A 144,179-nucleotide genomic window follows, 5' to 3' on the forward strand; every position below is an offset into this window, starting at 1 on the left:
TAGAGGTATCCTGTTCGTTAAGACAAGGAAGTCGTAAAGATGGGAAAAGTAGTTAGGAGACAAGGGGTCGTGAGGTCCTGTTTGACATAAATCTTGTTTGTACCAATAAAAGAGGCGAGCGAGCAGCAGCCGAGCAGAGTTGACAGAGGAAGCCTGAACTGCTGCTCAGCTCTCCCTTGCAAGGCCTCCTGTTCTTTGTGTGGTTGATCTGAGTCTAGTGACGAACAGCACGGGTGACGAAAACTTCACCCTCACAAAATCTCCTGTGTTTTTTTATTATTTTATTTTATTTTTTCTGCTTGTTGTCTTGCTCTGTCCTCCTCAGATACTAATTACTGTCATGTCCCTCATTTGTGTCTCATCATCTTTGCCCCGTCCTTGTGTATTGAAACCACTTCTCCATCTGCCCTCAACCAGAGAGTCTTTTGTCAAAGTGTCCAGTGGGCCCCTCATGTCTTTGACCGGGTTATCTTCTGTTTTGTTGTGTACTGCTGTCCTCATAATTTTGGCTTCGTTCCTCACCTAGATCCATTGATTGGTTTCATATTGTGAAATGAATCTGTATTCTTCCAAAACTGTTTTGCATGTGCTGATCTTCACATGTAAAACACGATTTGACTGTAGGTTTCCACTCTCCTATTGGCTCCAGTTAGACAACAGTGATGCTTCACATGTTGATTCGATGCAAATTCAGAGTTCTTCTTTGTTCCTCAGCTATAAAACCATCACATCAGACTGTCAGTGGAGTTCTCTGCACCTGACTTTCATCATTAACCATGTTCTCTGCAGCTCTGCTGCTGCTGTTGGCAGCTGGATGTGAGTCTCTCTGTGGATTTGTCAAAGTCAGCAGTTGATCTGTTTGAGTGTGATTTTATAATCAACATTTTCTTTGTTGTTTCACAGGTGTGAAGTGTGAACAGTTGACACAGCCAGCCTCTGTGACTGTGCAGCCAGGTCAGAGTCTGACCATCACCTGTCAGGTCTCTTATTCTGTTAGCAGCTATTACACAAACTGGATCAGACAGCCTGCAGGGAAAGGACTGGAGTGGATTGGACAGAAATATACTGGAGGCTCCTACTACAAAGATTCCCTGAAGAACAAATTCAGCATCAGTTTAGACTCTTCCAGCAACACAGTGACTCTAAATGGAGTGAATGTGCAGCCTGAAGACACTGCTGTGTATTACTGTGCCAGACACACAATAACAAAAAGCATCAGTGGAGCTGAACAAAAACCCCTCAGAGCATCAACACAACATCACCAGAGGGGGCGCTGTCACACCAGGAATGAATCATGACAACAACGTTGAGGCAGAAATTTTTACCTCAGAATTTAAATTAAATATAAAACCTGTAGGAAACTTTCAATGTTTTTTGTAGTAAAAAAGAACTACAAAATAAGAAAACATTTTTGGATTCCTTTTGCACAAATAAATAAAGACCAAATGACCTAAAATATATATGATGACTGATTTTGTTGAATGCTGAACTTCTGATCTCATTATGATACAAGTGAATTTCACATGCATTTACAATTGTTTCATAAGGATAATGCAGCAACAATAATCTCAACAGTTAATTTCAACTTTCAGCCAAAATAAAAGCACACACCCAGAACCCATTTTTTTAAAAAGAGATCAGTGTTTAATATTGTTACTCAAACATTCCTGATTAATTGATGACTCATGGAAAAAAATGTATATTTTTAAAAATCGATGAAATGACATCATGAATTCATTGAAAACCCCAATCTCATGATTCTCCCTTTAGACATTGTTTTTGTATTGTAAAATTAATTTTTAGTTTGATAAAAATTGCTGAGTGTGAAGTGTGGGGTACCTCACAAATCAGAACTAGGACCACTGGTACATCATTAACTGGACAAAGTTAAAAGTGTCATTGATCATTGGCTCACATCATCCACAGAGGAGGAGGCATCACAATCAAATCCAGTTGTTTACTGAGGAGGAGTTGATGCAAAACTCAGATGTGTTCCACGTCTACTTATGTGAGAGCAGAGAGGAGGACAGAGAAGAGGGGACACACAGTTGAACATGATGGACTGTAGGACAGGACTGCTGCTTCTAACTATCTGCTGGGCAGGTGAAGATCTTCACTCACCCTGATTGTTGACAGACTTTTTGTCATCAGCTGATTAACTTGATGTTTCATCTTCTAAACAGGTGTTGATGCTCAGACTCTGACCCAGTCTGAACCAGTGGTTAAAAGACCTGGAGAATCTCACACACTGACCTGTTCAGCCTCTGGATTCACATTCAGCAGCTACTACATGGTCTGGGTCAGACAGGCTCCTGGAAAAGGACTGGAGTGGATCAGTCTTATTTACACTGATGGCAGCAGCCAGTACTACTCTGAGTCAGTCAAAGGCCGGTTTATCATCTCCAGAGACAACAACAAAGCACAGCTGAATCTGCAGATGAACAGCCTGAAGACTGAAGATTCTGCTGTTTATTATTGTGCTCGAGACGCACAGTGACTGAAGTCAGTTCAGCAGCTGTACAAAAACACACACTTCTCATATTCAACAGAAATGGTATGGTTTAACTGAGACTGTCCAGTCTAAATCTGGAGGTTTCTGCTGTGTATTAGTGTCCACATAACCTGGTTGAAGAGAGCTGAGAGGCTTTTCTGAAATTCCACAGGATATTTGTCAGATTGCTCATTGTGACAGTTAATGTTTTTGTTTTTTTTATTTCCTATTTTTGAGTCAATATTATGACTGAAAAAATCCATCCAGCACAGAAATGTGAGCAGAATTAATTAATAATGCCAATTAATTCATTTCACTTGATATTTATTTAATTTCTCCAGCCAAAAAAGGCAATATCTTCACATTTAACATCAAACATGCAAAAAACAGAGGGATTAGATTTTGGTGAAAGTCTTGTTAAATCGTCAATAAAAAGATATGTTTTATTGATTCCATCTTATTTTTTGTATTAAATATTTACGTGAAAATAATTTAAAAAAATGTCATGACTGAAATCATGTGAATTAAGCTGTCAAAAACTGGTAAATAGAAAATATTTATTTTGAGAAAAACTCAAAAAGGTGATAATCAAACTGATGCTGTGCAAATGAAACTAAGGAGGAGTCGATGCAAAACTCAGATGTCTTCCACGTCTACTTATGTGAGAGCAGAGAGGAGGACAGAGAAGAGGGGACACACAGTTGAACATGATGGACTGTAGGACAGGACTGCTGCTTCTAACTATCTGCTGGGCAGGTGAAGATCTTCACTCCTCCTGTTTGTGGACACACTTTGATTTTTGTCATCAGCTGATTAACTTGATGTTTCATCTTCTAAACAGGTGTTGATGCTCAGACTCTGACCCAGTCTGAACCAGTGGTTAAAAGACCTGGAGAATCTCACACACTGACCTGTTCAGCCTCTGGATTCACATTCAGCAGCTTTGAGATGAACTGGGTCAGACAGGCTCCTGGAAAAGGACTGGAGTGGATCAGTGCTATCAGCAGCAGTGGCAGCAGCACATACTACTCTGCGTCAGTCAAAGGCCGGTTTATCATCTCCAGAGACAACAACAGAGCACAGCTGAATCTGCAGATGAACAGCCTGAAGACTGAAGATTCTGCTGTTTATTATTGTGCTCGAGAGTCACAGTGACTGAAGTCAGTTCAGCAGCTGTACAAAAACACACACTTCTCATATTTACTGCTGTGAAGAGCAGAAGTGAACACTGAACACTGTCTTTATTTTATTATGAATGCCTTTTAAATTGTTAATGACCTCACTTTAAAATGTCATTTTAAATAATTTTACAACTGCTTTTGAACATAATAATGTAAAGTGCCTACATGACTAATTTGTAATTTTCCCTGAAAGTCATCTTCGTTTAATTCACATAAACTATCATCAACAGAACATTTATTAATTCTCATTAATCCACCATCACTCTCTACAACTGTTTTTACCTGCAATACTCCAATATTTTTTCACAAACAATTAACCTCAGGTAATTTATCTTCTCTACCCAAAGGATTTAAAAATGGACTGTGGTGACTCCAATACTGTTTCCATTGACAAGAACAAGTGACATCAGATGTTCAATTAATTAGATTGAATATGCTAAAAACATTTATTCAGAGGTGAATTGACTGAAGGTACTATGAATGTGCAATGACACATTGTCAGTATTTGATATATCTAATGTACAGAATATTCAATCACAGAATCAATTTTAAACACTATCCATCCATCCATCCATCCATCCATCCATTCTCTACCGCTTATCCGGGTCGGGTCGCGGGGGTAGCAGCCTAAGGAGAGAAGCCCAGACTTCCCTCTCCCCAGCCACCTCCTCCAGCTCATCCGGAGGGATCCCCAGGCGTTCCCAGGCCAGTCGAGAGACATAGTCTCTCCAACGTGACCTGGGTCTCCCCGGGGGTCTCCTACCGGAGGGACATGCCCTGAACACCTCACCAGGGAGGCGTCCAGGGGGCATCCTGACTAGATGCCCAAGCCACCCCATCTGGCTCCTCTCAACGCGGAGGAGCAGCGACTCTACTCCGAGCTCCTCCCGGATGGCAGAGCTTCTCACCCTATCTCTAAGGGAGAGCCCAGCCACCCTACGGAGGAAGCTCATTTCAGCCGCTTGTACCCGTGATCTTGTTCTTTCGGTCATGACCCAAAGCTCATGACCATAGGTGAGGGTAGGAACGAAGATCGACCGGTAAATCGAGAGCTTCGCCTTTCAGCTCAGCTCTCTCTTCACCACAACGGAGTCCGCATTACTGTGGACGCCACACCGATCCGCCTGTCGATCTCCCGCTCCATTCTTCCCCCACTCGTGAACAAGACCCCGAGGTACTTAAACTCCTCCACTTGGGGCAGGATCTCCTCCTTTACCCGGAGAAGGCACTCCACCTTTTTCCGGTCGAGAACCATGGCCTCGGATTTGGAGGTGCTGATTCTCATCCCAGCCGCTTCACAGGCGGCGGCGAACCGATCCAGTGATAGTTGGAGGTCACGGGCCGATGGAGCCAACAGGACCACATCATCCGCAAAAAGCAGAGACGCGATCCTGAGGTCACCAAACCAGATCCCCTCAACACCATGACTGCACCTAGAAATTCTGTCCATAAAAATTATGAACAGAATCGGTGACAAAGGGCAGCCCTGGCGGAGGCCAACCCTCACCGGAAACGAGTTCGACTTACTGCCAGCAATTCGGACCAAACTCTGGCACCGATCGTACAGGGAGCGGACAGCCCGTATCAGCGGGCCCGACACCCCATACTCTCGGAGGACCCCCCACAGGACCCCCCGAGGGACACGGTCGAATGCCTTCTCCAAGTCCACAAAACACATGTGGACTGGTTGGGCAAACTCCCATGCACCCTCGAAGACCCTGCTGAGGGTGTAGAGCTGGTCCACTGTTCCACGCCCAGGACGAAAACCACATTGCTCCTCCTGAATCCGAGGTTCGACTATCCGGCGGACCCTCCTCTCCAGTACCCCTGAATAGACCTTACCAGGGAGGCTGAGGAGTGTGATCCCCCTATAGTTGGAACACACCCTCCGGTCCCCCTTCTTAAAAAGAGGGACTACCACCCCGGTCTGCCAATCCAGCGGCACTGCCCCCGATGTCCACGCGATGTTGCAGAGTCGAGTCAACCACGACAGCCCTACAACATCCAGAGCCTTAAGGGACTCTGGGCGGATCTCATCCACCCCCGGGGCCTTGCCACCGAGGAGTTTTTTAACTACCTCGGCAACTTCAGCCCCGGAGATACAAGAGCCCATCTCCAGGTCCCCAGGCCCTACCTCCTCACTGGAAGGCGTGTTGGTGGGATTGAGGAGGTCCTCAAAGTATTCCTTCCACCGATCCACAACATCCCGAGTTGAGGTCAGCAGCACACCATCACCACTATACACAGTGTTGACAGTGCACTGCTTTCCCCTCCTCAGACGCCGGATGGTGGTCCAGAACCTTTTCGAGGCCGTCCGAAAGTCGTTCTCCATGGCCTCACCGAACTCTTCCCATGCCCGAGTTTTTGCCTCGGCAACCACCGTAGCTGCACTCCGCTTGGCACGCCGGTACCCATCTGCTGCCTCAGGAGTCCCACAGGCCAGTAAGGCCCGATACGACTCCTTCTTCAGCTTGACGGCATCCCTCACCGCTGGTGTCCACCAGCGGGTTCGGGCATTGCCGCCACGACAGGCACCAACCACCTTGCGGCCACAGCACCGGTCAGCTGCCTCAACAATGGAGGCACGGAACACGGTCCACTCGGACTCAATGTCCCCCCCCTCCCCCGGGACATGGTCAAAGCTCTCCCGGAGGCGTGAGTTGAAGCTTCTTCTGACAGGGGACTCTGCCAGGCGTTCCCAGCAGACCCTCACAACACGTTTGGGCCTGCCAGGTCTGTCCGGCATCCTTCCCCACCATCGGAGCCAACTCACCACCAGGTGGTGATCAGTTGACAGCTCCGCCCCTCTCTTCACCCGAGTGTCCAGTACATGCGGCCGCAAATCCGATGACACAACCACAAAGTCGATCATCGATCAGCGGCCTAAGGCGTCCTGGTGCCAAGTGCACATGTGGATGCCTTTATGTCTGAACAAGGTGTTCGTTATGGACAATCTGAGACGAGCACAGAAGTCCAATAACAAAACACCACTCGGGTTCAGATCAGGGGGGCCGTTCTTCCCAATCACACCTCTCCAGGTCACACTGTCATTGCCAACGTGAGCATTGAAGTCACCCAGGAGGACGAGGGAGCCCCCAGAAGGGGCACTCTCCAGCACTCCCTCTAAGGACTCCAAAAAGGGTGGATATGCTGAACTGCTGTTTGGACCATAGGCACAAACAACAGTCAGGATCCGTCCCCCCACCTGAAGGCGAAGGGAGGCTACCCTCTCATCCACCGGGGTAAACTCCAATACACAGGCACTGAGCTGGGGAGCAACCAGAATTGCCACCCCTGCCCGTCGCCTCTCGCCATCGGCAACTCCAGAGTGGTAGAGAGTCCAACCCCTCTCAAGAAGACTGGTTCCAGAGCCCTTGCCGTGCGTCGAGGTGAGGCCAACTATATCTAGTCGGAACTTCTCAACCTCGCGCACCAACTCAGGCTCCTTTCCCACCAGAGAGGTGACATTCCATGTCCCTAGAGCCAGTTTGTGCAGCCGGGAATCAGACCGCCAAGGTCCCTGCCTCCGGCTGCTACCCAAAACACAATGCACCCGACCCCCTTGGCCCCTCCTGCAGGTGGTGAGCCCACGGGAAGGGGGTTCCATGTTGCCTCTTCGGGCTGCGCCCGGCCGGACTCCATGGGCAGAGGTCCGGCCACCAGGCGCTCGCCAACGTGCCCCACCCCCAGGCCTGGCTCCAGGAGGGGGCCCCGGTGACCCGCATCCGGGCAAGGGAAACTTGGCACCAATGTTGTTCAGCATCATTAGGGGGTCCTGGGCTACGCTTTGTCTGGTCCCTCACCTAGGACCTGTTTGCCATGGGTGGCCCTACCAGGGGCATATAGCCCCAGACAACGGAGCTCCTGGGATCATTGGGACGCGCAAACCCCTCCACCACGATAAGGTGGCAGCCCAGGGAGGGGTGGCAATTTTAAACACTAAAGTTTATCATTTCTATTTTCCAACTACGGTACTCACCGTAGAAGATAATTACAGGCAACAGACTGGACAGGACCGCAGCGAAATGATGCACGATGAGGTGGTGAAAGCAGGTCTGCATAAGGAGAGACAGCATTGATTTAAAAAAAAAAAAAGGAATTGACATCAAAAACTGTAGCTCCATGAATGAAAACTGATTTGAGCTGACGACTAAAGATTTCACAACTAACAGGCAGAGAACGCGGGGAAGAGACAGCCTGGATGACAAGAAACACACGTAGGGATACAGAAGAAAGTGGGTTTAAATTGAAAAACATAGACAATAGAAGACTCACAGGGTATAATCTACAAGTGCAATAGTGATAAAAATCACAATATAACATACAATTGAAACACTCTGGTCCTCCATTAGTTTTCATTTTTTTAAAAAAATCAACAACAACATTGAATACATTTGCACGGAATGTCCTAAAATAGCTTTGACTGATTTTGGAAGAAAATATTTTATTTGGGATTCTGAATATAACCAAGAGGGGCAGTGCAACATTTTAAAAGTAGAACATGACAAATGGAACCAACACAATCAGGCTGCGAAAACGTGTGTTTAACACTCCCTGTTTTTTCTTCTCATCTGTTGACATTTATTCGATAGTTGCCAATTTCACAACTTTTATGCCTTATTGGTCAATATATAATGATTTTTAGGTATTAATAATGATAGAACTGTGTTGTAACCCCTGATGCTGCTTTTATTTCCTGTCAGTTTTCTTCTCTATGCAAAGGGAACTTCCTGTCCATCTGCTATAAAGACTTGACATCCTGCCGTCAGCTGCAGCAGAAGAAGAGAAGCTCCCATCATCAGATCAGCTTCAGTCCCAACCATGTTCTCTGTAGCTCTGCTGCTGCTGTTGGCAGCTGGATCCTGTGAGTCTGACTGAGGCAGAGACACTGACAGTGTGATCACCCTGACTGTTCCCTCTACGTCCACTGATTCAATCTTCTGCTCTTCATCCACAGGTGTGAAGGGTGAACAGTTGACACAGCCAGCCTCTGTGACTGTGCAGCCAGGTCAGCGTCTGACCATCACCTGTCAGGTCTCTTATTCTCTCAGCAGCTATGACACAAACTGGATCAGACAGCCTGCAGGGAAAGGACTGGAGTGGATTGGATACAATGGTGTTGGATACACCCCATATTACAAAGCTTCCCTGAAGAACAAGTTCAGCATCAGTTTAGACTCTTCCAGCAACACAGTGACTCTAAATGGAGTGAATGTGCAGCCTGAAGACACTGCTGTGTATTACTGTGCCAGATACACAATAACACAAAGCATCAGTGGAGCTGAACAAAAACCCCTCAGAGCATCAACACAACATCACCAGAGGGGGCGCTGTCACACCAGGAATTAATCATGACAACAACGTTGAGGGAGACATTTCGAGAAGAATGCTGGAGCACAAGATTTTTACCTCAGAATTAAAATTAAATATAAAACCTGTAGGAAACTTTCAATGTTTTTTGTAGTAAAAAAGAACTACAAAATAAGAAAACATTTTTGGATTCCTTTTGCACAAATAAATAAAGACCAAATGACCTAAAATATATATGACTGATTTTGTTGAATGCTGAACTTCTGATCTCATTATGATACAAGTGAATTTCACATGCATTTAAAATTGTTTCATAAGGATAATGCAGCAACAATATATTTGTTTCTCTGTAATTTCAATTATCTCAACAGTTAATTTCACATTTCACCCAAAATAAAAGCACACACACAGAACCCTTTTTTAAGAGATCAGTGTTTAATATTATTACTCAAACATTCATGATCAATTGATGACTCATGGAAAAAAATGTGTATTTTTAAAAATCGATTAAATGATGTCACAAATTCATTGACAATCCCTGATCTCATGATTCTCCCTTTAGACATTCTTTTTGTACACTAAAATTGATTTGCAGCTGGACGAGAACTGCTGAGTGTGAAGTGTGGGCTACCTCACAAATCATTACTAGGACCACTGGTGCATCATTAATTGGACAAAATTAAAAGTGTCTTGATCATTGGCTCACATCATCCAAAGAGGAGGAGGCATCACAATCAAATCCAGGTGTTTAGTGAGGAGGAGTCGATGCAAAACTCACATGTGTTCCATGTCTACTTATGTGAGAGCAGAGAGGAGGACAGAGAAGAGGGGACACACAGTTGAACATGATGGACTGTAGGACAGGACTGCTGCTTCTAACTATCTGCTGGGCAGGTGAAGATCTTCACTCATCCTGATTGTTGACTGACTTTTTGTCATCAGCTGATTAACTTGATGTTTCATCTTCTAAACAGGTGTTGATGCTCAGACTCTGACCCAGTCTGAACCAGTGGTTAAAAGACCTGGAGAATCTCACACACTGACCTGTTCAGCCTCTGGATTCACATTCAGCAGCTACTACATGGTCTGGGTCAGACAGGCTCCTGGAAAAGGACTGGAGTGGATCAGTAGTATCAGCAGCAGCAGTGGCAGCAGCACATACTACTCTGAGTCAGTCAAAGGCCGGTTTATCATCTCCAGAGACAACAACAGAGCACAGCTGAATCTGCAGATGAACAGCCTGAAGACTGAAGATTCTGCTGTTTATTATTGTGCTCGATGGTCACAGTGACTGAAGTCAGTTCAGCAGCTGTACAAAAACACACACTTCTCATATTTGCTGCTGTGAAGAGCAGAACTGCACAGTGAATACTCTGATCTATTATTTTCTGCCTTTTAATTTTAATTTTACCTTTTTACTGTTAAATTACCTGAAAGATTAATGATTTAATAATTATTTTGTACAATCAATAACATAACATTTTTTGCCAACATGAATTATTTGCAATTTTCCCTGAATGTCATCTTAATTTAACTATGAGAAACTATTATCAAAAGAAAATATATTCATTTTTGACTCATGTTGACAGGAGTTTTTGAACTTTGAACTTTGAAAAAAATTAGAGCTTTTGCTCAGAAAGTACCTGTATGTGTGCTCATGCCAAGAAAGTGACACAGAGGACCAGAAGATGCAGCCCAGAATATACGTAGTAGTGAATTAAACCCAATCATTAGTTGCTTGGGACATCAGTTGCAGTAGCACCGTCTCTGGTCTCCAAGGTACCTGAACACTCACCAACTGGAGCAGTTTGGACTTGAAATGATGCCTTATGATCTCTGCCGAATGCTAATATTCAGTTTTTACTTCTGTCCAGGTCCATCCTATACATATCCTGTGTTTCCAGAGCAAACTATTCCTGAGGCTTCAGAGGCAAAGCAGAAAACTTATGTTTACACAACACAAACATGTCGCTCAAAACTCATTATGAGCAGTCAGTGCTTGGATGATGACTAAATAAGAACATTCAGTGTCTAACCTAAGCAAGAACACACCAGTGCATGTTTCCAGTTCAGTCATTCCAGTCCATTCCTTCCAGTTCGGTCATTAAAAATCACTGGAGACTCTCCATCTGTCCTGAAGGAGATCTGAGTTCACATTTCCCGTATATCTAGTATGAACTGGATCAGACAGGATCCTGGAAAAGGACTGGAGTGGATCGGTGAAGGATTCACTGATACCAGCAGTAACGACTATGCTGGCAGTGTGAAAGGATGTATAGAAATCAGTAAAGACAACATCAACAGTATCTGAGACTGTTCAGACACACTGGTTGAAGAGAGCAGAGAGGCTTTTCTGAAATTCCACAGGTTATTTGTCCATTTACAGCAAAAGGTGGGAGCAGAACACACAAAGTCAGATGTCTCAGTGTGAAAGTTAATGTGGTTTTTCATTTCATTTCTATTCATATTTACTTTAAAATAATACAAACAAATGTCATAATTACAATAATTTCAATGCAGAAAATAGAGTACTGTTAATTTGGCACGAAAGTTATTTTTCCAACAAGTGAGACGGTCAAAATCAGTTCAAATCTAGTAAATAAAAATACATTTGTTTTGAGAAAAACTCAAAAAAGTGAGACTCAAACTGATGCTGCGCAAATGAAACTGAGGAGGAGTCGATGCAAAACTCAGATGTGTTCCAGGTCTACTTATGTGAGAGCAGAGAGGAGGACAGAGAAGAGGGGACACACAGTTGAACATGATGGACTGTAGGACAGGACTGCTGCTTCTAACTATCTGCTAGGCAGGTGAAGATCTTCACTCATCCTGATTGTTGACTGACTTTTGTCATCAGCTGATTAACTTGATGTTTCATCTTCTAAACAGGTGTTGATGCTCAGACTCTGACCCAGTCTGAACCAGTGGTTAAAAGACCTGGAGAATCTCACACACTGACCTGTTCAGCCTCTGGATTCACATTCAGTGGCTACTGGATGGCCTGGGTCAGACAGGCTCCTGGAAAAGGACTGGAGTGGATCAGTGGTATTTACACTGATGGCAGCAGCCAGCACTACTCTGAGTCAGTCAAAGGCCGGTTTATCATCTCCAGAGACAACAACAGAGCACAGCTGAATCTGCAGATGAACAGCCTGAAGACTGAAGATTCTGCTGTTTATTATTGTGCTCGATGGTCACAGTGACTGAAGTCAGTTCAGCAGCTGTACAAAAACACACACTTCTCATATTTACTGCTGTAAAGTCCACACATACTAAATACTTTCTCTATTCTTTTAAAATTGTTTGTGACTTTTAGGTTTGTGAACTTTAATGTTGCCACAATAATTTTGTAAAGACAATAAAATCTATTAATTTGTTATTGTTCAAAGGTGAACTCAAGTTTTCAATTACCAATTGTACCATGAACAATCTTTAAGTGCAGTTGAACCCAGCCTCCAGATGATACATTGTTGTTGATGTACTCGCTCTCTTTACAGCTGCTTTAAACTTGACAGCAGACATTTAAAAAAAATCAACAGACTTTATGAATTTTTATTTTCTAAAAATCTTTTTCAAACCATCCCAAAGTAACACTTACAATCTACCAGAATCTCCCAGATCCACTTAAACCTGGTTTGAAAGCTCCTTTCCCTGTTGAGGGTTTTGTCATATTTCTCACTTGTTACCTTTGGAATCCCTCAGGTTTTCATCCTGGGACAAGTCATTTTTCATTTGTAAAATCATGAAATAACTTCATCGAGCATTAATTTATTCTTGGCTTAATTGGTGCCACTCCAACCATCATTTTACACTAGAAGTAACTTCAAGACTCTGGCATTCTGGTTCTTGTGATTTCCAAAGTTACATTTTTCAATTCTGACTTTTGACTTCTGTCTTCAGCTCTGATGTGTTTTTGCATCAAAGGGAAAATCCATTTTAATCTCTCACATTTAAAACAAATGCAGAAAATGTTCACAACTTTTAAAATGTCTTTTTTTCATTTTGTAACTGGTTGTAATACATAGTCACCAGGTGGAGTGTGTGTGTGTGTGTGTGTGTGTGTGTGTGTAGTCATCAAGTGATAAATTTACTGTACACATGTGTGCTTGGATATATACGTATTAACACATGTCAACAATATTTTCACACCAATGAGTGTCGATTGTTGCATGTGAAAAAAATTTGCCTGATGTTTTTGAAAATTAGGTTCTTGTTTTTTTTTTTAAATTGCGACAAAATCTACTGGAAAGCAATAGTCAGTGCATACAACAGTTCAAGTAAAAGCATGAATATATTGAAATTTGGGGAACTTTATAAAGTAGATTATGCTGAAATTTAAAACATTTTGTCACATTTATCTTGAAATCAAATGAATATCTGAATGTCACTTTTTAGCATATTCATGCAAAAGTTTATCAACTTAGTTTTGGAGTCCAGGGTTCCGGTTCCTGTGCTAGTTTTTTCTTCCTGCAGGGGGCGTGAAGGAGCCAATAATTAACTACAGTGTGCGCTGCAGGCAGACGCACCTGTCGGCAATCTGCATCAGGCCACCTATTTAAGGACAGAGCGCCTGTCGAGTAGGGTTGGAGAATTATTGTGCTTTCCATGGTAAATCTGATTCCTGTTTCCTCATTACTGGATTATTTAAAAATTCGTTGAAGCAATTCACCCTGGTCGTTTGAGGTCTCCACGCCGCCCTGCTGGAGTGGAGAACGCACAGGACCTGACTCCCGTGTTGGCTCCCTACTGGAGCTCCCTGTGTGCCTCGGAAGACTGGACAAGTGCCTCGCCTGTGGTTCAGGAGGACTGCCAAATTAATCTTTTAATAGAGACTTTGTGTTTGGACAATATTCCCACTGCGTTCTGTCTGCTTTTGGGTCCTGGAGAAAAATGAATGTAACACTTGAATGTATATAATAATTCAATCCAGATATTAATTGTTCAACTAATGGCTAATGCTGAATCTTAATGCTGGATCTAAATCTAAATTTTAAATCTCAATCTTACTCTAAAGTAAACAGAAGGAAAAAATAAATGTGCATTTTGATTGTATAACACAATTTGACTGTAGGTTTCCACTCTCCTACTGGCTCTATTTGATCAACAGTGATGTTCCACATGTTTGATTCTATGCAAATTCAGAGTTCTTCTTTGTTCCTCAGCTATAAAACCATCACATCAGACTGTCAGTGGAGTTCTCTGCACCTGACTTTCAACATTAACCATGTTCTCTGCAGCTTTGCTGCTGCTGTTGGCAGCTGGATGTGAGTCTCTCTCTGTGGATTTGTAAAAGTCAGCAGTTGATCTGTTTGAGTGTGATTTTATAATCAGTATTTTCTTTGTTGTTTCACAGGTGTGAAGTGTGAACAGTTGACACAGCCAGCCTCTGTGACTGTGCAGCCAGGTCAGCGTCTTACCATCACCTGTCAGGTCTCTTATTCTGTTAGCAGCTACTGGACAAACTGGATCAGACAGCCTGCAGGGAAAGGACTGGAGTGGATTGGAAGTTGGGCTGTATCCACCCCATATTATAAGGCTTCCCTGAAGAACAAGTTCAGCATCAGTTCGGACTCTTCCAGCAACACAGTGACTCTAAATGGAGTAAATGTGCAGCCTGAAGACACTGCTGTGTATTACTGTGCCAGATACACAATAACACAAACCACCAGTGGAGCTGAACAAAAACCCCTCAGAGCATCAACACAACATCACCAGAGGGGGCGCTGTTACACCAGGAATGAATCATGACAACATCATTGACTCAGAAAGTTTGAGGAAAAATGCTGGAGACTTTCTGGGGTAAAACAAGACTTTTACCCCAGAATTTAAATGGAATCTGAAACCTGTAGGAAACGTTCAAGGGATAATGGTATTAAAAAAGAAATACAAAATAAAACATTTTTGGATTACCATACTTTTGCACAAATATATGAATACCAATGATAAAATATATATGATGACTGATTTTGTAGAATGCTGAACTTCTGATCTCATTATGATACAAGTGAATTTCACATGCATTTAAAATTGTTTCATAAGGATAATGCAGCAACAATATATTTGTTTCTCTGTAATTTCAATGATCTCAACAGTTAATTTCAACATTCAATTAAAATAAAAGCACACACCCAGTTGATGATTTTTTTTAAACAAAGATCAGTGTTTAATTCTGTAACTCAAACATAAATGATCAATTGATGACTGATGGAAAAAAATATGCTTTTAAAAAAAATGTCAATTAAATACTTGACAGTTTTTTACTCGAGTGAAAAAACTTAAATATCAGTGATGTCACCAATCTATTGAAAATTCCTTGATCTCATGATTCTCCCTTTAGACAATCTTTTTGTATTGTAAAATTAATTTGCAGGTGGATGAGAACAGCTGAGTGTGAAGTGTGGGGTACCTCACAAATCAGAACTAGGACCACTGGTACATCATTAATTGGACAATATTAAAATTGTCATTGATCATTGGCTCACATCCTCCAAAGAGGAGGAGGCATCACAATCAAATCCAGTTCTTCACTGAGGAGGAGTCGATGCAAAACTCAGATGTGTTCCACGTCTACTTATGTGAGAGCAGAGAGGAGGACAGAGAAGAGGGGACACACAGTTGAACATGATGGACTGTAGGACAGGACTGCTGCTTCTAACTATCTGCTGGGCAGGTGAAGATCTTCACTCATCCTGATTTTTGACAGACCTTTTGTCATCAGCTGATTAACTTGATGTTTCATCTTCTAAACAGGTGTTGATGCTCAGACTCTGACCCAGTCTGAACCAGTGGTTAAAAGACCTGGAGAATCTCACACACTGACCTGTTCAGCCTCTGGATTCACATTCAGCAGCTACTGGATGGTCTGGGTCAGACAGGCTCCTGGAAAAGGACTGGAGTGGATCAGTGCTATCAGCAGCGCCAGCAGTCAGTACTACTCTGAGTCAGTCAAAGGCCGGTTTATCATCTCCAGAGACAACAACAGAGCACAGCTGAATCTGCAGATGAACAGCCTGAAGACTGAAGATTCTGCTGTTTATTATTGTGCTCGAGAGTCACAGTGACTGAAGTCAGTTCAGCAGCTGTACAAAAACACACACTTCTCATATTTACTGCTGTGAAGAGCAGAACTGCACACTGAATACTCTGATCTGTCATTTTCTGTCAATTTTTAATTTACCTTTTTACTGTTAAATTACCTGAAAGATTAATGATTTAATAATTATTTTGTACAATCAATAACATAACATTTTTTGCCAACATGAATTATTTGCAATTTTCCCTGAATGTCATCTTAATTTAAGTATGAGAAACTATTATCAAAAGAAAATATATTCATTTTTGACTCATGTTGACAGGAGTTTTTGAACTTTGAACAAAATTAGAGCTTTTGCTCAGAAAGTACCTGTATGTGTGTTCATGCCAAGAAAGTGACACAGAGACCAGAAGATGCAGCCCAGAATATACGTAGTAGTGAATTAAACCCAATCATTAGTTGCTTGGGACATCAGTTGCAGTAGCACCGCCTCCGGTCTCCAAGCTACCTGAACACTCACCAACTGGAGCAGTTTGGACCTGAAATGATGCCTTATGATCTCTGCTGAATGCTAATATTCAGTTTTTACTTCTGTCCAGGTCCATCCAATACATATCATGTGTTTCCAGAGCAAACTATTCCTGAGGCTTCAGAGGCAAAGCAGACAACTTATCTTTACACAACGCAAACATGTCGCTCAAAACTCAGTATGAGCAGTCAGTGCTTGGATGATGACTAAATAAGAACATTCAGTGTCTAAGCTAAGCAAGAACACACCAGTGCATGCTTCCAGTTCAGTCATTCCAGTCCATTCCTTCCAGTTCGGTCATGAAAAAGCACGGGAGACTCTCCATCTGTCCTGAAGGAGATCTAACTTCACATTTACCGTAGGTCTAGTATGAACTGGATCAGACAGGATCCTGGAAAAGGACTGGAGTCGATCGGTAAAGGATTCACTGATACCAGCAGGAATGACAATGCTGGCAGTGTGAAAGGATGTATAGAAATCAGTAAAGACAACATCAACAGTATCTGAGACTGTTCAGTCTAAATCTGGAGGCCTCTGCTGTGTATTACTGTGCCAAACACACTGGTTGAAGAGAGCAGAGAGGCTTTTCTGAAATTCAACAGGATATTTGTCCATTTAGACCAAAAGGTGGCAGCAGAACACACAGAGTCAGATGTCTCAGTGTGACAGTTGATGTGGTTTTTCATTTCTTGTTTTTGAGTCAAGATCATCACTTGAACAATCCATCCCAGCACAGCAATATTAGCAGTAGTAATACAATCATGCTAAAAAAAAGGCAGTATCTTCAAATTTATTATCAAGCATAAAAAGAAGTCAGATTAGATTCTGGTATAAGTCTTGTTTAATCTTCAATAAAAATGTGTTTGGTTGAATTATTGGTTGAATGATTGATCGACCTGTCCCTCTGTCTGTCTATGTATGAAGTTAAATTGCATATTCTTGTATCTTATTCATTGTATTAATTATTTACTTGAAAATAATACAAAAAAATGTCATAATTAAAATAATTTCAATACAGAAAATTGAGTAGAGTACTGCTAATTTGGCTTGAAAGAATAGTTGTTCAGAAATTATTAGTTGTCATTAAGAAGTTATTATTTCAACATGTTCAACTGTAAAAATCAGTTCAAAACAGAGAAAAATATATTTATTTTAAGAGAAACTCAAAAAGTAACAATCACATTGATGCTGTGCAAATGAAAGTGAGGAGGAGTCGATGCAAAACTCAGATGTGTTCCACGTCTACTTATGTGAGAGCAGAGAGGAGGACAGAGAAGAGGGGACACACAGTTGAACATGATGGACTGTAGGACAGGACTGCTGCTTCTAACTATCTGCTGGGCAGGTGAAGATCTTCACTCATCTTGATTGTTGACAGACTTTTTGTCATCAGCTGATTAACTTGATGTTTCATCTTCTAAACAGGTGTTGATGCTCAGACTCTGACCCAGTCTGAACCAGTGGTTAAAAGACCTGGAGAATCTCACACACTGACCTGTTCAGCCTCTGGATTCACATTCAGCAGCTACTACATGGCCTGGGTCAGACAGGCTCCTGGAAAAGGACTGGAGTGGATCGCTTATATCAGCAGCGGTGGGGGCAGCCAGTACTACTCTGAGTCAGTCAAAGGCCGGTTTATCATCTCCAGAGACAACAACAGAGCACAGCTGAATCTGCAGATGAACAGCCTGAAGACTGAAGATTCTGCTGTTTATTATTGTGCTCGAGAGTCACAGTGACTGAAGTCAGTTCAGCAGCTGTACAAAAACACACACTTCTCATATTTACTGCTGTGAAGAGCAGAACTGCGCACAGACTATTGTATTATTTTAGGCATTTTAAATTCATATTATTATATTACCTTTTTATTTTTAATAAATCTCATAAATTCACATAATTCATTAAGTATTTTCAGCCAAAAATAACACAATACAATACAACACAATACACCAGTACATGCTTGAATGGATCAGAGCTACGATGATTAGCGTTGACTATTTGGGATGAAAATATAAGGAATAATAGCTTAAACATTATGAATACACACACATGGCCTTTGCTGTTGGCTGGTTAAGGCTGAGACTTAGCGAACTCAGGGTTTTAAGCATTGACATTTTTACCCCTTCACCCACCAGCACTCTCTCCAATCACTTTTCACCTGCAATGGTCCTATGTTTGTTCAGCTACAATTAACCTCTATCTTCTCTATCAAAACTATTTTAAAATGGACTAAGGTGATTGCAAAACTGTTTCTATTTCCCTGGAATCCCTGATGCAGTTCAATACATTTCATAGCTCTTTTTTGGATTTTTTGTTGTCTTTCTCACCTGTTTCTTTTGGGAGGCCTCAGGTGTCTGTCCTGGGACCATTCATTCTTGGTCTATGATGCAATATCCCTTTTCACTGTTGAACGTTAAGACAGGAACAAATACAAACATCCATGTTAAAGTGAGATTTATTTCAATCGATCAATCAACCAATCAGTCAATCTTTATTTATATACCATCTGTTACATTCTAAATTGTTTTGAGGCACTTTACAGAATCCCAGAGCCTGACCCTAACAAGCAACAGTGGCAGGAAAACCTCCCCTTTAACAGGAAGAAACTGTTGCAAATCTACTTCGTAGGTTCAGACCGTGAAACGACCAGAGAATCCGTGATCTTCAGTAAAAGGTTTATTAGACACATTTGTGGGCCTTTTCACAATACGAGAGAAACATTCTCCATCTGCCAACAGATAAAAAAAAGGGCTGGACCTTTTTGGGTGTTGGTTTATATTCAGCAGAAAAGTTAGCAACAGTGCTCAAATGGTCATATGATTAACTGACGACGCCATCTTATTACCTTAAATGATTATGTTCTGTGTAAGTTCCGGTACCTCATGAGCCAGTCACAAAGTGGCACCAAGAAGTGTGATTAAATGCCTGCACGTACGCACATTCTTCAGTATATGCATAAGTCAGTTCTAGTAATTCAAAGTTAGATGATAAACTTGTGCTACACAGTAAGTTTCACAGTCGATTTCATAGTAAATTTCCACAAAACCTTAAACAGGAATTTCAAGAATATTTTAAAAGGTTACAATAAGGTAACTAACAGCAGACCTTTATATGTAAAACATGATTTGACTGTAGGTTTCCACTCTTCTATTGGCTCTATTTGGTCAACAGTGATGCTTCACATGTTTGATTCTATGCAAATTCCGAGTTCTTTTTTGTTCCTCAGCTATAAAACCATCACATCAGACTGTCAGTGGAGTTTTCTGCACCTGACTTTCAACATTAACCATGTTCTCTGCAGCTCTGCTGCTGCTGTTGGCAGCTGGATGTGAGTCTCTCTCTATGGATTTGTCAAAGTCAGCAGTTGATCTGTTTGAGTGTGATTTAATAATAATTTATAAGCATTTTCTTTGTTGTTTCACAGGTGTGAAGTGTGAACAGTTGACACAGCCAGCCTCTGTGACTGTGCAGCCAGGTCAGCGTCTGACCATCACCTGTCAGGTCTCTTATTCTGTTAGCAGCTATGACACAAGCTGGATCAGACAGCCTGCAGGGAAAGGACTGGAGTGGATTGGATGGCATCGTGTTGGATACACCCCAAGCTACAAAGCTTCCCTAAAGAACAAGTTCAGCATCAGTTCAGACTCTTCCAGCAACACAGTGACTCTAAATGGAGTGAATGTGCAGCCTGAAGACACTGCTGTGTATTACTGTGCCAGACACACAGTAACACAAACTATCAGTGGAGCTGAACAAAAACCCCTCAGAGCATCAACACATCATCACCAGAGGGGGCGCTGTCACACCAGGATTAATTTCAACAACTCTTCATCACCTTCATATATTTGATTTTTCTTAGCCTTTCCACAGATATAACAGAGAGAGGACTGCACAAACTCTTTGTGTTCTTGAAACACAAAATCGTTTGAATGAAGCCTGGAGCTGTTTTACACAGCACTGTTTACAACAAAACTGAACATTTAGAGGCGTCATTCCCATTTCTTCATATAGAAAATGGGATGATCTCATCTTCCAAGTTTTGCTAGTCAACAAATGAATAAATATCCAGTGGAAAGTTGTTTTTTTTTTTTTTTTAAAACTTCTCTTTAATGATTTTTTGTCTCATTGAAACTCAAATGTCTGTACAGGAAAAAAAATTATTTATATCAACAGAAATGGTATGGTTTTTCTGAGACTGTCCAAAAATCTGGAGGCCTCTGCTGTGTATTAGTGTCCACATACCCTGGTTGAAGAGAGCTGAGAGGCTTTTTTGAAATTCCACAGGATATTTGTCAGATTGCTCATTGTGACAGTTAATGGAGTTTTTTTTATTTCCTGTTTATGAGTCAATATTATAACTGAAACAATCCATCCAGCACAGGAATGTGAGCAGAATTAGTTAATAATGCCAATGAATTTATTTCACTTGATATTTATTTAATTTCTCCAGCCATAAAAGGCAATATCTTCACATTTAACATCAAATATGCAAAAATCAGAGAGATTAGATTTTGGTGAAAGTCTTGTTGAATCTTTAACAAAAATATATGTTTTATTGATTCCATCTTATTTATTGTATTAAATATTTACGTGAAAATAATTTAAAAAAATGTTATGACTGAAATCATGTGAATTAAGCTGTCAAAAACTGGGAAATAGAAAATATTTATTTTGAGAAAAACTCAAAAAGGTGATAATCAAATTGATGCTGTGCAAATGAAACTGAGGAGGAGTCGATGCAAAACTCAGATGTGTTCCACGTCTACTTATGTGAGAGCAGAGAGGAGGACAGAGAAGAGGGGACACACAGTTGAACATGATGGACTGTAGGACAGGACTGCTGCTTCTAACTATCTGCTGGGCAGGTGAAGATCTTCACTCATCCTGTTTGTGGACACACTTTGATTTTTGTCATCAGCTGATTAACTTGATGTTTCATCAAACAGGTGTTGATGCTCAGACTCTGACCCAGTCTGAACCAGTGGTTAAAAGACCTGGAGAATCTCACACACTGACCTGTTCAGCCTCTGGATTCACATTCAGCAGCTACTGGATGGTCTGGGTCAGACAGGCTCCTGGAAAAGGACTGGAGTGGATCAGTTTTATTTACACTGATGGCAGCTACAAGTACTACTCTGAGTCAGTCAAAGGCCGGTTTATCATCTCCAGAGACGACAACAGAGCACAGCTGAATCTGCAGATGAACAGCCTGAAGACTGAAGATTCTGCTGTTTATTATTGTGCTCGAGAGTCACAGTGACTGAAGTCAGTTCAGCAGCTGTACAAAAACACACACTTCTCATATTTACTGCTGTGAAGAGCAGAACTGCAGCCTGAACACTGTCTTTATTTTAATAATTTATGCCTTTTAAATCCTATATATACTTACTAACTTTTTAATAATGTAAAACCTATATATTTATTTATTAAACCCATCAGGAAATAACATCACATTTTCCCCCCCAAATAATACAATATTCTGGTAACTTAATTACATTGTATTGATGGTAAATTATGTCTAGTTTTGACATCTTGACATCAAGCTTTTTTTGGAGTATGTAATTAATTTAGTTATAATCTCCCTAAAACATAAATTATTCTTGTGGATCAATATACTTTAACAAAATTTTATCAATTTTTGTTGATCTACCATTTTTGTGTCAAGTTGTTTTTAACCTCACATGGGCTAATCGTTGAGCAAGAACAATTAACCTGAAATTTATCTTCCCCCCAATGTATTAAAAAAAATTAACAATGGCAATTTAATTAACAACTGTCGGGCTTTGGAATCTCTGGAGAATTTCAGCTGGTTTTAAAATCCTCTTTGTAATGTGAATTAAATTCAAAGGAAAAAAATCAGCCCCAAAAGCAGACACTGTAGTCTGGATTGAATTGTGACAATTATTTTATAGAATTTGATGGAAGACAATTACAGACAACAGAGTGATTAGGGCCACAGCGAAATGATGCACGATGAGGTGGTGAAAAAAGGAATTGACATCAAAAACTGTAGCTCCGTGAATGAAAACTGATTTGAGCTGACGACTAAAGATTTCACAACTAACAGGCAGAGAACGCGGGGAAGAGACAGCCTGGGTGACAAGAAACACACGTAGGGATACAGAAGAAAGTGGGTTTAAATTGAAAAACATAGACAATAGAAGACTCACAGGGTATAATCTGCAAGTGCAATAGTGATAAAAATCACAATATAACATACAATTGAAACACTCTGGTCCTCCATTAGTTTTCTTTTTTTTTTTAAATCAACAACAACATTGAATACATTTGCACGGAATGTCCTAAAATTAAATAGCTTTGACTGATTTTGGAAGAAAATATTTTATTCGGGATTCTGAATATAACCAAGAGGGGCAGTGCAACATTTAGTAGTAGAACATGACAAATGGAACCAACACAATCAGGCTGCGAAAACGTGTGTTTAACACTCCCTGTTTTTTCTTCTCATCTGTTGACATTTATTCGATAGTTACCAATTTCACAACTTTTATGCCTTATTGGTCAATATATAATGATTTTTAGGTATTAATAATGATAGAACTGTGTTGTAACTCCTGATGCTGCTTTTATTTCCTGTCAGTTTTCTTCTCTATGCAAAGGGAACTTCCTGTCCAATGTGCTATAAAGACTTGACATCCTGCCGTCAGCTGCAGCAGAAGAAGAGAAGCTCCCATCAGATCAGCTTCAATACCAACCATGTTCTCTGTAGCTCTGCTGCTGCTGTTGGCTGCTGGATCCTGTGAGTCTGACTGAGGCAGAGACACTGACAGTGTGATCACCCTGACTGTTCCCTCTACGTCCACTGATTCAATCTTCTGCTCTTCATCCACAGGTGTGAAGGGTGAACAGTTGACACAGCCAGCCTCTGTGACTGTGCAGCCAGGTCAGCGTCTGACCATCACCTGTCAGGTCTCTTATTCTCTCAGCAGCTATGCTACAAGCTGGACCAGACAGCCTGCAGGGAAAGGACTGGAGTGGATTGGATACAATGGTGTTGGATACACCCCATATTACAAAGCTTCCCTGAAGAACAAGTTCAGCATCAGTTTAGACTCTTCCAGCAACACAGTGACTCTAAATGGAGTGAATGTGCAGCCTGAAGACACTGCTGTGTATTACTGTGCCAGAGACACAATAACACAAAGCATCAGTGGAGCTGAACAAAAACCCCTCAGAGCATCAACACAACATCACCAGAGGGGGCGCTGTCACACCAGGAATGAATCATGACAACAACGTTGAGGCAGAAATTTTGAGAAGAATGCTGGAGCACAAGATTTTTACCTCAGAATTAAAATTAAATATAAACCTGTAGGAAACTTTCAATGTTTTTTGTAGTAAAAAAGAACTACAAAATAAGAAAACATTTTTGGATTCCTTTTGCACAAATAAATAAAGACCAAATAACCTAAAATATATATGACTGATTTTGTTGAATGCTGAACTTCTGATCTCATTATGATACAAGTGAATTTCACATGCATTTAAAATTGTTTCATAAGGATAATGCAGCAACAATATATTTGTTTCTCTGTAATTTCAATGATTTCAACAGTTAATTTCACATTTCACCCATTTTAAAAGCACACACACAGAACCCTTTTTTAAGAGATCAGTGTTTAATATTATTACTCAAACATTCATGATCAATTGATGACTCATGGAAAAAAAATGTGTATTTTTAAAAATCGATTAAATGATGTCACAAATTCATTGACAATCCCTGATCTCATGATTCTCCCTTTAGACATTCTTTTTGTACACTAAAATTGATTTGCAGCTGGACGAGAACTGCTGAGTGTGAAGTGTGGGGTACCTCACAAATCATTACTAGGACCACTGGTGCATCATTAATTGGACAAAATTAAAAGTGTCTTGATCATTGGCTCACATCATCCAAAGAGGAGGAGGCATCACAATCAAATCCAGTTGTTTACTGAGGAGGAGTCGATGCAAAACTCACATGTGCTCCACGTCTACTTATGTGAGAGCAGAGAGGAGGACAGAGAAGAGGGGACACACAGTTGAACATGATGGACTGTAGGACAGGACTGCTGCTTCTAACTATCTGCTGGGCAGGTGAAGATCTTCACTCATCCTGATTGTGGACAGACTTTTTGTCATCATCTGATTAACTTGATGTTTCATCTTCTAAACAGGTGTTGATGCTCAGACTCTGACCCAGTCTGAACCAGTGGTTAAAAGACCTGGAGAATCTCACACACTGACCTGTTCAGCCTCTGGATTCACATTCAGCAGCTACTGGATGGTCTGGGTCAGACAGGCTCCTGGAAAAGGACTGGAGTGGATCAGTTTTATTTACACTGATGGCAGCTACAAGTACTACTCTGAGTCAGTCAAAGGCCGGTTTATCATCTCCAGAGACGACAACAGAGCACAGCTGAATCTGCAGATGAACAGCCTGAAGACTGAAGATTCTGCTGTTTATTATTGTGCTCGAGAGTCACAGTGACTGAAGTCAGTTCAGCAGCTGTACAAAAACACACACTTCTCATATTTACTGCTGTGAAGAGCAGAACTGCAGCCTGAACACTGTCTTTATTTTAATAATTTATGCCTTTTAAATCCTATATATACTTACTAACTTTTTAATAATGTAAAACCTATATATTTATTTATTAAACCCATCAGGAAATAACATCACATTTTCCCCCCCAAATAATACAATATTCTGGTAACTTAATTACATTGTATTGATGGTAAATTATGTCTAGTTTTGACATCTTGACATCAAGCTTTTTTTGGAGTATGTAATTAATTTAGTTATAATCTCCCTAAAACATAAATTATTCTTGTGGATCAATATACTTTAACAAAATTTTATCAATTTTTGTTGATCTACCATTTTTGTGTCAAGTTGTTTTTAACCTCACATGGGCTAATCGTTGAGCAAGAACAATTAACCTGAAATTTATCTTCCCCCCAATGTATTAAAAAAAATTAACAATGGCAATTTAATTAACAACTGTCGGGCTTTGGAATCTCTGGAGAATTTCAGCTGGTTTTAAAATCCTCTTTGTAATGTGAATTAAATTCAAAGGAAAAAAATCAGCCCCAAAAGCAGACACTGTAGTCTGGATTGAATTGTGACAATTATTTTATAGAATTTGATGGAAGACAATTACAGACAACAGAGTGATTAGGGCCACAGCGAAATGATGCACGATGAGGTGGTGAAAAAAGGAATTGACATCAAAAACTGTAGCTCCGTGAATGAAAACTGATTTGAGCTGACGACTAAAGATTTCACAACTAACAGGCAGAGAACGCGGGGAAGAGACAGCCTGGGTGACAAGAAACACACGTAGGGATACAGAAGAAAGTGGGTTTAAATTGAAAAACATAGACAATAGAAGACTCACAGGGTATAATCTGCAAGTGCAATAGTGATAAAAATCACAATATAACATACAATTGAAACACTCTGGTCCTCCATTAGTTTTCTTTTTTTTTTTAAATCAACAACAACATTGAATACATTTGCACGGAATGTCCTAAAATTAAATAGCTTTGACTGATTTTGGAAGAAAATATTTTATTCGGGATTCTGAATATAACCAAGAGGGGCAGTGCAACATTTAGTAGTAGAACATGACAAATGGAACCAACACAATCAGGCTGCGAAAACGTGTGTTTAACACTCCCTGTTTTTTCTTCTCATCTGTTGACATTTATTCGATAGTTACCAATTTCACAACTTTTATGCCTTATTGGTCAATATATAATGATTTTTAGGTATTAATAATGATAGAACTGTGTTGTAACTCCTGATGCTGCTTTTATTTCCTGTCAGTTTTCTTCTCTATGCAAAGGGAACTTCCTGTCCAATGTGCTATAAAGACTTGACATCCTGCCGTCAGCTGCAGCAGAAGAAGAGAAGCTCCCATCAGATCAGCTTCAATACCAACCATGTTCTCTGTAGCTCTGCTGCTGCTGTTGGCTGCTGGATCCTGTGAGTCTGACTGAGGCAGAGACACTGACAGTGTGATCACCCTGACTGTTCCCTCTACGTCCACTGATTCAATCTTCTGCTCTTCATCCACAGGTGTGAAGGGTGAACAGTTGACACAGCCAGCCTCTGTGACTGTGCAGCCAGGTCAGCGTCTGACCATCACCTGTCAGGTCTCTTATTCTCTCAGCAGCTATGCTACAAGCTGGACCAGACAGCCTGCAGGGAAAGGACTGGAGTGGATTGGATACAATGGTGTTGGATACACCCCATATTACAAAGCTTCCCTGAAGAACAAGTTCAGCATCAGTTTAGACTCTTCCAGCAACACAGTGACTCTAAATGGAGTGAATGTGCAGCCTGAAGACACTGCTGTGTATTACTGTGCCAGACACACAGTAACACAAAGCATCAGTGGAGCTGAACAAAAACCCCTCAGAGCATCAACACAACATCACCAGAGGGGGCGCTGTCACACCAGGAATGAATCATGACAACAACGTTGAGGCAGAAATTTTGAGAAGAATGCTGGAGCACAAGATTTTTACCTCAGAATTAAAATTAAATATAAAACCTGTAGGAAACTTTCAATGTTTTTTGTAGTAAAAAAGAACTACAAAATAAGAAAACATTTTTGGATTCCTTTTGCACAAATAAATAAAGACCAAATAACCTAAAATATATATGACTGATTTTGTTGAATGCTGAACTTCTGATCTCATTATGATACAAGTGAATTTCACATGCATTTAAAATTGTTTCATAAGGATAATGCAGCAACAATATATTTGTTTCTCTGTAATTTCAATGATTTCAACAGTTAATTTCACATTTCACCCATTTTAAAAGCACACACACAGAACCCTTTTTTAAGAGATCAGTGTTTAATATTATTACTCAAACATTCATGATCAATTGATGACTCATGGAAAAAAATGTGTATTTTTAAAAATCGATTAAATGATGTCACAAATTCATTGACAATCCCTGATCTCATGATTCTCCCTTTAGACATTCTTTTTGTACACTAAAATTGATTTGCAGCTGGACGAGAACTGCTGAGTGTGAAGTGTGGGGTACCTCACAAATCATTACTAGGACCACTGGTGCATCATTAATTGGACAAAATTAAAAGTGTCTTGATCATTGGCTCACATCATCCAAAGAGGAGGAGGCATCACAATCAAATCCAGTTGTTTACTGAGGAGGAGTCGATGCAAAACTCACATGTGCTCCACGTCTACTTATGTGAGAGCAGAGAGGAGGACAGAGAAGAGGGGACACACAGTTGAACATGATGGACTGTAGGACAGGACTGCTGCTTCTCTGATCATTGGCTCCTCTGGATTCACATTCAGCAGCTACGACATGGCCTGGGTCAGACAGGCTCCTGGAAAAGGACTGGAGTGGATTGCTTATATCTACAGCAGTGGCAGCAGCCAGTACTACTCTGAGTCAGTCAAAGGCCGGTTTATCATCTCCAGAGACAACAACAGAGCACAGCTGAATCTGCAGATGAACAGCCTGAAGACTGAAGATTCTGCTGTTTATTATTGTGCTCGATGGTCACAGTGACTGAAGTCAGTTCAGCAGCTGTACAAAAACACACACCTCATATTTCCTGGTCTGATCACATCTATATTTAATCTTCTTTCAAAATACAATTATTTCCTTTTCAAATAAATGAAAAAATAACATCACAAATTTTTCAAAAATAACTGAATACTTATCGGGGAGCTGATCAAAACCCTCAGAGCATCAAAACAAGATCTCCACAAGAGGCGCCATCACACCAAGATTGCTTTCAACGCCTTCTTCCTCTTAAAAATATTATTTACCATTTGCTATATTGTTAGTCTTTGGGTCAAACAGTCATTAGAGGAGTACTAACTGTTGGATGGTTTCCTGGAGCCTGTTTGAGCCTGTTTGAGCCAGTCCTCCTGATACCCTGATGCAAATCTTCAGTGTCTGGTGGACGTCTGTCCTGCTGATTGCTGAGAACATCAGGGCTGCTGTTACTTCTGTGGACAGGTCCAGAATGGGCTTGACCTGGTTGTTGGGTGTATTTCTATTGTCTTTCAGGTGTTTGGAGTGAAAGACTGGATCAGTCTCAGCCTGAAGTAAAAAGACCTGGAGAGACAGTGAAGATGTCCTGCACCATTTCAGAGTTTGACATGACCAGCTACTATATCCACTGGATACGACAGAGACCAGGGAAAGCTCTGGAGTGGATCGGGTTGATGAACGCAGGTTCAAACTCTGCTATCTATGGAAGCTCTTTCAAAAGTGGTTACGTGATGACTGAAGACGTGTCCAGCAGCACTCAGTACCTGCAGATCAGCAGCCTGACAGCAGAGGATTCTGCTGTTTTCTTCTGTGCTCGAGAAACACAGTGACTCCAGAGAGAGGAACAGCTGTGCAAAAACCTCCACAGACAACAAACATGTCTCCTTCTCAAAAACTGAATTACAATCTTCATAAAGATTTACCAGGAAAGTTTTTCAAAATATTTCCAGCAATTTCTTTCTTAGGTGCACATAAATAGACATAATGTTTTAGGCTCTCCTGTGTTTGTTTATTATTTTATTTTATTTTTTTCTGATTGTTGTCTTGCTCTGTCCTGTTAAGATACTAATAACTGTCATGTCTCTCATTTGTGTCTCATCATCTTTGCCCCGTCCTTGTGTATTAAAACCACTTCTCCATCTGTCCTCAACCAGAGAGTGTTTTGTTAAAAATGTCCAGTGGGCCCCTCATGTCTTGGACAGGGTTATCTTGTGTTTTGGTTTGAACTGCTGTCCTCAAAATTTTGACTTTGTTCCTCTCCGAGATCGATTGATTGGTTTGATCCCTGATGCAGTTCATTAGATTTCAGAGCTTTCTTTTGGATTTTTTCTTGTCCTCCTCATCAAGATCCATTGATTGGTTTGATCTTGTGAAATTAATCTGTATTCTTCCAAAACTGTTTTGCATGTGCTGAACTTCACATGTAAAACATGATTTGACTGTAGGTTTCCACTCTCCTATTGGCTCCAGTGAGATCAACAGTGATGCTTCACATGTTTGATTCTATGCAAATTCAGAGTTCTTCTTTCTTCCTCAGCTATAAAACCATCACATCAGACTGTCAGTGGAGTTCTCTGCACCTGACTTTCAACATTAACCATGTTCTCTGTAGCTCTGCTGCTGCTGTTGGCAGCTGGATGTGAGTCTCTCTCTGTTGATTTGTCAAAGTCAGCAGTTGATCGGTTTTAGTGTGATTTTATAATCAGTATTTTCTTTGTTGTTTCACAGGTGTGAAGGGTGAACAGTTGACACAGCCAGCCTCTGTGACTGTGCAGCCAGGTCAGCGTCTGACCATCACCTGTCAGGTCTCTTATTCTGTTAGCAGCTACTGGACAGGCTGGATCAGACAGCCTGCAGGGAAAGGACTGGAGTTGATTGGATACCATCGTGTTGGATACACTCCATATTACAAAGCTTCCCTGAAGAACAAATTCAGCATCAGTTTGGACTCTTCCAGCAACACAGTGACTCTAAATGGAGTGAATGTGCAGCCTGAAGACACTGCTGTGTATTACTGTGCCAGATACACAATAACAAAAACCACCAGTGGAGCTGAACAAAAACCCTTCAGAGCATCAACACAACATCACCAGAGGGGGCGCTGTCACACCAGGAATGATTTATCACCCAGACATGTTGAGGTTAACTCAGAAATGTTGAGGAAAAATGCTTTAGATCAGTACTTTGAGAACAGAAGTATTTAAATGTGATATAAAATCTGTAGAAGTTTTGCATATTTATTTTTTTTTAAAGAAAAAAATTGTAAAGGGATAAAAACAATTTTGGATGTAATTTACACTCACTAAATGACCAATTTATATTATTAATGGTGACTTCTTCTGTAGCATCATAGCTTTTTAATCTCCTCATCTCCTCACATTGTAAGTAAATTTCACAATGTGAAATAGTTCCATTCAGACACAGCAGCAATAATACATTTGTTTCTCAGTTATTTCTTTGATGATCTCAATTACTTATTTTAACAAGTATCAACTAAAAGTGCAGAGACTCATACATGATTTTTAAACATAGATCAGTGTTTTATATTCTCACTTGAACATTCATGATCAAGTGATGACTCATGGAAAAAAGTGTATCTTTATTTCATGATGTAAATTAAGTATTTGAAGAAAGGTTTTATGCAGAATATACTCATATGTCAGTGACTGCATGGAATCTGAAATACATTTTAAAAACAATAAAATGAGGGTTTTCCCTGGGCATGTTCTAAGGGGCTTTCTCTGCAACAGTTTTCATTTGAAGCTTGATTGGAACTGGTTGGTGTGAAATGTGGGGTATCTCAGAACTCAGTACTGGGACCACTGGTGCACTATTAGTTGGATGAAATTTAAAGTCTCAGATTATAAACGCACATCATCCAAAGAGGAGGAGGCATCACAATCAAATCCAGTTGTTTACTGAGGAGGAGTCGATGCAAAACTCAGATGTGTTCCACGTCTACTTATGTGAGAGCAGAGAGGAGGACAGAGAAGAGGGGACACACAGTTGAACATGATGGACTGTAGGACAGGACTGCTGCTTCTAACTATCTGCTGGGCAGGTGAAGATCTTCACTCATCCTGTTTGTGGACACATTTTAATTTTTGTCATCATCTGATTAACTTGATGTTTCATCTTCTAAACAGGTGTTGATGCTCAGACTCTGACCCAGTCTGAACCAGTGGTTAAAAGACCTGGAGAATCTCACACACTGACCTGTTCAGCCTCTGGATTCACATTCAGCAGCTACAACATGGCCTGGGTCAGACAGGCTCCTGGAAAAGGACTGGAGTGGATCAGTGCTATTAGTAATGGTGGCAGCAGCCAGTACTACTCTGAGTCAGTCAAAGGCCGGTTTATCATCTCCAGAGACAACAACAGAGCACAGCTGAATCTGCAGATGAACAGCCTGAAGACTGAAGATTCTGTTGTTTATTATTGTGCTCGATGGTCACAGTGACTGAAGTCAGTTCAGCAGCTGTACAAAAACACACACTTCTCATATTTACTGCTGTGAAGAGCAGAACTGCACACTGAAAACTGTATTTATTTTAATAATTTATGCCTTTTAAATCCTAAACATACTTACTAACTTTTTAATAATGTAAAACCATTGTATTATGAATGCCTTTTAAATTGATAATAACCTCACTTTAAAATGTTATTTTAGATTATTTTACAACTGCTTCTGACCAAAAAAAATGCAAAGTGCCTACATGACTAATTTCTAATTTTCCCTGAAAGTCAAATTCTTTGAAATGGAACATGTATTAATTCTCATTGATCCACCATCACTCTCTCCAACTGTTTTACCTGCAATGCTCCAATATTTTTTCACAAACAATTAACCTTAAGTAATCTATCTTCTCTACCCAAAGGATTTAAAAACTTTTTTTTAAAAAAAAGGACTATGGTGACTCCAATACTGTTTCCATTTTCCTGGAATCACTGATGCAGTTCAGCAGATTTCAAAACAGCCTTTTGGATTTTTTTTCCCTTCTCACTTGTTACTTTAGGGGTCCCTCAGGTGTCTGTCCTAGGATGTCTCGTTCTGGTCTGTGATAAAATATCCTGTTTGACTTTTAAAAGACAAGAACAAGTGACATCAGATGTTCAATTAATTAGATTGAATATGCTAAAAACATTTATTCAGAGGTGAATTGACTGAAGGTACTATGAATGTGCAATGACACATTGTCAGTATCTGATATATCTGATGTACAGAATATTCACTCATAGAATCAATTTTTAACACTAAAATTTATCATTTCTATTTTTCTATCATTTCTATTTTTTTTCAGTTCAAATTTACCTAATTTCTATACCTATCGGTAAAGAAGAATTGATATGATTTTTTTAACGAAGAAACTTAAACATAAACATGTCAAAAAAAATTCTATCAAACATTTAGTTGATTACTGTTAATCTCAGTGATTCATATTCAAATCCCAAGTAATTATTTACAATAAGAATGAAATATTTACCTATATATTTCTACTTAGTGTTAAATAAAACAACATAACATTGTTTCTACCCTGAGCTGATTTCTTTTTGGTGTTTTGTGGACAGAATAGTTGGTGCTTCTTTTATATCCCATCAGCTATAAAGACTTGACATCCTGCTGTCAGCTGCAGCAGAAGAAGAGAAGCTCCCATCAGATCAGCTTCAATACCAACCATGTTCTCTGTAGCTCTGCTGCTGCTGTTGGCAGCTGGATCCTGTGAGTCTGACTGAGGCAGAGACACTGACAGTGTGATCACCCTGACTGTTCCCTCTACGTCCACTGATTCAATCTTCTGCTCTTCATCCACAGGTGTGAAGGGTGAACAGTTGACACAGCCAGCCTCTGTGACTGTGCAGCCAGGTCAGCGTCTGACCATCACCTGTCAGGTCTCTTATTCTCTCAGCAGCTATGACACAAACTGGATTAGACAGCCTGCAGGGAAAGGACTGGAGTGGATTGGTGCACATCGTGTTGGATACAACCCAGTTTACAAAACCTCCCTGAAGAACAAGTTCAGCATCAGTTCGGACTCTTCCAGCAACACAGTGACTCTAAATGGAGTGAATGTGCAGCCTGAAGACACTGCTGTGTATTACTGTGCCAGATACACAATAACACAAACCATCAGTGGAGCTGAACAAAAACCCCTCAGAGCATCAACACATCATCACCAGAGGGGACGCTGTCACACCAGGATTAATTTCAACAACTCATCATCACCTTCATATATTTGATTTTTCTTAGCCTTTCCACAGATATAACAGAGAGAGGACAGCACAAACTCTTTGTGTTCTTGAAACACAAAATCGTTCGAATGAAGCCTGGAGCTGTTTTACACAGCACTGTTTACAACAAAACTGAACATTTAGAGGCATCATTCCCATTTCTTCATAAAGAAAATGTTTTGTTAGTCAAAAATTGAATAAATAATCCAGTCAAAAGTTTTTTTGGGGTTTTTTTTTTTTTTTACGAACTTCTCTTCAATGATTTTTTGTCTCATTGAAACTCAAATGTCTGTATGAAATTTTTTTTTTTTTTTACATAAACAGAAATGGTATGGTTTTTCTGAGACTGTCCAGTCTAAATCTGGAGGCCTCTGCTGTGTATTAGTGTCCACATACCCTGGTCGAAGAGAGCTGAGAGGCTTTTCTGAAATTCCACAGGATATTTGTCAGATTTCTCATTATGACAGTTAATGGTTTGTTTTTTTATTTCCTGTTTTTGAGTCAATATCATGACTGAAACAATCCATCCAGCACAGGAATGTGAGCAGAATTAATTAATAATGCTAATGAATTTATTTCACTTGATATTTTTTTTAATTTCTCCAGCCAAAAAAGGCAATATCTTCACATTTAATATCAAACATGCAAAAATCAGAGAGATTAGATTTTGGTGAAAGTCTTGTTAAATCGTCAATAAAAATATATGTTTTATTGATTCCATCTTATTTATTGTATTAAATATTTACGTGAAAATAATAAAAAAGTTTATAAGGTACATATATTTGATTTTTCTTAGCCTTTCCACAGATATAACAGAGAGAGGACTGCACGAACTCTTTGTGTTCTTGAAACACAAAATCATTTGAATGAAGCCTGGAGCTGTTTTACACAGCACTGTTTAGAACAAAACTGAACATTTAGAGGCGTCATTCCCATTTCTTCATAAAGAAAATGGGATTATCTCATCTTCCAAGTTTTGCTAGTCAACAAATGAATGAAAAATCCAGTCAAAAGTTGTTGTTTTAATAAAATAAGAAATAAAATAGACTAAATTAAAAATAGAATATAAATATAAAATATAAAACTATAAAAATGTAAATAAATGAATAGGTGGATGAATGAACTGAATGAATGGATGTCACAGTATTATGTTATTCCAGTGTTATTCCAGTCCTTCTGTTGGCCCTCCTCCCCCCGAGTGAGGAGTTGAACAGCCTGATGGCTCGGGGGATGAATGAGTTCCCCAGTCTGTTGGTCCTGAACTTGGGGAGGCGCAGCCTCTGGCGGATCAGGCTTCTCTGGCTGTGGATGACAGTGTGCAGAGGGTGGCGGACATTGTCCATGATGCTCCGCAGTTTGTCAATAGTTCTCCTCTCTGCCACTGTCGCCAGAGGTTTCAGCTTCATCCCCACCACTGAGCTGGCCCGCCTGATCAGCTTCTCCAACCTGGAGAGGTCCGCTTTTGTCACAATCCCCCCCCCCCCCCCAGCACACCACAGCGTAGGACAGGATGCTGGCGACCACAGACTGGTAGAACATCCAGAGGAGTTTCCTGCAGATGTTGAAGGATCTGAGTCTCCTCAGGAAGTACATCCTGCTCTGGGTCTTCTTGTACAGCTGCCTCGTGTTGCTTGTCCAGTCCAGCCTATGAACACCCGATCGACATAGTCCGCTGTAGCCCAGAACTCCTGAGCTCAAGCGATCTGCCAGCCTCAGCCTCCCAGCAGCTTGGATTACAGGCACGCGCCACCGTACCCGACTGTAGAGAAAAAAAAATTATTTACATGAACAGAAATGGTATGGTTTTTCTGAGACTGTCCAGTTTAAATCTGGAGGCCTCTGCTGTGTATTAGTGTCCACATACCCTGGTTGAAGAGAGTTGAGATGGTTTGTTTTTTTATTTCCTGTTTTTGAGTCAATATTATGACTGAAACAATCCATCCAGCACAGGAATGTGAGCAGAATTAATTAATAATGCCAATTAATTCATTTCACTTGAAATTTATTTAATTTCTCCAGACAAAAAAGGCAATATCTTCACATTTAACAGCAAACATGCAAAAATCAGAGAGATTAGATTTTGGTGAAAGTCTTGTTAAATCTTCAATAAAAAGATATGTTTTATTGATTCAATCTTATTTATTGTGTTAAATATTTACGTGAAAATAATACAAAAATGTCATGACTGAAATCATGTGAATTAAGCTGTCAAAATTGTTTTAAAACTGGTAAATAGAAAATATTTGTTTTGAGAAAAACACAAAAAAGTGATAATCAAATTGATGCTGTGCAAATGAAACTGAGGAGGAGTCGATGCAAAACTCAGATGTGTTCCACGTCTACTTATGTGAGAGCAGAGAGGAGGACAGAGAAGAGGGGACACACAGTTGAACATGATGGACTGTAGGACAGGACTGCTGCTTCTAACTATCTGCTGGGCAGGTGAAGATCTTCACTCATCCTGATTGTGGACAGACTTTTTGTCATCATCTGATTAACTTGATGTTTCATCTTCTAAACAGGTGTTGATGCTCAGACTCTGACCCAGTCTGAACCAGTGGTTAAAAGACCTGGAGAATCTCACACACTGACCTGTTCAGCCTCTGGATTCACATTCAGCAGCTATGGGATGGCCTGGGTCAGACAGGCTCCTGGAAAAGGACTGGAGTGGATCGCTTATATCTACAGCAGTGGCAGCTCATACTACTCTGAGTCAGTCAAAGGCCGGTTTATCATCTCCAGAGATGACAACAAAGCACAGCTGAATCTGCAGATGAACAGCCTGAAGACTGAAGATTCTGCTGTTTATTATTGTGCTCGATGGTCACAGTGACTGAAGTCAGTTCAGCAGCTGTACAAAAACACACACTTCTCATATTTACTGCTGTGAAGAGCAGAAGTGAACAGTGAAAACTGTCTTTATTTTATTATGAATACTTTTTAAATTGTTAATGACCTCACTTTAAAATGTTATTTTAAATAATTTTACAACTGCTTTTGACCAAAAAAATGCAAAGTGCCTCCATTGTAATTTTCCCTGAAAATCATCTTCATTTAATTCACATATACTATCTGAACATGTATTATTTCTCATTGATCCACCATCACTCTCTCCAATTGTTTTTACCTGCAATGGTCCAATATTTTTTCACAATTAACCTCAGGTAATCTATCTTCTCTACCCAAAGTATTTAAAAATGGACTGTGGTGACTCCAATACTGTTTCCATTGTCCTGGAATCACTGATGCAGTTCAACAGATTTCAAAATAGCCTTTTGGATTTTTTTCTTCCTTCTCACTTGTTACTTTAGGGGGCCCTCAGGTGTTTCTCCTAGGATGTCTCATTCTGGTCTGTGATAAAATATCCTGTTTGACTTTTAAAAGAAAAGAACAATTGACAGTCAAATCAGTGACATCAGATATTCAATTAATTAGATTGAATATGATAAAAACATTTATTCAGAGGCGAATTGACTGAACGTATGATAAATAATTAATTTCTGTTTTCATTGGTAAAGGAGATTTTTTTTTACTAAGAAATCTAAACTTATTTATATTAAAATGAAACATGATGTAATCACTGACACACCGGTATCAAAATAATTTTTCTATCTATTTAGTTGATTACTGTTAATCTCAGTGATTCATATTCAAATCATAAGTAATTATTTACAATAAGAATGAAAGATTTACCTATATATTTCTACTTGGTGTTAAATAAAACAACATTACATTGTTTCTACACTGAGCTGATTTCTGTTTGGTGTTTTGTGGTCAGAATAGTTGGTGCTTCTTTTATATCCCATCAGAGTTCTTCTCTATGCAAAGGGAACTTCCTGTCCATCTGCTATAAAGACTTGACATCCTGCCGTCAGCTGCAGCAGAAGAAGAGAAGCTCCCATCAGATCAGCTTCAATACCAACCATGTTCTCTGTAGCTCTGCTGCTGCTGTTGGCAGCTGGATCCTGTGAGTCTGACTGAGGCAGAGACACTGACAGTGTGATCACCCTGACTGTCCCCTCTACGTCCACTGATTCAATCTTCTGCTCTTCATCCACAGGTGTGAAGTGTGAACAGTTGACACAGCCAGCCTCTGTGACTGTGCAGCCAGGTCAGCGTCTGACCATCACCTGCCAGGTCTCTTATTCTCTCAGCAGCTATGTTACAAGCTGGATCAGACAGCCTGCAGGGAAAGGACTGGAGTGGATTGGTGCACATCGTGTTGGATCCACCCCAAGCTACAAATCTACCCTGAAGAACAAGTTCAGCATCAGTTTGGAATCTTCCAGCAACACAGTGACTCTAAATGGAGTGAATGTGCAGCCTGAAGACACTGCTGTGTATTACTGTGCCAGAGACACAATAATACAAAGCATCAGTGGAGCTGAACAAAAACCCCTCAGAGCATCAACACAACATCACCAGAGGGGGCGCTGTCACACCAGGAATGAATCATGACAACAACATTGAGGCAGAAATTTTGAGAAGAATGCTGGAGAACAAGATTTTTACCTCAGAATTTAAATTAAAGAAAATACTTGTAGGAAACTTTCAATGTTTTTTGTAGTAAAAAATAACTACAAAATAAGAAAACATTTTTGGATTCCTTTTGCACGAATATATAAATACCAAATGACCTAAAATATATGTATATGATGACTGATTTTGTAGAATGCTGAACTTCTGATCTCATTATGATACAAGTGAATTTCACATGCATTTAAAATTGTTTCATAAGGATAATGCAGCAACAATATATTTGTTTCTCTGTAATTTCAATGATCTCAACAGTTAATTTAAACTTTCACCAAAAATAAAAGCACACACCAGAACCCTTTTTAAAAAAAAAAGAGATCAGTGTTTAATATTATTACTCAAACATTCATGATCAATTGATGACTCATGGAAAAAAAAGGGTATTTTTAAAAATCGATTAAATGATGTCATGAATTCATTGAAAATCCCTGATCTCATGATTCTCCCCTTAGACATTTTTTTGTATATTAAAATTGATTTTTAGCCGGATGAGAACTAATAAGTGTGAAGTGTGGGGTACCTCACAAATCAGTACTAGGACCACTGGTACATCATTAATTGGACAAAATTAAAAGTGTCATTGATCATTGGCTCACATCCTCCAAAGAGGAGGAGGCATCACAATCAAATCCAGTTGTTTACTGAGGAGGAGTCGATGCAAAACTCAGATGTGTTCCACGTCTACTTATGTGAGAGCAGAGAGGAGGACAGAGAAGAGGGGACACACAGTTGAACATGATGGACTGTAGGACAGGACTGCTGCTTCTAACTATCTGCTGGGCAGGTGAAGATTTTCACTCATCCTGATTGTTGACTGACTTTTTGTCATCATCTGATTAACTTGATGTTTCATCTTCTAAACAGGTGTTGATGCTCAGACTCTGACCCAGTCTGAACCAGTGGTTAAAAGACCTGGAGAATCTCACAAACTGACCTGTTCAGCCTCTGGATTCACATTCAGCAGCTACTGGATGAGCTGGGTCAGACAGGCTCCTGGAAAAGGACTGGAGTGGATCAGTGCTATCAAATATGATGGCAGCAGCTCATACTACTCTGAGTCAGTCAAAGGCCGGTTTATCATCTCCAGAGACAACAACAGAGCACAGCTGAATCTGCAGATGAACAGCCTGAAGACTGAAGATTCTGCTGTTTATTATTGTGCTCGATGGTCACAGTGACTGAAGTCAGTTCAGCAGCTGTACAAAAACACAGAATTCTCATATTTACTGCTGTGAAGTCCACACATATTAAATACTTTCTCTATTCTTTTAAATTGTTTGTGTCTTTTAGGTTTGTGAACTTTAATGTTGCCACAAAATTTTGTAAAGACAATAAATTCTATTAATTTGTTATTGTTTAAAGTTGAACTTAAGTTTTCAATTACCAATTGTATCATGAACAATCTCTAAGTGCAGTTGAACCCAGCCTCCTGATGATACATTGTTGTTGATCTACTCACTCTCTTTCCAGCTGTTTTAAACTTGACAGCAGACATTTAAAAAAAATCAACACACTTTATGAATTTTTATTTTCTAAAAATCTATTTCAAAACATCCCAAAGTAACACTTACAATTTCAAGATTACCAGAATCTCCCAGATCCACCTAAACCTGGTTTGAAAACTTCTTTCCCTGTTGAGGGTTTTGTCATATTTCTCACTTGTTACCTTTGGAATCCCTCAGGTTTTCATCCTGAGACAACTCATTTTTCATTTGTAAAATCATGAAATAACTTCATCAAGCATTAATTTATTCTTGGCTTAATTGGTGCCACTCCAACCATCATTTTACACTAGAAGTAACTTTAAGACTCTGGCATTCTGGTTCTTGTGATTTCCAAAGTTACATTTTTCAATTATGACTTTTGACTTCTGCCTTCAGCTCTGACGTGTTTTTGCAATCAAAGGGAAAATCCATTTTAATCTCTCACATTTCAAACAAATGCAGAAAATGTTCACAACTTTTAAAATGTCTTTTTTTCATTTTGTAACTGGTTGTAATACATAGTCACCAGGTGGGGTGTGTGTGTGTGTGTGTGTGTGTGTGTGTGTGTGTAGTCATCAAGTGATAAATTTACTGTACACATGTGTGCTTGGATATATACGTATTAACACATGTCAACAATATTTTCACACCAATGAGTGTCGATTGTTGCATGTGAAAAAAATTTGCCTGATGTTTTTGAAAATTACGTTCTTGTTTTTTTTTAAATTGCGACAAAATCTACTGGAAAGCAATAGTCAGCGCATACAACAGTTCAAGTAAAAGCATGAATATATTGAAATTTGGGGAACTTTATAAAGTAGATTATGCTGAAATTTAAAACATTTTGTCACATTTATCTTGAAATGAAATGAATATCTGAATGTCACTTTTTAGCATATTTATGCAAAAGTTTATCAACTTAGTTTTGGAGTCCAGGGTTCCGGTTCCTGTGCTAGTTGTTTCTTCCTGCAGGGGGCGTGAAGGAGCCAATAATTAACTACAGTGTGCGCTGCAGGCAGACGCACCTGTCAGCAATCTACATCAGGCCACCTATTTAAGAACAGAGCGCCTGTCTAGTAGGGTTGGAGAATTATTGTGTTTTCCATGGTAAATCTGATTCCTGTTTCCTCATTACTGGATTATTTAAAAATTCGTTGAAGCAATTCACCCTGGTCGTTTGAGGTCTCCACGCCGCCCTGCTGGAGTGGAGAACGCACAGGACCTGACTCCCGTGTTGGCTCCCTGCTGGAGCTCCCTGTGTGCCTCGGAAGACTGGACAAGTGCCTCCCCTGTGGTTCAGGAGGACTGCCAAGTTGATCTTTTAATAGAGACTTTGTGTTTGGACAATATTCCCACTGCGTTTTGTCTGCTTTCGGGTCCTGGAGAAAAATGAATGTAACACTTGAAGATGTATAAAATAATTCAATCCAGATGTTAATTGCTCAATCAATGGCTAATGCTGAATCTTAATGCTGGATCTAAATCTAAATGTTAAATCTCAATCTTACTCTAAAGTAAACAGATATAAAAAATAAATGTGCATTTTGATTGTATAACACAATTTGACTGTAGGTTTCCACTCTCCTATTGGCTCTATTTGATCAACAGTGATGTTCCACATGTTTGATTCTATGCAAATTCAGAGTTCTTCTTTGTTCCTCAGCTATAAAACCATCACATCAGACTGTCAGTGGAGTTCTCTGCACCTGACTTTCAACATTAACCATGTTCTCTGCAGCTCTGCTGCTGCTGTTGGCAGCTGGATGTGAGTCTCTCTCTGTGGATTTGTCAAAGTCAGCAGTTGATCTGTTTGAGTGTGATTTTATAATCAGCATTTTCTTTGTTGTTTCACAGGTGTGAAGTGTGAACAGTTGACACAGCCAGCCTCTGTGACTGTGCAGCCAGGTCAGAGTCTGACCATCACCTGTCAGGTCTCCTATTCTCTCAGCAGCTACTGGACACACTGGATCAGACAGCCTGCAGGGAAAGGACTGGAGTGGATTGGATGTAAATATACTGGAGCGTCCTACGACAAAGATTCCCTGAAGAACAAGTTCAGCATCAGTTTAGACTCTTCCAGCAACACAGTGACTCTAAATGGAGTGAATGTGCAGCCTGAAGACACTGCTGTGTATTACTGTGCCGGACACACAATAACACAAACCATCAGTGGAGCTGAACAAAAACCCCTCAGAGCATCAACACAACATCACCAGAGGGGGCGCTGTCACACCAGGAATGAATCATGACAACAACGTTGAGGAAAAACTCTGGAGAAGAATTTTCCCCCAGAATTTAAATGAAATATAAAACCTGTATAAAATGTTCAAGGGGTAATGGTAGCAAAAAAGAAATACAAAATAAGAAAATATTTTTGAATATCTTTTGCACAAATATATAAAGACCAATGACCTAAAATATATATGATGACTGCTTTTTGAACTTCTGATCTCATTATGCAACAAGTAAATTTCACATGTATGACAAATTGTTTGCATCAACAATATATTTATTACTCTGTAATTTCAATGATCTCAACAGTTAATTTCAACATTCACCCAAAATAAAAGCACAGACACAACACGATTTTGAACAAAGATCAGTGTTTAATACTGTTACTCAAACATTTATGATCAATTGATGACTCATGGGAAAAAAAGAAATCTTTATTTTTTGATAATGATTAAATATTTGAAGGCACAATTTGTTTTATTCTAAAGAAAATACTTAACTATGAGTGACTGTCTGATATCACAAATTCATTGAAAATCTCTGATCTCATAATTCTCTCTTTTTGTACAGTAAAATTATTTTGCAGCTGGATGAGAACTGCGGAGTGTGAAGTGTGGGGTACCTCATAAATCATGACTAGGACCACTGGTGTATCATTAATTGGACAAAATTAAAAGTGTCATTGATCATACGCTCACATCATCCAAAAAGGAGGAGGCATCACAATCAAATCCAGTTCTATACTGAGGAGGAGTCGATGCAAAACTCAGATGTGCTCCACGTCTACTTATGTGAGAGCAGAGAGGAGGACAGAGAAGAGGGGACACACAGTTGAACATGATGGACTGTAGGACAGGACTGCTGCTTCTAACTATCTGCTGGGCAGGTGAAGATCTTCACTCATCCTGTTTGTGGACACACTTTGGTTTTTTGTCATCAGCTGATTAACTTGATGTTTCATCTTCTAAACAGGTGTTGATGATCAGACTCTGACCCAGTCTGAACCAGTGGTTAAAAGACCTGGAGAATCTCACACACTGACCTGTTCAGCCTCTGGATTCACATTCAGCAGCTACTACATGGCCTGGGTCAGACAGGCTCCTGGAAAAGGACTGGAGTGGATCAGTCGTATCAGCAGCAGTGGGGGCAGCCAGTACTACTCTGAGTCAGTCAAAGGCCGGTTTATCATCTCCAGAGACAACAACAGAGCACAGCTGAATCTGCAGATGAACAGCCTGAAGACTGAAGATTCTGCTGTTTATTATTGTGCTCGAGAGTCACAGTGACTGAAGTCAGTTCAGCAGCTGTACAAAAACACACACTTCTCATATTTACTGCTGTGAAGAGCAGAAGTGAACACAGACTATTGCATCATTTTAGGCGTTTTTAATCCATATTATTATATTACCTTTTTATTTTTAATAAATCTTATAAATTCACATAATTCATTAACTATTTCTAGCCAAAAATAATGCAATAACACAATACAATTTGACACAATACACCAGTACATGCTTGAATGGATCAGAGCTACAATCATTAACGTTGACTATTTGGGATGAATATATGAGGAATAATAGCTTAAACATTATGAATACACACACATGGCCTTCACTGTTGGCTGGTTAAGGCTGAGACTTAGCGAACTCAGGGTTTTAAGCATTGACATTTTTACCCCTTCACCCACCATCACTCTCTCCAATCACTTTTCACCTGCAGTGGTCCTATCTTTGTTAAGCAACAATTAACCTCTATCTTCTCTTTCAAAACTATTTTAAAATGGACTAAGGTGATTGCGAAACTGTTTCTATTTCCCTGGAATCCCTGATGCAGTTCAATACATTTCATAGCTCTCTTTTGGATTTTTTGTTGTCTTTCTCACCTGTTTCTTTTGGGAGGCCTCAGGTGTCTGTCCTGGGACGACTCATTCCTGGTCTATGATGCAATATCCTTATTTACTGTTGAAAGTTAAGACAGGAACAAATACAAATACAAACATCAAAGTTCAAGTGAGATTTATTTCAATCAATCAATCAATCAATCAATCAATCAATCAATCAATCAATCAATCAATCAATCAATCAATCAATCAATCAATCAATCAATCAATCAATCGTTATTTATATACCATCTGTTATATTCTAAATTGTTTTGAGGCACTTTACAGAATCCCAGGGCCTGACCCTAACAAGCAACAGTGGCAGGAAAACCTCCCCTTTAACAGGAAGAAACTGTTGCAAATCTGCTTTGTAGGTTCGGACCGTGAAACGACCAGAGAATCCGTGATCTTCAGTAAAAAGTTTATTAGACACATTTGTGGGCCTTTTCACAATACGAGAGAAACATTTTCCGTCTGCCAACAGATAAAAAAAAGTGCTGGACCTTTTTGGGTGTTGGTTTATATTCAGCAGAAAAGTTAGCAACAGTGTTCAAATGGTCATATGATTAACTGACGACGCCATGTTATTACCTTAAATGATTATGTTCTGTGTAAGTTCTGGTACCTCATGAGCCAGTCACAAAGTGGCACCAAGAAGTGTGATTAAATGCCTGCACGTACGCACATTCTTCAGTATATGCATAAGTCAGTTCTAGTGATTCAAAGTTACATGATAAACTTGTGCTACACAGTAAGTTTCACAGTAGATTTCATAGTAAATTTCCACAAAACCTTAAACAGGAATTTCATGAATATTTTAAAAGGTTACAATAACTAACAGCAGACCTTTATATGTAAAACATGATTTGACTGTAGGTTTCCACTCTTCTATTGGCTCCAGTCAGATCAACAGTGATGCTTCACATGTTGATTCGATGCAAATTCAGAGTTCTTCTTTGTTCCTCAGCTATAAAACCATCAGACTGTCAGTGGAGTTCTCTGCACCTGACTTTCAACATTAACCATGTTCTCTGCAGCTCTGCTGCTGCTGTTGGCAGCTGGATGTGAGTCTCTCTCCGTGGATTTGTCAAAGTCAGCAGTTGATCTGTTTGAGTGTGATTTAATAATCAGCATTTTCTTTGTTGTTTCGCAGGTGTGAAGGGTGAACAGTTGACACAGCCAGCCTCTGTGACTGTGCAGCCAGGTCAGCGTCTGACCATCACCTGTCAGGTCTCCTATTCTGTTAGCAGCTATTACACAAGCTGGATCAGACAGCCTGCAGGGAAAGGACTGGAGTGGATTGGATACCATCGTGTTGGATACACCCCATATTACAAAGCTTCCCTGAAGAACAAGTTCAGCATCAGTTTAGACTCTTCCAGCAACACAGTGACTCTAAATGGAGTGAATGTGCAGCCTGAAGACACTGCTGTGTATTACTGTGCCAGACACACAATAACACAAACCATCAGTGGAGCTGAACAAAAACCCCTCAGAGCACCAACACATCATCACCAGAGGGGGCGCTGTTACACAGGATTAATTTCAACACCTCATCATCACCTTCATATATTTGATTTTTCTTTGCTTTTTACAGATATAACAGAGAGGACAGCACAAACTCTGTGTTCTTGAAACACAAAATCGTTTGAATGAAGCCTGGAGCTGTTTTACACAGCACTGTTTACAACAAAACTGAACATTTAGAGGCGTCATTCCCATTTCTTCATAAAGAAAATGGGATGATCTCATCTTCCAAGTTTTGCTAGTCAACAAATGAATAAATAATCCAGTCAAAAGTTTGTTTGTTTGTTTTTTTAAAACTTCTCTTCAATGATTTTTTGTCTCATTGAAACTGAAATTGTACAGGAAAAAAAAAAAATTACATCAACAGAAATGGTATCGTTTTTCTGAGACTGTCCAGTCTTAATCTGGAGGCCTCTGCTGTGTATTAGTGTCCACATACCCTGGTTGAAGAGAGCTGAGAGGCTTTTCTGAAATTCCATAGGATATTTGTCAGATTTCTCATTGTGACAGTTAATGGAGTTTTTTTATTTCCTGTTTTTGAGTCAATATTATGACTGAAACATTCCATCCAGCACAGGAATGTGAGCAGAATTAATTAATAATGCCAATGAATTTATTTCACTTGATATTTATTTAATTTCTCCAGCCAAAAAAGGCAACATCTTCACATTTAACATCAAACATGTAAAAATCAGAGAGATTAGATTTTGGTGAAAGTCTTGTTGAATCTTCAATAAAAATATATGTTTTATTGATTCCATCTTATTTATTGTATTAAAGATTTACGTGAAAATAATAATAAAAAAATGTTAGGACTGAAATCATGCGAGTTAAGCTGTCAAAAACTGGTAAATAAAAAATATTTATTTTGAGAAAAACTCAAAAAGGTGATAATCAAACTGATGCTGTGCACATGAAACTGAGGAGGAGTCGATGCAAAACTCAGATGTGTTCCACGTCTACTTATGTGAGAGCAGAGAGGAGGACAGAGAAGAGGGGACACACAGTTGAACATGATGGACTGTAGGACAGGACTGCTGCTTCTAACTATCTGCTGGGCAGGTGAAGATCTTCACTCATCCTGATTGTTGACAGACTTTTTGTCATCAGCTGATTAACTTGATGTTTCATCTTCTAAACAGGTGTTGATGCTCAGACTCTGACTCAGTCTGAACCAGTGGTTAAAAGACCTGGAGAATCTCACACACTGACCTGTTCAGCCTCTGGATTCACATTCAGTGACTATGGGATGCACTGGGTCAGACAGGCTCCTGGAAAAGGACTGGAGTGGATCGCTTATATCAGCAGCGCCAGCAGTCAGTACTACTCTGAGTCAGTCAAAGGCCGGTTTATCATCTCCAGAGACAACAACAGAGCACAGCTGAATCTGCAGATGAACAGCCTGAAGACTGAAGATTCTGCTGTTTATTATTGTGCTCGAGAGTCACAGTGACTGAAGTCAGTTCAGCAGCTGTACAAAAACACACACCTCATATTTCCTGGTCTGATCACATCTATATTTCATCTTCTTTCAAAATACAATTATTTCCTTTTCAAACAAATGAGAAAATAACATCACAAATTTTTCAAAAATAACTGAATACTCATCGGGGAGCTGATCAAAACCCTCAGAGCATCAAAACAAGATCTCCACAAGAGGCGCCATCACACCAAGATTGCTTTCAACGCCTTCTTCCTTAAGATTTTTTGTGCCTTGCAACAAATATAACAGAGAGGAAGGTCTGCACAAACTCTTTTTGTTCTTGAAACGCACCAGGAACGTTTGAAAGCAGCTTGGAGCAGTTTTACACAGTACTGCTCACGACAAAAATGAACACTGTGAGGCGTCATTCCTGTTTCTTCAAAATAAAATATTTACTGCTGTGAAGAGCAGAGCTGCACACTGAATACTGTCTTTATTTTATTTTATTCATTTATGCCTTTTATATCTTTAATTTACCTCCTTACTTTTCAATAATTTCCAAACTATGTAAATGTTTATGCATTTATTAAACCCATCAGTAATGAATACATCTCATTTCCCCCTCAAATAATTCAATATTCTGGTAGCTCAGTTACATTGATGATAAATTATGCATAGTTTTGACTGATTGACCTTGAGGTATTTTGGAGTATCTAAATATTTTAGATGAACTTTTCCCACATTGTGGGTCTTCCTTCATTAAACATCAATTATTCTTATGGAATAGTTCAGTTCAACAACAGTTGATACATTTTTGTTGATCCAGCATTTTTCTGTCAAGTTACTTTTAACCTGCAATGGTCCAATCTTTGAGCAAAAACAATTAACCTGAAATTTATCTTATTTCCCAACAAACTATGTTAAAAAAATGGTACAATGACAACTTTATTAATCACCACACTCCTGAGGATTTGCTGCTAAAATTCAACTGATTTCACAACCTTATTTGCATTATGAATTAAATTTGGAGGAACAGATTGAACCAAAAATTTATCTGGATTTAGTTGTGTTCTTTTATGGAATTTGGTGGAAAACAATTACAGGATCAGACTGAACAGGACCACAGTGAATATATCCAACAGGAAAAGAAGGACAATGAGTCAGGATTTAGGCTGAGAGACGAGCAGGAGCAGATGGTGTTGGCAGGTCTGCAGGCAGAGAGACAGCGCTGATGAGCAAAGAAATGACATCTAAAACTATGACTGCGGGAATGAAAACTGAGTTGAGCCGATGACCAAAGATTTCACATCAAACCGGCAGAGAACGTGGAGAAGAGACAGCCTGGATGCCAAGAAACACGTGGAGATACAGACAAAACCGGTAGGAGTCTCGAGTGTTTTCTCTCTCCCCCTCCCCTTCTGTGTCTTTCTGTTTCCAGGCTGGACCAGCGGTTTCCTGACTCTCCCCCTGTTGGGCGAGCTAGGCACACCTGAGACCAATCTCCAGTCATTATCCACACCTGCCGTTCTCCTCAACTCTGCACTCATCGCTGATTTGTTGATTACCCCCGTGGTACAGCCTGGCTCCTATAACTGTAAGTTTGTTTCCTCGAACCTGTTTCCAGTCTGGAACTAATTGTTCGTCTTTCCTGCGGATCGCCACTTGGATGCCTGCTCGCACTGCCCAGCCTGCTCCAGTCTGATTGTGTTTGTCTTTCACCTGCACCCTTTGGCTCTGTTCTGAACTTGGACCTCAGTAAACTTGATTTCAACCTCACCCTATCGTGTGTGTCTGCATTTGGGGTCTCGATTCGTGTCCGCACATCGTAACAAAATCAGAGAAAGGAAGGGGACACAGAGATGCCAGGAAACTCCTGAAGAATATGTGTGTTTTGTCATCCTCCTCTCTGGATACTTTTGGGGCCCTAAGGTGTCTAACCTGGGACCACTCATTGTTAGTCTGTTGAATTTATTTCAAGATTCCATGAAGAAATATCGAAGGATCTGAGTGCCAAAGTTTCATCTGACATCACTCACCTTCTCTTTCACACTCACATTTGAAGTGTTTTAGATTAAATTTAAAGATAGTTTTGAATGTTACAGTAGATGAACATTTACATGAGAGTTCCAGTGACACCTGTTTCATTTCAATAATATCCTTAAAGGTTACAATGAATTAAGTAAAAGCAAACCTTCACATGTAAAACATGATTTGACTGTAGGTTTCCACTCTGATGCTGATCCCTGATGCAGTTCATTAGATTTCAGAGCTTCCTTTTGGATTTTTCTTGTCCTCTTCATCAAGATCCATTAATTGGTTTTATATTTTGAAATTGATCTGTATTCTTCCAAAATGGTTTTGCATGTGCTGAACTTCACATGTAAAACACGATTTGACTGTAGGTTTCCACTCTCCTATTGGCTCTATTTGGTCAACAGTGATGCTCCATATGTTTGATTCTATGCAAATTCAGAGTTCTTCTTTGTTCCTCAGCTATAAAACCATCACACCAGACTGTCAGTGGAGTTCTCTGCACCTGACTTTCAACATTAACCATGTTCTCTGTAGCTCTGCTGCTGCTGTTGGCAGCTGGATGTGAGTCTCTCTGTGGATTTGTCAGCAGTTGATCGGTTTTAGTGTGATTTTATAATCAGTATTTTCTTTGTTGTTTCACAGGTGTGAAGTGTGAACAGTTGACACAGCCAGCCTCTGTGACTGTGCAGCCAGGTCAGCGTCTGACCATCACCTGTCAGGTCTCTTATTCTGTTAGCAGCCATCACACACACTGGATCAGACAGCCTGCAGGGAAAGGACTGGAGTGGATTGGTGCACATCGTGTAGGATACAACCCAATTTACAAAGCTTCCCTGCAGAACAAGTTCAGCATCAGTTTGGACTCTTCCAGCAACACAGTGACTCTAAATGGAGTGAATGTGCAGCCTGAAGACACTGCTGTGTATTACTGTGCCAGAGACACAATAACACAAACCACCAGTGGAGCTGAACAAAAACCCCTCAGAGCATCAACACAACATCACCAGAGGGGGCGCAGTTACACCAGGAATGATTCAGCACCCAGACATGTTGAGGTTCAGTCAGAAACGTTGAGGAAAAATGCTTTAGATCAGTACTTTGAGAACAGAAGTATTTAAATGTGATATAAAATCTGTAGAAGTTTTGCTTTTTTTTTTTTTTAAAGAAAAAAATTGTAAAGGGATAAAAACATTTTTGGATGTAATTTGCACTCACTAAATAACCAATTTATATTATTAATGATGACTGCTTCTGTAGCATCATAACTTTTTAATCTCCCCATTAAATTGTAAGTAAATTTGAAATAGTTCCATTAGGACACAGCAGCAATAATACATTTGTTTCTCAGTTATTTCTTTGATGATCTCAACTGCTTATTTTAACATGTATCAACTAAAAGTGCAGAGACTCATACATGATTTTTAAACATAGATCAGTGTTTTATATTCTCACTTGAACATTCATGATCAAGTGATGACTCATGGAAAAAAGTGTATCTTTATTTAATGATGTAAATTAAGTATTTGAAGAAAGGTTTTATGCAGAATATACTCATATGTCAGTGACTGCATGGAATCTGGAATACGTTTTAAAAACAATAAAATGAGGGTTTTCCCTGGGCATGTTCTAAGGGGCTTTCTCTGCAACAGTTTTCATTTGAAGCTTGACTGGAACTGGTTGGTGTGAAATGTGGGGTACCTCAGAACTCACTGGTGCACTATTGGATGAAATTTAAAGTCTCAGATTATAAACGCACATCATCCAAAGACGAGGAGGAGGCATCACAATCAAATCCAGTTTACTGAGGAGGAGTCGATGCAAAACTCAGATGTGTTCCACGTCTACTTATGTGAGAGCAGAGAGGAGGACAGAGAAGAGGGGACACACAGTTGAACATGATGGACTGTAGGACAGGACTGCTGCTTCTAACTATCTGCTGGGCAGGTGAAGATCTTCACTCATCCTGATTGTGGACACATTTTGATTTTTGTCATCAGCTGATTAACTTGATGTTTCATCTTCTAAACAGGTGTTGATGCTCAGACTCTGACCCAGTCTGAACCAGTGGTTAAAAGACCTGGAGAATCTCACACACTGACCTGTTCAGCCTCTGGATTCACATTCAGTGACCACTACATGAACTGGGTCAGACAGGCTCCTGGAAAAGGACTGGAGTGGATCAGTGGTATCAGCAGCCCCAGTGGCAGCAACAAGCACTACTCAGAGTCAGTCAAAGGCCGGTTTATCATCTCCAGAGACAACAACAGAGCACAGCTGAATCTGCAGATGAACAGCCTGAAGACTGAAGATTCTGCTGTTTATTATTGTGCTCGAGACGCACAGTGACTGAAGTCAGTTCAGCAGCTGTTCAAAAACACACACTTCTCATATTTACTGCTGCAAAGAGCTGAGGTGAACACTGAACACTGTCTTTATTTTAATAATGTATGCCTTTTAAAAGTTATTTCTTTCCAGCTGTTTTAAACTTGACAGCAGACATTTAAAAAAAATCAACACATTTTATGGATTTTTATTTTCTAAAAATCTATTTCAAAACATCCCAAAGTAACACTTACAATCTACCAGAATCTCCCAGATCCACCTAAACCTGGTGTGAAAGTTCCTTTCCCTGTTGAGGGTTTTGTCATATTTCTCACTTGTTACCTTTGGAATCCCTCAGGTTTTCATCCTGGGACAACTCATTTTTCATTTGTAAAATCATGAAATAACTTCATCGAGCATTAATTTATTCTTGTCTTAATTGGTGCCACTCCAACCATCATTTTACACTAGAAGTAACTTCAAGACTCTGGCATTCTGGTTCTTGTGATTTCCAAAGTTACATTTTTCAATTCTGACTTTTGACTTCTGCCTTCAGCTCTGACGTGTTTTTGCATCAAAGGGAAAATCCATTTTAATCTAATTTAAAACAAATGCAGAAAATGTTCACAACTTTTAAAATTTCTGTTTTTCATTTTGTAACTGGTTGTAATACATAGTCACCAGGTGGAGTGTGTGTGTAGTCATAGTCATCAAGTGATAAATTTACTGTACACATGTGTGCTTGGATTAACATATGTCAAAAATATTTTCACACCAATGAGTGTCGATTGTTGCATGTGAAAAAAATTGCTTGATGTTTTTGAAAATTAGGTTCTTGTTTTTAATTGCGACAAAATCTATTGGAAAGCAATAGTTAGTGCATACAACAGCTCAAGTAAAAGCATGAATATATTGAAATTTGGGGAACTTTATAAAGTAGATTATGCTGAAATTTAAAACATTTTGTCACATTTATCTTGAAATCAAGTGAATATCTGAATGTCACTTTTTTAGCATATTTATGCAAAAATTTATCAACTTAGTTTTGGAGTCCAGGGTTCCGGTTCCTGTGCTAGTTGTTTCTTCCTGCAGGGGGCGTGAAGGAGCCAATAATTAACTACAGTGTGCGCTGCAGGCAGACGCACCTGTCAGCAATCTACATCAGGCCACCTATTTAAGAACAGAGCGCATCCGAATTATTGTTTTCCATGGTAAATCTGATTCCTGTTTCCTCATTACTGGATTATTTAAAAATTCGTTGAAGCAATTCACCCTGGTCGTTTGAGGTCACCACGCCACCCTGCTGGAGTGGAGAACGCACAGGACCTGACTCCCGTGTTGGCTCCCTGCTGGAGCTCCCTGTGTGCCTCGGAAGACTGGACAAGTGCTTCCCCTGTGGTTCAGGAGGACTGCCAAGTTGATCTTTTAATAGAGACTTTGTGTTTGGACAATATTCCCACTGCGTTTTGTCTGCTTTCGGGTCCTGGAGAAAAATGAATCAAAACACTTAAAGATGTATGAAATAGTTAAATCCAGATATTAAATGTTCAACCAATGGCTAATGCTTAATCCTAATGCTGGATCTAAACCTAAATGTTAAATCTCAATCTTACTCTAAAGTAAACAGAAAAAAAAATAAATGTGCATTTTGATTGTATAACACAATTTGACTGTAGGTGTCCACTCTCCTGCCATTTTCATAACTTTTATGCCTTATTGGTCAACATAAAATGATTTTTAAGTATTAATAATGATAGAACTGTGTTGTAACTCCTAGTGCTTCTTTTATTTCCTGTCAGTTTTCTTCTCTATGCAAAGGGAACTTCCTGTCCATCTGCTATAAAGACTTGACATCCTGCTGTCAGCTGCAGCAGAAGAAGAGAAGCTCCCATCAGATCAGCTTCAATACCAACCATGTTCTCTGTAGCTCTGCTGCTGCTGTTGGCAGCTGGATCCTGTGAGTCTGACTGAGCCAGAGACACTGACAGTGTGATCACCCTGACTGTTCACTCTACGTCCACTGATTCAATCTTCTGTTCTTCATCCACAGGTGTGAAGGGTGAACAGTTGACACAGCCAGCCTCTGTGACTGTGCAGCCAGGCCAGCGTCTGACCATCACCTGTCAGGTCTCTTATTCTCTCAGCAGCTATGCTACAAACTGGATCAGACAGCCTGCAGGGAAAGGACTGGATTGGATTGGATACAATTGTGCTGGATGCACCCCAAGCTACAAAGCTTCCCTGAAGAACAAGTTCAGCATCAGTTTAGACTCTTCCAGCAACACAGTGACTCTAAATGGAGTGAATGTGCAGCCTGAAGACACTGCTGTGTATTACTGTGCCAGAGAGTCACAATGACACAAACCATCAGTGGAGCTGAACAAAAACCCCTCAGAGCATCAACACAACATCACCAGAGGGGGCGCTGTCACGCCAGGAATAAATCATGACAACAACGTTGAGGAAAAATGCTGGAGAAGATTTTTTCCCCAGAATTTAAATGAAATATAAAACCTGTAGGAAACGTTCAAGGGGTAATGGTAGTAAAAAAGTAATACAGAATGATAAAACATTTTTGGATTGGTTTTGCACAAATATATAAATACCAATGACCTAAAATATACATGACTGCCTTTTGAACTTCTGATCTCATTATGCAACAAGAGAATTTCAATGTATGACAAATTGTTAAGGATAAGGATAATTCAGCAACAATGTATTTGTTTCTCTGTCATTTCAATGATCCCAACAGTTAATTTCAGCATTCAGCCAAAATAAAAGGTCTTGATTTTACGTTAAATTGTGTGCATATTGAACATTCTCTGCATCATTCGTGGTTTCCCGCAGTGTTCTCAGGCCGTGGGCCTCTTCCAGAACGGCATCTAACAGACCGGGCGGGAGAACAGGTCTGCCGTCTGGGACCCGCCAAATTCCTTCAACTTTCACAGCCCCCCTTTTCCTTCCAAACTGTTTTTTGTCATGTGGAGGAGCTTCTTCTTGATCACAACCAAGTCTTTCCCTGTCGTATCTTGGAAGCATTTCATGAACCGTTTTCTCTACCAACAACAAACTGTAACTTGGTTTATAACCTGCTGCCTTCTTTGCTGCCTGATCTGCAGCCTCATTACCTTTTCCCTCTAAAGAGTTCTCCTTGCTGTGACCTTTGCACTTTACAACTGCGACCTCCGCTGGTTCCACAAGTGCCCGTGCCAATTGCCTCATCTCTGCTCCATGTTTTATAGGTGAGCCTGATGCTGCATTGAAACCTGCCCGCAACCATTGACAAAGTTCTAAGTGTATAGCTCCCACTACATATGCTGAATCTGTATAAATAGTGACTTTCTTTCCTTTTGATATTTCTAATGCTCTAATAACTGCCTTCAATTCTGCAAGTTGTGCTGACTCTTTACCTGTTATCTTTCCTGTTTCTACTTCCTCAAAATCCTCTTCTAATTTTCTAACGATTGCATAGGCAGCTTTCAGCCCCTCTTGTGGATGTCTGAAACAACAGCCGTCTGTAAATAATATTTCATCTGGATCCTTTAACGGTTCCGCCTTAAGATCTACTCTAATTTTTTTATCTTTCCTCACTTTCTCCTCGCATCTGTGTGGTTCACCCTCTCCCATACCATCTGCCATGTTGATTCCTTCGTGTGTTATGTTCCTATGTTATGTGTGGTGCAGTTAAAATCTTGTCCATCCTGGTCTGTCTAAGTGAGGTCATGGTGAATGCTGCTGAGCTGACCAGTGATACCACGCTATGTGTTGTAAGTACCGTCAGAGCATAACCCATCACTAAATGTAACACTGCCTGGTACCTCCGGGTAGTTGTGATATGGACAGTCCCTTTGCCAATGACCATACCCTTTGCAGGCATGACACTGATCTCGGCCTAAGTACCCGCCTATCAAGCCGTATCCCTGCCCGCCGTGTCTCCCACACATGCCTCCCCTTGGACTGACCCAATACGGGTTTATCAGAGCAAAATCCTGTTGCGGACATAACTGATTTGGCTGCACCTGCCGAGGAAACTGCTGAACCATCTGTTTCTCTTCCTTTTGTTTATCATTAAGCTTTTTCAGTGCTTCATCTAACTGTATTTTTAGGAGCTGTTCCTGCGCTGTCATCACCTCCTCTTTCTTTCCCTGTTGTTTAGCTTTAAATGTGTTGATGTGGTGTGAAAGATGTCTCTCCCAGACATCCGCCGTACTGCCTGGAAGGTCAGGATTTCCTTCCATAGTTTCTTTCACTGATTGTGGAAGTCCTAAAATTATGGCCTGACGGAATAAAGTGGTGTGTAGATTATCTGAGCCAGGATGGCACCCTGTGGCACACATCCATTCCTCTTTACACCTCGTAAGGAACCCATGTGCCGACTCACTTTCCTCCCACTTAAATCTTAAATTCTGCATTGCTCCCGGAGATACTGGAAATACCTGTCTCATAGCTTCACCAACCCTGGTTGCACAAGGGCCAAAACGTGCAGCATTAGGTCTGTCTTTAATGCCTGCTGCTACCTCAACTTTATCCAAATCCCAGAGAGAGACTTGACTCCCTAGAATTCCTCTAAAGTCTCCCATCGCCAACTGCATGCTCTGTGTTAAACTAAAAAGGCTGGACATCCACTTGCCGCCTCCCTCTGCGGGTGGGGGCATCTTATCCACTAAACAATTGATGTCTGTAATTGCAAATGGCACATATACTGGTTCCTGTCCTCCTCTTTTCTGTATCAGAGGGGCCTGGAACTGTGGCATTCCTGAAACGGGCCCCTTACTCCGCGTGTGTATTTGACCCACCTCCTCATTATGTATGGCCCTTGTCAGTGGTAAACCTCTGTACTCACACTCACTCTCTTCCCCTGATTCTGATTCATAATTTTCCATACTTGAACCTGGATCTTTTTCATATAATTCTGTCCGAGATTCAACAGGCTCCTGATGCTCCAATTCCCCAATAAATGTAGCCGGAAGTTTGAGGGTGTCTGTCTTATTCTCACTCTCCTCTTTATCACTGCCATAAATCAATCTTGCCTTCTCCTCCCTGCGCTCAGCCCTGGCAAATCCTCCTGAGGGATCAACTCTTTTCACTTGTTTTATATGATTGCTAAGTGTTTTAAAGATATTTAATGTAGATTTTTGACTGTCCTGTTTTTTAAATATAGTTTGTTGGGAGATTTTAGGGCAACCCACCTGAACTTCCTCTCTAAATTCATTTTTTCCTAACTTATCTCCAACCTCTTTCTGTCTCTGTTTGATCCTTCTAACCTGTCTCCAAAGTTCACACACTGTCTCACGTAAGTCCTGCATTTCTTCATCTCTGTCCACATCTAACTGACCACTATTAATAGTCAAAACTGGCAATTGATATGGGGGTGGGGAAGAGGTAGTAGGTAATGATGGGTAAAGAGTGGTGTTAAGTGTCAGTGTCTGGTCTAGATCTTTTAATAAAGGCTTCTCTACATTGGGCACTCGTGTGACCCCCCTCGATCTGCAATAGTGCACCGCTGCACATGTCACAGCCACGACATGTATCCTTCGACGCTTATCTTCTAACTCCTTACCCTGTTTTTTCCATGATTTTCCTGCTATAAAACCTAATTTTGGATTATCCAAATGATCTTGTAATCTAGTGTGAATTTCTGACTCCCACTTACACAATGCTTCAGCTAAATTAACCTTCACCTCTGGAGGGGGAAGTATCTTTTGCTTTTGAGCTTCCTTCCACAACTTTTTTATTGCATCCAATTCTCTTTCCCTGTCCTCTTCTTTGATGCCACTCACCACCTGATCAAGAGTCCACTTCCACTGTTCTTCCACAGACCGAGGATAGGGAGAACATTCTCCCTGATCCCTACACGCTTTACCACATTCTAGTTTAATCTTTAACTATGCTCCCAAGTGAGATTGAATGTGAATGACTCCAACGGTCAACTCAATGCCTCAGTGAAACAAGCTTCTAGATCAAACGTCTTTGATCCGGTTCCACTCTGGGGGTTAATTCCCAAGGACAAAGAGCCTTTTAATTCACGTTAACTCTGGCACTTTTCCAACCCACACAAAAACACAAATCTCGGGCGTCGGGAGTGTCCGTCCCGTTAACTACGCTCCGAGTCCCAACCCAAATCTTTTTCATATACAGTGCACTGCATACAGCAATACAGCACTGTACTAGTTCCGGTTTACTCTAACCGTACTTACGGACTCTAACCGTACTTATTTACGGACTCGAACCGCAATTCTTAACGGACTCGAACCGTTCTTATTTACAAACGGACTCGAACCGTTCTTATTTACGGACTCGAACCGTAATTCTTAACGGACTCGAACCGTTCTTATTTACGGACTCGAACCGTAATTCTTAACGGACTCTAACCGTTTATTTTCTAACGGACTCTAACCGTATTTACTAACGGACTCTAACCGTTTATTTTCCGGACTCTAACCGTAATTCCTGCAGTCGTTTCAATATTTTTATATTTGTATCTGGAATTTATAACTAGGACACTTCAATTGACAGTGACGACAAATTTTTGGAAATTGCCAATCTGCAGAGCTTTGATTAAAAAGGTGTCTGCTTACCTTTTATTAGGGATCCCTTTGTCGTCAGTTGTCCTCCGAAGTGACCGTTGTTGAATTCTTTGCCTCAAATGACTTCTCTCTTCATCACGTCGGGGTCACCAAATTGTTGGATCGCAATACCTCCCGTATGTAGCTGCCGATCCGCGTGTTCTTTGAATGAAGACTTCGAGAAGAAAAGTACCAATTCCAAAATGTATTTGACAATAGAACCAATTCCAGATACAAATATTACAGAGCTCCGGGCCAGTTCATAACCCTAGCAACAACAGAGTCAATTGCCAGGGCACGAAGTCTGACAGCCTAACTATCCCTTGGCCCAGTCCTTTATAGTCACACACATGTAAATTCACAATGTTCATGCAATCCAATCCAGATCCCCTGCTGGGATGTCCTCGTCCTCTTCCTCCAGTCCCATGCGGTGTTGGTAGAGTTCTTCTTTTCCATTGTTTTCCCAGGTAGCCAGATCCCATTCTTCATGCAAATGTGATCATCAACCCCCCTGATGTCGCATTTACAATGAGTGTTTGACACCTCCTGCCTGACTGGCTCCTGAGATAACAATAGAACAAACAACAATCCTGCAAATGGAATGTCTCTGTTATTTATTACATTTACCAATGAGTCTACCTTGCCTAACTTCTAAGAGAAGACAGAAACATATGGTGAAACACATAACAAGATAAAGACAATTCTCAACAAAGGACACACACAGAACACGATTTTGAACAAAGATCAGTGTTTAATATTGTCACTCAAACATTCAGGATCAAATGATGACTCATGGAAAAAATAAATCTTTATTTTTTGATAATGATTAAATATTTGAAGACACAGTTTGTTTTATTCTAAAGAAAATACTTAAATATGAGTGACTGTCTGATATGACGAATTCACTGACAATCTCCAATCTCATGATTCTCCCTTCAGACATTCTTTTTGTAAACTAAACTTAATTTAAAGGTGGATGAGAACAGCTGAGTGTGAAGTGTGGGGTACCTCACAAATCAGAATTAGGACCACTGGTACATCATTAATTGGACAAAATTAAAAGTGTCATTGATCATTGGCTCACATCCTCCAAAGAGGAGGAGGCATCACAATCAAATCCAGTTGTTTACTGAGGAGGAGTCGATGCAAAACTCAGATGTGTTCCACGTCTACTTATGTGAGAGCAGAGAGGAGGACAGAGAAGAGGGGACACAGAGTTGATCATGATGGACTGTAGGACAGGACTGCTGCTTCTAACTATCTGCTGGGCAGGTGAAGATCTTCACTCAACCTGATTGTGGACAGACTTTTCTGTCATCATCTGATTAACTTGATGTTTCATCTTCTAAACAGGTGTTGATGCTCAGACTCTGACCCAGTCTGAACCAGTGGTTAAAAGACCTGGAGAATCTCACACACTGACCTGTTCAGCCTCTGGATTCACATTCAGCAGCTATGGGATGCACTGGGTCAGACAGGCTCCTGGAAAAGGACTGGAGTGGATCAGTCTTATTTACTATGATGGCAGCAACAAGTACTACTCTGAGTCAGTCAAAGGCCGGTTTATCATCTCCAGAGACAACAACAGAGCACAGCTGAATCTGCAGATGAACAGCCTGAAGACTGAAGATTCTGCTGTTTATTATTGTGCTCGAAACGCACAGTGACTGAAGTCAGTTCAGCAGCTGTACAAAAACACACACTTCTCATATTTACTGCTGTGAAGAGCTGAAGTGAACGCTGTCTTTATTTTAATAATGCATGCCTTTTAAATGTTATTTAAACTGCTTTTAACCAAAATTAATGTAAAGTGCCGACATGACTAATTTGTAAATTTACTTTAAATCATTTCATTTAATTAACATAAACTATCATCAACTGAACATGTATTAATTCTCATTAATCCACCATCACTGTCTACAACTGTTTTTACCTGCAATGGTCCAATATTTGGTCATCAACAATTAACCTCAGGTAATCTATCTTCTCTACCCAAAGGATTTAAAAATGGACTGTGGTGACTCCAATACTGTTTCCATTGTCCTGGAATCACTGATGCAGTTCAGCAGATTTCAAAACAGCCTTTTGGACTTTTTTCTTCCTTCTCACTTGTTACTTTAGGGGGCCCTCAGGTGTCTGTCCTAGGATGTCTCATTCTGGTCTGTGATAAAATATCCTGTTTGACTTTTAAAAGACAAAAACAAGTGACATCAGATGTTCAATTAATTAGATTGAATATGATAAAAAAATTTATTCAGAGGTGAATTGACTGAAGGTACTATGAATGTGCAATGACACATTGTCAGTATCTGATATATCTGATGTACAGAATATTCACTCATAGAATCAATTTTTAACACTAAAGTTTCTCATTTCTATTTTTACAACTACTCACCTTCACCACCACACGCATTTTTTTCAGTTTAAATTGACCTAATTTCTATACCTATTGGTAAGGAAGAATTGATATGATTTTTTTAACGAAGAAACTTAAACATAAACATGTCAAAAAAAAATTCTATCAAACATTTAGTTGATTACTCTTAATCTCAGTGATTCATATCCAAATCACAAGTAATTATTTACAATAAGAATGAAATATTTACCTATATATTTCTACTTAGTGTTAAATAAAACAACATAACATTGTTTCTACACTGAGCTGATTTCTGTGTTTTGGTGGTCAGAACAGTTGGTGCTTCTTTTATATCCTGTCAGAGTTCTTCTCTATGCAAAGGGAACTTCCTGTCCATCTGCTATAAAGACTTGACATCCTGCTGTCAGCTGCAGCAGAAGAAGAGAAGCTCCCATCAGATCAGCTTCAATACCAACCATGTTCTCTGTAGCTCTGCTGCTGCTGTTGGCAGCTGGATCCTGTGAGTTTGACTGAGGCAGAGACACTGACAGTGTGATCACCCTGACTGTTCCCTCTACGTCCACTGATTCAATCTTCTGCTCTTCATCCACAGGTGTGAAGGGTGAACAGTTGACACAGCCAGCCTCTGTGACTGTGCAGCCAGGTCAGCGTCTGACCATCACCTGCCAGGTCTCCTATTCTGTTAGCAGCCATCACACACACTGGATCAGACAGCCTGCAGGGAAAGGACTGGAGTGGATTGGTGCACATCGTGTTGGATATGACCCACTTTTCAAAGCTTCTCTGAAGAACAAGTTCAGCATCAGTTTAGACTCTTCCAGCAACACAGTGACTCTAAATGGAGTGAATGTGCAGCCTGAAGACACTGCTGTGTATTACTGTGCCAGATACACAATAACACAAACCATCAGTGGAGCTGAACAAAAACCCCTCAGAGCATCAACACATAATCACCAGAGGGGGCGTTGTTACACCAGGAATGAATCAAGACGACAAAGTTGAGGCACAAAATTTGAGGAAAAATAATGGAAAAAGACTTCAGAAATTAAATTTAACGTAAAAACTGTAGGAAACATTTGAAGGATAATGGTCATAAAAAAAGGAAATACAAAATTAGAAAACATTTTTGAATTGCTTTTACACAAATATATAAAGACCATTGACTGAAAATATATATAACTGCTTTCATAGAATTCTAAACTTCTGATCTCATTATGCAATAAGTTCACATGTATTTAAAATTGTTTTATAAGGATAATGCAGCAACAATATATTTTTCTCTGTAATTTCAATTATCTCAACAGTTAATTTCAACATTCACTCAAAATAAAAGCACACACCCAGTTGATGATTTTTTTTAAACAAAGATCAGTCTTTAATCCTGTATCTCAAACATAAATGATCAATTAATGACTCATGGAAAAAAATGCATTTTTTGATAATGATTAAATGTTTGAAGACCCAGTTTGTTTTATTCTAAAGAAAATACTTAAATATGAGTGACTGTCTGATATCACAAATTAACTGACAATCTCCAATCTCATGATTCTCCCTTTAGACATTCTTTTTGTATCCTAAAATTAATTTGCAGGTGGATGAGAACAGCTGAGTGTGAAGTGTGGGGTACCTCACAAATCAGTACTAGGACCACTGGTACATCATTAATTGGACAAAGTTAAAAGTGTCATTGATCATAGGCTCACATCATCCAAAGAGGAGGAGGCATCACAATCAAATCCAGTTGTTTAGTGAGGAGGAGTCGATGCAAAACTCAGATGTGTTCCATGTCTACTTATGTGAGAGCAGAGAGGAGGACAGAGAAGAGGGGACACACAGTTGAACATGATGGACTGTAGGACAGGACTGCTGCTTCTAACTATCTGCTGGGCAGGTGAAGATCTTCACTCATCCTGTTTGTGGACACACTTTGATTTTTGTCATCAGCTGATTAACTTGATGTTTCATCTTCCAAACAGGTGTTGATGCTCAGACTCTGACCCAGTCTGAACCAGTGGTTAAAAGACCTGGGGAATCTCACACACTGACCTGTTCAGCCTCTGGATTCACATTCAGCAGCTACTGGATGGTCTGGGTCAGACAGGCTCCTGGAAAAGGACTGGAGTGGATCAGTGCTATCAGCACTGGTAGCAGCACATACTACTCTGAGTCAGTCAAAGGCCGGTTTATCATCTCCAGAGACGACAACAGAGCACAGCTGAATCTGCAGATGAACAGCCTGAAGACTGAAGATTCTGCTGTTTATTATTGTGCTCGAGAGTCACAGTGACTGAAGTCAGTTCAGCAGCTGTAACAAAAACACACACTTCTCATATTTACTGCTGTGAAGAGCAGAACTGCAGCCTGAACACTGTCTTTATTTTAATAATTTATGCCTTTTAACTCTTTAATTTACCTCCTTACTTTTTAATAATTTACAAACTGTGTACATGTTTATGCATTTATTAAACCCATCAGGAAAGAATACATCACATTTCCCCCTCAAATAATTCAATATTCTGGTAGCTCAATTATATTGTATTGATGATAAATTATGCATAGTTTTGATTGATTGACCCCAATGCTTTTTGGAGTATCTAAATATTTTAGATGAACTCTTCCCACATTGTGGGTCTACCTTCATTTAACATCAATTATTCTTATGGAATAGTTCAGTTCAACAACAGTTGATACATTTTTGTTGATCCAGCATTTTTCTGTCAAGTTACTTTTAACCTTGCAATGGTCCAATCTTTGAGCAAAAACAATTAACCTGAAATTTCCCAAGAAACTATGTTAAAAAAATGGTACAATGACAACTTTATTAATCACCATACTCCTGAGGATTTGCTGCTAAAATTCAACTGATTTCACAACCTTATTTGCATTATTAATTAAATTCAGAGGAACAGATTGAACCAAAAATTTGTCTGGATTTAGTTGTGTTCTTTTATGGAATTTGGTGGAAAACAATTACAGGATCTGACTGAACAGGACCACAGTGAAAATCTCCAGCAGGAAAAGAAGCACAGTGAGTCAGGATTTAGGCTGAGAGACGAGCAGGAGCAGATGGTGTTGGCAGGTCTGCAGGCAGAGAGACAGCGCTGATGAGCAAAGAAATGACATCTAAAACTATGACTACGGGAATGAAAACTGAGTTGAGCCGATGACCAAAGATTTCACATCAAACCGGCAGAGAACGTGGAGAAGAGACAGCCTGGATGACAAGAAACACGTGGAGATACAGACAAAACCGGTAGGAGTCCCGAGTGTTTTCTCTCTCCCCCTCCCCTTCTGTGTCTTTCTGTTTTCAGGCTGGACCAGCGGTTTCCTGACTCTCCCCCTGTTGGGCGAGCTAGGCACACCTGAGACGAATCTCCAGTCATTATCCACACCTGCCGTTCTCCTCAACTCTGCACTCATCGCTGATTTGTTGATTACCCCCGTGGTACAGCCTGGCTCCTATAACTGTAAGTTTGTTTCCTCGAACCAGTTTCCAGTCTGGAACTAATCGTTGTCTTTCCTGCGGATCGCCACTTGGATGCCTGCTCGCACTGCCCAGCCTGCTCCAGTCTGATTGTGTTTGTCTTTCACCTGCACCCTTTGGCTCTGTTCTGAACTTGGACCTCAGTAAACCTGATTTCAACCTCACCCTATCGTGTGTGTCTGCATTTGGGGTCTCGATTCGTGTCCGCACATCGTAACAAAATCGGAGAAAGGAAGGGGACAGAGAGATGCCAGGAAACTCCTGAAGAATATGTGTGTTTTGTCATCCTCCTCTCTGGATACTTTTGGGGGCCCAAAGGTGTCGAACCTGGGACCACTCATCGTCTGTTGAATTTATTTCAAGATTCCATGAAGAAATATCGAAGGATCTGAGTGCCAAAGTTTCATCTGACATCACTGACCTTCTCTTTCACACTCACATCTGAAGTGTTTTAGATGAAATTTAAAGATAGTTTTGAACTATTTCTTACTATTTATGTATATACTGTATATATGTCTTATTTTATTTTATTTATCTTATTCTAGTGTTGTCTTCTTTATGTTGAATGTCGCAGCGTCACACCAAGACAAATTCCTAGCTTGTGTAACACTGTGTGTTACATGACCAATGGCAATAAAACTGATTCTGATTCTGAATGTTACAGTAGATGAACATTTACATGAGAGTTCCAGTGACACTTGTTTCATTTCAATAATATCCTTAAAGGTTACAATGAATTAAGTAAAAGCAAACCTTCACATGTAAAACATGATTTGACTGTAGGTTTCCACTCTGATGCTGATCCCTGATGCAGTTCATTAGATTTCAGAGCTTCCTTTTGGATTTTTCTTGTCCTCCTCATCTAGATCCATTAATTGGTTTTATATTGGGAAATAAATCTGAATTCTTCCAAAACTGTTTTGCATGTAAAACATGATTTGACTGTAGGTTTCCACTCTCCTACTGGCTCTATTTGGTCAACAGTGATGCTCCACATGTTTGATTCTATGCAAATTCAGAGTTCTTCTTTGTTCCCCAGCTATAAAACCATCACATCAGACTGTCAGTGGAGTTCTCTGCACCTGACTTTATAATAATAGAATAATAGAATAAATAAACCAGTAAATATTCTTGTTTTTAATAAATTGCGTTCAATATTTTTTTTCCATCCAAACTCATAAAAACATTATTTAGCATCGGCTGAATTGTTAGTCTTTGGGTCAAACAGTCATTAGAGGAGTACTAACTGTTGGATGGTTTCCTGGAGCCTGTTTGAGCCTGTTTGAGCCAGTCCTCCTGATACCCTGATGCAAATCTTCAGTGTCTGGTGGACGTCTGTCCTGCTGACTGCTCTTGTTCTCTCTCTGCTGCATGACAGGTCACATCTCCAGCATCAGTATGATGAACACTCTCTCTGCTGATGCTGCTCACTGACTCTCTGTCCTGTGAGTTTTGCTGCTGTCTGACACTGCTGAGAGACGGTGACTCTCCCAGACCACCAACTTTCTTCTAACTGTCATTTCTTCTCTACTGGTGGTTCTGGTCAGAGTATGGAGTCCATTCCTTCCAGTTCAGTCATGAAAAAGCATGGGAGACCCTCCAACTGTACTGACGGAGATCTGACTTCACATTTAGGTCTAGTATGAACTAGATCAGACAGGATCCTGGAAAAGGACTTGAGTGGATCGGTGAGGGCTTCACTGATACCAGCAGGAACAACTATGCTGGCAGTGTGAAAGGATGTTGAGAAATCACTAAAGACAACATCAACAGTATGGTTTATCTGAGACTGTTCAGTCTAAATCTGGAGGACTCTGCTGTGTATTAATGTGCCAAACACACTGGTTGAAGAGAGCAGAGAGTTTTTTCTGAAATTCCACAGGATATTTGTACATTTAGACCAAAAGGTGGCAGCAGAACACACAAAGTCAGATGTCTCTGTGACAGTTAATGTGGTTTTTATCATTTCAATTTTTCATGTGTCTGAGCAGACACACAAGTTCCCTGAGCACACTGAGGACCACTGTGAGCAACATCAGATGGGTACGCTGTGGCCACACACCAGTATCACGCTTGTTCAAAACCTTGGATCATAGCAAGTGACATGGCTTATTAAAAGAATCAAATGACAGCAGTACATAAAATGAAAAAGACAAAAATCTTGTTGTTCATGAGATGTGTACTACTATGTTATATGTGAGAGTCCTGCTTTAACCATAGGAAGAGTCCTAGAAAAGGAAAAAATCTCAATCAGTTTCACCGCTTGTTCTTCTATTTGCACAAACTCCGACAGCCATTCCATCTTAAAAGAACCGCATTTCTTTTTTACTTTGGCTTGATGAGTGGATGTGTCTCTGCCCGTTCGTTTCACCATGATAAAGGATTAGCATTTGCATCTCTTAACTCCGCTGCACTGCTGTTAGCTAGCTAATGTGCATGGCGAGTAAAGGCAGGGCACATACGCAAACACTGTCAATGCTGATTGGCTGCGTAGCGGAAGTGAACTGCATCGGATTATTGGCTGGACACCTGTCGCTCATTGAGTTACGTTGCGAAATGGTACAGAAAACAATATTACTTGTCTAATTAACTAGATTATATCAGTTCTAAAATTAGATATTAATTAATACGTTTCTGTTGAATTTTATTTTGTATGCTGCATAGATTTTCTTGTGCGCTGAGTATGTGCAAGCAGTGCGCGATTGAGCAAGCGCGCAGTTTAGAGGGAACATTGATCATGAGTGAAACCCTCCATCCCAGCACAAGAATATTAGCAGCAATAATACAATCATGCTAAAAAAAAAGACAATTTCTTCACATTTAATATCAAGCGTAAAAATCAGACATATTAGATTTTGATAAAAGTCTTGTTCAACCTTCAATAAAAATGTGTTTGATTGAATGATTGGTTGGCTGATTGATCGACCTGTCTGTCTGTCTGTCTGTCTGTTTATTAAAGTTGAATTGCATATTCTTGTATCTTATTCATTGTATTATTTATTTACTTGAAAATAATACAAAAAAATGTCATAATTAAAATAATTTCAATGCAGAAAATAGAGTACTGTTAATTTGGCACGAAAGAATAGTTGGTCAGAAATTATTAGTTATCATTTAGAAGTTGTTATAATTTCAACAAGTTAAACTGTCAAAATCAGTTCAAAACAGGTAAATAAAAATATATTTATTTTGAGAGAAACTCAAAAAAGTGATAATCAAACTGATGCTGTGCAAATGAATTAGAAAATCATAGACAATAGAAGACTCACAGGGTATAATCTACAAGTGCAATAGTGATAAAAATCACAATAAAACATACAATTGAAACAATCTGGTCCTTCATTAGTTTGAATTAAAAAAAAATAAAAACAACAACATTAATACAGTTGCAGCGAATGTCCTAAAAATAGATTTGACTGATTTTGAAAGAACATATTTTATTCAGGTTTCTGAATATAACCAAGAGGGGCAGTGCAACATTTTAAAGGTAGAACATGACAAATGGAACCAACACAATGAGACTGAGAAAACGTGTGTTTAACACTCCCTGTTTTCTTCTTCTCATCTGTTGACATTTATTGGATAGTTGCCATTTTCACAACTTTTATGCCTTATTGGTCAACATATAATGATTTTTAGGTATTAATAATAATAGAACTGTATTGTAACCCCTGATGCTTCTTTTATTTCCCATCAATGTTCGTCTCTATGCAAAGGGAACTTCCTGTCCGTCTGCTATAAAGACTTGACATCCTGCTGTCAGCTGCAGCAGAAGAAGAGAAGCTCCCATCAGATCAGCTTTAATACCAACCATGTTCTCTGTAGCTCTGCTGCTGCTGTTGGCAGCTGGATGTGAGTCTCTCTGTGGATTTGTCAAAGTCAGCAGTTTATCTGTTTTAGTGTGATTTTATCTTCAGTATTTTCTTTGTTGTTTCACAGGTGTGAAGTGTGAACAGTTGACACAGCCAGCCTCTGTGACTGTGCAGCCAAGTCAGCGTCTGACTATCACCTGTCAGGTCTCTTATTCTCTCAGCAGCTACTGGACAAGCTGGATCAGACAGCCTGCAGGGAAAGGACTGGAGTGGATTGGATGGAATAGTGTTGGATCCACCCCAAGCTACAAAGCTTCCCTGAAGAACAAGTTCAGCATCAGTTTAGACTCTTCCAGCAACACAGTGACTCTAAATGGAGTGAATGTGCAGCCTGAAGACACTGCTGTGTATTACTGTGCCAGATACACAATAACACAACCCATCATTGGAGGTGAACAAAAACCCCTCAGAGCATCAACACAACATCACCAGAGGGGGCGCTGTCACACCAGGAATGAATCATGACAACAACATTGAGGCAGACATTTTGAGAAGAATGCTGGAGAACAAGATTTTTACCTCAGAATTTAAATTAAAGAAAATACTTGTAGGAAACTTTCAATGTTTTTTGTAGTAAAAAAGAACTACAAAATAAGAAAACATTTTTGGATTCCTTTTGCACGAATATATAAATACCAAATGACCTAAAATATATATGATGACTGATTTTGTAGAATGCTGAACTTCTGATCTCATTATGATACAAGTGAATTTCACATGCATTTAAAATTGTTTCATAAGGATAATGCAGCAACAATATATTTGTTTCTCTGTAATTTCAATGATCTCAACAGTTAATTTAAACTTTCACCAAAAATAAAAACACACCAGAACCCTTTTTTTTTTTTTTTTAAAGAGATCAGTGTTTAATATTGTTACTCAAACATTCATGATCAATTGATGACTCATGGAAAAAAAAAAAGGGTATTTTTAAAAATCGATTAAATGATGTCATGAATTCATTGAAAATTCCTGATCTCATGATTCTCCCCTTAGACATTTTTTTGTATATTAACATTGACTTTTAGCCGGATGAGAACTGCTGAGTGTGAAGTGTGGGGTACCTCACAAATCAGTACTAGGACCTCTGGTACATCATTAATTGGACAAAATTAAAAGTGTCATTGATCATAGGCTCACATCATCCAAAGAGGAGGAGGCATCACAATCAAATCCAGTTGTTTAGTGAGGAGGAGTCGATGCAAAACTCAGATGTGTTCCACGTCTACTTATGTGAGAGCAGAGAGGAGGACAGAGAAGAGGGGACACACAGTTGAACATGATGGACTGTAGGACAGGACTGCTGCTTCTAACTATCTGCTGGGCAGGTGAAGATCTTCACTCATCCTGATTGTGGACAGACTTTTTGTCATCAGCTGATTAACTTGATGTTTCATCTTCTAAACAGGTGTTGATGCTCAGACTCTGACCCAGTCTGAACCAGTGGTTAAAAGACCTGGAGAATCTCACACACTGACCTGTTCAGCCTCTGGATTCACATTCAGCAGCTACTGGATGAGCTGGGTCAGACAGGCTCCTGGAAAAGGACTGGAGTGGATCAGTGCTATCAGCAATGGTGGCAGCAGCCAGTACTACTCTGAGTCAGTCAAAGGCCGGTTTATCATCTCCAGAGACGACAACAGAGCACAGCTGAATCTGCAGATGAACAGCCTGAAGACTGAAGATTCTGCTGTTTATTATTGCGCTCGAGACGCACAGTGACTGAAGTCAGTTCAGCAGCTGTACAAAAACACACACTTCTCATATTGCCTTTTATATCTTTAATTTACCTCCTTAATTTTTAATAATTTACAAACTATGTATATGTTTATGCATTTATTAAACCCATCAGTAATGAATACATCACATTTCCCCCTCAAATAATTCTATATTCAGGTAGCTCAATTATATTGTATTGATGATAAATTATGCATAGTTTTGACTGATTGACCTCGAGGTTTTTTGGAGTATCTGAATATTTTAGTTGAAATCTTCCCACATTGGGGGTCTACCTTCATTTAACATAAATTATTTTTGTGGAGTAGTTCACTTCAACAGTTAATAAATTGTTGTTGATCCAGCATTTTTCTGTAAGTTATTTTTAACCTGCAATGGTTCAATCTTTCAGCAAAAACAATAACCTGAACTTTTTCTTAATTCTCAACAAACTATGTTAAAAAAATGGTACAATGACAACCTTATTATTCACCACACTCCTGAGAATTTGCTGCAAAAATTCAACTGATTTCACAACCTTATTTGCAGAACAGATTGAACCAAAACTTTATCTGGATTTAGTTGTGTTCTTTTATGGAATTTGGTGGAAAACAATTACAGGATCTGACTGAACGGGACCACAGTGAAAATATCCAACAGGAAAAGAAGCACAGTGAGTCAGGATTTAGGCTGAGAGACGAGCAGGAGCAGATGGTGTTGGCAGGTCTGCAGGCAGAGAGACAGCGTTGATGAGCAAAGAAATGACATCTAAAACTATGACTACAGGAATGAAAACTGAGTTGAGCCAATGACCAAAGATTTCACATCAAACCGGCAGAGAACGTGGAGAAGAGACAGCCTGGATGACAAGAAACATGTGGACAGTGCCTCCCTGACCAAAAAAAGAAAAAAAGAACGTGTACATAAATAAATATTAATATTTTCCAATGACATGTGTTAAAAATGCATTTGGAGTATGACTACACATTGTTGCCATTTTCTTGAGTTAAAAATGCCGAATTTAAGTTCTACCGATCAAATCCAGGGCAGAAACCCCGGGTGAGGCAGAGGTGAATGGTGCCTCACGTCTGACTGCATGATCCACTACAAACTGGGTTGCATGACGTGTGCCAGTTTTTGTTCCTCAGCATATCGCTAATATGAACTTTACATGCATGTGTGAGAGAAATATTCCTGCTGATCGCACAACAGAGTGCAGAGAAAAGTCAGCAGGTGAGGCGTGCAGTACTCTGTCTCAACTCAAGGGGGCGGACGCAAGCTGGCAGGTGCTTTCTCACTGCAGTGCTGCTTCAACAGAGGCAATCCTGTCCTTGAAGAATTATTCTTTTTTTTATGATCATTTTAATAGGGAAACTTTATTAAAATTTATTGAAGAACAGATTTTAAAGTTCGAAAAATAACTAATATTTTTACTGTTGGTCAAAATTAAATTTGTGCTGCACACATCTCTGCACTTTAATTTGTTCACAGAATATATGAATTTCTTAAAATACAAGATGGGTGCTCTATCCATAGCTATAAAAGAAAGTTCTTTATAGGACAAATATGTTCCTGTCTATATGTTTGTGTTGGATTGCGAGTGTAATTGAAATAGGAATGCTGATGGGATATGAAGCATTATCAGTCGTTGAATGCTGTTGGAAAAATGGTGAAATAAGATCCTTTTTTTCAGTTCTTACCATCGTAAATCTGACTCTTGAGGAGTCAGTGCCTCACAAGCCATGAACCTCACTTCACATCACTGGTATTTAATAGATATTGAATAACACAATCCTCAATCTACTGACAATGGGAGGACCTGTTTGTGGAGTTGGGCCCATTTGCTCAGGATGAGTTGGTATAGTTATGGTTGGGTAGGGAGCTTTGAAATAAATTATGTCTCTAAATACCAACAAAGATAGGGAAAGGATTGTGCATGTGTGTGTGTGTGTGTGTGTGTGTGTGTGTGTGTGTGTGTGTGAGTGAGCAAGAGAGTCAGACGGAGAGAGAGAAAGAAATGAGGACTCTCAACACTGAAGGATGATGGAGATAATGCTGATTTGTGTTTCCATATGTTTTGACTGACTTGATCTCATCCAGCTTCCAGACTCACTGGCATTAACCAAAATGATGCCTTGAACAAGTTTTAATGACACAAACATACTTTAGTAACTCTGTGACAGCAGATAATGAGGAGGCTGCAGACACAGATGAGGTGCACAAACATCTCCAAACCATGAAAATTAACAGCAAAAAAAACATTTTAGAACATAAAGAAAATGATGAATTGATGAAACAAACAAGTGGGATGATGATGATGATGATGATGATGATGATGATGATGATGATGATTGTCTGTGATCAGATGTACTACAGGTTAAATTCTAGAATATAGAACGCTCCCTGCAGACATGTTTAAAAGTCTACATTTCTGCTCAGTCTAATGTGATCAATACAGTCATGTGACACAAATAATTAAGGTTCAAGTTCATTAAACATATAATGGATCACCATGGATACATTTCATGATGACTGATTCTGAGTGTCTCTCTTCAGATTGTCTTGGGTTGTTTATGAAAATGTCCCAGAGAGGGACGTCTATGCAAACTCTCCCTGTCCTATAAAAACAGCAGGAACTTGTGACAGGAGCCTGGAGCAGTTTTACACAGTTCTGCTCAGATCAGAGCACAGAACTGCAGTGTCAGCACATAATGGAGAACACAGTGATCAGAGGTTTACTGATCATTGTCACTGTTCACGGTGAGAACATCAGGGCTGCTGTTACTTCTGTGGACAGGTCCAGAATGGGCTTGACCTGGTTGTTGGGTGTATTTCTATTGTCTTTCAGGTGTTTGGAGTGAAAGACTGGATCAGTCTCAGCCTGAAGTAAAAAGACCTGGAGAGACAGTGAAGATGTCCTGCACCATTTCAGGGTTTGACATGACCAGCTACTTTATCCACTGGATACGACAGAGACCAGGGAAAGCTCTGGAGTGGATCGGGAGGATGAACGCAGGTTCAAACTCTGCTAGCTATGGAAGCTCTTTCGAAAGTGGTTACGTGATGACTGAAGACGTGTCCAGCAGCACTCAGTACCTGCAGATCAGCAGCCTGACAGCAGAGGATTCTGCTGTTTTCTTCTGTGCTCGAGAAACACAGTGACTCCAGAGAGAGGAACAGCTGTGCAAAAACCTCCACAGACAACAAACGTGCCTCCTTCTCAAAAACTGAATTGCGATCTTCTTAAAGTTTTACCAGGAAAGCTTTTCAAAATATTTCCAGCAGTTTCTTTCTTAGGTGCACATAAATAAACATAATGTTTTAGACTCTCCTGTGTTTGTTTATTATTTTATTTAATCATCATTTGTGTCTCATCATCTTTGCCCCGTCCTTGTGTATTAAAACCACTTCTCCATCTGTCCTCAACCAGAGACTGTTTTGTTAAAGTGTCCAGTGGGCCCCTCATGTCTTTGACCGGGTTATCTTTTGCTTTGGTTTGGACTGCTGTCCTCAATATTTTGACTTTTTTCCTCTCCTAGATCGATTGATTTATTTGATCCCTGATGCAGTTCATTAGATTTCAGAGCTTTCTTTTGGATTGTTTCTTGTCCTCTTCATCAAAATCCATTGATTGGTTTGATCTTGTGAAATTAATCTGTATTCTTCCAAAACTGTTTTGCATGTGCTGAACTTCATATGTAAAACACGATTTGACTGTAGGTTTCCACTCTTCTATTGGCTCTATTTGATCAACAGTGATGCTTCCCATGTTGATTCTATGCAAATTCAGAGTTCTTTTTTGTTCCTCAGCTATAAAACCATCACATCAGACTGTTAGTGGAGTTCTCTGCACCTGACTTTCAACATTAACCATGTTCTCTGCAGCTCTGCTGCTGCTGTTGGCAGCTGGGTGTGAGTCTCTCTCTGTGGATTTGTCAAAGTCAGCAGTTGATCTGTTTGAGTGTGATTTTATAATCAGCATTTTCTTTGTTGTTTCGCAGGTGTGAAGGGTGAACAGTTGACACAGCCAGCCTCTGTGACTGTGCAGCCAGGTCAGAGTCTGACCATCACCTGTCAGGTCTCTTATTCTGTTAGCAGCTACTGGACAGGCTGGATCAGACAGCCTGCAGGGAAAGGACTGGAGTGGATTGGACAGGAACATACTGGAACCACCTACTACAAAGATTCCCTGAAGAACAAGTTCAGCATCAGTTCAGACTCTTCCAGCAACACAGTGACTCTAAATGGAGTGAATGTGCAGCCTGAAGACACTGCTGTGTATTACTGTGCCAGAGACACAATAACACAAACCATCAGTGGAGCTGAACAAAAACCCTCAGAGCATCAACACATCATCACCAGAGGGGGCGCTGTCACGCCAGGAATAAATCATGACAACAACGTTGAGGAAAAATGCTGGAGAAGATTTTTTCCCCAGAATTTAAATGAAATATAAAACCTGTAGGAAACGTTCAAGGGGTAATGGTAGTAAAAAAGAAATACAGAATGAGAAAACATTTTGGGATTGGTTTTGCACAAATATATAAATACCAATGACCTAAAATATACATGACTCCTTTTTGAACTTCTGATCTCATTACGCAACAAGAGAATTTCAATGTATGACAAATTGTTAAGGATAAGGATAATTCAGCAACAATATATTTGTTTCTCTGTCATTTCAATGATCTCAACAGTTAATTTTAGCATTCAGTCAAAATAAAAGGACACACACAGAACACGATTTTGAACAAAGATCAGTGTTTAATATTGTTACTCAAACATTCAGGCTCAAATGATGACTCATGGAAAAAAGAAATCTTTATTTTTTGATAATGATTAAATATTTGAAGACAGTTTGTTTTATTCTAAAGAAAATACTTAAATATGAGTGACTGTCTGATATCACAAATTCACTGAAAATCTCCAATCTCATGATTCTCCCTTCAGACATTCTTTTTGTATCCTAAAATTAATTTGCAGGTGGATGAGAACAGCTGAGTGTGAAGTGTGGGGTACCTCACAAATCAGAACTAGGACCACTGGTACATCATTAATTCGACAAAATTAAAAGTCTCATTTATCATAGGCTCACATCAGCCAAAGAGGAGGAGGCATCACAATCAAATCCAGCTCTTTACTGAGGAGGAGTCGATGCAAAACTCAGATGTGTTCCACGTCTACTTATGTGAGAGCAGAGAGGAGGACAGAGAAGAGGGGACACACAGTTGAACATGATGGACTGTAGGACAGGACTGCTGCTTCTAACTGTCTGCTGGGCAGGTGAAGATCTTCACTCATCATGATTGTTGACAGACTTTTCTGTCATCATCTGATTAACTTGATGTTTCATCTTCTAAACAGGTGTTGATGCTCAGACTCTGACCCAGTCTGAACCAGTGGTTAAAAGACCTGGAGAATCTCACACACTGACCTGTTCAGCCTCTGGATTCACATTTAGCAGCTACTGGATGCACTGGGTCAGACAGGCTCCTGGAAAAGGACTGGAGTGGATCGCTTATATCAGCAACCCCAGTGGCAGCAAGAAGTACTACTCTGAGTCAGTCAAAGGCCGGTTTATCATCTCCAGAGACAACAACAGAGCACAGCTGAATCTGCAGATGAACAGCCTGAAGACTGAAGATTCTGCTGTTTATTATTGTGCTCGAGAGTCACAGTGACTGAAGTCAGTTCAGCAGCTGTACAAAAACACACACTTCTCATATTTACGGCTGTAAAGAGCAGAAGTGAATACTGACTATTGTATTATTTTAGGCGTTTTAAATCCATATTATTATATTACCTTTTTATTTTTAATAAATCTTATAAATTCACATACTTCATTAAGTATTTTTAGCCAAAAATAACACAATACAATACAACACAATACACCAGTACATGCTTGAATGGATCAGAGCTACGATGATTAACGTTGACTATTTGGGATGAATATATGAGGAATAATAGCTTAAACATTATGAATACACACACATGGCCTTCACTGTTGGCTGTTTATGGCTGAGACTTAGCGAACTCAGGGTTTTAAGCATTGACATTTTTACCCCTTCACCCACCATCACTCTCTCCAATCACTTTTCACCTGCAATGGTCCTATCTTTGTTCAGCTACAATTAACCTCTATCTTCTCTATCAAAACTATTTTAAAATGGACTAAGGTGATTGCAAAACTGTTTCTATTTCCCTGGAATCCCTGATGCAGTTCAATACATTTCATAGCTCTCTTTTGGATTTTTTGTTGTCTTTCTCACCTGTTTCTTTTGGGAGGCCTCAGGTGTCTGTCCTGGGACGACTCATTCTTGGTCTATGATGCAATATCCTTTTTTACTGTTGAAAGTTAAGACAGGAACATATACAAACATCCAAGTTAAAGTGAGATTTATTTAATCAATCAATCAATCAATCAATCAATCAATCAATCAATCAATCAATCAATCAATCAATCAATCAACCAATCAATCAAACAACCAATCAATCAATCAATCAACCAATTAGTCAATCTTTATTTATATACCATCTGTTACATTCTAAATTGTTTTGAGGCACTTTACAGAATCCCAGGGCCTGACCCTAACTGGCAACAGTGGCAGGAAAACCTCCCCTTTAACAGGAACAAACTGTTGCCAATCTGCTTCGTAGGTTCGGACCGTGAAACGACCAGAGAATCCATGATCTTCAGTAAAAAGTTTATGAGACACATTTGTGGGCCTTTTCACAATACGAGAGAAACATTCTCCGTCTGCCAACAGATAAAAAAAAGGGCTGGACCTTTTTGGGTGTTGGTTTATATTCAGCAGAAAAGTTAGCAACTGTGCTCAAATGGTCATATGATTAACTGACGACAACATCTTATTACCTTAAATGATTATGTTCTATGTAAGTGTGACCGGTGTATGTCTGCGTTGTGTTATTTTTGTGGTTGTGGTGTATAGAGTAGCCACGGGACACAGTTGAACTTTTGGAGGCACTCTCCGTTTAATCTGGTCAAAATAAAACAGCAAAATTAACATGTGCCGCTATTTGCTGATCCAGCCCAAACTCTTCCCAACACGAGAATTGCAAAAGGGCGAAAAACATACCTGGTCAAAATAAAACAGCAAAATTAACATGTGCCGCTATTTGCTGATCCAGCCCAAACTACAGAGAAGACAACATGGAGTTAGCACCATCGCACTTGTTCACATCAATAAAACACTACATCGGAGCAACATCAGAGCTCAATATAAACTTGAATAGAACTGTAGTGTTATAAGAGTGACAAATTAAGACAAAATAATAACAAAAAGACACTTAAAACAAAGGATTACAAAAGATGACTGACCTCTTCCCAACACGAGAATTGCAAAAGGGAAGAGGAAGTCGCGACCCTCGAATTTATACAGGTGCACCAAGGGGGACACACGAAGAAGAAATAAAATACAGAAGAAGTGACTGGAGGACCAAGACAGCACAGTAAAACAAACACCAGGTATGTTCAACAATAGTAAACAAAAGAACAATTTTGTGTAATTATAATACAATATTATATGTACCTGTTACATAAGTTCCGGTACCTCATGAGCCAGTCACAAAGTGGCACCAAGAAGTGTGATTAAATGCCTGCACGTACGCACATTCTTCAGTATATGCATAAGTCAGTTCTAGTGATTCAAAGTTACATTATAAACTTGTGCAACACAGTAAGTTTCACAGTAGATTTTATAGTAAATTTCCACAAAACCTTAAACAGGAATTTCATGAAAGGTTACAATAAGGTAACTAACAGCAGACCTTTATATGTAAAACATGATTTGAATGTAGGTTTCCACTCTCCTATTGGCTCTATTTGGTCAACAGTGATGCGTCACATGTTTGATTCTATGCAAATTCAGAGTTCTTCTTTGTTCCTCAGCTATAAAACCATCACATCAGACTGTCAGTGGAGTTCTCTGCACCTGACTTTCAACATTAACCATGTTCTCTGCAGCTCTGCTGCTGCTGTTGGCAGCTGGATGTGAGTCTCTCTCTGTGGATTTGTCAAAGTCAGCAGTTGATCTGTTTGAGTGTGATTTAATAATCAGCATTTTCTTTGTTGTTTCACTGGTGTGAAGGGTGAACAGTTGACACAGCCAGCCTCTGTGACTGTGCAGCCAGGTCAGCGTCTGATCATCACCTGTCAGGTCAACTATTCTCTCAGCAGCTACTGGACAAACTGGATCAGACAGCCTGCAGGGAAAGGACTGGAGTGGATTGGATACCATTGTGCTGGATGCACCCCATATTACAAAGCTTCCCTGAAGAACAAGTTCAGCATCAGTTTAGACTCTTCCAACAACACAGTGACTCTAAATGGAGTGAATGTGCAGCCTGAAGACACTGCTGTGTATTACTGTGCCAGACACAATAACACAAACCATCAGTGGAGCTGAACAAAAACCCCTCAAAGCATCAACACAACATCACCAGAGGGGGCGCTGTCACACCAGGAATTAATCATGACAATAACATTGAGGCAGAAATTTTGAGAAGAATGCTGGAGCACAAGATTTTTACTTCAGAATTAAAATTAAATATAAAACCTGTAGGAAACTTTCAATGTTTTTTGTAGTAAAAAAGAACTACAAAATAAGAAAACATTTTTGGATTCCTTTTGCACAAATATATAAATACCAAATGACCTAAAATATACATGATGACTGATTTTGTAGAATGTTGAACTTCTGATCTCATTATGATACAATTGAATTTCACATGCATTTAAAATTGTTTCATAAGGATAATGCAGCAACAATATATTTGTCTTTCTGTAATTTCAATGATCTCAATGAAATCAGAACTAGGACCACTGGTGTATCATTAATTGGACAAAGTTAAGTGTCATTGATCATTGGCTCACATCCTCCAAAGAGGAGGAGGCATCACAATCAAATCCAGTTCTTTACTGAGGAGGAGTCGATGCAAAACTCAGATGTGTTCCACGTCTACTTATGTGAGAGCAGAGAGGAGGACAGAGAAGAGGGGACACAGAGTTGAACATGATGGACTGTAGGACAGGACTGCTGCTTCTAACTATCTGCTGGGCAGGTGAAGATCTTCACTCATCCTGATTGTTGACAGACTTTTATTTTTGTCATCAGCTGATTAACTTGATGTTTCATCTTCTAAACAGGTGTTGATGCTCAGACTCTGACCCAGTCTGAACCAGTGGTTAAAAGACCTGGAGAATCTCACACACTGACCTGTTCAGCCTCTGGATTCACATTCAGCAGCTACTGGATGGTCTGGGTCAGACAGGCTCCTGGAAAAGGACTGGAGTGGATCAGTGCTATCACCAATCGTGGCAGCACATACTACTCTGAGTCAGTCAAAGGCCGGTTTATCATCTCCAGAGACAACAACAGAGCACAGCTGAATCTGCAGATGAACAGCCTGAAGACTGAAGATTCTGCTGTTTATTATTGTGCTCGATACGCACAGTGACTGAAGTCAGTTCAGCAGCTGTACAAAAACACACACTTCTCATATTTACTGCTGTGAAGTGCAGAACTGCACACTGAATACTGTCTTTATTTTAATAATTTATGCCTTTTATATCTTTAATTTACCTCCTTACTTTTTAATAATTTACAAACTATGTATATGTTTATGCATTTATTAAACCCATCAGTAACAAATACATCACATTTCCCCCACAAATAATTTAATATTCTGGTAGCTCAATTACATTGTATTGATGGTAAATTATGCATAGTTTTGACTGATTAACCTCGAGGTTTTTTGGAGTATCTAAATATTTTAGATAAAATCTTCCCACATTGGGGGTCTACCTTCATTGAACATAAATTATTCTTATGGGATAGTTCACTTCAACAACAGTTGATAAATTCTTGTTGATCCAGCATTTTTGTCAAGTTACTTTTAACCTGCAATGGTCCAATCTTTGACCAAAAACAGTAACCAGAACTCTATCTTATTTCTGAACAAACTATGTTAAAAAATGGTACAATGACAACTTTATTAATCACCACACTCCTGAGGATTTCCTGCAAAAATTCAACTGATTTCACAACCTTATTTGCATTATGAATTAAATTCGGAGGAACAGATTGACCCAAAAATTTGTCTGGATTTAGTTGTGTTCTTTTATGGAATTTGGTGGAAAACAATTACAGGATCAGACTGAACGGGACCACAGTGAAAATATCCAACAGGAAAAGAAGCACAGTGAGTCAGGATTTAGGCTGAGAGACGAGCAGGAGCAGATGGTGTTGGCAGGTCTGCAGGCAGAGAGACAGCGCTGATGAGCAAAGAAATGACATCTAAAACTATGACTACGGGAATGAAAACTGAGTTGAGCCAATGACCAAAGATTTCACATCAAACCGGCAGAGAACGTGGAGAAGAGACAGCCTGGATGACAAGAAACATGTGGACAGTGCCTCCCTGACTCTTCTGCCCTCGGCTAAGAGCTTTAGCATCGGCAGCGAGCTAAACATATGGCTTCAGTAACCACTCGTCAAGCGTTCTGTGGTTTTTACCGATCCACTTTATTTTTGTAAAACTGCAAGAAAAAGATCACAATACTTAACTTTGGTTTCAATGTAAAAACGTACATTTTGAGTAGCGGCTACAATCGTAAACGATATTACTTACAGATTATGCCTTTGAGAAGTGCAAAAGTAAAAGAAGTAACCGGATTGGATCCAAGAGCAACCCGTTTTCCGTGTTCCGCAGCGCTTTTATCTCGACGTACTTCCTGTCTCCACCCTACTCCACTAAATGGCAGCGCGACAGGATCGACTGTAAATTGACAACTTACATCTAACAAACAAACCTTCATTTAGAGTATGACTACACATTGTTGCCATTTTCTTGAGTTAAAAGTGCCGAATTTGAGTTTTACCGATCAAATCCAGGGCAGAAACCCCGGGTGAGGCAGAGGTGAATTGTGCCTCACGTCTGACTGCATGATCCACTACAAACTGGGTTGCATGACGTGTGCCAGTTTTTGTTCCTCAGCATATCGCTAATATGAACTTTACATGCATGTGTGAGAGAAATATTCCTGCTGATCGCACAACAGAGTGCAGAGAAAAGTCAGCAGGTGAGGCGTGTAGTACTCTGTCTCAACTCAAGGGGGCGAACGAAAACTGGCAGGTGCTTTCTCGCTGCAGTGCTGCTTCAACAGAGGCAATCCTGTCCTTAAAGAATTATTCTTTTTTTTATGATCATTTTAATAGGGAAACTTTATTAAAATTTATTGAAGAACAGATTTTAAAGTTCGAAAAATAACTGAAATTTTTACTGTTGGTCAAAATTAAATTTGTGCTGCACACATCTCTGCACTTTAATCTTTTCACAGAATATATGAATTTCTTAAAACGCAAGATGGGTGCTCTATCCCTAGCTATAAAAGAAAGTTCTTTATAGGACAAATATGTTCCTGTGTATATGTTTGTGTTGGATTGTGAGTGTAATTGAAAGAGGAATGCTGGTGGGATATGAAGCATTAGGGCGGCACGGTGGTGTGGTGGTTAGCACTGTGGCCTCACAGCAAGAAGGTCCCGGGTTTGATCCCCGGTTGGGATTGATTGAGGACTTTCTGTGTGGAGTTTGCATGTTCTCCCTGTGCCTGTGTGGTTTTTCTCTGGGTACTCCGGCTTCCTCCCACAGTCCAAAGACATGCATGATTGGGGATTAGGCTAATTGGAAACTCTAAAATTACCTGTAGGTGTGAGTGTGAGAGAGAATGGTTGTTTGTCTATATGTGCTAGCCCTGCGATGCCTCCGCCCATTGAGCTGGGATAGGCTCCAGTCCCCCCGCGACCCTCAGTGGAGGAACAAGCAGGAGTGAGTGAGTGAGTGAGTGATATGAAGCATTATCAGTAGTTGTATGCTGTTGGAAAAATGGTGAAATAAGATTCAGTTCTTACCATCGTAAATCTGAGTTGGTATAGTTATGATTGAGTAGGGAGCTTTGAACTAAATTATGTCTCTAAATACAAACAAAGATAGGGAAAGGATTGTGCGTGTGTGTGTGAGTGAGCAAGAGAGTCAGACGGAGAGAGAGAAAGAAATGAGGACTCTCAACACTGAAGAATGATGGAGATAATGCTGATTTGTGTTTCCACACGTTTTGACTGACTTGATCTCATCCAGCTTCCAGACTCACTGGCATTAACCAAAATGATGCCTTGAACAAGTTTTAATGACACAAACATACTTTAGTAACTCTGTGACAGCAGAGAATGAGGAGGCTGCAGACACAGATCAGGTGCACAAACATCTCCAAACCATGAAAACAAACAGAAAACATTTTAGAGCAAAAAAAGAAATGATGAATTGATGAAACAAACAAGTGAAACAAACAATTCTAGAATATAGAACGCTCCCTGCAGACATGTTTAAAAGTCTACATTTCTGCTCAGTCTAATGTGATCAATACAGTCATGTGACACAAATTATACAGGTTCGTTAAACATATAATGGATCATCATGGATACATTTCATGATGAATGATTCTGAGTGTCTCTCTTCAGATCATCTTGGGTTGTTTATGAAAATGTCCCAGAGAGGGACGTCTATGCAAACTCTCCCTGTCCTATAAAAACAGCAGGAACTTGTGACAGGAGCCTGGAGCAGTTTTACACAGTTCTGCTCAGATCAGAGCACAGAACTGCAGTGTCAGCACATAATGGAGAACACAGTGATCAGAGGTTTACTGATCATTGTCACTGTTCACGGTGAGAACATCAGGGCCGCTGTTACTTCTGTGGACAGGTCCAGGGCTTGACCTGGTTGTTGGGTGTATTTCTATTGTCTTTCAGGTGTTTGGAGTGAAAGACTGGATCAGTCTCAGCCTGAAGTAAAAAGACCTGGAGAGACAGTGAAGATGTCCTGCACCATTTCAGGGTTTGACATGACCGGCTACTTTATCCACTGGATACGACAGAGACCAGGGAAAGCTCTGGAGTGGATCGGGAGGATGAACACAGGTTCAAACTCTGCTAGCTATGGAAGCTCTTTCGAAAATGGTTACGTGATGACTGAAGACGTGTCCAGCAGCACTCAGTACCTGCAGATCAGCAGCCTGACAGCAGAGGATTCTGCTGTTTTCTTCTGTGCTCGAGAAACACAGTGACTCCAGAGAGAGGAACAGTTGTGCAAAAACCTCCACAGACAACAAACATGTCTCCTTCTCAAAAACTGAATTGCGATCTTCTTAAAGTTTTTCAAAATATTTCCAGCATTTCATTTTTCATGAGAAGACTCCAAGTAAAACATTTAAACTATGGAGAACTTTTTAGGGATTTTTTTTCACACAAAGATGAGCTCAGTGAAAAATAAGAAATATATTTTTGAGTGACCTCTATATAACATATAGAACGATCAATGGTGTGACCTAAAGTATAAATTGATTCAATGACTCAAATGTTAATCTCCTTGACTCTTGGAGAATGCTCCATTAACAACATTCTAAACCTATAATTGTCCTTGGTTTTGTCTTTCCCATGTCCCCTGTGTGTCTGCTTTCCCTCCCCGCTGAGTAGAGTGGTGATGGGGCCTTTTTCTGCCACTATATTGGCGCAGCTGTGGCTCATCGTCTCGTCAGCTGCTAGTTAAAGGCCGGTCCGTCCTTGTGCTCGGCGCTAGTTTGCTGGAAAACTCCAGTGGTATCTGCTTAGCACTCACTTCCGTGTAGCCTGAAATTCTTTGTGGTCTTTTCCTCACCTGTGCTCTCTTTCACCTGTCCGCAGCTGTGCTGGCATCACCCGTCCCTGCTCAACATCCTACCAGACTTGTCCTACGTCAAACAAGAGATCCTCATTGGATTCAGGAGTCAGCTACTCTTTTGTTCGGCCTCCTGTGGTCAATAAAGTTGTGAAAGAATCTGTTCCTTTCTCCCGTGTCTGAATTTTGCATTTCAATTCATTTCTGCTTGTCAGTGACCCAACAACAATCTGTTTATTTCACAAGAGAATTTTGCATAAATGTGAAATATCTCCTTGAGAATATATTGGATAATCACTTAATCAATGATCTGATCGAACTGCTTAAACACACGCCCAAAATTTAAAACACAATTTCATTAATTCAGGAAGAATTTAAAATGCAAAGCAGTGTCTAATATTAATATCAAAACATTCCTGGTGAACTGATGATTTAAGGACAAAAGCCTATCTTTATATTAGAATATAAATAAAGTATTTAAAGACAGTTTCTTTACGTCAGTGAAAATCTTTCTGACTCACCGAGTGTCTGGAATCCTGAGAGATCTCCACACCTAAAGTGGGGCAGACACATAAGGTTTTTCTATCTCTGAAGAGATTTATTTTATCCGTTGGAGATAAAGATTGAGGATAAGAAATCAGGCATTTACTGTTTTGTTCATAATGTTTGAAGTGTGCTCCGATAACCTCAACGTAGCAAACCATACATACTGATTCTCGTCCTGCAAGTCAGAAATATCATGTGATCACAAGTGATGGAAGAAAAATGAAGAATGACAAGAAGAAACATGCCAACAACCAGCAAACACAACACACAACTAAAAGACTGTGGAGAGAACCCTGGAGGCAGCATCAACATGCTTGTTTCTCTTCACACCTACTTCCTTCTTCAGTCAGCTCGCGTCTTGATTTCCTAAATTCTGTTCCACGTCAAAATATGTGGAGTCATGACTCAGGAGTCGTCGCCTTGCAACACGCACGTGGAGATTTTTGGTTGTAAAGACTGAGCAAGTTTAATATTTACTCTAACGGTTTTAGAGCAACTGCCAGGACACATTTACTCTGAAAAAAACCTCAGACCACTGATTACTGGACCATTGTAAAACCATCAGTGGGACGAAATGATGACATGAATACACATCCCCCAAAGAGGAGGAGGCATCACAATCAAATCCAGTTCTTTAGTGAGGAGGTCACAATTTTAAACATATATCAGTGTTTAATATTATAGTATATTGAAGATAGAGTTGTTTTACGTGCCTGAAAATACTTCAGTGTCAGTGACTGAAATCTGGAATCCGTTTAAATTCCCACATCTCAGAGTTCTCCCTCGAGATGTTCTAAAGGCCTTTCTGCATTAAAAAAAAAACCCAAAAAACAGAATTAGCAGCTGGAATAGAACTGATAACGAGCACCACTTAGTCCTTAGTCCTTGGACCACTAATGAACCATTAATTTAAAGGTTTAAAAAGTCTGAGATCATAGGCTCACATCATACAAAGAGGAGGAGGCATCACAATCAAATCCAGTTCTTTACTGAGGAGGAGTCGATGCAAAACTCAGATGTGCTCCACGTCTACTTATGTGAGAGCAGAGAGGAGGACAGAGAAGAGGGGACACACAGTTGAACATGATGGACTGTAGGACAGGACTGCTGCTTCTAACTATCTGCTGGGCAGGTGAAGATCTTCACTCATCCTGATTTTTGACAGACCTTTTGTCATCAGCTGATTAACTTGATGTTTCATCTTCTAAACAGGTGTTGATGCTCAGACTCTGACTCAGTCTGAACCAGTGGTAAAACACCTGGAGAATCTCACACACTGACCTGTTCAGCCTCTGGATTCACATTCAGTGACTATGGAATGCACTGGGTCAGACAGGCTCCTGGAAAAGGACTGGAGTGGATCGCTTATATCAGCAGCGCCAGCAGCCAGTACTACTCTGAGTCAGTCAAAGGCCAGTTTATCATCTCCAGAGACAACAACAGAGCACAGCTGAATCTGCAGATGAACAGCCTGAAGACTGAAGATTCTGCTGTTTATTATTGTGCTCGAGAGTCACAGTGACTGAAGTCAGTTCAGCAGCTGTACAAAAACACACACTTCTCATATTTACTGCTGTGAAGTCCGCCTATACTAAATACTTTCTCTATTCTTTTAAATTGTTTGTGTCTTTTAGGTTTGTGAACTTTAATTTTGCCACAAAATTTTGTAAAGACAATAAATTCTATTAATTTGTTATTGTTCAAAGCTGAACTCAAGTTTTCAATTACCAATTGTATCATGAACAATCTTTAAGTGCAGTTGAACCCAGCCTCCTGATGATACATTGTTGTTGATCTACTCACTCTCTTTCCAGCTGTTTTAAACTTGACAGCAGACATTTTAAAAAAATCAACACACTTTATGAATTTTTATTTTCTAAAAATCTTTTTCAAACCATCCCAAAGTAACACTTACAATCTACCAGAATCTCCCAGATCCACCTAAACCTGGTTTGAAAGCTTCTTTCCCTGTTGAGGGTTTTGTCATATTTCTCACTTGTTACCTTTGGAATCCCTCAGGTTTTCATCCTGGGACAACTCATTTTTCATTTGTAAAATCATGAAATAACTTCATCGAGCATTAATTTATTCTTGGCTTAATTGGTGCCACTCCAACCATCATTTTACACTAGAAGTAACTTCAAGACTCTGGCATTCTGGTTCTTGTGATTTCCAAAGTTACATTTTTCAATTCTGACTTTTGTCTTCTGCCTTCAGCTCTGACGTGTTTTTGCAATCAAAGGGAAAATCCATTTTAATCTCTCACATTTAAAACAAATGCAGAAAATGTTCACAACTTTTAAAATTTCTTTTTTTCATTTTGCAACTGGTTGTAATACATAGTCACCAGGTGGGGTGTGTGTGTGTGTGTGTGTGTAGTCATCAAGTGATAAATTTACTGTACACATGTGTGCTTGGATATATACGTATTAACACATGTCAACAATATTTTCACACCAATGAGTGTCGATTGTTGCATGTGAAAAAAATTTGCCTGATGTTTTTGAAAATTAGGTTCTTGTTTTTTTTTAAATTGCGACAAAATCTACTGGAAAGCAATAGTCAGCGCATACAACAGTTCAAGTAAAAGCATGAATTTATTGAAATTTGGGAAACTTTATAAAGTAGATTATGCTGAAATTTAAAACATTTTGTCACATTTATCTTGAAATCAAATGAATATCTGAATGTCATTTTTTAGCATATTCATGCAAAAGTTTATCAACTTAGTTTTGGAGTCCAGGGTTCCGGTTCCTGTGCTAGTTGTTTCTTCCTGCAGGGGGCGTGAAGGAGCCAATAATTAACTACAGTGTGCGCTGCAGGCAGACGCACCTGTCAGCAATCTACATCAGGCCACCTATTTAAGAACAGAGCGCCTGTCTAGTAGGGTTGGAGAATTATTGTGTTTTCCATGGTAAATCTGATTCCTGTTTCCTCATTACTGGATTATTTAAAAATTCATTGAAGCAATTCACCCTGGTCGTTTGAGGTCACCACGCCACCCTGCTGGAGTGGAGAACGCACAGGACCTGACTCCCGTGTTGACTCCCTGCTGGAGCTCCCTGTGTGCCTCGGAAGACTGGACAAGTGCTTCCCCTGTGGTTCAGGAGGACTGCCAAGTTGATCTTTTAATAGAGACTTTGTGTTTGGACAATATTCCCACTGCGTTTTGTCTGCTTTCGGGTCCTGGAGAAAAATGAATGTAACACTTGAAGATGTATATAATAATTCAATCCAGATATTAATTGTTCAACCAATGGCTAATGCTGAATCTTAATGCTGGATCTAAATCTAAATGTTAAATCTCAATCTTACTCTAAAGTAAACAGAAGGAAAAAATAAATGTGCATTTTGATTGTATAACACAATTTGACTGTAGGTTTCCACTCTCCTATTGGCTCCAATCAGGTCAACAGTGATGTTCCACATGTTTGATTCTATGCAAATTCAGAGTTCTTCTTTGTTCCTCAGCTATAAAACCATCACATCAGACTGTGAGTGGAGTTCAGCCTCTGTGACTGTGCAGCCAGGTCAGAGTCTGACCATCACCTGTCAGGTCTCTTATTCTCTCAGCAGCTACTGGACACACTGGATCAGACAGCCTGCAGGGAAAGGACTGGAGTGGATTGGACAGAAATATACTGGAGGCTCCTACTACAAAGATTCCCTGAAGAACAAGTTCAGCATCAGTTTAGACTCTTCCAGCAGCACAGTGACTCTAAATGGAGTGAATGTGCAGCCTGAAGACACTGCTGTGTATTACTGTGCCAGAGAGACACAATAACACAAACCACCAGTGGAGCTGAACAAAAACCCCTCAGAGCATCAACACAACATCACCAGAGGGGGCGCTGTCACACCAGGAATGAATCATGACAACAACGTTGAGGCAGAAATTTTGAGAAGAATGCTGGAGCACAAGATTTTTACCTCAAAATTTAAATGAAATATAAAACCTGTAGAAAATGTTCAAGGGGTAATGGTAGCAAAAAAGAAATACAAAATAAGAAAATATTTTTGAATATCTTTTGCACAAATATATAAAGACCAGTGACCTAAAATATATATGATGACTGCTTTTTGAACTTCTGATCTCATTATGCAACAAGTAAATTTCACATGTATGACAAATTGTTTCATAAGAATAATTCAGCAACAATATATTTATTACTCTGTAATTTCAATGATCTCAACAGTTAATTTCAACATTCACCCAAAATAAAAGCACAGACACAACGCGATTTTGAACAAAGATCAGTGTTTAATACTGTTACTCAAACATTTATGATCAATTGATGACTCATGGGGAAAAAAAGAAATCTTTATTTTTTGATAATGATTAAATATTTGAAGGCACAATTTGTTTTATTCTAAAGAAAATACTTAAATATGAGTGACTGTCTGATATCACGAATTCATTGAAAATCTCTGATCTCATAATTCTCTCTTTTTGTACAGTAAAATTATTTTGCAGCTGGATGAGAACTGCGGAGTGTGAAGTGTGGGGTACCTCATAAATCATGACTAGGACCACTGGTGTATCATTAATTGGACAAAATTAAAAGTGTCATTGATCATACGCTCACATCATCCAAAAAGGAGGAGGCATCACAATCAAATCCAGTTCTTTACTGAGGAGGAGTCGATGCAAAACTCAGATGTGTTCCACGTCTACTTATGTGAGAGCAGAGAGGAGGACAGAGAAGAGGGGACACACAGTTGAACATGATGGACTGTAGGACAGGACTGCTGCTTCTAACTATCTGCTGGGCAGGTGAAGATCTTCACTCATCCTGATTGTTGACAGATTTTTATTTTTGACGTCAGCTGATTAACTTGATGTTTCATCTTCTAAACAGGTGTTGATGCTCAGACTCTGACCCAGTCTGAACCAGTGGTTAAAAGACCTGGAGAATCTCACACACTGACCTGTTCAGCCTCTGGATTCACATTCAGCAGCTGTGAGATGAACTGGGTCAGACAGGCTCCTGGAAAAGGACTGGAGTGGATCGCTTATATCGACACCGGTAGCAGCCCTAAGTACTACTCTGAGTCAGTCAAAGGCCGGTTTATCATCTCCAGAGACAACAACAGAGCACAGCTGAATCTGCAGATGAACAGCCTGAAGACTGAAGATTCTGCTGTTTATTATTGTGCTCGAGAGTCACAGTGACTGAAGTCAGTTCAGCAGCTGTACAAAAACACACACTTCTCATATTTACTGCTGTGAAGAGCAGAACTGCACACTGAACACTGTCTTTATTTTATTATGAATGGCTTTTAAATTGTTAATGACCTCACTTTAAAATGTTATTTTACAACTGCTTTTGAACATAAAAATGCAAAGTGCCAACATGACTAATTTGTCATTTTCCCTGAAAGTCATCTTCTTTGAAATGGAACATTTATTAATTCTCATTGATCCACCATCACTCTCTCCAACTGTTTTACCTGCAATGCTCCAATATTTTTTCACAAACAATTAACCTCAGGTAATCTATCTTCTCTACCCAAAGGATTTAAAAATGGACTGTGGTGACTCCAATACTGTTTCCAATTTCCTGGAATCACTGATTCAGTTCAGCAGATTTCAGAACAGCTTTTTGGAATCTTTTTGTTGTCTTTCTCACTTGTTACGTTAGGGGGCCCTCAGGTGTTTCTCCGAGGATGTCTCATTCTGGTCTGTGATAAAATATCCTGTTTGACTTTTAAAAGACAAGAACAAGTGACATCAGACTTTCAATTAATTAGATTGAATATGATAAAAACATTTATTCAGAGGTGAATTGACTGAAGGTACTATGAATGTGCAATGACACATTGTCAGTATCTGATATATCTGATGTACAGAATATTCACTCATAGAATCAATTTTAAACACTAAAGTTTATCATTTCTATTTTCCAACTACTCACCTTCACCACTTGGCATGTTTTTCAATTTAAATTGACCTAATTTCTATACCTATTGGAAAAGAAGAATTGATATGATTTTTTTTTACGAAAAAACTTAAACATAAACATGTAAAAAAAAAATTCTATCAAACATTTAGTTGATTACTCTTAATCTCAGTGATTCATATTCAAATCAAAAGTAATTATTTACAATAAGAATGAAAGATTTACCTATATATTTCTACTTAGTGTTAAATAAAACAACATAACATTGTTGCTACCCTGAGCTGATTTCTGTTTAGTGTTTTGTGGACAGAATAGTTGGTGCTTCTTTTATATCCCATCAGAGTTCTTCTCTATGCAAAGGGAACTTCCTGTCCATCTGCTATAAAGACTTGACATCCTGTTGTCAGCTGCAGCAGAAGAAGAGAAGCTCCCATCAGATCAGCTTCAATACCAACCATGTTCTCTGTAGCTCTGCTGCTGCTGTTGGCAGCTGGATCCTGTGAGTCTGACTGAGGCAGAGACACTGACAGTGCGATCACCCTGACTGTTCCCTTGACGTCCACTGATTCAATCTTCTGCTCTTCATCCACAGGTGTGAAGGGTGAACAGTTGACACAGCCAGCCTCTGTGACTGTGCAGCCAGGTCAGCGTCTGACCATCACCTGTCAGGTCTCTTATTCTCTCAGCAGCTACTGGACAAACTGGATCAGACAGCCTGCAGGGAAAGGACTGGAGTGGATTGGATGGCATCGTGTTGGATATACCCCAAGCTACAAAGCTTCCCTAAAGAACAAGTTCAGCATCAGTTTAGACTCTTCCAGCAACACAGTGACTCTAAATGGAGTGAATGTGCAGCCTGAAGACACTGCTGTGTATTACTGTGCCAGAGACACAATGACACAAACTATCAGTGGAGCTGAACAAAAACCCCTCAGAGCACCAACACATCATCACCAGAGGGGGCGCTGTCACACCAGGATTAAATTCAACAACTCATCATCACCTTCATATATTTGATTTTTCTTAGCCTTTTCACAGATATAACAGAGAGAGGACTGCACAAACTCTTTGTGTTGTTGAAACACAAAATCGTTTGAATGAAGCCTGGAGCTGTTTTACACAGCACTGTTTACAACAAAACTGAACATTTAGAGGCGTCATTCCCATTTCTTCAGAAAGAAAATGGGATGATCTCATCTTCCAAGTTTTGCTAGTCAACAAATGAATAAATAATCCAGTCGAAAGTTTTTTTTTGTTTTTTATTTACAAACTTCTCTTCAGTGATTTTTTGACTCATTGAAACTCAAATGTCTGTACAGAAAAATATTTTTTTTACATCAACAGAAATGGTATGGTTTAACTGAGACTGTCCAGTCTAAATCTGGAGGCCTCTGCTGTGTATTAGTGTCCACATACCCTGGTTGAAGAGAGTTGAGAGGCTTTTCTGAAATTCCACAGGATATTTGTCAGATTGCTCATTGTGACAGTTAATGTTTTTTTTTATTATTTCCTATTTTTGAGTCAATATTATGACTGAAACAATCCATCCAGCACAGAAATGTGAGCAGAATTAATTAATAATGCCAATGAATTTATTTCACTTGATATTTATTTAATTTCTCCAGCCAAAAAAGGCAATATCTTCACATTTAACATCCAACATGCAAAAAGAGAGAGATTAGATTTTGGTGAAAGTCGTGTTAAATCGTCAATAAAAAGATATGTTTTATTGATTCCATCTTATTTTTTGTCTTAAATATTTACGTGAAAATAATAAAAAAAATGTCATGACTGAAATCATGTGAATTAAGCTGTCAAAAACTGGTAAATAGAAAATATTTATTTTGAGAAAAACTCAAAAAGGTGATAATCAAACTGATGCTGTGCAAATGAAACTGAGGAGGAGTTGATGCAAAACTCAGATGTGTTCCATGTCTACTTATGTGAGAGCAGAGAGGAGGACAGAGAAGAGGGGACACACAGTTGAACATGATGGACTGTAGGACAGGACTGCTGCTTCTAACTATCTGCTGGGCAGGTGAAGATCTTCACTCATCCTGATTGTTGACACACTTTGATTTTCGTCACCATCTGATTAACTTGATGTTTCATCTTCTAAACAGGTGTTGATGCTCAGACTCTGACCCAGTCTGAACCAGTGGTTAAAAGACCTGGAGAATCTCACACACTGACCTGTTCAGCCTCTGGATTCACATTCAGTGACTACTACATGGTCTGGGTCAGACAGGCTCCTGGAAAAGGACTGGAGTGGATCAGTGGTATTTACACTGATGGCAGCATCCAGTACTACTCTGAGTCAGTCAAAGGCCGGTTTATCATCTCCAGAGACAACAACAGAGCACAGCTGAATCTGCAGATGAACAGCCTGAAGACTGAAGATTCTGCTGTTTATTATTGTGCTCGAGAGTCACAGTGACTCAAGTCAGTTCAGCAGCTGTACAAAAACACACACACCTCATAATTACTGCTGTGAAGTGCAGAAGTGAACACTGAACACTGTCTTTATTCATTTATGCCTTTTATATCTTTAATTTACCTCCTTACTTTTCAATAATTTCCAAACTATGTATATGTTTCTGCATTTATTAAACCCATCAGTAATGAATACATCACATTTCCCCCTCAAATAATTCAATATTCTGGTTGCTCAATTACATTGTATTGATGGTAAATTATGCATAGTTTTGACTGATTGACCTCGAGGTTTTTTGGAGTATCTAAATATTTTAGATGAAATCTTCCCACATTGGGGGTCTACCTTCATTGAACATAAATTATTCTTATGGAATAGTTCAGTTCAACAACAGTTGATAAATTCTTGTTGATCCAGCAACTTTCTGTCAAGTTATTTTTAACCTGCAATGGTCCAATCTTTGAGCAAAAACAATAACTAGAACTCTATCTTATTTCCCAACAAACTATGTTAAAAAATGGTACAATGACAACTTTATTAATCACCACACTCTTGAGGATTTCCTGCAAAAATTCAACTGATTTCACAACCTTATTTGCATTATGAATTAAATTTGGAGGAACAGATTGAACCGAAAATTTGTCTGGATTGAGTTGTGTTCTTTTATGGAATTTGTTGAAAACAAGGTAGTTTTCTCTGTCAACTGGACTGGGTTTCTTCTCTTGAAGACGTTTCGCCTTCTATCCAGAAGGCTTCTTCAGTTCTGAAATCGCTGGGGAGCGATTGACTCACAACGGGAGAAATGGGTAAAAAACCTATCAGACAGGGAGCTCACACAAACCGAGGAGGAAGTGCTGTCCAAAGGTTTGAATTTTTCAGTCACCCCTGAAGAGGTACCGACTGTTGAACTCATCACAGCCACTGAGACTGCCAGACTCACAACGGAACCAACCCCTTCTCCAACCATGACACATCCCTGTCTGACTCACAACGGGAGAAATGGGTAAAAAACCTATCAGACAGGGAGCTCACACAAACCGAGGAGGAAGTGCTGTCCAAAGGTTTGAATTTTTCAGTCACCCCTGAAGAGGTACCGACTGTTGAACTCATCACAGCCACTGAGACTGCCATCAGAAACAACAAACTCCCGGAAGCAGAAGCAGAACAGATCAGACTCAAGGTAACAGCCGCTCTCGCTAGTGCAAAACCTCCCACCTCCAATATCACGAATGAGGAAAGAAGAGCCATTGCATCCTTAGCCAAGGACAAGAACATCACCATCTTACCAGCTGACAAAGGTAGGTGCACGGTCGTACTCAATACCACTGACTATGACACCAAAATACTCAGTCTCCTGACAGATACCGCCACATATGAGAAACTCAAGCGGGACCCCACCAGCTCATACAAGAAGAAGGTGGTAGACTTACTACAGAAGCTGGAAAAGGATAAAGCCATTGACAGACCACAATACTACCGTCTATATCCAGGAGAAACCATCCCTTGCATTTATGGATTGCCCAAGATCCACAAACCAGGGACCCCTCTCAGACCCATAGTAAGCAGTATCAATTCTGTAACATACAACATTTCCAAATACTTGGCCTCCATCTTGTCTCCCATGGTTGGCAAGACCCCACACCACATCAAAAACTCCCAAGACTTTGCTCAAAAAGTCGTTGGACTCACACTACTTCCAGAAGAGACTATGGTATCTTATGATGTCACGTCACTCTTCACGTGCATCCCCACCGCCAGCGCCATAGACACCATCCACAAGCACCTTCTATTGGACAAGAACCTTACAGAAAGAACAACCTTAACACCGGCCCAAATCTGCACCATGCTGGACCTGTGTTTGAACACCACCTATTTCCAGTACAGAGAAGGCTTCTACAGGCAGAAACATGGCTGTGCCATGGGCTCACCAGTATCCCCTATAGTTGCCAATCTATACATGGAGAAGGTGGAATCCCAGGCCCTGACATCCTTCACAGGAACTGCGCCAAGCCACTGGTTCAGGTATGTTGATGACACCTGGGTCAAAATTCAAACACAAGAATTGGAAGCTTTCTCCGATCACCTCAACAAAACAGACGAACATGTAAAATTCACCCGGGAAGATGTAAAAGGAAACAGTCTGGCCTTTCTGGACTGCGCGGTCAAGATCACTGAGGACAGAAATCTCACCATCGAAGTCTACAGAAAACCTACACATACTGACCAGTACCTCCAGTTTGACTCTCACCACCCACTGGAACACAAGTTGGGAGTGATCAGAACCCTCCAACACCGGGCCAGAGAAATACCCACCACATCCCAAGGCAGAAAGAAGGAACAGGACCACATTAAGACAGCTCTCAAAACATGTGGCTACCCAGACTGGGCCTTCACCAGGACCTCAAGAAAGCGAGACCTCAGCAAAGGAGAGGAGGAGAGAAACAAACGCCGCAGCGTTTCCATCCCCTACCTGTCTGGAGTCTCGGAGAAGTTTAGGAGGATCCTCCAGAAACACGACATACCGGTTCATTTCAAACCCAGCAACACTCTCAGACAGAGGTTAGTACACCCAAAGGACAAGACACCAAGACCCAAACAAAGTAATGTTGTTTATGCTGTACAGTGCCAGGAGGAATGCAAGGAACTGTACATTGGGGAAACCAAACAACCTCTCCACAGAAGAATGGCACAACACAGACGTGCCACCTCTTCGGGTCAGAATTCAGCAGTCCACTTACACTTAAAGGAGAGTGGGCACTCCTTCGAGGACAGCCAAGTAAGGATACTGGCCAGAGAAGACCGCTGGTTTGAAAGGGGGGTTAAGGAAGCTATCCATGTTAAATTGGAGAAACCATCCTTGAACAGAGGTGGTGGCCTGAGGCACTTCCTATCACCCACATACAATGCAGTCCTCCACTCCTTCCAACAGCAAAACAAACATTCACACCATTCCAGGAGACCCAGTGACTCTTCACCATGTGACCCAGCAGACAAAGGGGAGACACCTCAACAGAAACTAGGTGAACGACCCGACCAACGACCCTGCTAACGACTCTCAGGTGACCACCCGGATCATTAGCATGCAAATGGTCCACAGGGGCTATATATTTTCAAGCTCTCTCCCCAGCGATTTCAGAACTGAAGAAGCCTTCTGGATAGAAGGCGAAACGTCTTCAAGAGAAGAAACCCAGTCCAGTTGACAGAGAAAACTACCTTGGATACAATGACCTGGATGACTGAGAATTTACACAGACAACTTGGTGGAAAACAATTACAGGATCTGACTGAACGGGACCACAGTGAATATATCCAACAGGAAAAATCATTTGCAGCCTGAACACTGTCTTTATTTTATTATGAATGCCTTTTAAATTGTTAATGACCTCACTTTAAAATGTCAATTTAAATTATTTTACAACTGCTTTTGAACATAAAAATGCAAAGTGCCTTCATGACTAATTTGTAATTTTCCCTGAAAGTCATCTTCATTTAATTCACATAAACTATCATCAACAGAACATTTATTAATTCTCATTATTCCACCATCACTCTTTCCAACTGCTTTTACCTGCAATGTTCCAATATTTTTTCACAATTAACCTCAGGTAATCTATCTTCTCTACCCAAAGGATTTAAAAATGGACTGTGGTGACTCCAATACTGTTTCCATTTTCCTGGAATCACTGATGCAGTTCAACAGATTTCAAAACAGCCTTTTGGATTTTTTTCTTCCTTCTCACTTGTTACTTTAGGGGGCCCTCAGGTGTTTCTCCTAAGATGTCTCATTCTGGTCTGTGATAAAATATCCTGTTTTACTGTAAAAAGATAAGAACAAGTGACATCAGATGTTCAATTAATTAGATTGAATATGATAAAAACATTTATTCAGCGGTGAATTGATTGAAGGTATTATAAATATTTAATTTCTGTTTTCATTGCTAAAGGAGATTTTTTTTTACTAAGAAATCTAAACATAATCTTAATCTCAGTGATTCATATTCAAATCATAAGTAATTATTTACAATAAGAATGAAAGATTGAACTATATTGTTCTACTTGGTGTTAAATAAAACAACATAACATTGTTTCTACCCTGAGCTGATTTCTGTTTGGTGTTTTGTGGTCAGAACAGTTGGTGCTTCTTTTATTTCCTGTCAGAGTTCTTCTCTATGCAAAGGGAACTTCCTGTCCATCTGCTATAAAGACTTGACATCCTGCTGTCAGCTGCAGTAGAAGAAGAGAAGCTGCCATCAGATCAGCTTCAATACCAACCATGTTCTCTGTAGCTCTGCTGCTGCTGTTGGCAGCTGGATCCTGTGAGTCTGACTGAGGCAGAGACACTGACAGTGTGATCACCCTGACTGTTCCCTCGACGTCCACTGATTCAATCTTCTGCTCTTCATGTTTTGAGGCACTTTACAGAATCCCAGGGCCTGACCCTAACAAGCAACAGTGGCAGGAAAACCTCCCCTTTAACAGGAAGAAACTGTTGCAAATCTGCTTCGTAGGTTCGGACCGTGAAACGACCAGAGAATCCGTGATCTTCAGTAAAAAGTTTATTAGACACATTTGTGGGCCTTTTTACAATATGAGAGAAACATTCTCCATCTGCCAACAGATAAAAAAACTGCTGGACCTTTTTGGGTGTTGGTTTATATTCAGCAGAAAAGTTAGCAACAGTGCTCAAATGGTCATATGATTAACTGACGACGCCATCTTATTACCTTGTATGATTATGTTCTATGTAAGTTCCGGTACCTCATGAGCCAGTCACAAAGTGGCACCAAGAAGTGTGATTAAATGCCTGCACGTACGCACATTCTTCAGTATATGCATAAGTCAGTTCTAGTGATTCAAAGTTACATGATAAACTTGTGCTACACAGTAAGTTTCACAGTAGATTTCATAGTAAATTTCCACAAAACTTTAAGCAGGAATTTCATGAATATTTTAAAAGGTTACAATAAGGTAACTAACAGCAGACATTTATATTTAAAACATGATTTGACTGTAGGTTTCCACTCTCCTATTGGCTCCATATGGTCAACAGTGATGCTTCACATGTTTGATTCGATGCAAATTCAGAGTTCTTCTTTGTTCCTCAGCTATAAAACCATCACATCAGACTGTCAATGGAGTTCTCTGCACCTGACTTTCAACATTAACCATGTTCTCTGCAGCTCTGCTGCTGCTGTTGGCAGCTGGATGTGAGTCTCTCTCTGTGGATTTGTCAAAGTCAGCAGTCGATCTGTTTGAGTGTGATTTTATAATCAGCATTTTCTTTGTTGTTTCACAGGTGTGAAGTGTGAACAGTTGACACAGCCAGCCTCTGTGACTGTGCAGCCAGGTCAGCGTCTGACCATCACCTGTCAGGTCTCTTATTCTCTCAGCAGCTACTGGACAAACTGGATCAGACAGCCTGCAGGGAAAGGACTGGAGTGGATTGGACAGGAATATACTGGAACCACCTACTACAAAGATTCCCTGAAGAACAAGTTCAGCATCAGTTCAGACTCTTCCAGCAACACAGTGACTCTAAATGGAGTGAATGTGCAGCCTGAAGACACTGCTGTGTATTACTGTGCCAGAGACACAATAACACAAACCATCAGTGGAGCTGAACAAAAACCCTCAGCGCATCAACACATTTTTACCAGAGGGGGCGCTGTCACACCAGGAATGAATCATGACAACAACGTTGAGGAAAAATGCTGGAGAAGAATTTTTTTCCCAGAATTTAAATGAAATATAAAACCTGTAGGAAACGTTCAAGGGGTAATGGTAGTAAAAAAAGAAATACAGAATGAGAAAACATTTTTGGATTGGTTTTGCCCAAATATATAAATGCCAATGACCTAAAATATACATGACTGCTTTTTGAACTTCTGATCTCATTATGCAACAAGAGAATTTCAATGTATGACAAATTGTTAAGGATAAGGATAATTCAGCAACAATATATTTGTTTCTCTGTCATTTCAATGATCCCAACAGTTAATTTCAGCATTCAACCAAAGTAAAAGGACACACACAGAACACGATTTTGAACAAAGATCAGTGTTTAATATTGTTACTCAAACATTCAGGCTCAAATGATGACTCATGGAAAAAAGAAATCTTTATTTTTTGATAATGATTAAATATTTGAAGACAGTTTGTTTTATTCTAAAGAAAATACTTAAATATGAGTGACTGTCTGATATCACAAATTCACTGAAAATCTCCAATCTCATGATTCTCCCTTTAGACGTTCTTTTTGTATCCTAAAATTAATTTGCAGGTAGATGAGAACAGCTGAGTGTGAAGTGTGGGGTACCTCACAAATCAGAACTAGGACCACTGGTACATCATTAATTGGACAAAATTAAAAGTCTAATTTATCATAGGCTCACATCATCCAAAGAGGAGGAGGCATCACAATCAAATCCAGTTGTTTACTGAGGAGGAGTCGATGCAAAACTCAGATGTGTTCCACGTCTACTTATGTGAGAGCAGAGAGGAGGACAGAGAAGAGGGGACACACAATTGAACATGATGGACTGTAGGACAGGACTGCTGCTTCTAACTATCTGCTGGGCAGGTGAAGATCTTCACTCATCATGATTGTTGACAGACTTTGATTTTTGTCATCAGCTGATTAACTTGATGTTTCATCTTCTAAACAGGTGTTGATGCTCAGACTCTGACCCAGTCTGAACCAGTGGTTAAAAGACCTGGAGAATCTCACACACTGACCTGTTCAGCCTCTGGATTCACATTCAGCAGCTACTGGATGGTCTGGGTCAGACAGGCTCCTGGAAAAGGACTGGAGTGGATCAGTCGTATCAGCAGCGGCAGTGGCAGCAGCACATACTACTCTGAGTCAGTCAAAGGCCGGTTTCTCATCTCCAGAGACAACAACAGAGCACAGCTGAATCTGCAGATGAACAGCCTGAAGACTGAAGATTCTGCTGTTTATTATTGTGCTCGAGAGTCACAGTGACTGAAGTCAGTTCAGCAGCTGTACAAAAACACACACTTCTCATATTTACTGCTGTGAAGATCAGAAGTGAACACTGAACACTGTCTTTATTTTATTATGAATGCCTTTTAAATTGTTAATGACCTCACTTTAAAATGTCAATTTAAATTATTTTACAACTGCTTTTGAACATAAAAATGCAAAGTGCCAACATGACTCATTTGTAATTTTCCCTGAAAGTCATCTTCATTTAATTCACATAAACTATCATCAACAGAACATTTATTAATTCTCATTGATCCACCATCACTCTCTCCAACTGTTTTACCTGCAATGGTCCAATATTTTTTCACAAACAATTAACCTCAGGTAATCTATCTTCTCTACCCAAAGGATTTAAAAATGGACTGTGGTGACTCCAATACTGTTTCCATTTTCCTGGAATCACTGATGCAGTTCAACAGATTTCAAAACAGCCTTTTGGATTTTTTTCTTCCTTCTCACTTGTTACTTTAGGGGGCCCTCAGGGGTCTGTCCTAGGACGTCTCATTCTGGTCTGTGATAAAATATCCTGTTTGACTGTAAAAAGACAAGAACAAGTGACATCAGATGTTCAATTAATTAGATTGAATATGATAAAAACATTTATTCAGAGGTGAATTGACTGAAGGTACTATGGATGTGCAATGACACATTCTCAGTATCTGATATATCTAATTTACAGAATATTCAATCACAGAATCAATTTTTAACACTAAAGTTTGTCATTTCTATTTTCCAACTACTCACCTTTACCACTCGGCATTTTTTTCAGTTTAAATTGACCTAATTTCTATACCTATCGGTAAAGAAGAATTTATATGATTTTTTTCCGAAGAAACTTAAACATGTCAAAAAAAAATTCTATCAAACATTTAGTTGATTACTCTTAATCTCAGTCATTCATATTCAAATCACAAGTAATTATTTACAATAAGAATGAAAGATTTACCTATATATTTCTACTTAGTGTTAAATAAAACAACATAACATTGTTGTGACACTGAGCTGATTTCTGTTTGGTGTTTTGTGGTCAGAACAGTTGGTGCTTCTTTTATTTCCTGTCAGAGTTCTTCTCTATGCAAAGGGAACTTCCTGTCCATCTGCTATAAAGACTTGACATCCTGCTGTCAGCTGCAGCAGAAGAAGAGAAGCTCCCATCAGATCAGCTTCAATACCAACCATGTTCTCTGTAGCTCTGCTGCTGCTGTTGGCAGCTGGATCCTGTGAGTTTGACTGAGGCAGAGACACTGACAGTGTGATCACCCTGACTGTTCCCTCTACGTCCACTGATTCAATCTTCTGCTCTTCATCCACAGGTGTAAAGTGTGAACAGTTGACACAGCCAGCCTCTGTGACTGTGCAGCCAGGTCAGCGTCTGACCATCACCTGTCAGGTCTCTTATTTTCTCAGCAGCTACTGGACACACTGGATCAGACAGCCTGCAGGGAAAGGACTGGAGTGGATTGGATACAATTGTGCTGGATGCACCCCATATTACAAAGCTTCCCTGAAGAACAAGTTCAGCATCAGTTTGGACTCTTCCAGCAACACAGTGACTCTAAATGGATTGAATGTGCAGCCTGAAGACACTGCTGTGTATTACTGTGCCAGATACACAATAACACAAAGCATCAGTGGAGCTGAACAAAAACTCCTCAGAGCATCAAGACAACATCACCAGAGTGGGCGCTGTCACACCAGGAATGATTTATCACCCAGACATGTTGAGGTTCAGTCAGAAATGCTGAGGACAAATGCTTTAGATTAGTACTTTGAGAACATAAGAATTTAAATGTGATATAAAATCTGTAGAGGTTTTGCACAATTTTTTTTTAAAGAAAAAAATTGTAAAGGGATAAAAACATTTTTGGATGTAATTTGCACTCATTAAATGACCAATTTATATTATTAATGATGACTGCTTCTGTAGCATCATAACTTTTTAATCTCCTCATTAAATTGTAAGTAAATGTGAAATAGTTCCATTAGGACACAGCAGCAATAATACATTTTTTTCTCAGTGATTTCTTTGATGATCTCAATTGCTTATTTTAACATGTATAAACTAAAAGTGCACAGACACGTACATGATTTCTAAACATAGATCAGTGTTTTATATTCTCACTTGAACATTCATGATGAAGTGATGACTCATGGAAAATTTATCTGGATTATTGTAAATATAAATCCTCTTTGTATATTCCAACTCCTGTTCTATTTGATTTTATCTTATTTTTCTCTGAGTGCTCTTGTTGCTGTTGTTGCACTGTAAATTTCCCCGTGTGGGACAATAAAGGATCTGAATCTGAATCTGAATCTGAAAAAGTGTATCTTTATTTCATGATGTAAATTAAGTATTTGAAGAAAGGTTTTATGCAGAATATACTCATATGTCAGTGACTGCATGGAATCTGGAATACGTTTTAAAAACACTAAATTGAGGGGTTTCCCTGGGCATGTTCTAAGGGGCTTTCTCTCCAACAATTTTCATTTGAAGCTTGATTGGAACTGGTTGGTGTGAAATGTGGGGTACCTCAGAGCTCAGTACTGGGACCACTGGTGTACTATTAGTTAGATGAAATTTAAAGTCTCAGATTATAAACGCACCTCATCCAAAGAGGAGGAGGGATCACAATCAAATCCAGTTCTTTAGTGAGGAGGAGTCGATGCAAAACTCAGATGTGTTCCACGTCTACTTATGTGAGAGCAGAGAGGAGGACAGAGAAGAGGGGACACACAGTTGAACATGATGGACTGTAGGACAGGACTGCTGCTTCTAACTATCTGCTGGGCAGGTGAAGATCTTCACTCATCCTGTTTGTGGACACATTTTAATTTTTGTCATCAGCTGATTAACTTGATGTTTCATCTTCTAAACAGGTGTTGATGCTCAGACTCTGACCCAGTCTGAACCAGTGGTTAAAAGACCTGGAGAATCTCACACACTGACCTGTTCAGCCTCTGGATTCACATTCAGTGACTATGGGATGAACTGGGTCAGATAGGCTCCTGGAAAAGGACTGGAGTGGATCGCTTATATCAGCAGCGGTGGGGGCAGCACATCCTACTCTGAGTCAGTCAAAGGCCGGTTTCTCATCTCCAGAGACGACAACAGAGCACAGCTGAATCTGCAGATGAACAGCCTGAAGACTGAAGATTCTGCTGTTTATTATTGTGCTCGAGAGTCACAGTGATTGAAGTCAGTTCAGCAGCTGTACAAAAACACACACTTCTTATATTTACTGCTGTGAAGAGCAGAATTGAACACTGACTATTGTATTATTCTAGGCATTTTAAATGCATATTATTATATTGCCTTTTTATTTTTAATAAATCTTATAAATTCACATAATTCATTAACTATTTTTAGCCAAAGATAACACAATACAATACAGCACAATACACCAGTACATGCTTGAATGGATCAGAGCTACACTCATTAACGTTGACTATTTGGGATGAATATATGAGGAATAATAGCTTAAACATTATGAATACACACACATGGCCTTCGCTGTTGGCTGGTTAAGGCTGAGACTTAGCGAACTCAGGGTTTTAAGCATTGACATTTTTACCCCTTCACCCACCAGCACTCTCTCCAATCACTTTTCACCTGCAGTGGTCCTATCTTTGTTCAGCTACAATTAACCTCTATCTTCTCTTTCAAAACTATTTTAAAATGGACTAAGGTGATTGCGAAACTGTTTCTATTTCCCTGGAATCCCTGATGCAGTTCAATACATTTCATAGCTCTCTTTTGGATTTTTTGTTGTCTTTCTCACCTGTTTCTTTTGGGAGGCCTCAGGTGTCTGTCCTGGGACGACTCATTCTTGGTCTATGATGCAATATCCTTTTTTACTGTTGAAAGTTACAAATACAAATACAAATACAAACATCCAATTTAAAGTGAGATTTATTTCAATCAATCAATCAATCAATCAATCAATCAATCAATCAATCAACCAATCAATCAATCAATCAATCAATCAATCAATCAATCAATCAATCTTTATTTATATACCATCTGTTACATTCTAAATTGTTTTGAAGCACTTTACAGAATCCCAGGGCCTGACCCTAACAAGCAACAGTGGCAGGAAAACCTCCCCTTTAACAGGAAGAAACTGTTGCAAATCTGCTTCGTAGGTTCGGACCGTGAAACGACCAGAGAATCCGTGATCTTCAGTAAAAAGTTTATAAGACACATTTGTGGGCCTTTTCACAATACGAGAGAAACATTCTCCGTCTGCCAACAGATAAAAAAAAGGGCTGGACCTTTTTGGGTGTTGGTTTATATTCAGCAGAAAAGTTAGCAACAGTGCTCAAATGGTCATATGATTAACTGACGACACCATCTTATTACCTTAAATGATTATGTTCTATGTAAGTTCCGGTACCTCATGAGCCAGTCACAAAGTGGCACCAAGAAGTGTGATTAAATGCCTGCACGTACGCACATTCTTCAGTATATGCATAAGTCAGTTCTAGTGATTCAAAGTTACATTATAAACTTGTGCTACACAGGAAGTTTCACAGTAGATTTCATAGTAAATTTCCACAAAACCGTAAACAGGAATTTCATGAATATTTTAAAAGGTTACAATAAGGTAACTAACAGCAGACCTTTTTATGTAAAACATGATTTGACTGTAGGTTTCCACTCTTCTATTGGCTCTATTTGGTCAACAGTGATGCTCCACATGTTTGATTCTATGCAAATTCAGAGTTCTTCTTTGTTCCTCAGCTATAAAACCATCACATCAGACTGTCAGTGGAGTTCTCTGCACCTGACTTTCAACATTAACCATGTTCTCTGCAGCTCTGCTGCTGCTGTTGGCAGCTGGATGTGAGTCTCTCTGTGGATTTGTCAAAGTCAGCAGTTGATCTGTTTGAGTGATATTTTATTTATAATCAGCATTTTCTTTGTTGTTTCACAGGTGTGAAGTGTGAACAGTTGACACAGCCAGCCTCTGTGACTGTGCAGCCAGGTCAGCGTCTGACCATCACCTGTCAGGTCTCCTATTCTGTTAGCAGCTATTACACAAACTGGATCAGACAGCCTGCAGGGAAAGGACTGGAGTGGATTGGTGCACATCGTGTTGGATACAACCCAGTTTACAAAGCTTCCCTGAAGAACAAGTTCAGCATCAGTTCGGACTCTTCCAGCAAAACAGTGACTCTAAATGGAGTGAATGTGCAGCCTGAAGACACTGCTGTGTATTACTGTGCCAGAGACACAATAACACAAAGCATCAGTGGAGCTGAACAAAAACCCCTCAGAGCATCAACATAACATCACCAGAGGGGGCGCTGTCACACCAGGAATGAATCATCACCCAAACATGTTGATATTGAGTTCAAAGTGTTGAAAGATGCTTGAACTCAATACATTGAGAACAGAAAAATTTAAATGTGGTAAAGAAGAACTTTTGCGCATTTCATTTTTTTAAAGAAAAAGAATAGTACAAGCATAAAAAACATTTGTGGATGTCATTTGCACTCATAAAACGACCAACTTAAATTATTAATGACATTATCATAAACCTTTGATCTCTTCATTACGTTGCAAGTAAATTTCACACATATGTGAAATAGTTCCACAAGGACACAGCAACATAAATACATTTGTTTCTCAGTTTTTTCTTTAATGACCTCAATGTTTCAGCTCTGACAAAAACTCAAGGTGGGACCCAAGAAGACAGACAAGAAGGCCACTTCGGTGAACTACAGTTTATTTACACAAATATTTACAACAGTGAAGAAGAGTGAGCGTGCTATACAAGGAGACCACAGTGAACAAAGTACCAAGCCAAAACCCAGAGAAGTGCTTGAAACACACAGCCCACACACAGGATCATAACGCTCAACAGTTTATTTCAACATGCGTCACCCAAACTAAAAGTGCACAGACTAGCACATGATTTTTCATATGCAGCTTGATTAGAACTGCTTAGTGTGAAATGTGGGGTATTTCAGAGATCAGTACTGGGAGCACTGGTGCACTATTAGTTGGATTAAATTAAAAATGTCTCAAATCATAAACTCACATCATCCAAAGAGGAGGAGGCATCACAATCAAATCCAGTTCGTAGTTATCATTTAGAAGTTATTATTTCAACAAGTTAAACTGTCAAAATCAGTTCAAAACAGGTAAATAAAAATATATTTATTTTGAGAGAAACTCAAAAGGGTGATAATCAAATTGATGCTGTGCAAATTAAACTGAGGAGGAGTTGATGCAAAACTCAGATGAGACACACAGAGGGGACACACAGTTGAACATAATGGACTGTAGGACAGGACTGCTGCTTCTAACTATCTGCTGGGCAGGTGAAGATCTTCGGTGAACAGTTGACACAGCCAGCCTCTGTGACTGTGCAGCCAGGTCAGCATCTGACCATCACATCATGTCAGGTCTCTTATTCTCTCAGCAGCTACTGGACAGGCTGGATCAGACAGCCTGCAGGGAAAGGACTGGAGTGGATTGGATGGAAATATACTGGAGACTCCGACTACAAAGATTCCCTGAAGAACAAGTTCAGCATCAGTTTAGACTCTTCCAGCAACACAGTGACTCTAAATGGAGTGAATGTGCAGCCTGAAGACACTGCTGTGTATTACTGTGCCAGACACAATAACACAAACCATCAGTGGAGCTGAACAAAAACCCCTCAAAGCATCAACACAACATCACCAGAGGGGGCGCTGTCACACCAGGAATGAATCATAACAACTTTGTGGCAGAAATTTTGAGAAGAATGCTGGAGCACAAGATTTTTACCTCAGAATTTAAATTAAATAAAAAACTTGTAGGAAACTTTCAATGTTTTTTGTAGTAAAAAAGAACTACAAAATAAGACTACTTATGTGAGAGCAGAGAGGAGGACAGAGAAGAGGGGACACACAGTTGAACATGATGGACCGTAGGACAGGACTGCTGCTTCTAACTATCTGCTGGGCAGGTGAAGATCTTCACTCATACTGATTGTTGACAGACTTTTTGTCATCAGCTGATTAACTTGATGTTTCATCTTCTAAACAGGTGTTGATGCTCAGACTCTGACCCAGTCTGAACCAGTGGTTAAAAGACCTGGAGAATCTCACACACTGACCTGTTCAGCCTCTGGATTCACATTCAGTGACTACTGGATGTACTGGGTCAGACAAGCTCCTGGAAAAGGACTGGAGTGGATCAGTCTTATTTACACTGATGGCAGCAACAAGTACTACTCTGAGTCAGTCAAAGGCCGGTTTATCATCTCCAGAGACAACAACAGAGCACAGCTGAATCTGCAGATGAACAGCCTGAAGACTGAAGATTCTGCTGTTTATTATTGTGCTCGAGAGTCACAGTGACTGAAGTCAGTTCAGCAGCTGTACAAAAACACACACTTCTCATATTTACTGCTGTGAAAAGCAGAAGTGAACAGTGAAAACTTCTTTTTTGTAATTATTTTAATAGGCAAACTTTATTAAAATTTATTGAAAAACAGATTTTAAAGTTTGAAAAATAACAGACATTTTTACTGTTGGTCAAAATTAATTTGTGCTGCACACATCTCTGCACTTTAAATTGTTCACAGAATATATGAATTTCTTAAAACACAAGATGGGTGCTCTATCCATAGCTATAAAAGAAAGTTCTTTATTGGACAAATATGTTCCTGTGTATATGTTTGTGTTGGATTGTGAGTGTAATTGAAAGAGGAATGCTGATGGGATATGAAGCATTATCAGTCGTTGAATGCTGTTGGAAAAATGGTGAAATAAGATGCTTTTTTCAGTTCTTACCATCGTAAATCTGACTCTTGAGAAGTCAGTGCCTCACCAGCCATGAACCTCACCGCACGTCACTGGTATTTAATACATATTGAATAACATAATCCTCAATCTACTGACAATGGGAGGACCTGTTTGTGGAGTTGGGCCCATTTGTTCAGGATGAGTTGGTTTTGTTATGGTTGGGTAGGGAGCTTTGAAATAAATTATGTTTCTAAATACCAACAAATATAGGGAAAGGATTGGGCATGTGTGTGTGTGTGTGTGTGCGTGTGTGTGTGTGTGTGTGTGTGTGTGTGCGTGTGTGTGTGTGTGTGTGTGTGTGTGAGCAAGACAGTCAGTCGGAGAGAGAGAAAGAAATGAGGACTCTCACCACTGAAGAATGATGGAGATAATGCTGATTTGTGTTTCCACACGTTTTGACTGACTTGATCTCATCCAGCTTCCAGACTCACTGGCATTAACCAAAATGATGCCTTGAACAAGTTTTAATGACACAAACATACTTTAGTAACTCTGTGACAGCAGAGAATGAGGAGGCTGCAGACACAGATGAGGTGCACAAACATCTATAAACCATGAAAACAAACAGAAAACATTTTAGAGCATAAAGAAATGATGAATTGATGAAACAAACAAGTGAAACAAACAATTCTAGAATATAGAACGCTCCCTGCAGACATGTTTAAAAGTCTACATTTCTGCTCAGTCTAATGTGATCAATACAGTCATGTGACACAATTTATACAGGTTCAAGTTCATTAAACATATAATGGATCACCATGGATACATTTCATGATGACTGATTCTGAGTGTCTCTCTTCAGATTGTCTTGGGGTGTTTATGAAAATGTCCCAGAGAGGGACGTCTATGCAAACTCTCCCTGTCCTATAAAAACAGCAGGAACTTGTGACAGGAGCCTGGAGCAGTTTTACACAGTTCTGCTCAGATCAGAGCACAGAACTGCAGTGTCAGCACATAATGGAGAACACAGTGATCAGAGGTTTACTGATCATTGTCACTGTTCACGGTGAGAACATCAGGGCTGCTGTTACTTCTGTGGACAGGTCCAGAATGGGCTTGACCTGGTTGTTGGGTGTATTTCTATTGTCTTTCAGGTGTTTGGAGTGAAAGACTGGATCAGTCTCAGCCTGAAGTAAAAAGACCTGGAGAGACAGTGAAGATGTCCTGCACCATTTCAGGGTTTGACATGACCAGCTACTATATCCACTGGATACGACAGAGACCAGGGAAAGCTCTGGAGTGGATCGGGTGGATGGATACAGGTTCAAACTCTGCTAGCTATGGAAGCTCTTTCAAAAGTGGTTACGTGATGACTGAAGATGTGTCCAGCAGCACTCAGTACCTGCAGATCAGCAGCCTGACAGCAGAGGATTCTGCTGTTTTCTTCTGCGCTCGACAACCACAGTGACTCCAGAGAGAGGAACAGCTGCACAAAAACCTCCACAGACAACAAATGTGCCTCCTTCTCAGAAACTGAATTACAATCTTAAAGTTTTTCAAAATATTTCCAGCATTTCGTTTTTCATGAGAAGACTCTAAGTAAAATATTTAACCTATGGAGAACTTTTTAGGGATTTTTTTCACACAAAGATGAGCTCAGTTAAAAATAAGAAATATATTTTTGAGTGCCCTCTATATAACATATAGAACGATCAATGGTGTGACCTAAAATATTAATCAATTAAATGACTCAAATGTTAATCTCCTTGACTCTTGGAGAATGCTCCATTAATAACATTCTAAACCTATAATTGTCCTTGGTTTTGTCTTTCCCATGTTTGTCTGCTTTTCCTCTCCACTGAGTAGAGTGGTGATGGGGCCTTTTTCTGCCACTATATTGGCGCAGCTGTGGCTCATCGTGTGACGGGTGCAGTTTGGACCCAAATGCAGCACTCTGAAAAGCTGGTCAGTAGTAAAGACTTTTATTAACCCACGGGCAAACAGGAACTCAGGCAGACCAGGAAACACAGAAAATAGTCCGTTCCTCCAGCTCTGGGCCCGCACAAAGTCTAGGAGTCGCAGGCTCGGGGAGTGGGGCGAGCAGCAGCGAAGTCGGGGCCAGGCGGAGAAGTCTAAACCAGGTGAGCAGACAGGAACCAGAGACGCTGAGGCGGAAGTCGTAGTCAGGGGCAGAAAGCAGGTAGGTTGTCCGGGGAACAGGCAAGGCAGGCAGAACGAAGACAGGCAGGGTCAGCAACGGGCAAGCCGGCAGGGAAACAACGCTGGAAAGTCTTGCATGGACGCAGAGGAACAATCTGGCACTGAGTGAGTGTGAGGCTGGAGAATATATACACTGGTAGGTGAGCTGATTGATGAGTGAGGGCAGGTGTGTGATCAGTGACTGAGGGCAGGTGTGTGATCAGTGACTGAGGGCAGGTGTGGTGATCAGTGACTGAGGGCAGGTGTGGTGATCAGAGGGTGTGGTGTGAGCAGGGCAGTGGAAAAGTACTGGGACAGGAGGGAACTGGGGAAAAGGGGCTGTGACAGAACCCCCCTCTCAAGGGACGGCCCCTGACGTCCCAAAAACAAAGTCCAAGCTGAGCCGGGTGGGTGGAGGGGGGCTAAAATTCTTCAGAGGCCTCCATCTCAGCTTCCTCTTCGTCCTCGTCGCTGGAAGCCTCGGATGACAGGGAGGACAGAGTCTCTAAATTGGCACCGCCACCAGCATTGGGGATCTTGGAGGGCTGGTCAGGGTGACAGTGATGGAACTCGCAGATGAGCTGCGCATCCAGGATGTGACGGGCCGGGACCCATGACCTCTCCTCTGGGCCATATCCCTCCCAGTCTACGAGATACTGAAGGCCCCTTCCACGGTGGCGGGAGCGCAGCAGGCGGCGAACTGTGAAGGCAGGACCCCCACCAACAATCCGTGGAGGTGGTGGCGGCTGAGAAGCCGGCATCAATGGACTCTCTCGAACCGGCTTGATCCTGGAGACATGGAAGGTTGGGTGGATCCGCATGGCCCGGGGCAGCTTGAGCCTGACAGCCGCAGGGTTGATGACCTTCTCGATAATAAACGGCCCGATGAACTTAGGAGCCAGCTTCTTTGACTCCACCCTTAAGGGAAGGTCTCGGGTCGAGAGCCATACCTTCTGCCCCACCAGGTAAGTGGGAGCCCGGGAGCGACGGCGGTTGGCTGCCGTCGAGTAACGGTCAGCTGCTCGTAGGAGAGCAGCCCTGGTCTGGGTCCAGGTCTGGCGGCAATGGCGGATAAAAGCCTCGACGGACGGACAGGAAGCTTCCCTCTCCAGGGCTGGGAACAGCGGCGGCTGGAAGCCATAGGCGCACTGGAAGGGAGAAAGTCCAGTGGCGGAGCTGGTGAGGGTGTTGTGGGCATATTCCACCCACAGTAGCTGCTTGGACCAAGTGGAGGGGTGTCTGGACGCCATGCAGCGAAGCGCCGTCTCCATCTCCTGATTCACCCTCTCCGATTGGCCGTTGGATTGAGGATGGAACCCAGAGGACAGGCTTACGGTGGCCCCGATGAGGCTGCAGAACTCCCGCCAGAATACGGACGTGAACTGGGGACCCCGATCAGAAACTACGTCCGACGGAAGGCCGTGGAGCCGAAATATGTGCTGTAGAACAAGTTCAGCAGTCTCCTTGGCTGACGGAAGCTTGGGTAGGGGCACAAAGTGGGCCATCTTACTGAACCGGTCTACCACAGTCAGGATAGTGGTGAATCCGCCCGACAGTGGCAGACCGGTAACAAAGTCCAGCGAAATATGGGACCAGGGTCGATGTGGCACAGGCAGAGGTTGCAGGTAACCGGCAGGGGCCTGGCGGGAGGACTTGTGCAGACTGCAGATCGGGCAGGCGTTGACAAACCCTCTGGTGTCCTCTAAAGTGGGCCACCAGAACCGCCGCTGCAGAACCTCTTTAGTGCGCTGAATCCCTGGGTGGCAAGTGAGCCGGGAGCCGTGGGCCCATTGTAGGACGTCAGACCGTCCGGGACAAACAGGCGGTCAGGAGCTGGGACCAGGTTGGTTCTCCAGGGCAGCCTTTACACGCTCCTCCACCTCCCAGGTGAGAGAAGCCACAAGGCAGGGAGCAGGAAGAATGGTGTCTGGGTTGTAGGGTCGATGAGGGGGCAGGGAGGTAGCCTTAGCCTTGCTGAACACCTCCCCTTTTACTGGGCAATGAGAGACAAAGTGCCCAGCCTGTCCGCAGTAGAGACAGAGGTTCCCCTGTCGTCGTCGCTCTCGCTCCGCAGGAGTCAGGCTGGTGCGTCCCACCAGCATGGATTCGGCCCCCCCAGATGCGGGCCCTGTGAGAAGGTTGGAGGCGGCTGGAGATCCTCGCAGGCGGGCAAACGACCGGTGCTCCGCCTCTCCCTGGCGTAGCTCTCTTCTCCTTGCCTGGACGCACCTGTCCAGCCTTGAAGTCAGGTTGATGAGTCCATCAAGGGAGGGCGGAAGATCAAAAGGAACCAACGCATCCTTTATATATGGCGCTAGCCCATTGAGGAAGGCGTCGCACTGGGCTGCTGGGTTCCAGTCACTGAGCCGGGCCCGGGTACGGAAGTCGATAGCGTAGTCAGCAATGGACCGACTTCCCTGCTTCACGCTCATGAGTCCCCCGGTGGCATCCGGACCCAGAGAAACAGGCCCAAAAACCTTCCGAAGCTCCGCAGAGAAGGCCTGGAAAGAGGAGCAGGCCGGTGTGCCCCTCTCCCACTCTGCCGTTCCCCACAGGCGTGCCCTGCCAGTCAGGTGATTGATGGTAAAGGCGACCCTCGCCGCCTCCGAGGCAAAGGTGTAGGGCTGCAGAGCGAACAGGATTGAACAGTTCGTGATGAACGGGTTGCAGCCCTCTGGGTCCCCAGAATAACGCTCTGGGGTTCCCACCCGGGGCTCTGGAGCAGTGCCTGGTGGGGGAGCAGGAACCAGAGGAGGAGGAGCTGGAGCAGGAACCGGAGCGGCCGGTTGCGACACAGAGACCACCAGCTGTTGGACCTGGGTGGCTACTGACCTTAATGCCCGCTCCAGGGCCGACGCTGTCTCCCGAGCCTCCGCAGCATTGGAGGCTAGCTGGGCCTCGAATTGTTGGAGCCTTCCCTCCACTTGGCCCAAACGAGACTGAGGTGGTGACGAGTGTGCTGGGTCCATGTTTTGGCCAGATTGTACTGTGACGGGTGCAGTTTGGACCCAAATGCAGCACTCTGAAAAGCTGGTCAGTAGTAAAGACTTTTATTAACCCACGGGCAAACAGGAACTCAGGCAGACCAGGAAACACAGAAAATAGTCCGTTCCTCCAGCTCTGGGCCCGCACAAAGTCTAGGAGTCACAGGCTCGGGGAGTGGGGCGAGCAGCAGCGAAGTCGGGGCCAGGCGGAGAAGTCTAAACCAGGTGAGCAGACAGGAACCAGAGACGCTGAGGCAGAAGTCGTAGTCAGGGGCAGAAAACAGGTAGGTTGTCCGGGGAACAGGCAAGGCAGGCAGAACGAAGACAGGCAGAACGAAGACAGGCAGAACGAAGACAGGCAGAACGAAGACAGGCAGGGTCGGCAACGGGCAAGCCGGCAGGGAAACAACGCTGGAAAGTCTTGCATGGACGCAGAGGAACAATCTGGCACTGAGTGAGTGTGAGGCTGGAGAATATATACACTGGTAGGTGAGCTGATTGATGAGTGAGGGCAGGTGTGTGATCAGAGGGTGAGGGCAGGTGTGTGATCAGTGACTGAGAGCAGGTGTGTGATCAGTGACTGAGGGCAGGTGTGGTGATCAGAGGGTGTGGTGTGAGCAGGGCAGTGGAAAAGTACTGGGACAGGAGGGAACTGGGGAAAAGGGGCTGTGACACATCGTCTCGTCAGCTGCTAGTTACAGGCCGGTCCGTCCTTGTGCTCGGCGCTAGTTTGTTGGAAAACTCCAGTGGTATCTGCTTAGCACTCACTTGCATGTAGCCTGAAAATTCTTTGTGGTCTTTTCCTCACCTGTGCTCTCTTTCACCTGTCCGCAGCTTTGAGATGGCCTGGGTCAGACAGGCTCCTGGAAAAGGACTGGAGTGGATCGCTTATATCAGCAGTGGTGGGGGCAGCACATACTACTCTGAGTCAGTCAAAGGCCGGTTTATCATCTCCAGAGACAACAACAGAGCACAGCTGAATCTGCAGAAATATGCACACACTTCTCATATTTACTGCTGTGAAGAGCAGAACTGAACACTGTCTTTATTTTATTATGAATGGCTTTTAAATTGTTAATGAGCTCACTTTAAAATGTTATTTTAAATTATTTTACAACTGCTTTTGACCAAAAAAATGCAAAGTGCCTTCATGACTAATTTGTAATTTTCCCTGAAAGTCATCTTCATTTAATTCACATAAACTATCAACAACAGAACATTTATTAATTCTCATTAATCCACCATTACTTCCTACAACTGTTTTTACCTGCAATGCTCCAATATTTTTACAATTAACCTCAGGTAATCTATCTTCTCTACCCAAAGGATTTAAAAATGGACTATGGTGACTCCAATACTGTTTCCATTTTCCTGGAATCACTGATGCAGTTCCGCAGATTTAAGAGCTCCCTTTACAATTTTTTTTCTTCCCCCTCACTTGTTACTTTAGGGGGCCCTCAGGTGTTTCTCCTAGGATGTCTCATTCTGGTCTGTGATAAAATATCCTGTTTTACTGTTAGAAGACAGTAACGAATGACAGTAAAATCAGTGACATCAGATGTTCAATTAATCAGATCGAATATGATAAAAACATCTATTCAGAAGTGAAATGACTGAAGATACTATTAATGTGCAATGAGACATTGTCAGTATCTGATATATCTGTTGGGTGGGGTAGGGCAGTGGGACTCCGGCAGCAGGGGGCATGGACAAGGTGGGAGAGCGCGTTACAGCGCAAAGTTACCTAGTCAAACATCATGCAGGCAGACTTCCACCGCGTCCGGTTCCTTGTGGCGGCAGTCTACGATGCCCTCCCCAGCCCAGCAAACCTCCATGCGTGGGGAAAGAGTGAGACACCCACCTGTTCCCATTGCTCCGGAAGAGGCTCCCTGGAACATCTCCTCAGCAGCTGCCCAAAGTCCCTGGCTGATGGTCGCTATCGCTGGCGCCATGACCAGGTACTCAAAGCAGTGGCTGAGAGCATAGCCTTGGCCATTAGCACCTCCAAACACCATCATGCTCTGAAGAAGGCAATCTCCTTTATAAAAGCTGGAGAGAGATCTCGTGCAGGTCCACAGATAACAACGGGACTCCTCCACACAGCTCCTGATTGGCAACTGCACGTTGACCTTGGAAAACAACTGATATTCCCCCAGCACATCGTAACAACATCTCTACAGCCAGACATGATCATCATCTCAGAGGCTTCGAAACACCTGATCATGCTGGAGCTTACAGTGCCCTGGGAAGAGCGGATTGAGGAAGCCAATGAAAGGAAACGTGCAAGTATCAGGAGCTGGTGGAGGAATGCAGGGGCAGGGGCTGGAGGACCTTCTACGAGCCCATAGAAGTTGTCTGTAGAGGCTTTGCAGGACGCTCCCTCTGTAAAGTCTTTGGCCGATTGGGAGTCACAGGGACAGCCAAAAAGAGGGCCATTAAATCCGCAAGTGAAGCTGCAGAGAAAGCCACGAGGTGGCTGTGGCTGAAAAGGGCAGACCTGTGGGTTGCTACTGGGACACAAGCCGGGTCTTGATCACCCCGGCTGGGTCGCCTGGGCGAGGGTGTATGATGTTGCGAGACCCGAAACACCCTATGAACCCAGGATACATCACTGATGATGTGTTCCAGTGAATTCAGGAGATGTATCTTTCAGTAAGTTGCAGAGAATATTCACTCATCGAATAATTTTTTAACACTAAAGTTTATCATTTCTTCAACATGATGGATCACAACTACACTATGCATCCCATCATTGTATTTATTACATATTGAATAACACAATCCTCAATCTACTGACAATGGGAGGACCTGTTTGTGAAGTTGGGCCCATTTGCTCAGGATGAGTTGGTATAGTTATGGTTGGGTAGGGAGCTTTGAAATAAATTATGTCTCTAAATACCAACAAAGATAGGGAAAGGATTGTGCATGTGTGTGTGTGTGTGTGTGTGTGTGTGTGTGTGTGTGGTGTGTGTGTGTGTGTGTGTGTGTGTGTGTGTGTGTGTGTGTGCGTGTGTGTGTGTGCGTGTGTGTGTGAGCAAGAGAGTCAGACGGAGAGAGAGAAAGAAATGAGGACTCTCAACACTGAAGAATGATGGAGATAATGCTGATTTGTGTTTCAGCACGTTTTGACTGACTTGATCTCATCCAGCTTCCAGACTCACTGGCATTAACCAAAATGATGCCTTGAACAAGTTTTAATGACACAAATATACTTTAGTAACTCTGTGACAGCAGAGAATGAGGAGGCTGCAGACACAGATGAGGTGCACAAACATCTCCAAACCATGAAAACAAACAGCAAAAAAACATTTTAGAACATAAAGAAAATGATGAATTGATGAAACAAACAAGTGGGATGATGATGATGATGATGATGATGATGATGATTGTCTGTGATCAGATGTACTACAGGTTAAATTCTAGAATATAGAACACTCCCTGCAGACATGCTTAAAAGTCTACATTTCTGCTCAGTCTAATGTGATCAATACAGTCATGTGACACAAATTATACAGGTTAAAGTTCATTAAACATATAATGGATCACCATGGATGCATTTCATGATGACTGATTCTGAGTGTCTCTCTTCAGATCTTCTTGCGTTGTTTATGAAAATGTCCCAAAGAGGGACGTCTATGCAAACTCTCCCTGTCCTATAAAAACAGCAGGAACTTGTGACAGGAGCCTGGAGCAGTTTTACACAGTTCTGCTCAGATCAGAGCACAGAACTGCAGTGTCAGCACATAATGGAGAACACAGTGATCAGAGGTTTACTGATCATTGTCACTGTTCACGGTGAGAACATCAGGGCTGCTGTTACTTCTGTGGACAGGTCCAGAATGGGCTTGACCTGGTTGTTGGGTGTATTTCTATTGTCTTTCAGGTGTTTGGAGTGAAAGACTGGATCAGTCTCAGCCTGAAATAAAAAGACCTGGAGAGACAGTGAAGATGTCCTGCACCATTTCAGGGTTTGACATGACCAGCTACTTTATCCACTGGATACGACAGAGACCAGGGAAAGCTCTGGAGTGGATCGGGAGGATGGATACAGGTTCAAACTCTGCTAGCTATGGAAGCTCTTTCAAAAGTGGTTACGTGATGACTGAAGACGTGTCCAGCAGCACTCAGTACCTGCAGATCAGCAGCCTGACAGCAGAGGATTCTGCTGTTTTCTTCTGTGCTCGAGAAACACAGTGACTCCAGAGAGAGGAACAGCTGTGCAAAAACCTCCACAGACAACAAACGTGCCCCCTTCTCAAAAACTGAATTACAATCTTCATAAAGATTTACCAGGAAAGTTTTTCCAAATATTTCCAGCAGTTTCTTTCTTAGGTGCACATAAATAGACATAATGTTTTAGACTCTCCTGTGTTTGTTTATTATTGTATTTATTTTTTTCTGCTTGTTGTCTTGCTCTGTCCTCCTCAGATACTAATTACTGTCATGTCCCTCATTTGTGTCTCATCATCTTTGCCCCGTCCTTGTGTTCTCCATCTGTCCTCAACCAGAGAGTGTTTTGTTAAAGTGTCCAGTGGGCCCCTCATGTCTTTGACTGGGTTATCTTGTGTTTTGATTTGGACTGCTGTCCTCAAAGGTTTGACTTTTTTCCTCTCCTAGATCGATTGATTTATTTGATCCCTGATGCAGTTCATTAGATTTCAGAGCTTTCTTTTGGATTTTTTCTTGTCCTCCTCATCAAGATCCATTGATTGGTTTGATCTTGTGAAATTAATCTGTATTCTTCCAAAACTATTTTGCATGTGCTGAACTTCACATGTAAAACATGATTTGACTGTAGGTTTCCACTCTCCTATTGGCTCCAGTCAGATCAACAGTGATGCTTCACATGTTTGATTTGATGCAAATTCAGAGTTCTTCTTTGTTCCTCAGCTATAAAACCATCACATCAGACTGTCAGTGGAGTTCTCTGCACCTGACTTTCAACATTAACCATGCTCTCTGTAGCTCTGCTGCTGCTGTTGGCAGCTGGATGTGAGTCTCTCTCTGTGGATTTCTCAAAGTCAGCAGTTGATCCGTTTGAGTGTGATTTTATAATCAGCATTTTCTTTGTTGTTTCACAGGTGTGAAGTGTGAACAGTTGACACAGCCAGCCTCTGTGACTGTGCAGCCAGGTCAGAGTCTGACCATCACCTGTCAGGTCTCTTATTCTGTTAGCAGCTACTGGACAGGCTGGATCAGACAGCTTGCAGGGAAAGTACTGGAGTGGATTGGAAGTTGGGCTGGATCCACCCCATATTATAAGGCTTCCCTGAAGAACAAGTTCAGCATCAGTTTGGACTCTTCCAGCAACACAGTGACTCTAAATGGAGTGAATGTGCAGCCTGAAGACACTGCTGTGTATTACTGTGCCAGACACACAATAACACATAGCATCAGTGGAGCAGAACAAAAACCCTCAGAGCATCAACACAACATCACCAGAGGGGGCGCTGTCACACCAGGAATGAATCATGACAACAACGTTGAGGCAGAAATTTTGAGAAGAATGCTGGAGAACAAGATTTTTACCTCAGAATTTAAATTTAAAATGGGGGAGTTCTTCTCTATCACTTCTCTCTCTTCACTCATCCTGATTGTTGAAACACTTTGATTTTTGTCATCAGCTGATTAACTTGATGTTTCATCTTCTAAACAGGTGTTGATGCTCAGATTCTGACCCAGTCTGAACCAGTGGTTAAAAGACCTGGAGAATCTCACACACTGACCAGTTCAGCCCCTGGATGCACATTCAGCAGCTATGAGATGTACTGGGTCAGACAGGCTCCTGGAAAAGGACTGGAGTGGATCAGTGCTATCAGATATGATGGCAGCAACAAGTACTACTGTGAGTCAGTCAAAGGCCGGTTTATCATCTCCAGAGACAACAACAGAGCACAGCTGAATCTGCAGATGAACAGCCTGAAGACTGAAGATTCTGCTGTTTATTATTGTGCTCGATGGTCACAGTGACTGAAGTCAGTTCAGCAGCTGTACAAAAACACACACGTCTCATATTTACTGCTGTGAAGAGCAGAAGTGAACACTGAACACTGTCTTTATTTCATCATTTCATGCCTTTTAAATCTTTACCTCTTAACTTTTTAATAATCCGTCAACATTTATATGATTCATTTATTAAACCCATTTTCCCCCAAATAATTCAATATTCTGGTAGTTCAATTATATTGTATTGATTGTAAATTATGTATAGTTTTGACAAATGTTAGTTTTATAGTATGTAAATAATGTTGTTGAAATCTTCCCCAAATGAGTTCTCCCTACATTTAATAGAAAATTTTCTCATGGAACAGTTCACCTCAACAAAATTTCTTAGTTCTTTTCCTCTATCAACTTTGTGTCAAGTTATTTTTAACCTGCAATGGTCCAATCTTTCAGCAAAAACAAACAACCTGAAATAGATCTTATTTCTCAAAAAACGATTGAAAAAAATCTCTTGAAAAAAATTGTACAGTGGCAACTTTATTAACAACCCTTGTACGTTGGAATCCCTACAAAAATTTAGCTGATTTTAAAATCCTATTTGTATTGTGAATGAAATGAAAAAGACAAAATTGAGCCCCAAAAGCAGACACTGTAGTCTGGATTGAATGGTGACAATTATTTTATAGAATTTGATGGAAGACAATTACAGGCAACAGACTGAACAGGACCACAGCGAAATGATGCACGATGAGGTGGTGAAGCAGGTCTGCATAAAGAGAGACAGCATTGATTTAAAAAAAGAGGAATTGACATCAAAAACTGTAGCTCCGTGAATGAAAACTGATTTGAGCTGACGACTAAAGATTTCACAACTAACAGGCAGAGAACGTAGGGAAGAGACAGCCTGGGTGACAAGAAACACACGTAGAGATACAGACAAAAGTAGGTTTAAATTGAAAAACATAGACAATAGAAGACTCACAGGGTATAATCTACAAGTGCAATAGTGATAAAAATCACAATATAACATACAATTGAAACACTCTGGTCCTCCATTAGTTTGAATTTTTTTAAAAACCAACATTGAATACAGTTTCAGCGAATGTCCTAAAAATAAATAGTTCTGACTAATTTTGGAAGAACATATTTTATTCAGGCTTCTGAATATAACCAAGAGGGGCAGTGCAACATTTTAAAGGTAGAAAATGACAAATGGAACCAACACAATCAGACTAAGAAAATGTGTGTTTACCACTCCCTGTTTTTTCTTCTCATCTGTTGACATTTATTGGAGAGTTGCCATTTTCACAACTTTTATGCCTTATTGGTCAACATAAAATGATTTTTAGGTATTAATAATGATAGAACTGTGTTGTAACTCCGGGTGCTTCTTTTATTTCCTGTCAGTGTTCTTCTCTATGCAAAGGGAACTTCCTGTCCATCTGCTATAAAGACTTGATATCCTGCTGTCAGCTGCAGCAGAAGAAGAGAAGCTCCCATCAGATCAGCTTCAATACCAACCATGTTCTCTGTAGCTCTGCTGCTGCTGTTGGCAGCTGGATCCTGTGAGTCTGACTGAGGCAGAGACACTGACAGTGTGATCACCCTGACTGTTCCCTCTACGTCCACTGATTCAATCTTCTGCTCTTCATCCACAGGTGTGAAGGGTGAACAGTTGACACAGCCAGCCTCTGTGACTGTGCAGCCAGGTCAGAGTCTGACCATCACCTGTCAGGTCTCTTATTCTCTCAGCAGCTATGCTACAAGCTGGATCAGACAGCCTGCAGGGAAAGGACTGGAGTGGATTGGATACCATTGTGCTGGATGCACCCCATATTACAAAGCTTCCCTGAAGAACAAGTTCAGCATCAGTTTAGACTCTTCCAGCAACACAGTGACTCTAAATGGAGTGAATGTGCAGCCTGAAGACACTGCTGTGTATTACTGTGCCAGATACACAATAACACAAAGCATCAGTGGAGCTGAACAAAAACCCCTCGGAGCATCAACACATCATCACCAGAGGGGGCGCTGTCACACCAGGAATGATTAATCACCTCAACATGTTGAGGTTCAGTCAGAAATGTTGAGGAACGTTGCTTTAGATCAATACTTTTAGAACAGAACAATTTAAAATAAATTATTAAAATATAGAAGAGTTTTGATACGGATACATTCATTAAAATTACTTAATATATTCAAAACTGCTTTTACAGAATCCTAAACATTTTAGCCTCAATATTCTGCAAGAAAAATTCACGGATATGAGAAGTAGTTTCACAAGGACAGAGCAGCAACAATAAATGTGTTACTCAGTAATTTCATCAATGATCACAACAGTTAATCTCAACATACTTCCAAAATTTAAAGAACACACACTAGGTCACAATTTTAAACATATATCAGTGTTTAATATTGTTACCCAAACATTCATGATCAAATGAAGACGTATGGACAAAATTCTGTCCTTGTTTATTAATATTGATTAAATATTGAAGAAAGAGTTGTTTTACGTGCCTGAAAATACTTCAATGTCTGTGACTGAAATCTGGAATCCGTTTAAATTCCCACATCTCAGAGTTCTCCCTCGAGATGTTCTAAAGGCCTTTCTGCATTTAAAAAAACCCCCAAAAAACAGAATTAGCAGCTGGAATAGGACTGATAACAAGCACCACTTAGTCCTTAGTCCTTGGGCCACTAATGAACCATTAATTTAAAGGTTTTAAAAAGTCTGAGATCAAAGGCTCACATTATCCAAAGAGGAGGAGGCATCACAATCAAATCGAGTTCTTTACTGAGGAGGAGTCGATGCAAAACTCAGATGTGCTCCACGTCTACTTATGTGAGAGCAGAGAGGAGGACAGAGAAGAGGGGACACACAGTTGAACATGATGGACTGTAGGAGAGGACTGCTGCTTCTAACTATCTGCTGGGCAGGTGAAGAGCTTCACTCATTCTGATTGTTGACAGACTATGATTTTAGTCATCATCTGATTAACTTGATGTTTCATCTTCTAAACAGGTGTTGATGCTCAGACTCTGACCCAGTCTGAACCAGTGGTTAAAAGACCTGGAGAATCTCACACACTGACCTGTTCAGCCTCTGGATTCACATTCAGCAGCTACTACATGGCCTGGGTCAGACAGGCTCCTGGAAAAGGACTGGAGTGGATCGCTTATATCGGCACCAGTAGCATCCCTAAGTACTACTCTGAGTCAGTCAAAGGCCGGTTTATCATCTCCAGAGACGACAACAGAGCACAGCTGAATCTGCAGATGAACAGCCTGAAGACTGAAGATTCTGCTGTTTATTATTGTGCTCGAGACGCACAGTGACTGAAGTCAGTTCAGCAGCTGTACAAAAACACACACCTTCTATTTCCTGCTGTGAAGTGCAGAAGTGCACTGTTTTTATTTTAATAATTTCTACTTTTTATATCTTTAATTTACCTCCTTACTTTTTAATAATTTACAAACTATGTGTATGTTTATGCATTTATTAAACCCATCAGTAACAAATACATCACATTTCCCCCTCAAATAATATAATATTCTGGTAGCTCAATTACATTGTATTGATGGTAAATTAAGTATAGTTTTGACTGATTGACCTCAAGGTTTTTTGGAGTATCTGAATATTTTAGATGAAATCTTCCCACATTGGGGGTCTACCTTCATTTAACATCAATTATTCTTATGGAATAGTTCACTTCAACAACAGTTGATAAATTCTTGTTGATCCAGCATTTTTCTGTAAGTTATTTTTAACCTGCAATGGTCCAATCTTTGAGCAAAAACAATTAACCTGAACTCTATCTTATTTCCCAACAAACTATGTTAAAAATGGTACAATGACAACTTTATTAATCACCACACTCCTGCAAAAATTCAACTGTTTTCACAACCTTATTTGCAACATTAAATAAATTCGGAGGAACAGATTGAACCAAAAATTTGTCTGGATTTAGTTGTGTTCTTTTATGGAATTTGGTGGAAATCAGTTACAGGATCTGACTGAACGGGACCACAGTGAAAATATCCAGCAGGAAAAGAAGCACAGTGAGTCAGGATTTAGGCTGAGAGACGAGCAGGAGCAGATGGTGTTGGCAGGTCTGCAGGCAGAGAGACAGCGCTGATGAGCAAAGAAATGACATCTAAAACTATGACTACGGGAATGAAAACTGAGTTGAGCCGATGACCAAAGATTTCACATCAAACCGGCAGAGAACGTGGAGAAGAGACAGCCTGGATGCCAAGAAACATGTGGACAGTGCCTCCCTGACCAAAAAAAGAAAAAAGAAAGTGTACATAAATAAATATTAATATTTTCCAATGACATGTGTTAAAAATGCATTTAGAGTATGACTGCACATTTTTGCCATTTTCTTGAGTTAAAACTGCTGAATTTGAGTTTTACCGATCAAATCCAGGGCAGAAACCCCGGGTGAGGCAGAGGTGAATTGTGCCTCACGTCTGACTGCATGATCCACTACAAACTGGGTTGCATGACGTGTGCCAGTTTTTGTTCCTCAGCATATCGCTAATATGAACTTTACATGCATGTGTGAGAGAAATATTCCTGCTGATCGCACAACAGAGTGCAGAGAAAAGTCAGCAGGTGAGGCGTGCAGTACTCTGTCTCAACTCAAGGGGGCGGACGCAAGCTGGCAGGTGCTTTCTCGCTGCAGTGCTGCTTCAACAGAGGCAATCCTGTCCTTAAAGAATTATTCTTTTTTTGTCATCATTTTAATAGGCAAACTTTGTTAAAATTCATTGAAGAACAGAATTTAAAGTTTGAAAAATAACAGAAATTTTTACTGTTGGTCAAAATTAAATTTGTGCTGCACACATCTCTGCACTTTAATTTTTTCACAGAAATATGAATTTTTTAAAACGCAAGATGGGTGCTCTATCCATAGCTATAAATATGTTCCTGTGTATATGTTTGTGTTGGATTGTGAGTGTAATTGAAAGAGGAATGCTGATGGGATATGAAGCATTAGGGCGGCACGGTGGTGGTTAGCACTGTGACCTCACAGCAAGAAGGCTGTTTGATCCCCGGTTGGGATTGATTGAGGACTTTCTGTGTGGAGTTTGCTGTTCTCCCTGTGCCTGCGTGGTTTTTCTCTGGGTACTCCGGCTTCCTCCCACAGTCCAAAGACATGCATGATTGGGGATTAGGCTAATTGGAAACTCTAAAATTGCCCGTAGGTGTGATTGTGAGAGAATGGTTGTTTGTCTATATGTGCTAGCCCTGCGATTGACTGGCGTCCAGTCCAGGGTGTACCCTGCCTCCGCCCATTGAGCTGGGATAGGCTCCAGTCCCCCCGTGACCCTCAGTGGAGGAACAAGCAGGAGTGAGTGAGTGAGTGAGTGAGTGAGTGATTTGAAGCATTATTAGTAGTTGTATGCTGTTGGAAAAATGGTGAAATAAGATTCAGTTCTTACAATCGTAAATCTGACTCTTGAGGAGTCAGTGCCTCACCAGCCATGAACCTCACCGCACATCACTGCTATTTAATAGATATTGAATAACACAATCCTCAATCTACTGACAATGGGAGGACCTGTTTGTGGAGTTGGGCCCATTTGCTCAGGATGAGTTGGTATAGTTATGGTTGGGTAGGGAGCTTTGAAATAAATTATGTCTCTAAATACAAAGAAAGATAGGGAAAGGATTGTGCGTGTGTGTGTGTGTGTGTGTGTGTGTGTGTGTGTGTGTGTGTGTGTGTGTGTGTGTGTGTGAGCAAGAGAGTCAGACGGAGAGAGAGAAAGAAATGAGGACTCTCACCACTGAAGAATGATGGAGATAATGCTGATTTGTGTTTCCACACGTTTTGACTGACTTGATCTCATCCAGCTTCCAGACTCACTGGCATTAAACAAAATGATGCCTTGAACAAGTTTTAATGACACAAACATACTTTAGTAACTCTGTGACAGCAGAGAATGAGGAGGCTGCAGACACAGATGAGGTGCACAAACATCTATAAACCATGAAAACAAACAGAAAACATTTTAGAGCATAAAGAAATGATGAATTGATGAAACAAACAAGTGAAACAAACAATTCTAGAATATAGAACGCTCCCTGCAGACATGTTTAAAAGTCTACATTTCTGCTCAGTCTAATGTGATCAATACAGTCATGTGACACAAATAATAAAGGTTCAAGTTCATTAAACATATAATGGATCACCATGGATACATTTCATGATGACTGATTCTGAGTGTCTCTCTTCAGATTGTCTTGGGTTGTTTATGAAAATGTCCCAGAGAGGGACGTCTATGCAAACTCTCCCTGTCCTATAAAAACAGCAGGAACTTGTGACAGGAGCCTGGAGCAGTTTTACACAGTTCTGCTCAGATCAGAGCACAGAACTGCAGTGTCAGCACATAATGGAGAACACAGTGATCAGAGGTTTACTGATCATTGTCACTGTTCACGGTGAGAACATCAGGGCTGCTGTTACTTCTGTGGACAGGTCCAGAATGGGCTTGACCTGGTTGTTGGGTGTATTTCTATTGTCTTTCAGGTGTTTGGAGTGAAAGACTGGATCAGTCTCAGCCTGAAGTAAAAAGACCTGGAGAGACAGTGAAGATGTCCTGCACCATTTCAGGGTTTGACATGACCAGCTACTATATCCAGTGGATACGACAGAGACCAGGGAAAGCTCTGGAGTGGATCGGGTTGAGGAACGCAGGTTCTAACTCTGCTAGCTATGGAAGCTCTTTCAAAAGTGGTTACGTGATGACTGAAGACGTGTCCAGCAGCACTCAGTACCTGCAGATCAGCAGCCTGACAGCAGAGGATTCTGCTGTTTTCTTCTGCGCTCGACAACCACAGTGACTCCAGAGAGAGGAACAGCTGCGCAAAAACCTCCACAGACAACAAATGTGCCTCCTTCTCAAAAACTGAATTACAATCTTAAAGTTTTTCAAAATATTTCCAGCATTTCATTTTTCATGAGGAGACTCCAAGTAAAACATTTAAACTATGGAGAACTTTTTAGGGATTTTTTTCACACAAAGATGAGCTCAGTTAAAAATAAGAAATATATTTTTGAGTGCCCTCTATATAACATATAGAACGATCAATGGTGTGACCTAAAATATAAATCAATTCAATGACTCAAATGTTAATCTCCTTGACTCTTGGAGAACGCTCCATTAATAACATTCTAAACCTATAATTGTCCTTGGTTTTGTCTTTTCCATGTCCCCTGTGTGTCTGCTTTTCCTCTCCACTGAGTAGAGTAGTGATGGGGTCTTTTTCTGCCACTATATTGGCGCAGCTGTGGCTCATCGTCTCGTCAGCTGCTAGTTAAAGGCCGGTCCGTCCTTGTGCTCGGCGCTAGTTTGTTGGAAAACTCCAGTGGTATCTGCTTAGCACTCACTTCCGTGTAGCCTGAAAATTCTTTGTGGTCTTTTCCTCACCTGTGCTCTCTTTCACCTGTCCGCAGCTGTGCTGGCATCACCCGTCCCTGCTCAGCATCCTACCAGACTTGTCCTACGTCAAACAAGAGATCCTCTTTGGATTCAGGAGTCAGCTACTCTTTTGTTCGGCCTCCTGTGGTCAATAAAGTTGTGAAAGAATCTGTTCTTTTCTCCTGTGTCTGAATTTTGCATTTCAATTCATTTCTGCTTGTCAGTGACCCAACAGCAATCTCTTTATTTCACAAGAGAATTCTGCATAAATGTGAAATATCTCCTTGAGAATATATTGGATAATCACTTAATCAATGATCTGATCGAACTGCTTAAACACACGCCCAAAATTTAAAACACAATTGCATTAATTCAGGAAGAATTTAAAATGCAAAGCAGTGTCTAATATTAATATCAAAACATTCCTGGTGAACTGATGATTTAAGGACAAAAGCCTATCTTTATATTAGAATATAAATAAAGTATTTAAAGACAGTTTCTTTACTTCAGTGAAAATCTTTCTGACTCACCGAGTGTCTGGAATCCTGAGAGATCTCCACACCTAAAGTGGGGCAGACACATAAGGTTTTTCAACACGCTCGTGGAGATTTTTGGTTGTAAAGACTGAGCAAGTTTAATATCTACCCTAACGGTTTTAGAGCAACTGTCAGGACACATTTACTCTGAAAAAAACCTCAGACCACTGATTACTGGACCATTGTAAAACCATCAGTGGGACGAAATGACGACATGAATACACATCCTCCAAAGAGGAGGAGGCATCACAATCAAATCCAGTTCTTTAGTGAGGAGGAGTCGATGCAAAACTCAGATGTGTTACACGTCTACTTATGTGAGAGCAGAGAGGAGGACAGAGAAGAGGGGACACACAGTTGAAAATGATGGACTGTAGGACAGGACTGCTGCTTCTAACTATCTGCTGGGTGTCGCGGAATTTTTAGCCGTTTGGAGAAGAAAAACTATTAATCTAAGTTACTGCGTAGGAGATGGTTTTAATCCAGTCAGTTGGTCAGGATACACACACGGAAGCATGCGGAGAGATCTCTGCTCAATGTATACAGTTCTGATCTTATATAGTTGAAGGCCCGCCCCTGAGGTGCAGACGTCTTCACAGCATGTGTTTGCTGCATACACAGGACACAGGACGCCAACACAGTAGGTGTGCACTGTATGCACCTCAGGAGTTTGGTGCCTTCACAGCGGGTGTTCCGGCTGGCACAAGAAGTTGAATGCCTGAGGATGTCCCCCCCCTCAGTCCTTTGACGCTGGTCTTCCTTCAACCTTTGTTTCCATGTAAATGAATGAGGAACCAAATGGATTCCGTCTGCTCTCCCAGTCTCCATCACACCCTTCCTTTTGTTCTCAATTTACATTTCACAATAGAATACCATTTCAATTTCCTCCTTTTGTATACAATTTACATTCCACAATCAAATTCCATTTCATGGGCAGGTGAAGATCTTCACTCATCCTGATTGTTGACAAACTTTTATTTTTGTCATCAGCTGATTAACTTGATGTTTCATCTTCTAAACAGGTGTTGATGCTCAGACTCTGACCCAGTCTGAACCAGTGGTTAAAAGACCTGGAGAATCTCACACACTGACCTGTTCAGCCTCTGGATTCACATTCAGTGACTACTGGATGAGCTGGGTCAGACAGGCTCCTGGAAAAGGACTGGAGTGGATCAGTGCTATCAGCACTGACAGCAGCACATACTACTCTGAGTCAGTCAAAGGCCGGTTTATCATCTCCAGAGACAACAACAGAGCACAGCTGAATCTGCAGATGAACAGCCTGAAGACTGAAGATTCTGCTGTTTATTATTGTGCTCGAGAGTCACAGTGACTGAAGTCAGTTCAGCAGCTGTACAAAAACACACACTTCTCATATTTACTGCTGTGAAGAGCAGAAGTGCGGACTGAAAACTGTCTTTATTTTATCGTTTCATGCCTTTTAAATCTTTAATTTACCTCTTAACTTTTTAATAATCCGTCAACATTTGTATGATTCATTTATTAAACCTGTTTCCCCCCAAATAATACAATATTCTGGTAGTTCAATTACATTGTATTGATGGTAAATTATGCCTCAAATAATAACTATTTCAGGTTATTTGTTTTTGCTGAAAAATTGGACCATTGCAGGTTAACATAACTTGACACAAAGTTGATAGAGGAAAAGAATTAAGAAATTTTGTTGAGGTTGTTGAGGTGACTCCAATACTGTTTCCATTGTCCTGGAATCACTGATGCAGTTCAACAGATTTCAAAACAGCCTTTTGGACTTTTTCTTCCTTCTCACTTGTTACTTTAGGGGGCCCTCAGGTGTCTGTCCTAGGATGTCTCATTCTGGTCTGTGATAAAATATCCTGTTTTACTGTAAAAAGACAAGAACAAGTGACATCAGATGTTCAATTAATTAGATTGAATATGATAAAAACATGTATTCAGAGGTGAATTGACTGAAGGTACTATGAATGTGCAATGACACATTCTCAGTATCTGATATATCTAATGTACAGAATATTCAATCACAGAATCAATTTTTAACACTAAAGTTTATCATTTCTATTTTCCAACTACTCACCTTTACCACTCGGCATTTTTTTCAGTTTAAATTGACCTAATTTCTATACCTATCGGTAAAGAAGAATTTATATGATTTTTTTCCGAAGAAACTTAAACATGTCAAAAAAAATTCTATCAAACATTTAGTTGATTACTCTTAATCTCAGTCATTCATATTCAAATCACAAGTAATTATTTACAATAAGAATGAAATATTTACCTATATATTTCTACTTGGTGTTAAATAAAACAACATAATATTGTTGCTCCCCTGAGCTGATTTCTGTTTGGTGTTTTGTGGTCAGAACAGTTGGTGCTTCTTTTATATCCCATCAGAGTTCTTCTCTATGCAAAGGGAACTTCCTGTCCATCTGCTATAAAGACTTGATATCCTGCTGTCAGCTGCAGCATAAGAAGAGAAGCTCCCATCAGATCAGCTTCAATCCCAACCATGTTCTCTGTAGCTCTGCTGCTGCTGTTGGCTGCTGGATCCTGTGAGTCTCTCTCTGTGGATTTGTCAAAGTCAGCAGTTTATCTGATTTAGTGTGATTTTATAATAATTTATAAGTTTTTTCACAGGTGTGAAGTGTGAACAGTTGACACAGCCAGCCTTTGTGACTGTGCAGCCAGGTCAGAGTCTGACCATCACCTGTCAGGTCTCTTATTCTCTCAGAAGCTACTGGACAAGCTGGATCAGACAGCCTGCAGGGAAAGGATTGGAGTGGATTGGATACAATGGTGTTGGCTGGACTCCATATTACAAAGCTTCCCTGAAGAACAAGTTCAGCATCAGTTTAGACTCTTCCAGCAACACAGTGACTCTAAATGGAGTGAATGTGCAGCCTGAAGACACTGCTGTGTATTACTGTGCCAGAGACACAATAACACAAACCACCAGGGGAGCTGAACAAAAACCCCTCAGAGCATCAACACAACATCACCAGAGGGGGCGCTGTCACACCAGGAATGAATCATGACAACAACATTGAGGCGGAAATGTTGAGGAAAAATGGTGGAGAAAAAGACTACAGAATTTAAATTAAATATAAAAACTATTGGAAACATTTGTGGGATAATGGCAATAAAAAATAATTACAAAATAAGAAAACATTGTTGGATTGATTTTGCACGAATATATAAAGACCAATGACCTAAAAAATATATATATATATTTGCAGTTGGATGAGAACAGCTGAGTGTGAAGTGTGGGGTACCTCACAAATCAGAACTAGGACCACTGGTGTATCATTAATTGGACAAAGTTAAGTGTCATTAGTCATAGGCTCACATCATCCAAAGAGGAGGAGGCATCACAATCAAATCCAGTTCTTTACTGAGGAGGAGTCGATGCAAAACTCAGATGTGTTCCACGTCTACTTATGTGAGAGCAGAGAGGAGGACAGAGAAGAGGGGACACACAGTTGAACATGATGGACTGTAGGACAGGACTGCTGCTTCTAACTATCTGCTGGGCAGGTGAAGATCTTCACTCATCCTGATTGTTGACAGACTTTGATTTTTGTCATCAGCTGATTAACTTGATGTTTCATCTTCTAAACAGGTGTTGATGCTCAGACTCTGACCCAGTCTGAACCAGTGGTTAAAAGACCTGGAGAATCTCACACACTGACCTGTTCAGCCTCTGGATTCACATTCAGCAGCTACTGGATGCACTGGTTCAGACAGGCTCCTGGAAAAGGACTGGAGTGGATCAGTGCTATCAGCACTGATGGCAGCAGCCAGTACTACTCTGAGTCAGTCAAAGGCCGGTTTATCATCTCCAGAGACAACAACAGAGCACAGCTGAATCTGCAGATGAACAGCCTGAAGACTGAAGATTCTGCTGTTTATTATTGTGCTCGAGACGCACAGTGACTGAAGTCAGTTCAGCAGCTGTACAAAAACACACACTTCTCATATTACTGCTGTGAAGTTCAGAAGTGAACACTGACAATTGTATTATTTTAGGCGTTTCAAATCCATATTATTATATTACCTTTTTATTTTTAATAAATCTTATAAATTCACATAATTCATTAACTATTTTTTAGCCAAAAATAACACAATACAATACAACACAATACACCAGTACATGCTTGAATGGATTAGAGCTACGATGATTAGCGTTGACGATTTGGGATGAATATATGAGGAATAATAGCTTAAACATTATGAATACACACACATGGCCTTCGCTGTTGGCTGGTTAAGGCTGAGACTTAGCGAACTCAGGGTTTTAAGCATTGACATTTTTACCCCTTCACCCACCATCACTCTCTCCAATCACTTTTCACCTGCAATGGTCCTATCTTTGTTAAGCAACGATTAACCTCTATCTTCTCTATCAAAACTATTTTAAAATGGACTAAGGTGATCGCAAAACTGTTTCTATTTCCCTGGAATCCCTGATGCAGTTCAATACATTTCTTGCTGTGGAGAGCAGAACAGCACACTGTCTTTATTTTATTATGAATGCCTTTTAAATTGTTAATGACCTCACTTTAAAATGTTATTATTATTACAACTGCTTTTGACCAAAAAACTGCAAAGTGCCTAAATGACTAATTTGTAATTTTCCCTAAAAGTCATCTTCATTTAATTCACATAAACTATCATCAACAGAACATTTATTAATTCTCATTGATCCACCATCACTCTCTCCAACTGTTTTACCTGCAATGCTCCAATATTTTTTCACAAACAATTAACCTCAGGTAATCTATCTTCTCTACCCAAAGGATTTAAAAATGGACCATGGTGACGCCAATACTGTTTCCATTTTCCTGGAATCACTGATGCAGTTCAACAGATTTCAAAACAGCCTTTTGGATTTTTTCTTCCTTCTCACTTGTTACTTTAGGGGGCCCTCAGGTGTTTCTCCTAGGATGTCTCATTCTGGTCTGTGATAAAATATCCTGTTTGACTGTAAAAAGACAAGAACAAGTGACAGTCAAATCAGTGACATCAGATGTTCAATTAATTAGATTGAATATGATAAAAACATTTATTCAGAGGTGAATTGACTGAAGGTATTTTAAATGATTAATTTCTGTTTTCATTGGTAAAGGAGATTTTTTTTTACTAAGAAATCTAAACTTATTTATATTAAAATGAAACATGATGTAATCACTGACACACCGGTATCAAAATAATTTTTCTATCTATTTAGTTGATTACTGTTAATCTCAGTGATTCATATTCAAATCATAAGTAATTATTTACAATAAGAATAAAAGATTTACCTATATATTTCTAATTGGTGTTAAATAAAACCACATAACATTGTTGCTACCCTGAGCTGATTTCTGTTTGGTGTTTTGTGGTCAGAATAGTTGGTGCTTCTTTTATATCCCATCAGAGTTCTTCTCTATGCAAAGGGAACTTCCTGTCCATCTGCTATAAAGACTTGACATCCTGCTGTCAGCTGCAGTAGAAGAAGAGAAGCTCCCATCAGATCAGCTTCAATACCAACCATGTTCTCTGTAGCTCTGCTGCTGCTGTTGGCTGCTGGATCCTGTGAGTCTGACTGAGCCAGAGACACTGACAGTGTGATCACCCTGACTGTTCCCTCTACGTCCACTGATTCAATCTTCTGCTCTTCATCCACAGGTGTGAAGGGTGAACAGTTGACACAGCCAGCCTCTGTGACTGTGCAGCCAGGTCAGCGTCTGACCATCACCTCTCAGGTCTCTTATTCTCTCAGCAGCTACTGGACAGGCTGGATCAGACAGCCTGCAGGGAAAGGACTGGAGTGGATTGGATGGAAATATACTGGAGCCTCCTACTACAAAGATTCCCTGAAGAACAAGTTCAGCATCAGTTTAGACTCTTCCAGCAACACAGTGACTCTAAATGGAGTGAATGTGCAGCCTGAAGACACTGCTGTGTATTACTGTGCCAGATACACAATAACACAAAGCATCAGTGGAGCTGAACAAAAACCCCTCAGAGCATCAACACAACATCACCAGAGGGGGCGCTGTCACACCAGGAATGAATCATGACAACAACGTTGAGGCAGAAAGTTTGAGAAGAATGCTGGAGAACAAGATTTTTACCTCAGAATTTAAAGTAAATATAAAACCTGTAGGAAACCTTCAATGTTTTTTGTAGTAAAAATGAACTACAAAATAAGAAAATGTTTTTGGATTCCTTTTGCACAAATAAAGACCAAATGACCTAAAATATATATGATGACTGATTTCGTTGAATGCTGAACTTCTGATCTCATTATGATACAAGTGAATTTCACATGCATTTAAAATTGTTTCATAAGGATAATGCAGCAACAATGTATTTGTTTCTCTGTAATTTCAATGATCTCAACAGTTAATTTCAACTTTCACCCAAAATAAAAGCACACACCCAGAACCCTTTTTTTTTAGAGATCAGTGTTTAAAATTGTTACTCAAAAATTCATGATCAATTGATGACTCATGGAAAAAAGGTGTATTTTTAAAAATCGATTAAATGATGTCACAAATTCATTGAAAATCCCTGATCTCATGAATCTCCCTTTAGACATTCTTGTTGTACACTAAAATTGATTTTCAGCTGGACGAGAACTGCTGAGGGTGAAGTGTGGGGTACCTCACAAATCATTACTAGGACCACTAGTGCATCATTAATTGGACAAGATTTAAAGTGTCTTGATCATTGGCTCACATCATCCAAAGAGGAGGAGGCATCACAATCAAATCCAGTTGTTTAGTGAGGAGGAGTCAATGCAAAACTCAGATGTGTTCCACGTCTACTTATGTGAGAGCAGAGAGGAGGACAGAGAAGAGGGGACACACAGTTGAACATGATGGACTGTAGGACAGGACTGCTGCTTCTAACTATCTGCTGGGCAGGTGAAGATCTTCACTCATCCTGATTGTTGACACACTTTGATTTTTGTCATCAACTGATTAACTTGATGTTTCATCTTCTAAACAGGTGTTGATGCTCAGACTCTGACCCAGTCTGAACCAGTGGTTAAAAGACCTGGAGAATCTCACACACTGACCTGTTCAGCCTCTGGATTCACATTCAGCAGCTACTGGATGAGCTGGGTCAGACAGGCTCCTGGAAAAGGACTGGAGTGGATCAGTGATATCAAATATGATGGCAGCACCAAGTACTACTCTGAGTCAGTCAAAGGCCGGTTTATCATCTCCAGAGACAACAACAGAGCACAGCTGAATCTGCAGATGAACAGCCTGAAGACTGAAGATTCTGCTGTTTATTATTGTGCTCGATACGCACAGTGACTGAAGTCAGTTCAGCAGCTGTACAAAAACACACACTTCTCATATTTACGGCTGTAAAGAGCAGAAGTGAATACTGACTATTGTATTATTTTAGGCGTTTTAAATCCATATTATTATATTACCTTTTTATTTTTAAAAAATCTTATAAATTCACATACTTCATTAAGTATTTTTAGCCAAAAATAACACAATACAATACAACACAATATACCAGTACATGCTTGAATGGATCAGAGCTACGATGATTAACGTTGACTATTTGGGATGAATATATGAGGAATAATAGCTTAAACATTATGAATACACACACATGGCCTTCGCTGTTGGCTGGTTAAGGCTGAGACTTAGCGAACTCAGGGTTTTAAGCATTGACATTTTTACCCCTTCACCCACCAGCACTCTCTCCAATCACTTTTCACCTGCAATGGTCCTATCTTTGTTCAGCTACAATTAACCTCTATCTTCTCTATCAAAACTATTTTAAAATGGACTAAGGTGATTGCAAAACTGTTTCTATTTCCCTGGAAACCCTGATGCAGTTCAATACATTTCATAGCTCTCTTTTGGATTTATTGTTGTCTTTCTCACTTGTTTCTTTTGGGAGGCCTCAGGTGTCTGTCCTGGGACGACTCATTCTTGGTCTATGATGCAATATCCTTTTTCACTGTTGAAAGTTAAGACAGGAACAAATACAAACATCCAAGTTAAAGTGAGATTTATTTCAATCAATCAATCAATCAATCAAGCAATCAATCAATCAACCAATTAGTCAATCTTTATTTATATACCATCTGTTACATTCTAAATTGTTTTGAGGCACTTTACAGAATCCCAGGGCCTGACCCTAACAAGCAACAGTGGCAGGAAAACCTCCCCTTTAACAGGAAGAAACTGTTGCAAATCTGCTTCGTAGGTTCGGACCGTGAAACGACCAGAGAATCCGTGATCTTCAGTAAAAAGTTTATTAGACACATTTGTGTCCCTTTTCACAATACGAGAGAAACATTCTCCGTCTGCCAACAGATAAAAAAAGGGCTGGACCTTTTTGGGTGTTGGGTTACATTCAGCAGAAAAGTTAGCAACTGTGCTCAAATGGTCATATGATTAACTGACGACGACATCTTATTACCTTAAATGATTATGTTCTATGTAAGTTCCGGTACCTCATGAGCCAGTCACAAAGTGGCACCAAGAAGTGTGATTAAATGCCTGCACGTACGCACATTCTTCAGTATATGCATAAGTCAGTTCTAGTGATTCAAAGTTACATGATAAACTTGTGCTACACAGGAAGTTTCACAGTAGATTTCATAGTAAATTTCCACAAAACCTTAAGCAGGAATTTCATGAATATTTTAAAAGGTTACAATAAGGTAACTAACAGCAGACCTTTATATGTAAAACATGATTTGACTGTAGGTTTCCACTCTTCTATTGGCTCCATATGGTCAACAGTGATGCTTCACATGTTTGATTCTATGCAAATTCCGAGTTCTTCTTTGTTCCTCAGCTATAAAACCATCACATCAGACTGTCAGTGGAGTTCTCTGCACCTGACTTTCAACATTAACCATGTTCTCTGCAGCTCTGCTGCTGCTGTTGGCAGCTGGATGTGAGTCTCTCTGTGGATTTGTCAAAGTCAGCAGTTGATCTGTTTGAGTGTGATTTTATAATCAGCATTTTCTTTGTTGTTTCACAGGTGTGAAGTGTGAACAGTTGACACAGCCAGCCTCTGTGACTGTGCAGCCAGGTCAGAGTCTGACCATCACCTGTCAGGTCTCTTATTCTCTCAGCAGCTATTACACAAACTGGATCAGACAGCCTGCAGGTAAAGGACTGGAGTGGATTGGATGGCATTGTTTTGGATACAACCCAATTTACAAAGCTTCCCTGAAGAACAAGTTCATCATCAGTTCAGACCCTTCCAGCAACACAGTGACTCTAAATGGAGTCAATGTGCAGCCTGAAGACACTGCTGTGTATTACTGTGCCAGAGACACAATACCACAAACCATCAGTGGAGCTGAACAAAAACCCATCAGAGCACCAACACAACATCACCAGAGAGGGCGCTGTCACACCAGGAATGAATCATGACAACAACGTTGAGGCAGAAATTTTGAGAAGAATGCTGGAGTACAAGATTTTTACCTCAGAATTAAAATTAAATATAAAACCTGTAGGAAACTTTAAATGTTTTTTGTAGTAAAAAATAACCACAAAATAAGAAAACATTTTGGATTCCTTTTGCACGAATATATAAATATCAAATTACCTAAAATATATATGATGACTGATTTTGTTGAATGCTGAACTTCTGATCTCATTATGATACAAGTGAATTTCACATGCATTTAAAATTGTTTCATAAGGACAATGCAGCAACAATATATTTGTTTCTCTGTAATTTCAATGATCTCAACAGTTAATTTCAACTTTCAGCCAAAATAAAAGCACACACCCAGAACCCTTTTTTTTTTTTACAGAGATCAGTGTTTAATATTGTTACTAAAACATTCATGATCAATTGATGATTCATGGAAAAAAATGTGTATTTTTAAAAATCGATTAAATTATGTCATGAATTCATTGAAAATCCCCGATCTCATGATTCTCCCTTTAGACATTTTTTTGTATATTAAAATTGATTTTTAGCCGGATGAGAACTGCTGAGTGTTAAGTGTGGGGTACCTAACAAATCAGTACTAGCACCACTGGTACATCATTAATTGGACAAAATTAAAAGTGTCATTGATCATTGGCTCACATCATCCAAAGAGGAGGAGGCATCAAAATAAAGTCCAGTTCTTTACTGAGGAGGAGTCGATGCAAAACTCAGATGTGTTCCGCGTCAACTTATGTGAGAGCAGAGAGGAGGACAGAGAAGAGGGGACACACAGTTGAACATGATGGACTGTAGGACAGGACTGCTCCTTCTAACTATCTGCTGGGCAGGTGAAGATCTTCACTCATCCTGATTGTTGACACACTTTCATTTTTGTCATCAGCTGATTAACTTGATGTTTCATCTTCTAAACAGGTGTTGATGCTCAGACTCTGACCCAGTCTGAACCAGTGGTTAAAAGACCTGGAGAATCTCACACACTGACCTGTTCAGCCTCTGGATTCACATTCAGCAGCTATGGGATGGCCTGGGTCAGACAGGCTCCTGGAAAAGGACTGGAGTGGATCAGTGCTATTAGCTATGATGGCAGCAGCACATACTACTCTGAGTCAGTCAAAGGCCGGTTTCTCATCTCCAGAGACAACAACAGAGCACAGCTGAATCTGCAGATGAACAGCCTGAAGACTGAAGATTCTGCTGTTTATTATTGTGCTCGATGGTCACAGTGACTGAAGTCAGTTCAGCAGCTGTACAAAAACACACACTTCTCATATTTACTGCTGTGAAGAGCAGAAGTGAACACTGAACACTGTATTTATTTTATTATGAATGCCTTTTAAATTGTTAATGACCTTACTTTAAAATGTTATTTTAAATTATTTCACAACTGCTTTTGAACATAAAAATGCAAAGTGCCTACATGACTAATTTGTAATTTTCCCTGAAAGTCATCTTCTTTGAAATGGAACAATTATTAATTCTCATTCATCCACCATCACTCTCTCCAACTGTTTTTACCAGCAATGGTCCAATATTTTTTCACAAACAATTAACCTCAGGTAATCTATCTTCTCTACCCAAAGGATTTAAAAATGGACCATGGTGACTCCAATACTGTTTCCATTTTCCTGGAATCACTGATGCAGTTCAGCAGATTACAGAACAGCCTTTTGGACTTTTTTCTTCCTTCTCACTTGTTACTTTAGGGGGCCCTCAGGTGTTTCTCCTAGGATGTCTCATTCTTGGACTGTGATACAAAATCCTGTTTGACTGTAAAAAGACAGGTGAAGCAGGTGAAGATCTTCACTCATCCTGATTGTGGACAGACTTTTCTGTCATCATTTGATTAACTTGATGTTTCATCTTCTAAACAGGTGTTGATGCTCAGACTCTGACCCAGTCTGAACCAGTGGTTAAAAGACCTGGAGAATCTCACACACTGACCTGTTCAGCCTCTGGATTCACATTCAGCAGCTACAGGATGAACTGGGTCAGACAGGCTCCTGGAAAAGGACTGGAGTGGATCGCTTTTATCAGCAACTATGGTGGCAGCATCCAGTACTACTCTGAGTCAGTCAAAGGCCGGTTTATCATCTCCAGAGATGACAACAAAGCACAGCTGAATCTGCAGATGAACAGCCTGAAGACTGAAGATTCTGCTGTTTATTATTGTGCTCGAAACGCACAGTGACTGAAGTCAGTTCAGCAGCTGTACAAAAACACACACTTCTCATATTTACTGCTGTGAAGAGCTGAAGTGAATGCTGTCTTTATTTTAATAATGCATGCCTTTTAAATGTTATTTAAACTGCTTTTAACCAAAATTAATGTAAAGTGCCGACATGACTAATTTGTAAATTTACTTTAAAGTCATTTCATTTAATTCACATAAACTATCATCAACTGAACATGTATTAATTCTCATTGATCCACCATCACTCTCTACAACTGTTTTTACCTGCAATGGTCCAATATTTGGTCATCAACAATTAACCTCAGGTAATCTATCTTCTCTACCCAAAGTATTTAAAAATGGACTGTGGTGACTCCAATACTGTTTCCATTGTCCTGGAATCACTGATGCAGTTCAGCAGATTTCAAAACAGCCTTTTGGACTTTTTTCTTCCTTCTCACTTGTTACTTTAGGGGGCCCTCAGGTGTTTCTCCTAGGATGTCTCATTCTGGTCTGTGATACAAAATCCTGTTTGACTGTAAAAAGACAAAAACAATTGACAGTCAAATCAGTGACATCAGATGTTCTATTAATTAGATAGAATATGAAACATTTATTCAGAGGTGAATTGATTGAAGGTATTATAAATAATTAATTTCTGTTTTCATTGGTAAAGGAGATTTTTTCTTATTAAGAAATCTAAACTTATTTATATTAAAATGAAACATGATGTAATCACTGACACACCGGTATCAAAAAAAAAATTTCTATCTATTTAGTTGATTACTCTTAATCTCAGTGATTCATATTCAAATCGAAAGTAATTATTTACGATAAGAATGAATGATTTAACTATATGTTTCTACTTGGTGTTAAATAAAACAACATAACATTGTTGGTACGCTGAGCTGATTTCTGTTTGGTGTTTTGTGGTCAGAACAGTTGGTGCTTCTTTTATATCCTGTCAGAGTTCTTCTCTATGCAAAGGGAACTTCCTGTCCATCTGCTATAAAGACTTGACATCCTGTTGTCAGCTGCAGCAGAATAAGAGAAGCTCCCATCAGATCAGCTTCAATACCAACCATGTTCTCTGTAGCTCTGCTGCTGCTGTTGGCAGCTGGATCCTGTGAGTCTGACTGAGCCAGAGACACTGACAGTGTGATCACCCTGACTGTTCCCTCTACGTCCACTGATTCAATCTTCTGCTCTTCATCCACAGGTGTGAAGGGTGAACAGTTGACACAGCCAGCCTCTGTGACTGTGCAGCCAGGTCAGAGTCTGACCATCACCTGTCAGGTCTCTTATTCTGTTGGCAGCTATTACACAAGCTGGATCAGACAGCCTGCAGGGAAAGGACTGGAGTGGATTGGGTGGAATAGTGTTGGATCCACCCCACGCTGCAAAGCTTCCCTGAAGAACAAGTTCAGCATCAGTTTAGACTCTTCCAGCAACACAGTGACTCTAAATGGAGTGAATGTGCAGCCTGAAGACACTGCTGTGTATTACTGTGCCAGATACACAATAACACAAACCATCAGTGGAGCTGAACAAAAACCCCTCAGAGCATCAACACAATATCACCAGAGGGGGCGCTGTCACACCAGGAAGGAATCATGACAACAACGTTGAGGCAGAAAATTTGAGGAACAATAATGGAAAAAAAGACTTCAGAAATTAAATTAAATGTAAAAACTGTAGGAAACATTTGAGGGATAATGGTCATAAGAAAAGGATATACAAAATTAGAAAAAAATAATTTGAATTGCTTTGACACAAATATACAGTATAATGACCATGTATTTAAAATTCTTTCAGAAGGATAATTTAGCAACAATATATTTATTACTCTGTAATTTCAATTATCTCAACAGTTAATTTCAACTTTTACTCAAAATGAAAGCACACACATAGTTGGTGATTTTTTTAAACAAAGATCAGTGTTTAATACTGTTACTCAAACATTCATGATCAATTGATGACTCATGGAAAAAAAAAATTTACTTGATAATGATTAAATGTTTGAAGACCCAGTTTGTTTTATTCTAAAGAAAATACTTAAATATGAGTGACTGTCTGATATGACAAATTCACTGACAATCTCCAATCTCATGATTCTGCCTTTGGACATTCTTTTTGTAAACTAAAATTAATTTGCAGGTGGAAGAGAACAGCTGAGTGTGAAGTGTGGGGTACCTCACAAATCAGAACTACAACCAATGGTGTATCATTAATTGGACAAAGTTAAATGTCATTGATCATAGGCTCACATCATCCAAAGAGGAGGAGGCATCTCAATCAAATCCAGTTGTTTACCGAGGAGGAGTCGATGCAAAACTCAGATGTGTTCCACGTCTACTTATGTGAGAGCAGAGAGGAGGACAGAGAAGAGGGGACACACAGTTGAACATGATGGACTGTAGGACAGGACTGCTGCTTCTAACTATCTGCTGGGCAGGTGAAGATCTTCACTCATCCTGTTTGTGGACACACTTTGATTTTCGTCATCATCTGATTAACTTGATGTTTCATCTTCTAAACAGGTGTTGATGCTCAGACTCTGACCCAGTCTGAACCAGTGGTTAAAAGACCTGGAGAATCTCACACACTGACCTGTTCAGCCTCTGGATTCACATTCAGTGACTACTACATGGCCTGGGTCAGACAGGCTCCTGGAAAAGGACTGGAGTGGATCAGTGCTATCAGCAGCCCCAGTGGCAGCGACAAGTACTACTCTGAGTCAGTCAAAGGCCGGTTTATCATCTCCAGAGACAACAACAGAGCACAGCTGAATCTGCAGATGAACAGCCTGAAGACTGAAGATTCTGCTGTTTATTATTGTGCTCGATGGTCACAGTGACTGAAGTCAGTTCAGCAGCTGTACAAAAACACACACCTCGTATTTCCTGCTGTGAAGTGCAGAACTGCACACTGAATACTGTTTTTATTTTAATAATTTCTGCTTTTTATATCTTTAATTTACCTCCTTACTTTTTAATAATTTCCAAACTATGTATATGTTTATGCATTTATTAAACCCATCAGTAACAAATACATCACATTTCCCCCTCAAATAATTCAATATTCTGGTAGCTCAATTACATTGTATTGATGGTAAATTATGCATAGTTTTGACTGATTGACCTCGAGGTTTTTTGGAGTATCTGAATATTTTAGTTGAAATCTTCCCACATTGGGGGTCTACCTTCATTTAACATAAATTATTCTTATGGAATAGTTCACTTCAACAACAGTTGATAAATTCTTGTTGATCCAGCATTTTTCTGTGAAGTTACTTTTAACCTGCAATGGTCCAATCTTTGACCAAAAACAATAACCTGAACTCTATCTTATTTCCCAACAAACTATGTTAAAAAATGCTACAATAACAACTTTATTAATCACCATATTCCTGAGGATTTGCTGCTAAAATGTAACTGATTTCACAACCTTATTTGCATTATGAATTAAATTTGGAGGAACAGATTGAACCAAAAATTTGTCTGGATTTAGTTGTGTTCTTTTATGGAATTTGGTGGAAAACAATTACAGGATCAGACTGAACTGGACCACAGTGAAAATATCCAGCAGGAAAAGAAGCACAATGAGTCAGGATTTAGGCTGAGAGACGAGCAGGAGCAGATGGTGTTGGCAGGTCTGCAGGCAGAGAGACAGCGCTGATGAGCAAAGAAAACTATGACTACGGGAATGAAAACTGAGTTGAGCCGATGACCAAAGATTTCACATCAAACCGGCAGAGAACGTGGAGAAGAGACAGCCTGGATGGCAAGAAACATGTGGACAGTGCCTCCCTGACCAAAAAAAGAAAAAAGAAAGTGTACATAAATAAATTTTAATATTTTCCAATGACATGTGTTAAAAATTTATTTAGAGTAAGACTACACATTGTTGCCATTTTCTTGAGTTAAAAGTGCCGAATTTGAGTTTTACCGATCAAATCCAGGGCAGAAACCCCGGGTGAGACAGAGGTGAATTGTGCCTCACGTCTGACTGCATGATCCACTACAAACTGGGTTGCATGACGTGTGCCAGTTTTTGTTCCTCAGCATATCGCTAATATGAACTGTACATGCATGTGTGAGAGAAATATTCCTGCTGATCGCACAACAGAGTGCAGAGAAAAGTCAGCAGGTGAGGCGTGCAGTACTCTGCCTCAACTCAAGGGGGCGGACGCAAGCTGGCAGGTGCTTTCTCGCTGCAGTGCTGCTTCAACAGAGGCAATCCTGTCCTTAAAGAATTATTATTTTTTTGTGATCATTTTAATAGGCAAACTTTATTAAAATTTATTGAAGAACAGATTTTAAAGTTTAAAAAATAACAGAAATTTTTACTGTTGGTCAAAATTAAATTTGTGCTGCACACATCTCTGCACTTTAATTTGTTCACAGAATATATGAATTTCTTAAAACGCAAGATGGGTGCTCTATCCATAGCTATAAAAGAAAGTTCTTTATAGGACAAATATGTTCCTGTCTATATGTTTGTGTTGGATTGTGAGTGTAATTGAAAGAGGAATGCTGATGGGATATGAAGCATTATCAGTCGTTGTATGCTGTTGGAAAAATGGTGAAATAAGATGCTTTTTTCAGTTCTTACCATCGTAAATCTGACTCTTGAGGAGTCAGTGCCTCACAAGCCATGAACCTCACCGCACATCACTGCTATTTAATAGATATTGAATAACACAATCCTCAATCTACTGACAATGGGAGGACCTGTTTGTGAAGTTGGGCCCATTTGCTCAGGATGAGTTGGTTTTGTTATGGTTGGGTAGGGAGCTTTGAAATAAATTATGTCTCTAAATACCAACAAAGATAGGGAAAGGATTGTGCATGTGTGTGTGTGTGTGTGTGTGTGTGTGTGTGTGTGTGTGCGTGCGTGTGTGTGTGTGCGTGTGTGTGAGCAAGAGAGTCAGACGGAGAGAGAGAAAGAAATGAGGACTCTCACCACTGAAGAATAATGGAGATAATGCTGATTTGTGTTTCCACACGTTTTGACTGACTTGATCTCATCCAGCTTCCAGACTCACTGGCATTAACCAAAATGATGCCTTGAACAAGTTTTAATGACTCTGTGACAGCAGAGAATGAGGAGGCTGAAGACACAGATGAGGAGCACAAACATCTATAAACCATGAAAACAAACAGCAGAAAAAGATTTTAGAGCATAAAGAAAATTATGAATTGATGAAACAAACAAGTAAAACAAACAATTTATACAGGTTTAAGTTCATTAAACATATAATGGATCACCATGGATACATTTCATGATGACTGATTCTGAGTGTCTCTCTTCAGATTGTCTTGGGGTGTTTATGAAAATGTCCCAGAGAGGGACGTCTATGCAAACTCTCCCTGTCCTATAAAAACAGCAGGAACTTGTGACAGGAGCCTGGAGCAGTTTTACACAGTTCTGCTCAGATCAGAGCACAGAACTGCAGTGTCAGCACATAATGGAGAACACAGTGATCAGAGGTTTACTGATCATTGTCACTGTTCACGGTGAGAACATCAGGGCTGCTGTTACTTCTGTGGACAGGTCCAGAATGGGCTTGACCTGGTTGTTGGGTGTATTTCTATTGTCTTTCAGGTGTTTGGAGTGAAAGACTGGATCAGTCTCAGCCTGAAGTAAAAAGACCTGGAGAGACAGTGAAGATGTCCTGCACCATTTCAGGGTTTGACATGACCAGCTACAATATCCACTGGATACGACAGAGACCAGGGAAAGCTCTGGAGTGGATCGGGAGGATGAACACAGGTTCAAACTCTGCTCGCTATGGAAGCTCTTTCGAAAGTGGTTACGTGATGACTGAAGACGTGTCCAGCAGCACTCAGTACCTGCAGATCAGCAGCCTGACAGCAGAGGATTCTGCTGTTTTCTTCTGCGCTCGACAACCACAGTGACTCCAGAGAGAGGAACAGCTGTGCAAAAACCTCCACAGACAACAAACGTGCCTCCTTCTCAGAAACTGAATTACAATCTTAAAGTTTTTCAAAATATTTCCAGCATTTCGTTTTTCATGAGAAGACTCTAAGTAAAATATTTAAACTATGGAGAACTTTTTAGGGATTTTTTTCACACAAAGATGAGCTCAGTGAAAAATAAGAAATATATTTTTGAGTGCCCTCTATATAACATATAGAACGATCAATGGTGTGACCTAAAATATTAATCAATTAAATGACTCAAATGTTAATCTCCTTGACTCTTGGAGAACGCTCCATTAATAACATTCTAAACCTATAATTGTCCTTGGTTTTGTCTTTCCCATGTCCCCTGTGTGTCTGCTTTTCCTCTCCACTGAGTAGAGTAGTGATGGGGCCTTTTTCTGCCACTATATTGGCGCAGCTGTGGCTCATCGTCTCGTCAGCTGCTAGTTACAGGCCGGTCCGTCCTTGTGCTCGGCGCTAGTTTGTTGGAAAACTCCAGTGGTATCTGCTTAGCACTCACTTGCGTGTAGCCTGAAAATTCTTTGTGGTCTTTTCCTCACCTGTGCTCTCTTTCACCTGTCCGCAGCTGTGCTGGCATCACCCGTCCCTGCTCAGCATCCTACCAGACTTGTCCTGCGTCAAACAAGAGATCCTCTTTGGATTCTGGAGTCAGCTACTCTTTTGTTCGGCCTCCTGTGCTCAGTAAAGTTGTGAAAGAATCTGTTCCTTTCTCCTGTGTCTGAATTTTGCATTTCAATTCATTTCTGCTTGTCAGTGACCCAAAATCACTCTTTTTATTTTACAAGAGAATTTTGCATAAATGTGAAATATCTGCTTGAGAATATATTGGATAATCACTTAAACAATGATCTGATCGAACTGCTTAAACACGCCCAAAATTTAAAACACAATTGCATTAATTCAGGAAGAATTTAAAATGCAAAGCAGTGTCTAATATTATCAAAACATTCCTGGTGAACTGATGATTTAAGGACAAAAGCCTATCTTCATTTTACAATATAAATAAAGTATTTAAAGACAGTTTCTTTACGTCAGTGAAAATCTTTCTGACTCACCGAGTGTCTGGAATCCTGAGAGATCTCCACACCTAAAGTGGGGCAGACACATAAGGTTTTTCTATCTCTGAAGAGATTTATTTTATCCGTTGGAGATAAAGATTGAGGATAAGAAATCAGGTATTTACTGTTTTGTTCATAATGTTTGAAGTGTGCTCCGATAACCTCAACGTAGCAAACCATACATACAGATTCTCGTCCTGCAAGTCAGAAATATCATGTGATCACAAGTGATGGAAGAAAAATGAAGAATGACAAGAAGAAACATGCCAACAACCAGCAAACACAACACACAACTAAAAGACTTTGGAGAGAACCCTGGAG

At 40.4% G+C, this 144,179-nt stretch overlaps 1 protein-coding gene, 4 long non-coding RNA genes and 22 gene segments (V, D, J or C); 25 read left to right on the forward strand and 2 right to left on the reverse strand.

The window, feature by feature from the left end:
* The first annotated feature begins 2,054 nt into the window (after positions 1 to 2,054).
* On the forward strand, positions 2,055 to 2,515 carry LOC115250066 (immunoglobulin heavy variable 3-30-3-like). The segment is given in 2 exon segments: positions 2,055 to 2,103; positions 2,184 to 2,515. Coding segments are annotated over 2 exon segments (363 nt in total).
* Positions 2,516 to 3,198: 683 nt separating this feature from the next.
* Positions 3,199 to 3,634, forward strand: LOC115250073 (immunoglobulin heavy variable 3-48-like; the record flags this gene model as incomplete). The annotated part of the segment is given in 2 exon segments: positions 3,199 to 3,247; positions 3,333 to 3,634. Coding segments are annotated over 2 exon segments (351 nt in total), but the record flags the coding sequence as incomplete, so codon positions are not given.
* Positions 3,635 to 8,354: 4,720 nt separating this feature from the next.
* Positions 8,355 to 10,395, forward strand: LOC101067430 (Ig heavy chain V region 914-like). The segment is given in 2 exon segments: positions 8,355 to 8,536; positions 9,957 to 10,395. Coding segments are annotated over 2 exon segments (360 nt in total).
* Positions 10,396 to 14,205: 3,810 nt separating this feature from the next.
* On the forward strand, positions 14,206 to 15,056 carry LOC115250061 (Ig heavy chain V region 5A-like). The segment is given in 2 exon segments: positions 14,206 to 14,246; positions 14,336 to 15,056. Coding segments are annotated over 2 exon segments (435 nt in total).
* A 4,714-nt stretch (positions 15,057 to 19,770) lies between these two features.
* LOC115249970 (Ig heavy chain V region 5A-like) lies at positions 19,771 to 20,473 on the forward strand. The segment is given in 3 exon segments: positions 19,771 to 19,872; positions 19,969 to 20,278; positions 20,404 to 20,473. Coding segments are annotated over 3 exon segments (420 nt in total).
* Positions 20,474 to 23,261: 2,788 nt separating this feature from the next.
* LOC115250060 (immunoglobulin heavy variable 3-23-like) lies at positions 23,262 to 23,979 on the forward strand. The segment is given in 2 exon segments: positions 23,262 to 23,304; positions 23,398 to 23,979. Coding segments are annotated over 2 exon segments (441 nt in total).
* A 7,134-nt stretch (positions 23,980 to 31,113) lies between these two features.
* Positions 31,114 to 32,417, forward strand: LOC115249971 (Ig heavy chain V region 914-like). The segment is given in 3 exon segments: positions 31,114 to 31,162; positions 31,248 to 31,543; positions 32,403 to 32,417. Coding segments are annotated over 3 exon segments (360 nt in total).
* Positions 32,418 to 41,060: 8,643 nt separating this feature from the next.
* LOC115250062 (Ig heavy chain V region 5A-like) lies at positions 41,061 to 41,858 on the forward strand. The segment is given in 2 exon segments: positions 41,061 to 41,115; positions 41,205 to 41,858. Coding segments are annotated over 2 exon segments (435 nt in total).
* A 561-nt stretch (positions 41,859 to 42,419) lies between these two features.
* LOC115250070 (immunoglobulin heavy variable 3-23-like) lies at positions 42,420 to 42,988 on the forward strand. The segment is given in 2 exon segments: positions 42,420 to 42,468; positions 42,555 to 42,988. Coding segments are annotated over 2 exon segments (363 nt in total).
* A 5,978-nt stretch (positions 42,989 to 48,966) lies between these two features.
* Positions 48,967 to 49,578, forward strand: LOC115250059 (Ig heavy chain V region 5A-like). The segment is given in 2 exon segments: positions 48,967 to 49,006; positions 49,088 to 49,578. Coding segments are annotated over 2 exon segments (516 nt in total).
* A 2,689-nt stretch (positions 49,579 to 52,267) lies between these two features.
* LOC115250078 (uncharacterized) lies at positions 52,268 to 59,425 on the forward strand. The gene is made up of 3 exons (XR_003888637.1): positions 52,268 to 52,282; positions 52,567 to 53,115; positions 59,415 to 59,425. It is a non-coding gene; the product is annotated as an uncharacterized lncRNA (long non-coding RNA).
* A 675-nt stretch (positions 59,426 to 60,100) lies between these two features.
* On the forward strand, positions 60,101 to 60,712 carry LOC115249972 (Ig heavy chain V region MC101-like). The segment is given in 2 exon segments: positions 60,101 to 60,209; positions 60,303 to 60,712. Coding segments are annotated over 2 exon segments (453 nt in total).
* Positions 60,713 to 68,345: 7,633 nt separating this feature from the next.
* Positions 68,346 to 68,788, forward strand: LOC115249973 (Ig heavy chain V region 914-like). The segment is given in 2 exon segments: positions 68,346 to 68,394; positions 68,475 to 68,788. Coding segments are annotated over 2 exon segments (363 nt in total).
* Positions 68,789 to 71,363: 2,575 nt separating this feature from the next.
* Positions 71,364 to 71,986, forward strand: LOC101068572 (Ig heavy chain V region 23-like). The segment is given in 2 exon segments: positions 71,364 to 71,542; positions 71,631 to 71,986. Coding segments are annotated over 2 exon segments (363 nt in total).
* A 2,030-nt stretch (positions 71,987 to 74,016) lies between these two features.
* On the forward strand, positions 74,017 to 74,884 carry LOC115250063 (Ig heavy chain V region 914-like). The segment is given in 2 exon segments: positions 74,017 to 74,065; positions 74,147 to 74,884. Coding segments are annotated over 2 exon segments (366 nt in total).
* An 869-nt stretch (positions 74,885 to 75,753) lies between these two features.
* On the reverse strand, positions 75,754 to 76,746 carry LOC115250079 (uncharacterized). Its single transcript, XR_003888638.1, has 2 exons — positions 76,122 to 76,746; positions 75,754 to 75,937 (listed from the first exon to the last, which is right to left on the reverse strand). It is a non-coding gene; the product is annotated as an uncharacterized lncRNA (long non-coding RNA).
* A 145-nt stretch (positions 76,747 to 76,891) lies between these two features.
* Positions 76,892 to 86,835, forward strand: LOC115250077 (uncharacterized). The gene is made up of 2 exons (XR_003888636.1): positions 76,892 to 76,933; positions 86,587 to 86,835. It is a non-coding gene; the product is annotated as an uncharacterized lncRNA (long non-coding RNA).
* LOC105418479 (uncharacterized) lies at positions 78,777 to 79,646 on the reverse strand. The gene is made up of 2 exons (XR_965678.2): positions 79,433 to 79,646; positions 78,777 to 79,340 (listed from the first exon to the last, which is right to left on the reverse strand). It is a non-coding gene; the product is annotated as an uncharacterized lncRNA (long non-coding RNA).
* LOC115250065 (Ig heavy chain V region 23-like) lies at positions 81,363 to 81,935 on the forward strand. The segment is given in 2 exon segments: positions 81,363 to 81,522; positions 81,607 to 81,935. Coding segments are annotated over 2 exon segments (363 nt in total).
* Positions 86,836 to 87,781: 946 nt separating the features above from the next.
* Positions 87,782 to 88,217, forward strand: LOC115250074 (immunoglobulin heavy variable 3-48-like; the record flags this gene model as incomplete). The annotated part of the segment is given in 2 exon segments: positions 87,782 to 87,830; positions 87,916 to 88,217. Coding segments are annotated over 2 exon segments (351 nt in total), but the record flags the coding sequence as incomplete, so codon positions are not given.
* Positions 88,218 to 90,930: 2,713 nt separating this feature from the next.
* Positions 90,931 to 91,408, forward strand: LOC115250067 (Ig heavy chain V region 6.96-like). The segment is given in 2 exon segments: positions 90,931 to 90,994; positions 91,080 to 91,408. Coding segments are annotated over 2 exon segments (363 nt in total).
* A 4,150-nt stretch (positions 91,409 to 95,558) lies between these two features.
* On the forward strand, positions 95,559 to 98,576 carry LOC115250071 (Ig heavy chain V region 914-like). The segment is given in 2 exon segments: positions 95,559 to 95,706; positions 98,056 to 98,576. Coding segments are annotated over 2 exon segments (360 nt in total).
* A 4,623-nt stretch (positions 98,577 to 103,199) lies between these two features.
* On the forward strand, positions 103,200 to 105,035 carry LOC115250076 (immunoglobulin heavy variable 5-51-like; the record flags this gene model as incomplete). The annotated part of the segment is given in 3 exon segments: positions 103,200 to 103,239; positions 103,331 to 103,407; positions 104,808 to 105,035. Coding segments are annotated over 3 exon segments (345 nt in total), but the record flags the coding sequence as incomplete, so codon positions are not given.
* A 271-nt stretch (positions 105,036 to 105,306) lies between these two features.
* LOC115249974 (immunoglobulin heavy variable 3-33-like) lies at positions 105,307 to 120,872 on the forward strand. The segment is given in 3 exon segments: positions 105,307 to 105,355; positions 105,436 to 105,739; positions 120,854 to 120,872. Coding segments are annotated over 3 exon segments (372 nt in total).
* Positions 107,051 to 107,619, forward strand: LOC101065265 (Ig heavy chain V region 23-like). The segment is given in 2 exon segments: positions 107,051 to 107,202; positions 107,291 to 107,619. Coding segments are annotated over 2 exon segments (363 nt in total).
* A 2,718-nt stretch (positions 120,873 to 123,590) lies between the features above and the next one.
* LOC101067887 (immunoglobulin epsilon heavy chain-like) lies at positions 123,591 to 129,175 on the forward strand. The gene is made up of 4 exons (XM_029836686.1): positions 123,591 to 123,710; positions 123,799 to 124,108; positions 124,726 to 124,837; positions 128,851 to 129,175. The coding sequence occupies exons 1-4, from the start codon at positions 123,662 to 123,664 to the stop codon at positions 129,154 to 129,156; spliced, it is 777 nt and encodes a 258-aa protein (XP_029692546.1). The 5' UTR covers positions 123,591 to 123,661; the 3' UTR covers positions 129,157 to 129,175.
* Positions 129,176 to 134,105: 4,930 nt separating this feature from the next.
* Positions 134,106 to 135,196, forward strand: LOC115249975 (Ig heavy chain V region 5A-like). The segment is given in 3 exon segments: positions 134,106 to 134,145; positions 134,233 to 134,550; positions 135,189 to 135,196. Coding segments are annotated over 3 exon segments (366 nt in total).
* Positions 135,197 to 144,179: the final 8,983 nt, after the last annotated feature.

Source organism: Takifugu rubripes, chromosome 5, assembly GCF_901000725.2.
Source record: "Takifugu rubripes chromosome 5, fTakRub1.2, whole genome shotgun sequence".
NCBI classification, from domain to species: domain Eukaryota; kingdom Metazoa; phylum Chordata; class Actinopteri; order Tetraodontiformes; family Tetraodontidae; genus Takifugu; species Takifugu rubripes.

Coding starts and splice junctions, on each gene's coding strand:
- LOC101067887 (XM_029836686.1), top strand. CDS start 123,662: ATGGAGAACACAGTGATCAGAGGTTTACTGATCATTGTCACTGTTCAC. Junction 123,711..123,798: donor GATCATTGTCACTGTTCACG/GTGAGAACATCA, acceptor ATTGTCTTTCAG/GTGTTTGGAGTGAAAGACTG. Junction 124,838..128,850: donor CTTTTGTTCGGCCTCCTGTG/GTCAATAAAGTT, acceptor ACAGGTGTTGAT/GCTCAGACTCTGACCCAGTC.